The sequence below is a fragment of the Sciurus carolinensis genome, chromosome 19 (genome assembly GCF_902686445.1).
Source record: "Sciurus carolinensis chromosome 19, mSciCar1.2, whole genome shotgun sequence".
Classification (NCBI taxonomy): Eukaryota; Metazoa; Chordata; class Mammalia; order Rodentia; family Sciuridae; genus Sciurus; species Sciurus carolinensis.
The window spans coordinates 16,512,477-16,656,655 of record NC_062231.1 but is presented as its reverse complement, the minus strand read 5'-3'; the positions used below and the strand labels follow the sequence as shown (position 1 = coordinate 16,656,655).

Genomic DNA, 144,179 nt, shown 5'->3' with positions numbered 1-144,179 from the left:
GGGGTGTTCAGGAATTAACCCATTGGATATAGAGAGAAAGGTCTGTTTGTAATGGACCTGAGGAGGGACATCCTGAATCTATTAGAAGAGGAGACTGAATATCACTTATATTCATATATTTCATGCTTAGAACATATAGTGTTTCAGAGTTTGGAATTTTGGAGGGAGGGAAGATGGGAGGCATTTGTATAGGCTTTACTGGTTGAATATCCCTAATCAGAAAAACATGAAATCAGAAATATTCCAAAATCCGAAACTTTTTGAACATAATGTCAACTCAACCTGTATAATTAAAATTATGTGTGAGCATGTTTTTCTTAAGAAGTATGCCCATAACAGAGAAGATTCTGAAAAGCTTATTTGACACCTCACATTTGTGGGAAAGATATCGTGAGTATGGAAGGAGAGAAAGAGCATTGAATTCTTCTGGAAAAGACAGTAGAAGGTTCTTATTACTGTAGTAAAGGTTCCAAAAGTTCAGGCATAAATTGCAGGGCCTGAAGATATAAGTCATTTATTTTATACGTATACTTGGAACAGGACACAACTAGCAGGTATGGAAAAAAATGTAATGAATCTCAGGTGACTGGTAAAGCTGACTTTAGGAGGTATTCTATGGTCACTTGATGACAGTTGGTGGCAGCTAGCCTCCAAAAGAGCCATAAGTGATCCTTGATCAGCCAGCCTCCAAAAGAGCCACCAGTGATCCTTAATTGCTGGTTTTCACATCCTTTTGTACTCTGCTTGTGTGCTGAATCTGGAGCCATTCATGTGACAATGGCTAGAGTAGTAATGGGTAGCTGCCAAGGTTAGGTCATAAAAGACACTGCGGCCTCTACCTTGGACTCCACCTGTGATGGAATCATCATAGGGAAAGCCAGTCACCATGTCAGGAGCACCTACAAAGAGCCCCATGGAAGGAGCTACACAGAGAGAAAATGGGGTCTCCCACTAAAGCCAGCACCAACTTCTCAGTCACATGAACATGTCAAATTTGGAACTGGGTCCTCCAGCCCCCAATGTTTTGAAGACTGCAATTCTGGTTGACAAATGACAATAGTTTAACAAGATACCCTGATCTACAATGGCTCAGCCATGCAGTTCAGGAACACCTGACCCACACACATTGTAAGAGACACCAAATTATTGAGTTTATTTTTTAAGTGCTAATTTTTTTTTTATTTAGCATTTACCTACCTAATTCATAGGCCAATGTGCTCAATTGGTACTTGGTTATCAATTGCTCATATTGATATTCAACTCAAACACAAACAAAAGGTGATGTCTAATCCAGTCAAAACCAAAGGGTTTCTGCTAATGCTAGATGATAATAGTACTTCTATTTATAAAGGTACATAGCAAATCTGCTTATACCCAGGCTGATAATGATCTTTATTCCAAGGCAAACAATAGGCATCCCATAATTGTTGACTGAAAATAAAGCACTGTTCCTTTCTAGTTATTGTAGAAAACTGTACTGCTGATATTTGCTTTTAATATATTGATATCACAAAAGTACTATAAATCCCTCATATTTAAATCAACCACAATCTCCCTACAGAAAAAAAAAAAAAATAAAGATCCACATCACATGATGTTTCTTGTCATTACAATAACAAAGGGAAAGGTTTATGCTAATCCTCAGCTGGATTTAGAAACAGAAGAAACTGATGATTGGTAATATCTTCAGTGCCACAATAATGAAAATAATCAAATTGGTATTAATAGTCATGATGGAATTTGTTTAAGTAATGAATCTAAATGTATTCATGTCTCACCTTGCATAACTTGATATTCTCATCAATCAAAAATTAATAAGCATGAAAATCTACAATGTATTTATTCCTGAAAAGGATAAATACAATTTATAAGAAGAATTGAATGATCTCAATATTTTCTCCCTCAAATCTAAAACAATTAAAGATGAAGCAATCAAGAATATAAATAATTACAAAATGGAAAGGAATAAAGAGAAACTTGCAAACAAACAAACAAAAAAAAGGGATTGTATTAACTGGATCATTAAAGCTTGGCAATTTCCAAGGTCTTGCTGAGCAGACAAAATATAACAGAGGAATTACAGTCATTTATTGTAGCAAGATTTTGCTAAATCGCATACATGGTATTATTTGCTATATGTTAAAGGACAAAATATGTATTTCTAGAAGCAAAATGTACATGGGTTTTCGTAAGTCCAAGAAATAAAAGAAGGTGATCCCCAAACTAATCTTTTTAAAAGTCTAGGAGCAAAGGTGATAACATTTATAATGAGTGATAGGAAACTAAGCTAGTGTCAACAATAATATTAGTAGCAGTAACATACAGCGAGACTTATTGAATGCTTAGTGTTATAGATTGAAAAAGTGGATAAAATCATTCATAGTTCTCTCTCCGTTCATGTTCTTTGCAATGTTGACTGTAGCTCCTCCCTCAAAGAGCTAGAACTTACTTTCCTACCTCTGAGAACTAGGCTGACCTTAGGATTTCCCTTTCCATGAGTCTACATGGGAATGAGTCCAGTAGAAGACTGTGTTCCTGTTCTAAGCCTGGGCATTGAGACACCTTGAAAGCTTCCAAGTGGAGCTGGGCATGGTGATGCACACCTGAAATTCCAGCAGCATGGGAGGCTGAGGCAGAATGATCGCAGGTTCAAAGCCAGCCTCAACAACTTAGTGAGGATGTTAGCAACCTAGAGAGAAAGCCTGTCTCAAAAAATAAAAAGGGCTGGGGATATGGTTCAGTAGAAGAGCCCTTGGGTTTAATCTTTGGCACCACCAAAAAAAAAAAAAAAAAAAAAAACCAAGTGGAATTCCAACTAGTCACCATGGTGGAAAGATGTGGGATGTGGGTCAGCCTGCTGGGATGGGGTGAGACCATACGTAGACAAGATGACAAGATGAAACATCTTTGAAACAGATGGCAGATGCATTGAATGAGCAGAGCTGAGATAAGAATAACCATTCAGCAGAACCCAGTCTAAATTGTCAACCAGTGAACTATGATCTCAAGGAATGTTCAAGACACCAAATTTGGGAATAGCTTGTTATGCAACCACAGTTAAGTGGTATGCTCCAGGCACATCTTTAAGTGTTTACACACTTTATTTCCTATAGTTTTTACTACATGCTATAAAGTAGGGAGCATTACTGATTTCATTTTTAGTGAGACCTGAGGTACAGAGCAAACAATGAGAATGTGTTTCTCAGTAAAACTGGAAAATCCAAAGGGGATGACATTGTTGGATTCAGGGATGGCTGGCCTAGAACTAGAGGCAATATCACAGGGTTCTGCTTTAATTTTCCTCCATGTTTAGTTCTTTCTGCCACTCTCTGGTTTTGTTCTCAAGAGGATACATGTTGACTGTCTGCAATTCCCAGTTTGTTTTTTGTCCTTAGGGTTCATAATCCATAGAAAGATTGTTCAGATGAAAGGCTGGGGAAGTTCCATTGGGGCAGACCTGGTGCTGTGCCCCAACAGGGACCAGGTGGCAGGGGAAGGAAGACGTGTGATTGACAGTTCTTCCAGAACCACCTGGTGGGGATGCGACGAAGAAGAACGGTTCTCAGATGGAAAAATAAGTACTGGAGAAACAGTAGCACTCTGCCCTCCATGTGGCTTATGGATTCATAAAGTGGATGCTAAGACTCCTTAGGGCTGAAATGACTGGAAATCTTGGAAGAATAACATCCAGTCTCTCTAGAGGCTCCAACATGCAAAACCGAGGACTCGGGTCCTCAGGAGGACTTGGGTCCTCAGGAGGACTTCTCCTCCCACTTCTCTCCATTCCATCTTACCTCAGCTCCTGTCCCTGAATAGTCAGGACATTGGTGGGCAGATTTTAGTTTTACAGATTTATCTGATGCTTGAAAAACAGCCTTTTTCTCCCCAGCTAAACTGGAGAGTGGATTATTTGCTTTACAAAAGGATTCTTGACTTTACAAAGGATTTCCAAAAGAGGACTTTAAATAGCAACCTCCCCCTGGTGCATGGGAATTATGATTCCATTTGCAAGCTACTGCTTCTGAATAGCTCAAGTTCTGTTTCCTCTTGAGGCAGGGTTAAGCAGTTTCTAAGAGCTCTTTGAACTTAAAAGTTGCAGGAATCTCTGACCAATAGCACCTAAAGGCAGAGGCCAGGACTCTGGAACCTAGAAGCCTGCTTTTCAGCCTGGCTTTATCATGGATGTACTAGCTGCATGATGACTTTGGCTAAGTCACTGAACTACTTGGGAGTCTCAGCATCCTTGCCTGTTACCAGGGTAACAGGTTTTCCATCTTGAAGGTTTGTTCTGAGGACTGAACAAGTTAATGCATTTCTAGGTACATGTTAAGAATTTGGTCCTGTGAATTTTCTGGCAACTCTTCAATCCTTTTTGTCCCTTACAGCTAGAGGGATCTGTTCCAAACGGAACTTTGCTCTTGTCAGATTGCTCCACTTAAAATTCCAATGGTTTCTCACTGCTCTAATAAAAACCCCAATTCCTTACGTGCCATGGCCATTTCCCTTCTGTGGCCAAACCTGCTACTGCTTTCCCCAGGTGAAACAAAACAAAACAAAACAAAACAAAACAAAACAAAACAAAACTTTCTCTTGATTTCACTGCCCGCTGCCCCATGAGCTTCACTTCTCTGCTCCCCTCATCCCAGCAATAAAACCTCTTGGAAGATTTGCCCACAGTCTCTGCCTTCAATGCCTCTCCTCCCAGCTGCCTATGTGGCGTCCCCACATAAGTATATCATTGAAAGTTTACCAGAGCATCTCCAGAAATGAACCCTGATCTGACTCTTTTCCCATTTCCTCCCACTGTATATATTCTGTGATCAATTAATGGCAACTCCAACCTTCTGGTGGTTCAGACTGGAAACCTGGGGGAGGTATCCAATTGTTCTCACCTATCACCCAATGCATCAGTCAATCTCATTGCCTCACTTTCAGAATGTGGTGGAAAGATGGCCATCTGTGTTAGTTAGCTTTCCACTGTTGTGACAAAATAACTGAGATAAATAATTTACACAGAGAAAAGGTTTATTTTGGCTTACTGTTTTGGAGGTTCCAGTCCATGACTGGTTGACCCCATTGCTTTAGGTCTGTAGTTGAGGCAGTACATCATGGTGAGAGCACATGGAAGAATATGGAAGAGAAAACCCTCTTGCAACATGAACCAGGGAGGTCAGAGTCTCGTGATCTCCTTTGGGGGCATGCCCCCAATGGTATAAGAACCTCCCATGAGGCTCCACCTCTTAGAGTTCCCATGACCTCATAATAATGTCATACTAGGCACCAAGACTTTGATACATGGGTCTTTGGGAGACATTCAAGTTCCAAACTCTAGCACCATCTCACTGCTTCCACCTGGAACTAGTCATGACCATCTCATCAAAATTACTGCAAAAATCTCTTTGTGGTCTTTGCTTCCATCACTGTCCTGCTCACCTCTGTGTTTAGTAAAGTGGTGAGAGACATGTTCAAAACGGAAGCCAGATTCTGTCCTGGCTGCCCAAAACCCTCCAGGGGCTGCACCCCTTCATCACAGTAAAAGGCTCCAAGGTCCCTTCCTTCCTGAACATCACAGGCATACTGTCTGAATCCTTTTTTGCTCAGAATCTATAGAGCTTGCCCTTTTCTCTTCAGGCTCTTACTTAACTTTTACCTCTCCAATGAGGACAGCCTAGGTCACTCTTCAAAATTGCAACTCACTCCAACTCAGAAGCATTGATGATTTTTACCTCTTTCAATTTCTTCTGTCACTTGTCACCTTCTAAAGGACTATGTAACTTCCTTACTATGTTTATTTGTATTTAATCTCTCTTCCCAAAGGTTTGTCTTTGTCCTGGTCATATATCCTAATTAACCGGAAAAGTGACTATCACATAATAGATGCTCAATAAATACTTGCTAAGTGTGTGCTACTGCCAGGCCAGTCTTCTGTTCTCTTATGACTCCGGGTGGTAGTTCATACATCCCTTCCTATCTGCTTCCCCAATTGTAGATCTGCTTCCTCTCTCTTCAATAGAACTTTTGAGAGGTTCAATTTTATATTCGTTTTTGTGACTACGTGAGCTCTATCAGGGCAGGTTTAAGCTTGGAGGCTCTTGTCAGTTTTTACTTACCAGTTTGGATCTTGAGTGTGCCCCAAAAGTTCACATGCTGAAGACTTGGTCCCCAGCTGGTGGAGCTATAGGGAGGCAGTGGAAATTTTAGAAAGTGGGGCCTAGTTGGTAGAAGTAGGTCACTGGGGGTTGTCCTTGCAGACTATGTCTTGTCTCCAGCCCCTGCCTCTAACTCTGTTTCTCATCTGCCTTGAAATAAGCAGTTTTATTTCACCAGATACGCCCTACCACGAGGCTCTGCCACACCATAAGCCCAGAGTGATGGAATCAAGAAAATAGAAATGACAACCTCTAAAACCATGAGCCAAAATAAATCTTTCATGGTTTAGGATGATTTCCTCAGGTATGCTATTATAGCAATGGAAAACTAATACCTAGGAATACCTGGCACATAGTAAGTGCTCAATAATTATGGGTTCGATAAATAAATACTAGGCGGTATTCATGTTATTGTAAATAGTTAATATTCCTTGACGAATAATCCCCAAACAGATATACAATGAACATCATCAAAATCAGCCTTCTCTTTTGCTACTTGGCAAAACGGGTACTTGCCTCCCATATACCTGTTATCTGCAGGGCATTAGTATATACTCTGCTTTCTACTCTGTATGGCTGAGGGCGTATATCAAATGGGCTACCTGCCCTTTACTAGAATTTAATATCAGTGTGATTCATTTACATCTGAAGTATTCCCTTTCGTTTCTAACTGGCAGGGATGCAAAATTTTTTATTTACTTGAGTGACAAATCAAAAATGTTTAGGTTACACCCCCAAAACCAAAATCCATTCTCTAATAAAATGTTTTTGTTCCCGATCTACTTTACGAGAGATACCTTCAAGATTCACGTCAGTGTGTTGGAGAGACGAACATGGCGGGCCATAACAAAGATAGTTGTGTGTTTCCGACCATCCAGTGTAGCTGCCATCATTCCTCGCGCCTGAAGTCACAACTAGTAGAGTCAGAAATGATACCGTACATCCTAGCTCTGCTTGTCGAATCAATCATTTTTAACACAAAAAAATTATTTATTTGATACCCGGCTGACTAAATGTAAATAAGGTTTTCTTCTGGATACTCAGCAGTCATTTTGGTCTGGGCCTTCAGAAGAGTCCAGCGGAAGAGACTTGCTGAACTGCTTCCATATTCCTAGTTTTATCCTGGCAGCAGATTCTGTGTTCGCTGTTGGGATGCTTAAGATGGACTGCAGAGCATTAAATCAAGTGGGTCAGCCACAGGAATAGAGCAGGACACAGAGGTCTGCCAGAATTTCCTCTGACCAAGGGTTCCAGCCCTGCTTCCCACCCCAAGTCTGCATAGACACTATGACATGTGTGTGTACGTGCGTACATGTGTGTATGTGTGCGTGCACACGTGTGTGCACATGCATGTGTGTGCATGTATGTTCGTGCATGTGAGCTCATGCATGTGTGTGTGTGTGCGTGTGTGTGTGCATGTGTTATTGAGGTGGGAAATAAAGCAGTTGCTAGAGAGCAAGAACCAGACGTCCGATATTTGCCAGGGACTCTTGAAAGAAAAAGCAGACACTGGGACAATTTTATTACCAAAGAGTTCAAGCCTATTTTAAAAAGTATATGAAATAATAAAATGAACACCTTCTACCTGCTACCTAATAGAATCACTATTAGGCAATGTCAGAAATAAGCACAGCTTTGTTTTTAATTTAACTTTGTAAAATATTAACATCTGTCCTTAGTTCTGTAGGATCCTTTGGTCATGAGAAGAAAGGAAACCTTAGAGGGATGTGCTCGAAGCCCCCTGCCCACCCCTGCTGTCCTACCCACTCACCATCCTCCCCCTGGGGGGCCACTGACTCCTATGGGGTTTCCTTTTACATACATGCTTCTATTCTCCTGAGCCATAAGCTTCAATTTTTGTGTGCTTCAAAACTTTGTAAGAATGTTATCAGGATCTATAGCTCTTTCTGCTAGCTATGGGCACACACACACACACACACACACACACATTCGCTGGCTCACTATTCTGGTTTGGAAATGTATCTGCATTAAACACAAATATCTTTCCATTTCATTCATTTTAAATAGCTGCAGACATTATGGCATTTAATAATCCATAATCTAGTGCTTATTTTCCAGCACTGAGTCATTCTACATGGTCTCCTTTTTCCTGACAGGGCAGCGTTTGTGAAGGGGTAAGAAGGAACTGCTGTTCCTGTGTGGTGATTTAAATCTGCACCCTAGAAGACATCCCACAGGGTGAGAACAGGTCTGTGAGGGTCCAATTGAGCTGGACCATGGTCCCCTGATACATCAAAAGCTCTTCTGAATGTTTCTGTGGAGGTATAGTTTGGATGAAGTTCGCATTTGAATAAATGGACTTTGAATCAAGAAGGTGATTTTCAATTATGTGGGTGGGCCTTGCTCTATCAGTTGAAGTACAGGTTGAGCTCCCCTGAGCTGAAGACAACCTGCCAGTAGACAGCCTTTGAACCTGGACTGTAGTTCTTCCTTGGCTCTCCAGGCTACTCTATACATTTGGGACTTGCCACACTGCTACAATTGCATGAGCCAGTTCCTAAAAATAAATCTGTGTATGTGGATACATGTGTGTGTACTAAAGCAACCCGCCTATCTATCTACAATGCACACATACACACATCCTGGTTCCTCTGACTTTCAGGCTGATACAATGTCTCAATGATGACCTGCATGTTTTAATGTATGACCCTTTGTTCTTTGAAGGATAAGAAACTTAGAGAAAAATGAAAGAGTTTCAAATAGTCATGGAACAAAAATGGCAGGGATATTTTTGCACTGTGTATCGTCTTATCTTTCACCACAACTTGGGCTTCCTACCCCAAACCATGCCTTCCTTTTCTGCCTACTGTGTGATTGATTGGAGGGCATGGAATTAATGTCTGTTCCTCCAGTAACTCAACCAGCCTTTATTAATAGGTGGATAAATGAGTGGTAATTTCAGAGAGTCAAACACAGAGATGATATTAACAGAGAAATAAGCTAACAAATCTATCAGCAAAAAAAAAAAAGAGAAAAACAAATATTTATATATTTTTTATAAAAATATATATAGGATCCAAGATGGCGGCCTAGAGGGAGACTGCTCCCCCAGTCGCTCCAGAACCCAGGAGTTAAGAAGGGGAGGCATTGAGAGACTCGGACTGAAATAGAGCCACGGGTGAGTCTGCCCACTGGGTAAAGCTCGGCCCGGGTGACAGGCCCAGATAGAGGTGGCTTATCAGAGCCGGGCAGGGCAGCTAGAGTCATCCACAGGTAGCCCTGCGCACCCCGGCGGTGGGCCCCGCCCACACAGCCAGCTTCTCCAGGTTCTCAGAACCGAACTGGCCCGCTAGTGAGAGCCTTTCTGACCAGAACAAGCTCCGAGTCCCGGAGCCACTGCAGCGCAGCGTACTCCGGCACGAACCAGCAGAGAGCCTCGATCCGCAGGCAGCCTCTGGGATCAGGGCAGGGCAGCCAGAGACCGCTTCAGGCGGCTCTGCCCACTCCGGCTGCGGGCTCTCTTCACGGGGCGATCCAAGATGGCGGCCTAGAGGGAGACTGCACCCCCAGTCACTCCAGAACCCAGGAGTTAAGAAGGGGAGGCATTGAGAGACTCGGACTGAAATAGAGCCACGGGTGAGTCTGCCCACTGGGTAAAGCTCAGCCCGGGTGGCAGGCCCAGATAGAGGTGGCTTATTGGAGCCGGGCAGGGCAGCTAGAGTCTTCCCAAGGTAGCCTTCCACACTACGGCAGTGGGCTCCTCCCACACGGCCAGCTGCACGGTGCAGGCCCACAGCGAGAGCATTTCCGCACAGAGCCAGTTCCAAACCGTGGAACCAGTAGGGGGCTGGGGCAGTTTTCTTCGGATGAGCTGCTTTATCAGATTCCTCCAAGACATCAGGCTACTGAAGGCTGGGAGGTGATACACTGGAAATCTACCGGGACACTATAAGCCAATAGCGGAAAACTGCAATATCTCAGGGTCCCACTGACAACTGACCAATATGAGAAAACAAGGGAAGAAAATGTCCCAAACAAACCTAGATACTACATCAATAAAACCCAATGACAGCACAGCAGAAGAAATGTCAGAAAGGGAGTTCAGAATGTACGTAATTAAAACGATCAGAGAAGCTAATGAGGAGATGAAAGAGCAAATGCAGGCATTAAATGATCGCACCAACCAACAGTTAAAAGAGCAAATACGGGAAGCAAGAGATCATTTCAATAAAGAGTTAGAGATACTGAAAAAAAAACAAACTGAAATCCATGAAATGAAGGAAACAATAAACCAAGTTAAAAACTCCATAGAAAGCATAACCAATAGGATAGAACACCTGGAAGACAGAACCTCAGACATTAAAGACAAATTATTTAACCTTGAAAGCAAAGTTGGCCAAACAGAAAAGATGGTAAGAAATCATGAACAGAATCTACAAGAATTATGGGATATCATGAAAAGGCCAAATTTAAGAATTATTGGGATTGAGGAAGGCTTAGAGAAACAAACCAAAGGAATGAACAATCTATTCAATGAAATAATATCAGAAAATTTCCCAAATCTGAAGAATGAAATGGAAAACCAAGTACAAGAGGCTTATAGAACTCCAAACATACAAAATTACAACAGACCCACACCAAGGCACATTATTATGAAAATACCTAACATACAAAATAAAGACAGAATTTTAAAGGCCGTGAGAGAAAAGAATCAAATTACATTCAGAGGGAAACCAATAAGAATATCAGCAGATTTTTCAATCCAGACCCTAAAAGCTAGAAGGGCCTGGAACAACATATACCAAGCCCTGAAAGAAAACGGATGCCAACCAAGAATCTTATACCCAGCAAAACTTACCTTCAAATTTGATGATGAAATAAGATCCTTCCATGATAAACAAAAGCTAAAGGAATTTACAAAAAAAAAAGCCAGCATTACAGAACATTCTCAGCAAAATATTCCATGAGGAAGAGATGAAAAACAACGATGCAAATCAGCAATAGGAGGCGCTAGCCTAAAGGAATAGCCAAATAAAGGAGAAACCAAATCATGTCAAAAACAAATATGAGTCAATTGACTGAGAATACAAATCATATCACAATAATAACCCTGAATGTTAATGGCCTGAATTCATCAATCAAAAGACACAGACTGGCAGATTGGATTAAAAAGAAAAATCCAACAATATGCTGCCTGCAAGAGACTCATCTCATAGAAAGAGACACCCATAGACTAAAGATGAAAGGATGGGGAAAAACATACCATGCACACGGACACAGCAAAAAAGCTGGAGTATCCATCCTCATCTCAGATAATGTGGACTTCAAACCAAAACTAGTCAGAAGGGATAAAGAAGGACATTACATGCTGCTTAAGGGAAGCATAAATCAGCAAGACATAACAATCATAAATATCTATGCCCCGAACATTGGCTCATCCACGTACGTCAAACAAATCCTTCTCAATTCCAGAAATCAAATAGACCACAACACAATAATACTAGGCGATTTTAACACACCTCTCTCACCACTGGATAGATCGTCCAAACAAAAATTGAATAAAGAAACTATAGATCTCAACAACACAATCAGCAATTTAGACTTAACGGACATATATAGAATATACCATCCAACAAAGAACGAATACACTTTCTTCCCAGCAGCACATGGATCCTTCTCTAAAATAGACCATATTTTATGCCACAAAGCTACTGTTAGCAAATACAAGAAGATAGAGATACTACCTTGTACTCTATCAGATCATAATGGATTGAAATTAGAAATAAATGACAGAATAAAAAACAGAAACTTCTCCAATACCTGGAGACTAAATAATACACTATTATATGATGAATGGATAACAGAAGACATCAGGAGGGAAATAAAAAAATTCTTAGAAGTAAACGAGAACAAAGACACATCATATCAAAATCTCTGGGACACTATGAAAGCAGTACTTAGAGGAAGATTTATTTCATGGGGTGCATTCAAAAAAAGAAGTAGAAATCAACAAATAAACGACTTAACACTACAGCTCAAAGCACTAGAAAAAGAAGAGCAGACCAATACCGAAAGTAGTAGAAGACAGGAAATAGTTAAAATCAGAGCCGAAATCAACGAAATCGAAACAAAAGAAACAATTGGAAAAATTAACAAAATAAATAGTTGGTTCTTTGAAAAAATAAATAAAATTGATAAACCCTTAGCCACACTAACAAAGAGAAAGAGGGAGAAAACTCAAATTACTAAAATTCGGAATGAACAAGGAAACATCACAACAGACACGAGTGAAATACAAAACATAATTAGAAGCTATTTCGAAAATCTATACTCCAACAAAACAGAAAACCTCGAAGACATCAACAAATTTCTAGAGACATATGAACTACCTAAACTGAACGAGGAGGACATACACAACTTAAATAAACCAATTTCAAGCAATGAAATAGAAGAGGTCATCAAAAGCCTACCAACAAAGAAAAGTCCAGGACCAGATGGGTTCTCAGCCGAGTTCTACAAAACCTTTAAAGAAGAGCTCATTCCAATACTCCTCAAACTATTCCATGAAATAGAAGAGGAGGGAACCCTCCCAAACACATTCTATGAAGCCAATATCACCCTGATACCTAAACCAGACAGAGACACATCGAGGAAAGAAAATTTCAGACCAATATCCTTAATGAACATCGATGCAAAAATTCTCAACAAAATTTTAGCAAATCGCATACAAATATATATTAAAAAGATAGTGCACCACGATCAAGTGGGTTTTATCCCAGGGATGCAAGGTTGGTTCAACATCAGGAAATCAATAAATGTCATTCACCATATCAACAGACTTAAAGTTAAGAATCACATGATTATTTCAATAGATGCAGAAAAAGCATTTGATAAAATACAGCATCCCTTCATGCTCAAAACACTAGAAAAAATTGGGGTAGTGGGAACATTCCTAAACATTATAAAGGCAATCTACGCTAAGCCCATGGCTAATATCATTCTAAATGGTGAAAAACTGAAAGCGTTCCCCCTAAAAACTGGAACAAGGCAGGGATGCCCTCTTTCACCGCTTCTATTCAACATCGTCCTTGAGACTCTAGCCAGAGCAATCAGACAAACCAAAGAAATTAAAGGGATACGAATAGGAAAAGAAGAACTCAAACTATCCCTGTTCGCTGATGACATGATTATATATTTAGAGGAACCTGGAAATTCCACCAGAAAACTTTTAGAACTCATAAGTGAATTCAGTAAAGTAGGAGGTTACAAGATCAATGCTCATAAATCCAATGCATTTTTATACATAAGTGATGAATCTTCAGAAAGAGAAATTAGGAAAACTACCCCATTCACAATAGCATCGAAAAAAATAAAATACTTGGGAATCAATCTCACAAAAGAGGTGAAAGACCTCTACAATGAGAACTACAGAACACTAAAGAAAGAAATTCAAGAAAACCTTAGAAGATGGAAAGATCTCCCATGTTCCTGGATAGGCAGAATTAATATCATCAAAATGGCTATACTACCTAAAGTGCTATATAGATTCAATGCAATTCCAATTAAAATCCCAATGATGTACCTTGCAGAAATAGAGCAAGCAATTATGAAATTCATCTGGAAGAATAAAAAACCTAGAATAGCTAAATCAATCCTCAGTAGGAAGAGCGAAGCAGGGGGTATCACAATACCAGATCTTCAACTCTACTACAAAGCAATAGTAACAAAAACGGCATGGTATTGGTACCAAAATAGACAGGTAGATCAATGGTACAGAATAGAGGACACAGACACAAACCCAAATAAATACAATTTTCTCATACTAGACAAAGGTTCCAACAATATGCAATGGAGAAAAGATAGCCTCTTCAACAAATGGTGCTGGGAAAACTGGAAAACCATATGCAATAGAATGAAATTAAACCCCTATCTCTCACCCTACACAAAACTCAACTCAAAATGGATCAAGGACCTCGGAATCAGACCAGAGACCTTGCATCTTATAGAAGAAAAAGTAGGTCCAAATCTTCAACTTGTTGGCTTAGGATCAGACTTCCTTAACAGGACTCCCATAGCACAAGAAATAAAAGCAAGAATCAACAACTGGGATAGATTCAAACTTAAAAGCTTTCTCTCAGCAAAGGAAACTATCAGAAATGTGAAGAGAGAGCCTACAGAGTGGGAAAATATCTTTGCCAACCATACCTCAGGTAGAGCGCTAATTTCCAGAATCTATAAAGAACTCAAAAAACTCTACACAAAGAATACAAATAATCCAATCAACAAATGGGCTAAGGAAATGAACAGACACTTCACAGAAGAAGATGTACAAGTAATCAACAGATATATGGAAAAATGTTCAACATCCCTAGTAATAAGGGAAATGCAAATCAAAACTACCCTAAGATTTCATCTCACCCCAATTAGATTGGCGATTATCAAGAATACAAGCAACAATAGGTGTTGGCGAGGATGTGGTGAAAAAGGAACACTCATACATTGCTGGTGGGGTTGCAAATTAGTGCAGCCACTCTGGAAAGCAGTGTGGAGATTCCTCAGAAAGCTTGGAATGGAAACACCATTTGACCCAGCTATCCCACTCCTTGGCCTATACCCAAAGGACTTAAAATCAGCATACTACAGAGATACAGCCACATCAATGTTCATTGCTGCTCAATTCACCATAGCCAGATTGTGGAACCAACCTAGATGCCCTTCAGTTGATGAATGGATAAAGAAACTGTGGCATATTTATACAATGGAATATTACTCCGCAATGAAGAATGATAAAATTATGGCATTTGTAGACAAATGGTCGAAATTGGAGAATATCATGCTAAGTGAGATAAGCCAGTCTCAAAAAACTAAAGGACAAATGATCTCGCTGATAAGCGGATGAGGACATATAATGGGGGGCGGGAGGGGCTAGCATTAGGTTTAGGGTTAGGTTTAGAGTTAGGCTAAGGAGAGCGGTAAGAATGAAGGAAAGAAGGACTGTGTAGAGGGAAAAGAGGGGTGGGAGGGGTGGGGGGAGGGGAAAAATAAAATAAACATCATTACCCTATGTAAATGTAAAAAAAAAAAAATTAAATATATATATATATAATATTTTATATAAATATATATAAATATATAAAAATATGATATATTTTATAAATATATAAATATTTATATTTTATTAAAATATATATATTTATATATTTATTTTCTTTTTTTTTTTTTTTGGTATGATTGTGTATTCAGCACTGTGCTGAAAACTACTGGGTAAAGGGGTAATCACAGAGACTTTGAAAAATAATGTCCATGCAGACATTTACAGTCAAAACATGAAAAAGCAACCCAGAAAATGCTAGGGCAGAGGGAATAGCAAATGATGAAGGTAAATGTTGGAAAAATAACAAGACAGTAAGGATAAAAAGTAAATATGCAGAGGATGAATTTGAAAGCATGACAGAATAAAAGGAATGACAATTTTGGAAGGGAAAGTCTACCTACAAATTTTATCACTGTGCTTCCCTCTTCCATACAACCCTCCAGGAGAGATAATCAGCTCTTCTTCTTTGTTTGGTTCTTCTACAAAATGGCAGCCAACCCGTCTCAGGGTGTCCACCCTCTAGATCTGTCAACCCCCTGTCAGGATGTCCACCCTCTAGATCTGTCAACCCCGTCTCAGGGCATCCACCCTCTAGATCTGTCAACCCCGTGTCAGGGCGTCCACCCTCTAGATCTGTCAACCCCGTGTCAGGGCGTCCACCCTCTAGATCTGTCAACCCCGTGTCAGGGCGTCCACCCTCTAGATCTGTCAACCCCCTGTCAGGATGTCCACCCTCTAGATCTGTCAATCCCGTCTCAGGATGTATACCCTCTAGATCTGTCAACCCCATGTCAGGGTGTCCGCCCTCTAGATCTGTCAACCCCGTCTCAGGGTGTCCACCCTCTAGATCTGTCAACCCCCTGTCAGGATGTCCACCCTCTAGATCTGTCAACCCCGTCTCAGGATGTATACCCTCTAGATCTGTCAACCCCCTGTCAGGGTGTCCACCCTCTAGATCTGTCAACTCCATCTCAGGGTGTCCACCCTCTAGATCTGTCAACCCCGTCTCAGGGTGTCCACCCTCTAGATCTCCTGGTAAGTGGTTAGCTAGCCCCCAGCATCAGGAGCACTTACTGCTCTTCCTTCTCCTCACCCTCCCCCAGCCACCAAAGCCAGACAGCTATCCAGACATGACTGCCTTTCATACTCAAGGGTGCCTTCTTCAAAAGAAATCCTTGATCTCTGCCAGCATTCAGTGAGCAAAACAAACATTGGGTGCAGCACCCCATGACCTCCCGCACGATTTCACTTTCCACGTCCTCCTTGGGCAACTTCAAGGTCTCATGCCATGTTAAGCAAGGGGACATGGGTCAAGGAAGTGCCAGGAGGTGCTCACATCAGCACTCCCAGAACCAGATCGGCATTCGGATGAAATTATCACAAGCGCAGATGGCCTTCGACTGTGTTTATTGCAGGAGAGCATCTCCTTCCTAAGCCCTAAGCACGCTTGGGTTGCGTTCTCCCTTCCGCTGCCCCCTTTGTGGAAATGTTTTACGTTTAATCAACCTCAATTTGCCCACATGCCTGAGAAAGGCAATTCACTTTTTGTCAGGGAAAATTGGCCCCTGACTGATTTCCATTATATTTATATATTCTCGCCCTTGCTAGGCATGCATCCGCAGGGTCTCCGCAATGACAGAAGTGATAGATGGAGTTCTGTGGAATAGAGAGGAGATGCAGCCCCACAGGAGAGAGCTTTGCCTCTCCCTCTCCCTGTTCTGAAGGTACAACAACTCACAGCGGGCAGTCGCAGAAGCCAGAGACAGAGCAGAGAGTTCAGGGGAAGACACCTGGGGCTGGGGTGGGCGAAAACCCAGTGAAAGAATTCAGAAGATTCCATGAGCCTCCTGGCTCTTCCGCTAGCGAGTGACTTCGGATACATCAACTCATTGGTAAGATGGGATTCTTTCTGCCTTATCTATGTATCTATGTCAGGGCCAATTAAAAGGTGAAAACAGATAAATACTTGAAGAGACAGATATCCAGTTATATGTATACACACACACACACACACACACACACATGAATGTCCACATTCAAATCTTACCCGTGCCCTTCCTTCTCCCACACAATCACTGGGTGAGAAAATTAGCTCTCTTCCTTTGCTTGGTTTGACATAATAAATATATGTGTGTAATTTTGTTTCAATGGATTAGTTTAATAATGAATTCAATTGATTTAGGTGGAATTGATGGTAGACATACAGAATGTTTGGATAACACATGGTCGTCGACCAAACATGAAAACTCAAGTGCATCCGGGGACACCCTCATTTGGCCCCAATGGTCAAGCCTGGGGTTACACATAAGGAAGGGTATTACAGGTGACCTGAAGAGTTTAAACCCCTTCTCCGGGCCTGGCTACCTAAGAGACCTCAGGTAAGTTCTTACAACTTAGCTCTCCACCTCTTAGCTCACGACCTTATTGTCAGGCTAGTTCTGTGGATTCCAAAATGGGACACTGCCAGGTGGATCTAGTTAGGTAAGTTCTGAGGGGTGCTTCCTTGCTGGTCCTGTCTGAAGCAATGTTTTGATGCCAGTCATGGAGTGGGAACACTGGACATATCACAGAGGCCAAGTTCTTTTCTTTGCCCTGTATTAGCATTTACCTCCAAACTCTCCTTCTTCTCCCTGCCTCCTTCTTCTCCTTAGTAAACTCAAATTTTTATGGGATTATGAGGCAGCTCTTCCACCACACTGCCTAAGAGAAGAACCAACCTGAGATAAGACACCATTTTCCTGAATGTGCGTCTACGGGGCCAAGCAAAGGACATGAGAAATATGGAAGAAAATCCTGGAGAAATGGAAGCAAGAAAAGAATTTGTCTTAGAGGAATATGTTCGTGGTCACCATGACTATGTTAGAAATAACCATGACTGTGTTTTTTCCAGTGTCTATTATATGGACATTGTTCAAGATACTTGAATGCATGTAATCTCATTTGGTCCACATAAATCTCTGGAAGGATAAATATTATCATTCTGATTTTTCAGAGAAGGGAAAAGTTCCAAGTGAGCGTTCCAGGCGAGTCAGACAGAAGCCAGTTAGAGCAAGGGGAGTACTCAGGGGCAGGCTGTGGCTTTACAGTCATGTCCTGTACCCCCAGTCTTGGGTTCTTAGGAGTTCATTTGCACTGTCACATAAAATAGCTCCTCCCAAATGGCTAGGGCTGACTTCTGGACCCTGGGCTGAGGTTTTTACTGTCTCCACTGACCTGCTGGGAGCTTCAGTCCCTGTAATCTCTAAATAAGGACTAGATCTGAGAGGTCTATGGGCCTCAAGGGAGCAGAAAATAATAGGTAGAAAAAAATCTTAATTAGTCATGAAAAAATGATGGCAGAAAAGGCCACTAAACATTGAAAGTCAAAAGTTCCTGGAAGGAGGCAGGGGAAAAGTTGGGAACTGTATTTTGAACTAAGAAACACTAAAGTTTATCAAAATGTTTGTTATCTAATAAAAGTCCAGATGATAGTGCCATCATTTGCCAATCATTAAAATTAGCAAAGAATTAAGCTTTTTGGATACCCATTTCCATAAAAAAATTACATGATATCATGAAATGACACTCTTCAATGAACACCCATCAAAAGGATTATTTTTGCAAAAATTCTTGAGATTTCATCAATTTTCCCATAGGCCTCCCTGCACCCTTTGATATTCAAATCACCAAATTATTCTATTTTGAAGTCTCCCCTGTCAACATCCTTGTGGATTTTTCTCTTCAATTATTCACTGGTCTAATGCTATCAGATCCTCATTTATCAGTAACTTTGCCTGTGATGAGAGAAATTCTCCATCACCCCTTTCATCTTGGCAAAATCGTTTTCAAGATCTGCCATTTTCTTTGTGCAACCAAATTATAGTATACTTCAGCTGTGTTGTCAGATGTTTGAGAAAAACACTGCAAAGATACTGGTATGGTGCATATAGAAAAAAAAATCATACTAAGTTAAGAGGGATCTTTGAGCATGAATTTTAAGAGTGGTCCATTTATTGGTACATTCATGCACTTCTGGCCTATTACCCCGTATGTCATTTTAACTTTGGAGGCAATGATAAATAATAATTGGTAAGAGGATTCTTTATAGTAGAAAGAGTAATAACTCCTGGATACTTTTCACAGACAGCAAACTACCCTTACATTCATCTCCCATGTAACTCTGCAACCCTGTCTTAGTCAGCTTTCTGTTACTGTAACATATACCTGCAATAGTCAACTTAAAAACAAACAAGGTTTATTTTAGCTCATAGTTCTGGAGGTCTCAGTCCATCACTGGCAGGCCCTGTTGCAACTCATTACAATAAGAGGGTTTAGCGGAGCATGTTGTGTTCATGTTATATCCACTGACCTCATCATGAGCCAGGGAAGAAAAGAAAAGGGAGAGGCCAGGGTTCCATGACTCCGTTCAAGGACATGCCCCTAACAACCTGAAGACCTTCCACTCAGTCCCACCTCTTAAAGTTTCTGCCACCTTCCAATAGCACCAAAGGCCAGGGACCAAGCCCTTAGCATACAGTCCTTTAGGGAACATTCTAGATCCAAACTCTAGCAAACCCTAATAGCACCTCTTAGAGACAAGCAGACCAAGGATTTTTGTATGCATTTCACAGATGAGGAAACTGAGCCTCAGGTTGGTGGACACTTCTTAGAATCTCTTCCTAAGCTACTCTACTTTCACAGCAGTAACTTTCCTTTACTGCCCTCTTACTTGGTGTTGAGGACTGTGCTTTACATATATCACCCCATTTATTGATGATTATTGTCCTACTTGGCAATAGGCACTATTAATTTTATTTCACAAAAGGCAAAACTGAGAATAATTCAAATTTAGGAATTTGCTGTGGTGTTAGTAATTGTTAGGATAATGCTGCATAACAAATGATCCCCCACATTTCACAGATGCCCAACAGCTAACATTTATTTGTCAGAGGATCCATTGTGGGGGTTAGTTTGATTCTGATTTAGGTCTTTGGTTAGGTTCAGGTCTGTTCCATGTTACTCATTTGTGACCCAAGCTGAAAATGTAGTAGCTCCCTGGGGCAAGACCGTCTCATGCCTAAAGTCAGTTGTGCATGAGGCCAGGCTAACTCCCCAAGCTTATTTAAAGTTTGCATTCATTTTATATCCACTAAGCTATCATTGTTTAAAATGAGCTACTAGGTAAATATGGTGGGGGCTGGGGTTGTAGCTCAATGGTAGAGCGCTGGGCTACCATATGTGAGGCACTGGGTTCGATCCTCAGCACCACCTAAAAATAAAAAGAAAGGTATTGTGCTCTTCAACAACTAAAAAAATATATATGTATATATGTTTTCTATATCTATATATCTCTATCTCTATCTCTATCTATCTATCTATATATATAAAGTCAATGGGATAAAGATATAGAATCTGTTCATTCTCCTCAGAGGTACTAAAACATGCCATAATTATATGTGTGGATAAACTTATTATGGATTTTGGAGGGGTTGGGAGAAACCAGAGTTAAGAATCTGCAATACAATTTCTATTTGCATCACTGACCCAAGTTCCCCCAGCAAGTTCTGGTTCCAAATCTTAGGCTGCTAATCATACACTGTATTCCCCAGGGGACCTCCTTACCTTCAAAAGGAGTCCCCAGGCTCATGTGGATATTATGTCACCACTTCCTGTGGTCAGAGTTGTGAGTCACCTCCTGGATAAAACCTCTTAATCATCTTCTATGGTCCCTCAAAGCTCAGGGACCAACCTTCACCTCGATGTAATGCTTCCTGTAATTCAGCCCATCAATGAAGCAAAAAGGAACAGTTTCCTTCTAACCTTGCTGTGATCTTAAAAGAAACACATTTGCATAGTAATTCTCCGTTCACAAAGGATTTTCACACCTTTTATCTCCATGAAGCCTTCTCCCCATGGGGTACAAATTATTACAGCCATTATACAGATAAGTTGAGACACGCCAAGGTGAAATCAATCACTTTCCAAATATACAGCTCAAAATGTGACCTGCCACATTTTGTGTAATTTACCTTTGCTGTTAGCTGAGCACCTCCTTTGAGCCAGGAAACTGACTGAGACTGCTACAGGTATGACTCCGCTGAACTTTCACAGTATGGCAATGGTGACTTATTGTGATCCCTTGGTGTCCAAGAGAAGGGAAAAGGAACTGTCCTAGACCTTAGCTGGGAGGTGGCAGAGCCAGGAGCACAACCCAGCTGGGTCTCATTCCACCACTTGCACCCTGAACCATGCAGAGCTGCTTTGCTCTGCTCCCTTGCTGGGCCTCACTCCTCAGCCACAGGGGCCCAGAGCACACAGTCTCTGTCCCTGAGCCCCAGGATGCAGCCGAGCTCTTCCTCAGGTGCAGGCTCCATCCTCAGCTCCGCACCTGATGATCTGCTTTTGATTTGTGTTTTCAGACCCCTTTACTCCACCCTGACTCTAACGTCTATCTGGTGACAATCACTTTGTGACCCTCAGGCCCCTTGGCTAGATTTTGTGGTTTGTTACTTCTCATCCTATTACACAAAATCTGCCCCCTCCACCCCTGCTTAATGGTGCTGGCATTATAATATAATGTCTTATTCTTCAGGCTTTTAAAAATATTTTTTAGTGTAGAGGGACACAATATCTTTATTTTATTCATTTATTTTTACCTGGTGCTGAGAATTGAACCCAGTGCCTCACACATGCTAGGCAAGCGCTCTACCACTGAGCCACAACCCCAGCCCAGGTATTTTTATATGTACAACTCTTATTTCAACTTAGATTGACATTTCCTCAGACTTCTTCAGAAAAATAAATAGTGGGCTGGGGTTGTGGATTAGTGGTGGAGTGCACACCCAGTATGTGTGAGGCACTGGGTTCAATTCTCAGCACCATGTAAAAATAAATAAAATAAAGGTCCATCAACAACTAAAAAAAATATTTTAAAAACAGATATATAGGTTAGCAATATCCTTACAAGAATCAATCTGTTTTGTCCACAATATCCCCCATAGACTTTTCTTCTATTTTTTTAGCTCTAACAGTGAAACTGACCTATACTTGGGTGTACAGTTCTGAATTTTAATCCATGTACATAATTGTGCAAGTATCATTACAATCAATACACAGAACAGTTCTATCCATCCCCCCGCAAATTTTACCCTATTACCTCTAGAGAGTCCTACCCTTCCTAACTCCCAGCAATTGATAACCACAGATCTGTACCCCATCACTATAGTTTTGAGTTTTATTTATTTATTCCTATTTAATTTTTGTTTGGTACAGGAGATTGAACCCAGGGGTGCTGAAATACTGAGTCACATGTCCAACCCTTTTAATTGCTTATTTTGAGACAGGATCCTGCTAAGTTGTTTAGAACCTCGGTAAATTGCTGAGGCTGGCTTTGAACTTGCGATCCTCCTGCCTTAACCTCCCCAGCCTCTGGGATTACAGGCATGTACTACTATGCCTGGCTAGTTTGGGGTTTTCAAGAACACCATAGAGATGGAATAAGATCCCATGTATGTAATCTTTTGAAACTGGCTTCTCTTAGCGTAATGCCTTGGGAATGTATCCATTTGGAGTCAGAATTCATTTCTTCTTACTAAGTGCCCTGTATGGACGTATTACTGTTTCTTACCCATTCACCTGTTGAAGAACATCTGGGGAGTTTTCCATACATATACAGATATTCCCATATAGATTTGGACATATTGCTTTCAATCTTCTATTTAAGGATTCAGGAATGGTTTACTCAGTTTTATCGTGTCTGCTTAACTATATAAAAAAAAGTACCAAGCTATTTTCCAGAATCACAGTTAGTTAATTTTTTGTGCCTTATGTCTTTTGTTTGTCCATCCAGATTGATCCCTGGGCCTTCCCTGTGTCCTGGGGGACCGACATCCAAGGGCTGCATTGACAGGCTCCCTTGTCCTTTTGCTTCCGATTGGGTTTGGAAGAAGAGAGACACTATTCAGACAAGGTAGTGTGGGAGGAAAAGGCTGTCTGAACCTGTATTAGCCTGCTCTCTGATCCTGGGGCCACAGGTGGCTGCATCTCTCTGGCGTGTCAACCGCTTGAGCTCTCTCCCTACTGGCTCCCTTCAGGCCTGCACCTGCTCACCAAAGTTCACTTCACTAACCCAGATTTACTGACAAAGTCAGTATTTTATTTTATTTCCAGAATCACTCTGGGGCAGGAAGATACCAGAACAACCTGAAGCACAAGAACACCCTGCCCGAGGTCATGCAGCTATAAGTGGCAAAGCAAATTACGGCTAGAATTCACACCTGTCAACCCTTAAGCCTGTGCTCTTCCTAGTAAGCCCCAAATCCACCTGTTTTGTGCTTTCATTACCCATTTTCACACACAATTCACTGAACATGCTATCAATGTTAAAATAAATGAACAAAGTCTGGGATTTATCACCTTTTGAGTGTAGGGAAGTTTTAAATGTTCTCTTTTCTCTCAGAAGCTTCGGGAACTTTAATCTATGAAATAAACTGGCAATAAACAGATGAACAAGGGAAAAAAGAATACAAAGTTATGAAGGTATAGAAACATGGGAGCCATAAAGCCTGAGGTTGGTCCAAGGAGGGGCTTAAATACTATTTTGAGCTACAGAAAGAAATAGGGGCTTGAGGTAGGGGAGGTGGTGGCAGAGGTGAAGGATGGGTGGTAGGCGGAAAAGACAGCAAAGATGGTCCTTTCATGGTCATTGTTTCCTAGGACAGTCCTGAGAAGGCAGGTTATGGGTCCCCGGAGTATCAGTCAGCTTTGCCTTGGTGTGACCGAAATACCCAACAGAAACAACTCAGAGGAGCGAAAGTCTATTCCAGGTCATGGTTTCTGAGGTTAAGTTCATGGTGCGTCAGCTCCAATGGTTCTGGGCCCAAGGAGAGGCAGAACATTATGGTGGAAGGGCGTGGTAGAGGGGCACTGCTCCTTTGGTGACCAGAAAGCAGAAAGAGGGAAGGGGGACAGGGTCAGAAGGAAGATGAACCCTTCCAGGTCACACTCTAGTTTCCATCCCCTCCAGCTACACCCCACCTGCCTAGTGTTACCACCCACTCAGTCCATCCAAAACAGGATGGGCGGATTAAGTTATAGCTGTCACAATGCAGTCATTTCACCTCTGAACATTCCCACATTAATGCAGGAACTCTGGGAGACACCTCACGTCCAAGCCATAACACCAGTCTCTTCTTCCCATGGAAAGATCTTTCCTAGGCAGAGGGAAAACCTCCACCTGCATTTACAATTTACTCCACTATAGATACATGTAAATTTCTTTTTGCCAATGGACAGTTTTTCAGAGTTCTTATGTCAGCAGAGATCTGCGATTTCTCTGAATAATCAACTCAAAATAGGCCAAAGAAACATATTTCAATATGTATAATCAGAAAAATGAGAGATTACACTCTACTTATGTATGAGCTATCAAAATGTATAAATGCATTCTACTGCCATATACAACTAGTTAGAACAAATAAAATAATTTAAAATAAAAACCATAATTTAGGTGGGATATGTTATTCTCCCAAATGGGCAGTTGTATGGATTAACAAGAATCTCTTATGGTTATTTGAATTTTTCCCATTAATTTTTAATATTCATGGTGTCTTTCATATCAATTCTTAGTTTAATAAAAATAATCTTGGAATCCCTGAATAGTAATGAACACGGGAAGGCTAAATGCTTTTATTCTTAAATGAACGTGGCATAAAGCTAATGGGCTCTCCACACCCTATTTGAGTGAATTATTGATTTGATTTATTAATCATTTCTTCTAAACTATAAGTATTTAAAAATAAACTCCTACTGACATATCATTACCAATGGGGAAGCTTGAAAGTAAGAATTCTGCTTAACAAAACCACTGGTGCCCACTAGTGAACTGGATTTACCAACCACAGAGGGAAACTCAGATGTGGGTGAAATGGCCAGTTCGACACCAGAGCACATTCTCAGTTCATTCTTTTGCAAGTAATCCTTCACTCCACTTAAACCCTTACTGAAGGTCCACTGCCAGTCAACAGAGGCTCCAGTTCTCTTGCTTTTCAGATCAGGAATTTGTTCCGACATAAACTTCCATGAGTGAGCCTTTCACTGGGACCTGCAGATGACTAACCGCCTACACTTACACTTCTGAGGGTCTGTTAAGGGGGCCCTACTTTAGGGTGACACCCTCAGTTTCCCCATGACTCAGGTTTCCAGAAATGGGAGGCTTCCCCCAAATGTCACTATTGAGGGAGAAGTAAGTGATGGACATGTTCCCTAGCCTGATTTAATTTCCCCGCCTTGTATTCATACATACCAACATGCTTTGGTGTCTTCCAATAAAATTATAAATTTTCAAATTTAAAATTTTAATAAGAGAGAGAGAAGTTCAGAAATAAGGGGAAGTTGAGAAATAATTAGGAAAATGGTTTTGAGGATTTACTCAAAGGAAAAAACAAAATCTCTTGCCATAAGTCATTTTGAACCTCTTTTTGGTCTCAGTACAACTTTCTATACTTAACTATCAAAGACCCCAAAGACCATCTACTTAGGGGAGAGGGGGCATGTATGTCTTTCTTTATTTTGGATATTTATTTTTAAATAACAACTTATTACAAGTTAACATATGTAACACATTCTATGAAAACAAACAACCAAACAAAAACCCTGAAGCAGCTGCCAAGCTTAGGCTGGCAGAGGCACGTTTTCCCAAAATTCTGAAGCCATTTGTATGGATGTGCGAATGTATCTGTCAGTTGTTTCTTTTGACGTGCAGGCTCACCTCATTCATTTTGAAGAAGATGGCTGCCACGTGCCCACATCGAAATAACCATATAGACAGACAACCTTTGTCTGTCCGCCCTTCTTTTAGCTTTGTCAAGGGGAAAAAGAAAAAAGAAGTTGATTCTGCTTACAGCTTGAACAAGTGCTCACTGCTGTCTCCAGACAACCGCCATATTTAGTTGGCAATGGATATGGTTCACGTGGGTTTCTTATTTCTGCACACAGTATAATATGAAGGGGTGTGGATGGTGCACACCTGCAATCCCAGCAGCTTGGGAAGCTGAGGCAGGAGAATTGCGAGTTTATAGCCAGACTCGGTGACTTAGTGAGGCCCTAAGCAACTTGGCAAGACCCTGTCTCTAAATAAAATATAAAAAAGGGTTGAGGATAGGGCTCAGTGGTTAAGTGCCCCTGGTTTGATTCCCAATTAAAAAAAAAAAAAAAAAAAAGATGACTAATTGTACCACTTCATCAAGGACATCCCTATGTGAAACTGACATTTTTTTTCTTCTTTTAAGTGCATGGTATGAAAAACACAGTAATTTGCTAATATTTTGGTGCCACAACCTTGATCCACGCTTAAGTGCCAACATTTTGGTCCAGTTACTTTTGTTTCATTAGTGCAAATGTCAGTATAAAAAAAGCACATTTGCATCTTTTTTTTAAAAATTAAGTGTCTTTTTTTAATTGAAAAGTTATCAAACTGTCTAGTTACATTTCTCCTCCCCAAATCCACAATCTGGGTAATAATAACTGAGTCTCTAGGCAACATATTCCCAACATTGCCTTTGTGGTTTTGTCCAAGACACACTATAAGTCATGTGATCTTTACCCCCATCCTCTTCTTTTAGTTGCAGATGGACACAATACCTTCAATTAATTAATATTTACTTATTTAATTTTATGCAGTGCTGAGGATCAAACCCAGTGCCTCACATGTGCCAGGCAAGCACTCTACCACTGAGCTACAAACCCAGCCCTTATCCTCTATTCTTTATTCGAGTAAATGTCCACCCAACCACTGGGACTCAGTTCATTTTCTTTCAGTTGATGCGCTTTGGGGCTTCCCTTCCTGAGATGGAAAATAAAACTTCAGTTATGATCAGGTTGAGCCACACACAACTGATGATCTTGAATCTTATCTGATCCATCCTGAACAGAAATTTTATACCCTAGGTATGCTCGGAACATGTTGCAAGATATTTATTTTAAAAATGAGGAGAAAGAGAATAAGTATCTGAATAGCAATTAACTAATCAATGATGGTTGATTACAGTTTTAGGTAACAGATGAAGCCAAGAGTGGAAAATTAAGAACTGTGGACCACATCTGAATCCTCTAGGTTCGGTCTTTTGGAGTCTCTATTTGATTAGAAATCTTTGGCTGCAAGTGATAGACTCAACCCCGCCAGCAGGAGGGCCAGGCAGGAAACAGAATGTATCAGTAGAAAGTTAGCAAGGAACTAACTGGGGTCTGTGGGAAGAGAGTGTGTGTCATATTTATCCATGGATGTCCGTGAGTCTCTGGCTCCAAGCCTATCCCTGCTTTGTTCACACATGGAAGTGAGAAAGAAGTGAGAGAAGAAGAGTTTAAGACAGGAGTCACCAAAGGCTGATCAACAGTCTCTGAGAGGTCCCCCAAACCCTTTCAGTGATTCTGAGAGCTCAGTTCTTTCTTAATAATACTAAAATGCAAAAATGCTTTATATACTGTCGTTTGCATTCATGACACCCAAGTACATTGCACAAGAGCAGGGGGCAGAGGTGGGTCATGTTGGTACAGCACAGCCAGGACTGGGTGACAGAGTCTGTAGAACTTGGAGGTCCCAACTACAGATCCCAAAGGTCACACTGTAGTCTCCATCTTTCTGACTCCTCACTGGCGAGCTGTCCACTTGGCAAAGTGAGGGTGGTTATCTTTTGATTCTTTAAATAGTAACAATAATTTTTTTGTTTTCTTCATGAAAAAAAATACTATTATGACTGTTCACTTGGGGTGAACACTTAGGCAGGTGTCAGGAAGGTTAAAGAGGAATGTGTGATGGTGATATCTCTAATGGAGGGCAAAAACTTAATCTTGGGGCTCTATTTCTGTTCTTCCAAGAAGTCTCAGTGGATTCCTTGACTGAGTCCAGGGGATGGACTTATAGACTGAGCAAAGAAGATTATGGAATAGGAATATTCTAATCCCCCTGCTAGCTTTTAGGGGTCATGCCACCATTAGGCAGTAGCTAACCTTCCTGTGCCTCAGTTTCTTCATCTGTAAAAGGGGGATAATTATCATTCTCTCCCCATCTCATTAAGGATGAAATAATTTAATACAAGATGTGCTTCAGAAAGTGGCATGTTTAAGGGCTTAGTAAATATTATATCATCATTATGAATACATTGCTACTCTGATTAGCTGATCTTCATTGATTTTAACAGATACTTGAGTTGCCATTATACACATGACATACACCTGAGCACAGTGACAATGAAGATAAAATTCCTGCTGTTACACATCTTCCATTCTTTGATGGAAATCTCCGAAACAAATTGAAATACATTAGGTCAGGGGATATTCTTGGAGAATTCATTTCAGATTTGAATAATGGCACGTGCTGGAGGGACTCCTATAAATGCCTAGAAAACTTGGTGTCCAACAAACACTTTCAGGCAACTAAGGACAATATGTTTCTTGTCTTTAATAATTGGGTAGAATGTGGAAATGATCGCTTATATTTGCAAAGTATTTTAGCCTTCAATTTGCAATCACTCTTTCAATATTTAACATAGTATAGATAGTGGGAAAAACACAAGCCTTTTTTGGGGGGGTAGGGAATAGGAATAGAACCCAGGGGTGTTTAACCACTGAGCATTTCCCCATTTTTACTTTATATTTTATTTTATTATTTTGAGACAGGGTCTCACTAAGTCGTGTGGAGCCTTGCTAAGTTGCTGAGGCTGGCCTCAAAATTGCCATCCTCAAAATTGCCATCCTCCTGCCTCAGCCTCCTGAGTTGCTGGAATTACAGGTGTGTATCTACACTGGGTATAGACAGAATGAATTACTTTGGCCAATATTTAATCAAGCATGAGAAACATGGCAGATATGGTTCTACTCCACTGCATGAAGCCCTGTCCTCATGCAGGATATGGTCTAACAAAGAGAGTCAATGCTAAAGGAATAACATATAAATGAGATACAGTCTGATAATAGTAAGTGTTTTGGTGGGGAAATAAGGATAGTGTTGAGACAGAGAAATTCTCCTTTATGCAAGGGTCCAGGGTTGACCTCCCTTGAGAGGAGAGATGGGAGCTAAGAAGGAGCCCACTAAGAGCAGAGGCGGGGAGGAACGTTCTGGATGGAGTAAAGAATGAATAAAAATCATGAAGGCAGAATAGGTTGAGGTGTGGAGCAGAGAGGACTGGGATAAGTCAAGAGAGGGCAAGAGAGACCTGAGATAGTATCCAGGAAGTGAGTGGGGCTAAGGGCATATGGGACTTTGAAGACCAAGGAAAAGAGACTGCATTTCCTTCTTCCAGAGGAAAACTGGAAGAAATTTAAGGAGAAGGATGCATGATCAGATTACTGCTTTAAAGTGTTCATTAAATAATTGTGAAGGCAAGTGAGGACTTATTTCTGCCGGAGATGCAGACAGGGACAAGTGGGGTGGGGAGAAGATGTCACCCAGGTCTGTTTCCACCTCATTACCTTCACCATCTCCTGTCTGGAGACAAAACAGGGCGATTTGCATCCAGCTTGATCTCCACGGGTAGAGATTGTCACTTCTGTGACCTGCTTCAAAGTGTCTGGCTCTTTGTCCTCGGTACAATTAAGCCTCCCTGGGGTCTGAGATGATGATGTCAATATTTTCCCCAGCAGGAAAATAAAATCAACCTGGGAGTTTTATTGATGAGTTTCGGTGATCTGCTTCTCAGAGATAAAAAGCCTTCCACGCATTATAGGACTAGCAATTTCAATACTCTTTAATAGTCACTGTTGTCTAGTGACTGTGGACGTCGAATGGGGACATGACACAAATTCGTCTTTGCTTTTCGTCTCAATACTGCTTTGAGAACAGACTGGATGGAGCATTCCAGACATGGCAAGGGCCTTAAGGACCTGCTTCAAGGTTTTTATGGTCATGTCACTGTTTCTTGTCCTTGACTTGAGGACTGCTCTCTTCAAAAGAGTTCATTTTAGGTGGAGTTCATTTTGGGTAAAGGCCTCAATATCTACAATAGCCACCTCGATCAACTGGGTAAATCGTAAACATTGGTAGGGTGACAGATATTAAAGGAAGCCCAGTCAACCTGCTAAGGAAACCTGACTTGGGAGTTGAAGCCAATAGTGAACACAAGTTAATAAAGATGGGTTTGGCATGGTCACAAAGTCATGAGGTTATGTGTCATCAAGTATAAGACGAATAATGAACATAACCACTAGTCTTTTTTTCAATCCCAGAAGGTTCAAGATTTCAGACTCAGGATTCTGCTGGGTATCAGGGCACTTTATTTAGATCCTCCAGGCTGCCAAACACCATACAAGTGACATCACACCCTGCTTCCAATCTCCTGCCTGGTGTGACTTCATGTTCTTGACTGTGGCCATGTTCTCCTGGAAAATATCTGCTTCCAATTTCAACTGTGCAGCTTTTGGCATGGATACGCCATAGAGTCTAATGCTCTTGAGGTTAGGTACTTGTGAACATTCATTCATTCAACAAATATTAACTGAACGGCTGTCGTGTGCCAGGAGTAACGGCTGGGTCTAGGTAAACAGACAAAACCAAAACAGCCCAGGTCCTCATAGAGACAAAGACATGAGCAGAATTTAGAATTTTCCATCTCCGATCAGCAGCAACTGAAAGAGTAATTTATCTATATCATCATTATGCAGGTGAGGAAAGTGAATTCAAGGATGGAGTCTCCTAACACCTTACAGGTAGTGGACGGTATACCTGATATGTAGGTATAATTTATAATCAGTTCATACTGATGTGTACTTCTCAGTCACTTCACTGGACTTTTGTTAGTCTAAGGACCAGAGGATGCTAATGAAGATGCTGGGGATTTGGCCGAGATTTTTGAAACCCATCTCAGAAGTGAGGAATGAGCACATGGCCAACTGTCATCTAAGGAAGATGTAGGAAAAATGACAGATGATCTTAGAGACAGCCAGTTCTGAAAATGTTATTTTCCATGTGAAAAGAAGGCCAGGGAGTTCACGTGTTCAAGAAGTGCCAAGCCAGAAGCAGTAAAAAGAGGGCAGTAATGTTGCTCAAAGAAGGGATGGGAGTAGATGTCACCTCATGGACCCCTGACTTCCAGTGGCTTCAGGATAAAGAGCGTTTGTGCTCTGGGGCTGCCTTGGTGAGGAATTTTGGTGCTTCCTCAAAAGTCATCAGAATAAGTCACAAGACCAAACCAGCTTCCCCTGAGAAAGACTTGACCTGTCCCTACTATCCTGAGTCCTCGTGACCCGCTGTCTCTTTTTTGATGCAGGTCCACAATCCTCCAGGCACAATTCCAAAATCCAAACCCTCTAAAAACCAATCACTTGTAACTGACTCATGGTGACATTTGCCCTGACCTGAATACATTTGGCAGTAATACCTGACCTGAGGTAACTATTCATATTGTATAAATGTTCTTACTTGGCATGAGCAGTTATCTATTTTACTGCAAAGAAATTAAGATACTTGATTATGAGGTACTCTAGAGAGACAAGCTGAGACTTTATATAATCAAGGGAATACCTATCATTTAACTCTTCAGAAAGAAGAGGAAAAGTTCTAAATTCTGAAATGTATCACACCCCAGGAGTTTTAGTAAGGTTGGATCTACTGGGCTGGTTCATCCTGGCTGCCATTTTTGATGGATCTTCCCATTGGAGCTTGGAGGAATCTCTGCAGCCACCTTCCACGGAACACTCTTAACACAACCAGATGCTCTTGAGTTCCTAGCACTTGGAGATCTGAGGCCCCTCTCTCCCACTGAATCACATCTTGAACTGAGCAAAAAGTTCTTTCCCAATGGGTTGACAGTCAAGAGGGGGTGTTGTAATGTCCTGTCTCGACTGATAATTGTGAAATAGCACTTTAATCATTGTAAGTCTTTGGCTTCTCTCCTTAGACCACAAACAACGTGTTCTCTTTACACAGCACTCAGAACAATTAAACACGTTCCCATTTTTCTGTCCCAAGATAACTCAAAGACGCAAAATTATCAGCTCCTGGGTGCAAGACACAAAATCTACCCTCCTGAATTCAGAACAAGTTGTGTTCTATCTGCAGAGCCCTGTGGAAAGGGGGAAAAGATCAGAGCCTCTTGTTCAATATTTAAGAACATCAAGGTGGTGACAGCAGAGGAAGGATCCAAGGGTGGGTCCTACACCAGCTGGAGACCCTCAAAACCAGGACTGTTGCTCTATTTTCCACAGCACCTAACAGAGTAGGACCTGACAAAATGTTACTTTAATTGACTGCTGTCAACAGCAGTCCTCAGAAAGTAATACCAAGCAATACACGAGCCACAGAATATTATAGGATGGCTTCACAACATTCTCCCACCCCAGCACTCTTTGTTAGCTAGTCCTCTGTACTCACAAATGGCTATTTTATGGGTTGAATGTGTACTTCTGAAGCAGGCGTATTGCCAAGAGAAAACAGCCATAGGACAAGCCCGTCTCTGTGATGGCCATTTATTATTCCCAACGGCTCTCTCTGTTACTCACTTCCTCGTGGAGGAATTGCAGGTTCCTCTCCAGAAAACATTTCTCACCACCATCTCAAAACACCTTCCTCCGGTTTGGACGGCCAGCTCCTTTCTTAGGGAGAGTCTGGAGACACCTCACGGGTCAGCAGCGAATCCTGGGCTACTTCAGGTACTGCCAGCCCGTGACATGATAAGCAAGAGAACCAGCTGCGAAGGCCAGGACCCACATAATCACGCCTAACTGGTAGAAAAGGTGGGTCTCGTGAGAGCCGAGCCAGTTAGGTTCAGTCATCTGCACAAAAGAAAAGGAGCAGAAACAGGGAAAGACTGAATCAACACGCAATCCAAAGCCCCTTCCTGACTGGAGTGGGTTTTCTTTCCCCTCCCAGAACATTCTCATCAATCTGTGTATGGAGAGCTCTACATACACAAAATAAAGATGCAGGAAGATAAGCCGGAGAGTCCTCTCTAGTGTCCCCATTTTGTCACCTCATACAACACCAAGGACAAAAAGGATGGTCAAGCTTTGGGGAGACTTAAAGATAAACAGTCCCAGCTTCCTTCTGCTGGAAAAAGGAAAATCTGAAGCTCAGCGATATTTCTTCAGACAATCTCCCTCCATTTTCTAAGGAAACTCGCACAATGTTGAAGGCTTGCCTTCTACCAGGTTGGTCTAGATTCTATGCGGGAAACAGGGCTGAGTCGTTCAAAAACACTCTCAAAAGCAGATAAACTGTCAAAGCATTTTGACTCTGGAAGTGTCTGAAAAATAGATTCTGAAAGGTGATAACTCTTCATTATTATTAGCAGGGTATGGTGGGGCCTGCCTGTAATCCAAGCAACTTGGGAGGCTGAGGCGGGAGGATCACAGGTTTGAGGTTGGCCTCAGCAGTTGAGCAAGACCTTCAGTAACTTAGGGAGACCCTGTCTCAAAATAAAAAAAAAACAAATAAATAAAAAGGACTGGGGATGTAGATCAGTGGTGGAGTGCCCCTGGGTTTAAGCCTTAGTATCAAAAAAAAAAAAAAATTAATGACTTTAAGTTCCAACTATTTATTCAATCAGTCAATCGCATTTAACATTGGCTAAATACTCTGCCAGGCACTGAGGGAGTTAACAACAGCAACAAAGAATATATGGATAATACAGACATCTCCGTCATGAAAGGAGCAAACAGCCAATTTCAGAGATAAAATTGAGTTCCCGCCGGACCCTAAGCTCCTCTGGGGCATGTACTGTCTGTTTGCCTTTTATCTCTGTGTAGCCAGAGTGATCTTTCTGAAATGAAAAACCTTCCCTAGCTTCCTCACTCTTAGAATAAATGCCAAATCTTTATTGTTACTTAGGAAGCATGGCCCGGTATAGACTAGAGATCACACAACTTGTGTGTAAAGGGCTAGCTTGTAAATATTTTAAGATTTGCAGACCAAACAATCTCTGGGGCAACTACTCCATTCTGTCATAGCAACTCACAAGCAGCCAGAGAGACTTAGTAAAGGAACAGACAGGACTGTGACCCAATAACCCTGTGTACCAATACAAGATGCAGGAGGACTGGCCAGCAAACAGTTTGCTGAACCTTGCTACAGATTCTGCATCTCAAACTTTGTACCTACTAATCACCTGAGGATCTTCTTAAATACAGCTTTTAGTATAAGGGTCTGGGATGGAGTCTTGGGTTTTGCATTTTTGGTAGGCTCACAGCTCATGCTGATGCTATTGTAGAAAATAGTGTCCCTACCTTTCTGGTCATACTTTCTACTTGTCTCTCCACTTTCTGAGATGGTCCATGCTGTTCCTTTTCCCTGTCATAACTCCTTCTGCCCCAGGGCCTTTTTACATGCTGTTTTTTTTAGGCTCAATTTTCCTTCTCCTTCGAATTAGATAATCTACTCATTTAAATGTCAGCTCAGGGTTCACTCCCTTAGTAAATGTGCTCTAGACTAGATCACACATAGCCTTCATGTCCACTGTTACCCCAGATCTTTCTCCATCAAAGTGATTAATTAGATTTGTAATTTTATACTTGTACTTTTCCCCATTAATATCTACCACCTCTATTAGAATATAAGCTACCATTTTTATCTTTGTTACCAATATATCAGTTTTGTTTATCATTTTACACTATGAACCTATTGCAGTTCCGGGATTATTTCCTGTACACTAGATAAAGAATCACAAAGGCAATTAATGAATCCTCCCTGGTCTCCTTTTCCAGAGCCATAGTAGATAGGCATTTTGGAAAGTCTATTAAATAATTTTCAGGAGGTTTATGGAATTTAGATGTTCCGAGCAAACCTTAGCATTAACATAGACTGGAATGTTTGTGTCTTTCCACGATGACGGAATTTATTGAATAGCAATAAATTCACTAGCCACATCACTGTCATCCACTGTAATTCACCAAGTAATCGTGCATCACTGGGTAGCCGTGAGCCAGGCAATCACAGGTTTGTTTTCTTTTTTTCCCAAATCTTAATAATTAACATTTATAATGCTCAAGTTACAGAAAGCCTAAGAAAATGTTAACATGGCCAGAGGTTTTCCAGAGGCGGAAGTGAGAGCAAAGACAGAGAGCAGGCATGAAAGCCAAAGAATCAGGGTGGGTGGTCAGATCAGATTGAGAACCAGCAGGAAGAACTTGTTCAGGGTGTAGAGCTTATTTTAGACCCAGTTCTGGGTGGCAGACAGTTTGTAAGTGGAGATCAAGCTGAGCTGAAGCCCTGGGGAAAGAGCCAGGAGTACGTCACCTGCCGACCTAATGACATTATCACCAGCTGGTCTGCACCACTGTCCTGGTGTCTGAGATGCCTCTTCTTTTATGTATTTGGGGTAAGGGGGTGATTGATAGGCTCATGGTCTTATTTTCTCTGATATGGTTTTGATATGCCCATTCCTCTATGTGCCTCTGATTTAATTTGATTAAATTTGCAGGTGGTCATTTTTTATTAGTACCATGAATTTATTTATCAGCCTGTGCCTTGTGATTGTATTGTGCAGCTGGGGGTGATTTTTTTTTTAATTAATTCTGTTTATCTCATATCTGGTGATTATCTATTTGCCCACACCAGTTACCAAGTTATTCTGCCTTTGCACTTATGCTCAAAATGGAGTAGCTGATGACAAGCTGCCACTTAATAAAAGAGAGTAACTCAGCAGGCCACGGCCCACTTTCCACAGAAGACTTTTTAAAATTTAGGTTTTTTTTTTAATTTATTTTTATTGTAAACAAATGGTATACAAGTTGTTTCTGTTTGTACATGGAGTAACAGCATACCATTTGCATGATCATACATTTACATAGGGTAATGATGTTTGATTCATTCTATTATTTTTTCCCTTCACCCCACCCCTCCCACCCCTCTTTTCCCTCTATACAGTCCCTCCTTCCTCCATTCTTGCCCCCCTCTCACCCCCCATTATGTGTCATCATCCACTTATCAGTGAGATCATTTGTCTTTTGGATTTTTGAGATTGGCTTATCTCACTTAGCATGATATTCTCCAATTTCATTTGCCTACAAATGCCATAATTTTATTATTCTTTACAGCTGAGTAATATTCCATTGTATATATATATATATATATATATACCACAGTTTCTTTATCCATTCATCAATTGAAGGAAATCTAGGTTGGTTCCACAGTCTGGCTATTGTGAATTGAGCAGCTATGAACATTGATGTGATTGCATCTCTGTAGTATGCTGATTTTAAGTCCTTTGGGTATAGGCTGAGGAGTGGGATAGCTGGGTCAAATGGTGGTTCCATTCCAAGTTTTCTAAGGAATCTCCACACTGCTTTCCAGAGTGGCTGCACTAATTTGCAGCCTCACCAGCAATGTATGAGTGTTCCTTTTTCACCACATCCTCGCCAACACCTATTGTTGCTTGTATTCTTGATAATCGCCATTCTAATTGGGGTCAGATGGAATCTTAGAGTAGTTTTGATTTGCATTTCTCTTATTACTAAAGATGGTGAACATTTTTTCATATGTTTGTTGATTGTGTGTAGATCTTTTAGGAGGCTTTTAATGACTCTTACTTCTCCCTTTCCCCCCTATTCTCTTCTCTAGTCAACTGTCTCTAAACCGGAAAGGTCCATTATAACTTGAACTATCACTCTGTGATAATGGGAGTGTTCTGTGCTGTTCAATGTGATAGTCACATGTCTGTTGGGCTCACCAAGTATCCCAAAACCACCAGGAAACTAACTTTTTAATCACATTTAAGGTACAGTGCATACAGATCCAGGTTCCCAAGATCTTGTCAGTCCTTTTTAAAGCAGCCTACAAAAGCTACTTCCCAAGATTTCCCTTTGAAGCTTTTTGGTTAGTCTATTGTTGGCCTGAGCTCTTTTCTATTGCCTTGAGCAGCTGCAGTGTAAACCAGTTCCTTTGACTGCTTTTCACAAATGTTCATGGGGAAAGGCTATTGGCCCAGGATGAGCTCCAAGTTTAGTCCAGAAAGACAATCCTCATGGGTAGGGTCTTCCAGTGAACCCTCAGACAGGTCCAATAATGACAGTTCTCTGGCACAGGAGTTATGAATATGCTCCAACCCAGATACGTCTCTTCTAGCAGTTACCAGGATTCTGGTTTTCACCATGACACTGGGCTGTTGATTTATAAGGCCATTGGGATGCTCAGGTGATGGAGAATATTGCTGAGAATCCCAAGATCAAGGTGTCAGCACAGGTGACATCTGGTGAGGTCTCACTTTCTCATAGTTGGTGCCTTCTAACTCTGCCCTCACGTAGTGGAAGGGACAGCTCTCTGGAGCCTATTTTATAATGCCACTAATCCCATGATAAGGGCTCCACCCCAATGATCTAATCAACTCCCAAAAGGTCCCACATCTTCAGAGTTCAGAATTTCAATGTATAAATTCTGAGGGGAAAGAAACATCTATACCATAGTACAGATGTTCATCATCCTCTAAGTCAGTATCTGTCTAGGCGGATGTTGGGTGGGGGTGGGTTCCCCTCCTGGGTTCCCCTCTCAGGGGATATTTTGCACAATTTGGGACCATTTTCAATTGTCCCAACTTGGGGTGGCACATTAATGGCATCTACTGAGCATCATCTGAAGGTACAACTTGTAATGTCTAGGACAGAACCTGCCCCCCACGATAATTATCCAGTCCCAAATGACAAGAGTGTAAGGGGTAAGCAATCGCGCTCTCAATGACTGCTCAAGTAATCGCTAAAGCAAGTTGAGACAATCTCTGCTATCTTTTGAAACTAAATATTAATATTCTCTTAAAATTATAATGCCCAAGAAGGTTTACAATCGGCTCAGTTCCAGGTATTAGATAAGACAGAAAACACATCTTTCCTTTCTTCCTTCCCTCTGTCCCTCTCCACCTCTCCTCTCCCCTTTTTCTCAGAACTCTGTAAAGATGTCTGCCAGGTGCAAGCCCAGATTTGCGAAGAGGATCAAGACACCTAATTTGCATTTCAAATTCACCATGGAAATTTATGTGCCTCCAACAGGCGGGAAGCTCGGGAGGCCGATTTTCTCTGACGACACATGCACCCCACAAGGCAGAAATGGTTGTTATCAGAATAACTGAACTCAAATATCGGGATATTTGCCTAAACTCGGAGAGCTGGTCTTTTAAATTGTCACCGAGCAGGGACAATTTGCCTGTTGGAGGGGCAATTTGTCAGCCCCTTTGGCAGAACCGGCACAGCAAATAACACTAAATGGAAATGAGCTACATTCTCAGAAATGCTGTGTTGTGGGTTGCAACGGGAAGTCAGGAAGAGAGGTGAGGAAAGAATGCCCCTGGCTTCCATCCAGTAGTGTTTCTAGGGGGAGGACCAGTCATGGCCTGGGACTTTCAAAGACAGGCACACAGCGAGGAGTAACACGGCAGGGAAATGACCAAACCATACGTGGGTCTTTAAAGTCCCCCCAAAACACATGCTACTTATGCCGTCAGGGAATGAGAGAGGAAGGCTAATCCCAACGGGGTGGGGTTAGGAAGGAACTTTCTGAGAAGGTGCATTTGAGTTCAGCTTCAAAATAAGGACTTCTCCACTTGAAGTCCATGGACCTACGGGTGGAGCCTATGAACTGAGCTGGGAAACCAAATTAGATGTTTATTTATTTTTTTTACCAACATTTTCTGACATTTAACATCATCTTCAGTTACTAACGCAGACCACACAGTGCACACACAGCAGAATTAGCAGAACCTATAATTTTACTGCCAGTCGAAATCAGGTATTCTCCTGTCACGTCCCCTCCGGTGGCAGATAATCAAAATATTGCTGATGTTCACCGCTTCTCTGAAACAACGGTGATTGTTAGCTCAATTGCTGGAGCTTGTTATTTAATGCATCCATTTTTAAAAGCACATATATGTTGCCCTATCACAAATAAGTCATTTTAATTGTGTTGGGAATTTTCACATGTACTTGGCTTTCTTTTTGTAAATTTATAAATTTTATGTTATGGGGTTTTTTCATCTTATTGTGACAGGAGGTGAAGAGACTTCTCCCAATGACAAACAGAGCCATGGCACAAAACCAAAAATTCACGATAGATAGGAAATGGAGACGGGAGTGGACTCCTGGGATCACAGAGCACTAGGGACAGAAGTATAACCAGCTTGAGGACAACAAGAGTAAGATGGAACACCTTTCCAATGCTTAATCGTGGGTCGTACACTACTCCTTATTAGCCAATCTAATTCTCCCAATGACTCTATGGATAAGTATGATTATTACCCCATTTTGCAGATGAGCAGTCCAAGGCAAAGAGAGGTGAAGTGATTTGCCCAGAGTCACACAGCAGAGTGAGGTGGAGATGGTGTCCTGAATTCACAGACCCTGCTGAGAACATCCTGACACATGGTAACAGAAGCCACCGGCATAAGGGACTGCCACACAGGAAGAGTGGCATAAGCATCGGAGACTGAAATCTCACTTTACAGACATCATCTGACCTAATCCCTATGACTCTGGAAGGCAGTTATATCCATTTAATACCAAGAGAAGCACTGAGAAACGATCTGATTTGCCCAAATCTGATCCTCATGAGAAGTGAGCCAAAATCTGAATTCACAGCTATGTGACATCAAGCCTGGTCTTTCAGTATGTGTGCCGAAAACCAAGATGGTAGAGATGGCAGTCAGGAGTGTGGGTAGGCACGGCAGAGACGTGAAGCCAGAAATAGAGATGGCCTCGGACCTCATGTCGAGAAATTTGATTTTTGTCTGTGACAACAGGGAGCTACTGAGGGCTTCAGAGCAGAGAATCAATATAATGTCATCTCTGTTAGGCTGATCGCTTCTGCAAGAACATAGAGGATGAAATGGAGAAGCAGAAAGAGACAAGGGAACCAGGTAGGCAGCCATCGGAGCACCTATCCTGGATAAAGGTGTGAATAGACACAAAAAGATATTCGAGGAAAGAATGGGACCCGGTACGTGTCATATATCAGAGTATTATAGAGCTGGGGCCTTCTGAGAAACTGAGGCACCACGAAGACCCCCCTCTTCAAACCCCAATTCTTGCAATCAGGTCAGAAAGATTTCAGACATGTCAGTCAGTAACGGGCATGAGTTTACTGAAGGATAGAAAAAGGGAAAGGGGACATTCTCAAGGGAGAGATTCTCAGAGAGGAGAGGGACAGTGTGCCTCTCCTGCGCTCCAGTTTTACTGAAGATCCCAAAGAAGTTTCCAGACAGTCTCACCCAGGTCCACCTCTGCACTTTTGATTGACAGCAGGGTGACATCAGACTTTCAAGTCCCCACTGCCATGGCAACTCTAGGTCACGCTGGCCCGGGTTGACCAGTTCTAACTGGATTCTTAACCATACATTCTTGCAGATCTTGCTGTATCTTGCAGAGTTTCAGGAGCTGGTCATGAAAGTCTCCCGGGTTCCTCCCGTTGACATCGTCTGGGGCCTGCATGTCTCCTGCAGGGAACAGGTCGTTTGCTGGGGACCGTGGCATAGCCTGTCCACCAAGGCCAGGCAGGGCTGCAGGGAAACTGCTTCCTGGCAAAGAAAGCCTGTGGGGGTCGGCAGAGTGGGCCCAGCTTACACAACTATTCTCTTTACCTTGGGTTCCCACTGTCCTCATCTCTCTGTCCCCTCACAACAGGAGGTGGTACCAGGGAGGGGAGATGTCAAAGATACCACACGGGTGGCCAGAAACAGATTAGGCTGCCAGTGGAGTTACCACATGAAGCAGGAAACACAGGAGGACACACATCTTCTAGGGACAAGGAGAGAAGAAAACTAATGGGTTCTTTTTTGAACATACTGAGATGAGGTACCCATGGAATACCCTGGGTATCCCATTCAACTGACATAATAATTTTTTTTTTTCAGTGCTGGGGATGGAACCCAGGGCCTCGTGCATGCTCGGCAAGTGCTCTACCACTGAACTACAGCCCCCCACCCCAGTATATTCACTTGAAGGCTGGAAATCTGGGGAGGGTTCACCACATTGCACTGTAGTTTGGTTTTGGGGTGATGCTCCTACATCTCAGAACTGACTCAAAGACATGAAGTTGATGGAAGAGCTGAGAAATGGGTGGAGAGGTACCAGCCAGAGGACACAAGGAGAAGAAATTGCTCTTATTCATGGAGGGAAGTAGTGGAGACAACAGGAAATGAAGAGTCATAAAGCATTGAAATGGATCCCCAAGAAATATTGTGAATTTCCTTTTCTGAGGGCCCTTGGAAGCAGGTAGGAGTTGACTTCTTTGATTTATTTAAGTCTTGATTGGCATGGAGGCAGAGAAATGGATAAAAGGACATTTCTAGGTCCTGTCAAGTCCATTCACGGACTAAAAGTTCTAAATAGGTAAGGAGAGAGTTCTCTGGATTTTCAAATGCAAAATCAGAAAGGTGTGTGTGTGTGTGTGTGTGTGTGTGTGTGTGTGTATGTGCGTGTGTACGTGCGCATGCATGCACATGTGCTGTGGGTGGGAGAAGATTATTAAAGGAAAGGTCTAAAAATTAGCCTTGAATTTTTCATGCATTTATCTGCCAATACTACAACAGTGTGTGAGCCATGGAAACAACTAGCAAAGGAACTGAAGCCATAACAATTTAAAAAGAACCTGAACGTGGATATGGCCGTATCTATAAAGAGCTAGGGATCTTTCGGGGGTCGGAGGGGGGAGATATAGATTGGTAGATAATAAACTAGTCAAACAGGTGAATCATTTTAAATACCTGAGAAATCTCATTAGCCCAGGAGGGAAAGAATCCTGAGGCTAAGAGATTAAAATTTATTACAATAAAGAAGAACATTAAAGAAGATTTATAATACAGCCACAAAACCGATTATTAAATTTGGCAGAGCACCCTGGATATGGAAAGGAGAAGATAAAGAGACAATGTGGTGGAAGCTGCTGAAATGAAATTTGCCCTTTCACTCGAGGCTTGGATAAGAATTTAAGGTTGGAAATACACAAGATGCTGAATCTTAGCCATCTATAGCCACAATTTACTTTTGCCAATAATAATAATAATAATAAAATTAAACTAGAAAAAATATGTTGAGAAAAGGAATAAAGTCCAAACACTGCAATTAAATAACCAGGAGGAGAAAAAGAGATGGAAATTATCCACTGTAAAGGGATCTTGGAGTGTTAGTCCAAATCAAAAAAAGCCACACCAGATGGAATTCTCCCCATCCAAATGTGGGTCCCCATCAATGCAGAGTTCACACTAGTCCTTTTAGTGCCTGGAACAATTACAAGTCTTTGAATTTGCCAATAACAGAAAACTGAATCTGTCTTGGAAAAATCAGAAATGTCTTGATTTCTAAACCAGCAAGTTCCAAGGCTAGTACTATGTTTCAAATGAGCTTAAGACTGTAAATCAAGTGATTTCCAAAAAGTTTTATAATCTATCTCTGAGCTCAGTCTGCTTTACTCCTCTTGTGATTTATTTCTCATACAGGCTCAATCCTCCTGGTCTTGAAGGGCTGCCATTGCTCCAGACCTTACCTCCTCTGAACTTGCCAAACAGTGAGATGAAGCACCGTTCTCCCCATGATGTTCAAGGGTAAGTCCTAGGTCTGACACTCAGTGGCCAGATATGAGCCATCTGCCCACCTCAACCCATTCACTATGATCAAGGGAATGGAATATGAAGTTGGTTTAAACCAATCTGGGTCAACTCCACAGTGGATGGACTTGGTGACCATTAAGTTACATGGGGGAGAGAGGTAGTTGTCCAATGATATTCACACACAAAAGAGGAAAGAGCCACAAAAATAGTGTACATTCAAGTAACAATTTCAGTCCCAGAAGTCCTACCTTTGGTCTCACTGAAGTTTTAATCCATTTCACTTTGTTTTGATTAGAGGAAATATCACGTACGTATTCTTAGGCCAAGAAAAAATAAAACCCTTACTGTTACAATAGAGAGAAGTCTTTTGATCTTATCAGGGACCTGCCTAACTGGAGTACACCTATTGCAGATCAAGTATCCTCGTTTTCTTTCAAACAACTTAATTCAGAATATGCACTTAGGAATATGAAATGCTCTGTCCACCCAGTCACTGGGCTGTAGTGTTGTTTAGCATATAAAGAGCTACTGATGACGTTTTTGAATTTCCCTCCTCATCAATCTATGCCATCCTACTATGGGGCTCGACTCCTAACTCAGGAAGGAAGCTCTGAACATGTTCATGACAACCTACGAGACTCTGGTGCAATTAGTACTGTTGAGAGAACATCAAGACACCTGGAAAATAACAAGGACAAACCATTCCAACCATTGCAGAGGTTCTGTGAAGCACACGACTCACTCGCCAAAGTCCAAAAATGTGATTCTCATGCCGAAGAAAGCTGTCAAATGTTCCTAGATCCTTTGCTCCTCTGCTGGGGGTATCTGAGCACATTAACACATTAAAATATTTTTTTTTAATATGGGAAGAAAACTTACACTCTCTCCCTACATTCTGTTTTCCCAGCATATAATTACAAATGCCAATCCAGTTGCAGCTAAGGCTTCCTTTGAATATATTAAGGTGAAACCACTCATCTCCACGGGGGTCAGGGAAGAAAGCAAGAGAGGCAAATCTCACCAGGTCATCCAGTTGGTTGGGGCTGTTCTCTGCCTAGAGATGCAGAAGAGGGAAACGTATGCATAGGAATGGTCCCTAAGCATAAAGATAAATAACAGGGTGGCATTCGGTTCTCTCTGCTCAGCCCCCGCTTTCCCATTCCAAACTCCCCCTTCTCTGCCAAAGAAAATCTCTATACAAAATAGCAGAGAGGAATCATTAGAAAAATATGCTCTTTTATAGAAACCAAGGTCTAGTTTCTTAGAAGCTTTTTAAAAATATAATTAAAAAAAAAAACAAAACACTTTCTGGATGTCTTCACATTTTGTCATCAGACCTTGAACACACAAAATGAATTGCAATTCCTTTTGTCGCAAGGAAAAAAATCTTTCAAGAGAATGTATTTAAGGGTCTTGGCAAATCATGTAATACAGACAAGCAAGATGCTGCCCCAGAATTATACGAGCTAGTTCTCTGTCTGTTGCTATAAGCAAGACAGAGATGTTCAGGGTTATGGTTTGAATCTGGAAAATTCTCCCCCCATGTGTCAAAAAAAAATGGTCCCTAATATAGGAAGGTTAAAAGGTGGGGCTTTTAGGTAGTCTAAAGCACGTTCATTCGTTTGATTGATGCTTACTGGTCCCCAGATACTGTGCTATTTGCATCTGTATATGGTTTCCCTCAATCCTCACTTCATCCTCACTTTAATGGTAGTGAAGCCAGGGTTCAAGAACTTTAAACAACTTGTTAAAGTTCTGAAACACAGACAACGATCAAGCTCAGTTTGGTTTTTTTTTGTTTTTTGTTTTAATTTCTCTTTGCTTGCTCTGTATGCTAAGTAATCTCATGGATTTTTTAAAATTCTTTTTAGTTATTCATGACAGTAGAATGTGTTTTGACATATCATGCATACGCCGAATATAACTTCCCATTCTTGTGGTTGTACATGATGTGGAGTTACACTGGTTGTGTATTTGTATATGAACAGAGGACAGTGATGTCCAGTTCATTGTATTGCTTTCCCATTCCTATCCTCCCTCCCTTCCCACAGTTCCCCTTGTCTAATCTGATGAACCTCTAATCCTCCCCACCCCCCATCCTCACCCCTATTGTGAGTCAGCATCTGCTTATCAAAGATAACATTCAGACTTGGGTTTGGGGGGATTGACTTATTTCACTTAGCACAATAACCTCCAGTTCCATCCATTTATAGGCCAATGCCATAACTGCCTTCTTCTTTATGACTGAGTGATATTCCTTTGTGTGTATGTACCACATTTTCTTTATCCATTCATCTATTGAAGGGCACCTACGTTGGTTCCATAGCTTAGCTTTTGTGAATTGAACTTCCATGAACATTGATGTGGCCATGTCACTATAGTATGCTGATGATACATCCTTTGGGTATATGCTGAGGAGTGGGATAACTGGGTCAAATGGTAGTTCCATTCCAAGTTTTCTGAGGAATCTTCATACTGTCAAGATGAGATCTGAACTAGTGTCTGATTCCAATGTCCACATTGTTTCCAAGACACCATGTTACTTTTTATGGAAAAAAAACATACTATGCATGACCTTCCCATGTGGTACTTGATATTTATGGGGATGATACTATCTAGACCTCAGGATCCTGGAATGAAGAAGACTGAGCTGAGACCAAGGGGATGTTCCAGGGCCTCCAGATACCCTGTGCTAGCATTGTGCGCATACAGGACCATGTGAAGAAGTGAGGATCTTCCTCTAGGAAGAAATACCATGACCCAAAAAAAGGGCAGGTCTGAAGGGAGCACCGAAGCTCCCCCTGAGCTCACACTCAGGAATGTACACAGAGGGCTTGCAGTTGATGAGCATTTCACTTAAGAAAATTGTGGGTCTGCAGGATCCAAGGTGGTGGACTAGAGGGAGGCTATGTTCCTTGTTGCTCCATAACTTGGGTTTCAAGCAGAGGATATCTGTTTCTTGGTGAGGCAGTTTTTGCTGCTTATCGATCCCCTGCTGTTTACCCCACTTAACTACTGCAATCACCTGCAGTCTGCCAGCATATCAACTACTTTTTGAGACCAGATTGCAAACTGGCGCCCACCATCCGCCATTTGCCTGCCTCTTGCCTGTCCATTGTCTGCATTTCACCTACCCCTCACCCACCACCCAAGGTTCACCTGCTGATCATCCAACAGCAGCCAGCAGCCTGACCGACCAATCCCTGCGTCTGGGATCCCCAGACCAACTGACTGTGCCCTGCCTCCAGGATCTCTGCCCGACCAACTGCACCCGACTCCAGGACCACCAGTTGACCACACCCACACCCTGAGCTGCAGCTCCCCATTTGCCAACACATTTGGAAGCCAGAGCAGCCATCTTGGATAATCCTGGAAGCCGTATCTCCCGTCTTTAGGTGGGGCAAATTCCATCCTGAGACGCCTGCTGGAGACTGGAAGCTCATTGTCAAGTACCACTCACACATCAGACTACTGAAGTCTGGGAGGTTTAAATACAATATGACTGTTATAGGGTAGTTTTTTTTCCTCCTCATTGAAAAATTTTAAGTTTTTATTTCTTTACTTTTCTCACTCAATTTTCCTTTTGTTTATCTGTTCCCACAGAGTCTCTTTCTTCCTTTTCACATGAGAACAACCAACTTCTTTTGATTACACTCTCACTCTTTCTATGATCTAGAACTTCTATATACTCTTTTCTTATCCCATTAACAGCTTCACCCTACACCCTTCCCCATTCTCTTTGTCCTTCATTAGAAACAGCAGACCTTATTGCAAATCTATTTGTTATACTGTATAGAATAACTGAACTCATTCTGTTTATTATGACAATATTGGTAACGTCCTCATAGGGATATTTGGTTTAGGGTTGCATATTGTCTGTACCGGGCATTGCTAATATTTATCTCCCCCTTAAAGAAAAGGTTTTGGAAACCTATAGGGTCACTATAAGCCTATAGGGGAGAAACTGCAATACCCCAGATCTGCACTGCTAGAGGGGAAGATAAATGAACAACATGAAAAAGCAAGGGAATAAAATGATCCAAACAAACCTAGATTCTATATAAATAGAATCCAGTGACAGTATGGTAGAAGAAATGTCAGAAAGGAGTTCACGATATACATAATTAAAATGATTCGTGAAGCAAAGGATGAGATAAGAGAGCAAATGCAGACAATGAATGATCACTCCAATAAGCAGTTGAAAGAACAACTGCAGGAAGCAAAATATCAATTCAACAAAGAGAGAGCTTCTCAAAAACAAAACAAAACAAACAAACAAACAAAAAAACAGAAATCCTTGAAATGAAGGCAACAATAAACCAAATAAAAAACTAAATGGAAAGCATCACCAACAGACTAGATCACCTCAGACAATGAAGAAAAAATACTTAATCTTGAAAATAAGGTTGCCCAAATAGAGAAGATGGTAAGAAAAAATCATGAACAGAAACTCCAAGAACCATGGGACATCATGAAAAGACCAAATTTAAGACTTCTCAGGATTGAGGAAGGTACAGAGATATAAACGAAAGGAATGAACAATCTATTCAATGAAATAATATCAGGAAATTTCCCAAACCTGAAGAATGAAATGAAAAATCAAATACAAGAGGCTCACAGAACACCAAATGCACAAAATCAGAACAGATTCACACCGAGGCACATTATAATGAAAATGCCTAACATACAAAATAAAGATTGAATTTTGAAGATTGTGAGAGAAAAGCATCAGATTACATACAGGACAGGTCAAAGTCCTAGAAAAAGAGGAACAGAACAACACCAAAAGTAATAGAAGACAGGAAATAATTAAAATCAGAGCCGAAATCAATGAAATTGAAACAAAAGAAACAATTCAAAAAATTGACAAAACAAAAAGTTGGTTCTGTGAAAAAGTAAACAAAATAGACAAACTCTTAGCCATACTAACAAAGAGGAGAGAGAAAACTCAAATTACTAAAATTCGTGATGAAAAAGGAAATGTCACAACAGACACCACTGAGACACAGAACATAATGAGAAGCTACTTTGAAAATCTATATTCCAACAAAATAGAAAATACAGAAGACATTGACAAATTTCTAGAGACATATGCTCCTCCCAAACTGAACCAGGAGGACATACATAATTTAAGCAGATCAATATCAAGCAATGAAATAGAAGAAGCTATCAAAAGCCTACCATTCAACAAAAGCCCAAGACCAGACGGATTCTCAACTGAGTTCTACAAGACCTTCGAAGAAGAACTCATTCCAATACTTCTCAAAGTATTCCAGGAAATAGAAAAGGAGGGTACCCTACCAAACTCATTCTATGAAGCTAATATCACCCTCATACCCAAATCAGACAAAGACACATCAAAGAAAGAAAATTTTAGACTAATATATTTGATAAATATAGACACAAAAATCCTTAACAAAATCCTGGCAAACCGCATTCAAAAACATATACAGAAGATAGTGCACCACAATCAAGTGGGTTCATCCCAGAAATGCAAGTTTGGTTCAATATCCATAAGTCAATAAATGTAAATCCATCATATCAATAGACTTACGGATAAGAATCATATGGTTATATCAATTGATGCAGAAAAAACATTCAACAAAATATAACACCCCTTCATGCTCAAAGCACTAGAAAAAATAGGGATAGTAGGAACATACCTGAACATTGTAAAGGCTATTTATGCTAAGCCCATGGCCAACATCATTCTTAATGGAGAAAAACTGAGAGCATTCCCTTTAAAGACTGAAATAAGACAAGTGGTGCCCTCTTTCACCTCTTCTATTCAACACTGGCCTTGAAATACTAGCCAGAGCAATTAGACAGACTGAAGAAATTAAAGGGATACGAATAGAAAAAGAGGAACTCAAGCTGTCACTGGTTGCTGATGACATGATTCTCTATTTAGAGGATCCAAAAAACTCCACCAGAAAACTTCTAGACCTCATAAATGAATTCAGCAAAATAGCAGGTTATAAAATCAACACGCAAAAATCTAAAGCATTTTTATGCATAAGTGATGAAACATCTGAAAGGGAAATGAGAAAAACAACTCCATTCGCAATAGCCTCAAAAAAAAAAAAAAAAAAACTTGGGAATCAATCTAACCAAAGAGGTGAAAGATCTCTAAAATGAAAACTACAAAACATTAAAGAAAGAAATTAAAGAAGACCTTAGGAAGTTGGAAAGAGCTACCATGTTCTTGGATAGGCAGAATTAATATTATCAAAATGGCCATACTCCAAAGGTGCTATACAGATTTAATGCAATTCCAATTAAAATTCCTATGACATTTCTCATAGAAACAGAAAAAGCAATCATGAAATTCATCTAGAAGAACAAAAGACCCAGAATAGCCAAAGCAATCCTGGGCAGGAAGAGTGATGCAGGAGGTATCACAATACCAGACCTTCAACTCTACTATAGAGCAATAGTAACAAAAACCAACATGGTATTGGCACCAAAATAGACTGGTAGATCAATGGTACAGGATAGAGGACACAGAGACATACCCACATAAGTACAGTAACCTCGTACTAGACAAAGGTGCCAAAAACTTACAATGGAGAAAAGGTAGCCTGTTCAACAAATGGTGCTGGGAAAACTGGAAAACCATATGCAGTAAAATGAAATTAAACCCCTATCTCTCACCCTGTACAAAACTCAACTCAAAATGGATCAAGGATCTAGGAATTAGACCTGAGACCCTTCACCAAGTAGAAGAAAAAGTAGGCCTGAATCTCCATCACGTTGGCTTAGGATCAGACTTCCTTAACAAGCCCCCATAGCATAAGAAGTAAAAGCAATAATCAATAAATGGGATAGATTCAAACTAAAAAGTTTTTTCTCAGCACAGGAAACAATCAATAATGTGAAAAGAGAGCCTAAGGAGCGGGAGAACATCTTTTCCATACACACTTCAGACAAAGCACTCATCTCCAAAGTTTATAAAGAACTTAAAATTTTAAGTTTACACCCAAAATACAAAGAACCCAATCAATAAATGGGCTAAGGAACTGGGCAGACACTTCACAGAAGAAGATATACAGGTGACCAACAAATACATGAAAAAGGGCTCGTCATCCCAAGAAATTAGAGAAATGTAAATTAAAACCACTCTAAGATGTCATCTAACTCCAATTAGAATGGCGATTATCAAGAACACAAGCAATAATAAGTGTTGGTGTGGATGTGGGGAAAAAGGCACACTCATACATTGCCGGTGGGTTTGCAAATTGGTGCAGCCACTCTGGAGAGCAATATGGAGATTCCTCAGAAAACTTAGAATGGACCCACCATTTGGCCCAGCTATCCCACTCCTCGGTTTATGCCCAAAGGATTTAAAATCAGCATACTATAGGGATACAGCCACATCAATGTTCATAGCAGCCCAACTCACAATAGCTAGATTGTGGAACCAACCTAGAGGCCCTTCAATTGATGAATGGATAAAGAAACTGTGATATATATACACAATGGAATATTACTCAGCCATAAAGAAAAATAAAATTATGGCATTTGCTCATAAATGGATGAAGTTGGATAATATCATGTTGAGTGAAATAGGCCAAGCCCAAAAAACCAAAGACCGAATGTTTTCTCTGGTAAGTGCATGACAATATATAATGGGGGTGGGGTGGCAGGAGGAAGAGAAGAATGAAGGAACTTTGGATGGTGTAGAGGAAAATGGGGTGGAAGCGGGTGGAGGACAGAAAGATAGTAGAATGACGCAGACAGTATTACCCTATGTATATGTATGATTACACGAATGGTGTGAATCTATATTATGTACAACCATAGAAATGAAAAGTTGTACCCCATTTGTGTACAATGAATCAAAATGCAGTCTGTGAAAATAAAAAAAATTTTAATAAAAAAAATCTATTGAGGGAAAAAAGGAAAGAAAACTATGGGTCCACTGTTATAGTCTGGATATGCAGTGTCCCCCAAAAGCTCAGATGTGAGGCAATGTGAGGATCTTCAGAGGTGAAATGATGAGATTATGGGAGCCATAACCTGATGGGTGGATTAATCCACTTAAATGGATTAACTGGAAAGTAACTGTAGGGTATGACTGGAAGAAGGAGGTCTTTAGAGTTTGTATCTTGTTCCTGGCACCTTGCTTACCCACATTCATGCCCTTGTGTGCACCCTCTCTCCTTCCTGGCTGTCATGAACTGAGTAGATTTCCTCTGCTGCTCCCACCCTCCATGATGTTCTGGTTTACCTCAGGCCCAGAGCAATGGAGCCGACTGGCCATGACTGAACCTCTGAAATCTGTGAAAGATAAAGGCAAGTTTCTCCACCACTCAGTTGTTCTTGTCAGGTCTTTTGGTTACAGCAACGTAGAGCTGACAAGAACCACGACATACTTTTGTCAGTGCCTTTGAGAATTCTTGGAGCCTTATGGAATGGACTCCTGTCTTTTTAAATCTTAAGTGTGTTAAATCTGTGTTCTTCATCTCATCTCAATAATTAGAAATAAACACTCCACAGCCACGGGAGGAAGGAGGCTCAAAGACAGGTTTGTCTCAGCAATAGAGAAGGGAGGGCATTAAAAATGGTCTTCACCTCCACGGCCTGTCCAAGGGAGGGTATGGCGGCTGAAAAGTATGCCCTCCGATTGATGCTTCTCCCTTCAAGAGACGGAGCTCAATATCCCTCCTGGACTGGACTTTGGTGAGTCACCTTTAATGAACAGAATGAAGCAGAAGTCACAAAGTGTGACTTCAGAAACCAAGGCATAAAAAGGGACTGAGGCTATCATTTGGTGTGTCTGTCTGTCTGTCTGTCTGTCATTTTCTCCCTCTCTCTCTCTCCTATCATTCTGAGGGATGTCAGCTGCGATGCTGTAAAAATCCTGTGGAGAACCTCGTGTGGCAGGGAACAAAGGTCTCCTGACACTATCACATTATCAAGAGCTGGGAAATGGACCCTCCGTCCCTGGTCATATCTACCCCTTGGCTGCAGCCTCATAAGGGACCCTGAGCCAGAACCACTGTGGTCCGCCACTCCATATATTCCTGACCTCAGAGATGACATAAGCAGAGGAAAGCATGTAGTCTTAATGGGCTAGGCTTGGGGGTAATTTGTTACACAGCAATAGATAAATAATACATGCAGGAATGTTCAGAGGTGAGAAGGACAGCTTTCAAGAGTCAGAAAAATCTGGGTGACTCCTAAGGCTTTGCAAAATCCTTGACGCACTCTTCTCAGACCCATTCAGGAAGGAAAGTACTCGACCTGGGCTGAAGAGATCTCCTAAGGTTAATAGAGGGAATCTTTCTTTCTTTCTTTTCTTCCTTCCTTCTTTTTTTTTTTTTTTTTTGGTGCTTAGTTTATGTAAAGCAAACTGGATCAAAGGTCTTCCAAATGTACAAGGACCAATGATATGAAAGGTATTTAAATATGTGCAAAAGAAACACCTAAGGAAAGGACAGTGACCACATGATAAACCGTTAGAAAATAACATTAAAAATATCACAACGAGGCTTCAGAATGCACACTCGTTATATATTCTCTGGAAGATTCTCTGGAAGACACTGAGTCACTGTGGGAAGGAAGAGATGGTTCTTCCTATCAAGGAGCATGGAGTCTCCCTGGAGAACAGAGACACAAAAACTGGGCATCTCTTCAGTCAAATTCGGTAACACCAGTTAACACCTGTCAAGCTCTGCATTTGTCTCAGGATGGATGATATGAAGAAACTCAGCCCCTGCCCTCAGGATTGTTAGGTTCATGTGGATACAGACAAGACAATAAGATGCCATGACAGCCATGGGTTCTAAGGAAGGAGGACTAAAGTTTATAGAAGCACATCTGGAAAGCATGTGAGGAGACGGCTAGTGGGCACTGAATATTCCATGTTCCTTACTAAACTTTCAGTCCCCCAAAGCGGGGTCTTGGGGTGATTTGGGACTGTGGCTTAGGAGAGAAAGGGTAGAAAGTCAGAGATGATGTAGCTCCAAGATGGCGGAGCTCAGGTCAGCCTGGGCCTAGGCGTGACTGAATGAAGTAGCACCTCCCTGTCCTTTTCACCATGTGCATATTAGACACAAGCATGAGGAACCAACCTTTGTGGTAAAGCCACTCAGAACGGGTGTTGATTTTTGTCAGCTCATCCTGAGACAAAGCACACCATCAAGCCATGGAGAAGAAGAGTTTCTGTAACGTGCCCGGTGCACTAGTGCACACCCGTAATCCCAGGAGGCTGAGGCAGGAGGATTGCAAGTTCAAAGCCAGCCTCAGCAACTTAGTGGGACCCTGTCTCTATATAAAAATTTTAAAAAGGGCTGAGGATGTGGCTCAGTGGTTGAGCATCCCTGGGATCAATCCCTGTTCACAAAAAAATTTAAAAAGAAAAAGAAAAAAAATAAAAAGAGTTTCTGTAATGTAATGCCTAGTGCTGGAATTACAATAATCCATAACTTCACGCCAGGGATGTTAGGAGAAATACGTCCAATAATGTCACCATTTTGCAAACATCATAGAGTGTTGTTAGTTTGCTTTTTGTCACTGTGACCAAAACACCTGACAAGAACAACTTAGAGGAAGGGAAGTTTATTTGGGCGCAGAGTTTTGTAAATTAAGTCCATGGTTGGCTGACTCCATTGCTGTGGACCCAAGGTGAGGCAGAACATCATGATGGTAGGAAGTTGTTCCTCTCATGGCAACCAGGAAGGAGAGAGGGGGGAAGGAGCTGGGGAGAAGCCCTGGAAGATGCTCCCTTCCAGAGCACACCTCCAGTGACCAACTCCTCCAGCCAAGCCCCACCTGCCTACAGTAACCACCCAGTGAGCTTGTGCACATGATGAGCGACTGGTCATGTTACAGTTCTCATAATCCAATCACTTCACCTCTGAACATTCCTGCAGTGACTCAGGGGCTTCAGGAGGACATCTCATACCCACACCATAACAAGTGTACTTAAATGAACCTAGAGAGTGTAGATCAATCTCTTGACAAACTCTCTTGATGCTTTCAATGGATGCAGTAAACGTAGATGTATGAGACTGCTGCCAGTTTTAAAAAGCAACTGTTTTACAGTGAGCTTCTTTTTTTTTTAAGAAGTGGAAGGCGTACACTCCAAAATAATGATAAAGCTTATAATATAGCAATACATAAATCAGGAACATCATCATTTATTATCATCCTCGAGTATTACACACTATATAGAATCGCACACAGTCTACTTTTACACGACTGGCAGTAAAGTCTTGTTTGCACTGCAAACATGTGCATAATGTATCATTTTGTGACATTATCATTGCTACAGTGCTGCAAGATGATAGAAATTTGTCAGCTTCATCATAACCTTTTGGGACCACAGTTATATGTGTGGCCGGTAGTTGACCAAAATGTCATTATGAATCACATGGCGTCACCTGGACTCGGGTGTGTATTGGGAGGAAGGGATGGAGGGCACAGGGGTCCAGGGGAAAGGAAAAGAGTGCATAATGGCCGAATGGCCGAAAGGGGAGAGAAACCACCACATGTTCCAGGTACAGCCGGGCTCCTGAACAGGGAAACAGTAATGAGTGAGGCTACATCTCTGTCCTCTCTAAAAAGGAGCTTAACTCTTTCCCTGAGAGCAAGGGAACCTCTTAGGAGAAGTTTGAACAGGGTAACTTGGTCAGATGATGTGCAATAAGGAGCATGGACTCAGAAATCCAAAGAAGAGAAACTTCCCATTGGGTTGTGGTTATCCAAAAAGAAAGAAAAACTGAAGAGGAAAGAAGTTGGACAAAGAAGGACTGATGGAAAGCCAAAAAGTAAGGAAAATGGTAAACCAAACAAGCCAACACAGGGAGGGGAATACGCTAACATGTTACAGAAAAAACAAGAAACCTTCCCATAGAGGAGCATTTATGGGATGAGAAACAGCAATTAAGACCTTTTCAGTATTCGTATGCTACTGTTAAACTGATACTTTGTAACAACTCTCCAGTCCCAGGGGTTTATGACAGCAAATTCATTATTTTTTTCTTACTCGTGGGTCATGATGTAGAGCAGTGTTGTTTGCAATACGAGGTCCTCGTAGTACATCCGAGGTAATGACAGAATACTCAAGCTGCTTGTCTCAGGTACACTGCCAAGACTTTTTTCCTGCCACCTGGGCTAAAAAGATAAGAGATGCCTGCAGAGTCCTCTTCCTACAGAAGAACACAGAGGGAAAGCCAGGCAACTGAGCTTCTGTTCACATCATCCCCACTCCTCTTCTCCCGGGCAATGAAAGTCACACAATCAAGTTCAAAATCAATGGAGTGGTCAAATACACTCTGCTCACCTGGAGAGGTACTGCAGAGTTACCTGGGACAGGCTGGGATTTATAATCCTATTGTGGGAAGTGAAGAATTGGAAACGGTATGCTGACCTATCACAGTCAACCCGAGAATTTTAAAAGTAGGGTCCAGGCCACTGAAATTGATGAGCACCACAGTGACAGGCAATGGAAACATTTTAGCAGGACAGAGATTATTGGGGGAAGGATTTGGGAAGCCAGTGCAGCAGTTGAGATGCACAATAAGACAAGATTTAACTATAACATAAACGCTGAGGAGAGCAAAGAACCGGGAAGAGAGCCTGCAGGGTGAACTAAGAGGACATTAATGACTGATTGGAAATGATGTTGCCAGGCAGACGGGTGGGTCCAAGATGATTCCAATATCTCAGATCTGGATGACCAGAAGCTCTGGCGGACATTAATCATTTAAAGGACATACGTTAATTTGGATGATGAGAAGAGAACAGAGTGTTGGATATGAGGTTCTTGAAGTTCATTTGAAATAAAGATGGGATAGTCAAGCAGAAATGTCGGGCAGAGGTTAGACGGTTTGACTAAACACCTGGGGAAAGGACAGATCTGAAGATGTATAGTCGAGGGTCACCCATAAGCAGGAGAAGCCAAGATTTCCCAGGAAGTGATCATGAAAGAAAAAGACCAAATTGCCGCAACCAGCGAGACCAAACTTTCAGGTCCGGCGAGGGGTGAAGGGGGATTGAAATATAAAGATTCACAGATGCAGATCTTGAAGATTAAGCTGGATCTGGTGGAGTTCTGCTCTCTGATGGAGATGCAGGTCTAAAGAGTCACACCAGCAATCTTTATTTATATATGTCTCATTATCAGGTTAAAGACTATGTAAGCATTATTCTTTGTATTCAATAAAGTTACAGAAACTAGGACATCCCATGTAGCCTTTCTGCGGTTGCAATCCACAGTTGCAAAGTGCAATGTTAGAAGCTTTGTGTAGCTCTCAATAAAGTCCATTGTTAAGTTACTATAAGGCAGGCAGGAACCGGAGAAGCAGAGTGAGTGAAATGTTGTGGTTGTCTAGCATGAGGGTTCCTCTCTTCCCAGGAGCTGTGTGCCTGAGATCAAGGTCAGAGCTGAGAGGACTCTTGCACAGAGCCTCCTCATGCAGGGCATTGCCACAGCAGCTGAGCCTCCTGTGCCCTTGCACAGAAACATCCCTAGGTACTGGGCATGCCACAGCCAGGAGGTCATCAGAGACACCTAGTCTCAGTCACTGCTCTCCCATCCTCAATCACTGCTCTCCACACCAAATTTCAGAGAAAATGGATAACAAGGAAAGATGCACAAAGATGGAAACCAAGAACAGTGATACCACGGCATTAAGGAGAAAAACAAAACTCTGTAGACAATAAAACATCAAGAACAATCTTCTCAAAGTGATTATCTTGGATATGGCCTTATCCACATTAAAATGACTTTGGCATCTTAAGAACAGATTGTCTTTCTGTTGCTCGGTGGAAGTTATTCTGTATAACAAGAACAGGCAAAGATATGAATTTAGAGAAGTTAAAAAGCTAGAAGAGAAATGCAGCAGCTGGGATGTTAATGAAAACATAATCCGTTATATGTGCAAATAAGCAACATATATTTGCCATGATGGGGCAACTCTCCATTGCAGCACAGTGAAAAATCTGAGCAGAGAAACTTTTCCAGCCAAAAGGGAGAAACGTGATGAATTCTTTTAATTTTCCTTCCACTCAAATGTTCCCTCGCATATGCTAGTGTCACAAGAGGGAAGCAAAACTGGCTGCAGATTGGCATTGTGTGCTTTTTAAGAAACTAAATGAAGCCACTTAACACAGTAGGTAAATAATCACTTATGAATGACCAGATGAGGGGTAATGTCAGATCAGACATCTGTAGGGCAATCTTAACTGAGGCAAAGGAAAGCGTACCCCTGTGACAGCAGGCATCTGTCACACGGGGAAGGCACACCAAGGCTGACCAAGGCTTTTCTGGGTTCTCGATGGTCTTTGACCCTTACACAATCTCTGCACAACAGTCTATGGAGATGGTCTTACCCATTTGACATCTGAGAGAATAAAGTGTGAACACATTAAATGACCCTCTCAAAGCTTCCAGCTAGAAGGTCAAAGTGCCTTTTAAATCTGTGTTTGGTGTCTTTTCCATTATATCAAGATAATTAGCTATGTTTAAAAAGCCCCTCTACCTCCCTCCCCCTGTCCTAAATTGCTGGGTGCAGTGGCATATACCTGTAATCCCAGTATTCAGGAGGCTCAGAGGCAGGAGCATCTCAAGTTCAAGGCCAGCCTCTGCAATTTAGGGAGACTCAGTCTTGAAATAAAATAGAAAGGGCTGGGGATGTGGTTCAGTGGCTGAGTGGCCCCTGGATTTAATCTCTAGTACCACAGAAACGCAAACACACACACACACACACACACACACACACACACACACACACACAATCTCATACAACCTTTTCTTTTTTCTTTTTTTTAACTTATCTTAATTTATTGCCTCCTGAAACACTGGAAAAACTAATTGTCCAAATATCTGAAATTTTCTGCTACCTGAAGACTCATCAGAAGCTCATTTTATCACCAACCCACTCCCTCATTCATGAGCAGTTGGAGGAAGAATTGTACTGACATGAATGGATGGGCCAATGTGTAAGTACCTGGAGGTACCCACAATTTTTTTAAAGTCTGTATATAACTGATTATATTTCTTTTTACTAAACTATAGTCTTTTTATTCTATCTCCTGAGGAACAACAGTAACCTTGATTAGATTTTCCAAATTTCTTAGTCATTTATATACCACCTATTAGCTTATTCCCTCTGATGGATAATTCTACCCACTGTGTGTATATTTAACTAATCCAAGTCTGTGAAACTGTCTGCTTCTCATTCCGGACCTCAGGAATGATTCCGTGGGTAGTGTCAACTCAACTTAATTATGTGTATGGCTATTCAGATAATTTTATTTATCTCCCTTTGGTTTCCTCATCAGTATTACAAGGCAACTCAATAATCTCTGAGGATTATTTCCACCCAATCATCCTATGGTTATATGCATCATCTCTCCTTTGCCCTTCTTGGGTAAAAACCAACGGAATGATGGTCAGGTAAATGGGGAATATTGACTATTTGTTATTAAAAGCTGACAACTCCATATTTCTACAAAATCAAGGCAAACCCTGAAGCATCTATAACAAAAGCAATTGAATTCTTTCCACAAACATATAAAATTGCTGCCTCACCAGAAATTCAATTTAATGCAAGGTGCAATAATACCAAAGGTATATTATTAAGTATGTTCCATGTAAAGAATGCTGTTAAATCTGTTTATATCTTTTAGCATACTTTTAATTTTTGCTCTAGGAGCCACTGTTTCCTTAAGGGAACACATCTCTGAAATTAAGTCAATAGGAAAGGAAGGTTCGATTTGCAGGAATTTGATTTACAAACTGAGCTGTGCTGTGGCTTGGTAATGTGCTCTTGGGTGGCTCCTGGTGGCTGACTTGAGTCAATACAAGTCTCATGCGAGCCTTCCTCACTCCACCCTCAAGCTCCTCTGCTCTCCCCTTTGCACAAAGACTGCAGTCTTTATTAGAAATGTACTATAGTCACCTTGCATCTGAAAGCAAATCAGATAATATCTGCCTCCGCTTCCTCATTTTCAACACAGGGACAAAGATACACAGATACCAGTGCTTAGCCTAACAACCAGAGGGCCTGCAAATTCCTTATGAGCTCCCTCCCAGCTCTCAGCATACCAAGAATCCTCTGCCTCCTTGTTTTGTTCTTCTATCATGAATCTATGCAAAACAGCGAAATTGTAATTGCAAGAATTGTACACCCTCATTGAGCTCATTTGACTTAAATGCAGAGTGCTACAGTTCTTTCATTTATTATCCAGAACTAAAACTCCTTCATGTATTTTGAAAGAAGGAAATGAAAGAGCAGAACTGGAATGCAGAAGTCCATTTAATTATTGTTTACAAGTCTCAGTGAAGCAGCATGCCAAGAGTCTCCTTTATTACCCAAGCTACATTCTAGAGAGAGGCCCATAGCCTCTTCACTGCCGGAGTATTTGAATAGTCCTGCCAGGTTTTTAAGCACATGGCTCCATCAAGTTAGAACAGAGTTTGGGGCCAACACTAGATTTTATACAAATATGCAAGGAAAGTTAATGTTTGCATGACTTAAAATAATGGTCTCAATTCCCATGCTTCTCATGAGACAGGGTTTAAATCCCAGCTCTGCTTAGGTCTTCAGTTGGGATGCTATGCTCCCAGAATGATTTCTCTGACCACCAGACTGTATGGCCAAGTGATCCCTCACTGACATATAGGAACACAAATGTCACAGAATGCCACAGTGCTACCTAGAAACAGGAAAGAAGGTGCTGGCACTACCAAACCATCCTTCAAGTCTTAATCTAAATTCCCACTCTGTCCTTTTTAACCTGTGGGTTCAAAGACTAAGTTCACTTCACTTCAGACCAGAGGGTTCTATCCAGACTCCTTTTATTCCTTCCAGTGAAGAGCATAACCCCCTTGAAGGCCTCCATGAGTTTTATGGTTTTGCCAATAACAAAATTAGACAAGGATCACAGTAACAAGCAAAGGAAGATAGAGTTGCAAATGTTAATGAGATCAAAAGATCTCAAGACACTACCCGCAAAAGAAGATATACAGATACCAGCTGAACAGGTGAAAATGCCCTCAATGTCATTTGTCATCAGGCAACTGTAAATTGAATAATGACGAGACTTCATTAAGTACCTACTAGAATGACTAATTTAAAAGATTCAATACCAATTGCTGGTAAGGATGTGGAGACACAAACTTTCTTCCACTGCTCAAGAGAATACAAAATGGCACAGCCACTTTGGAAGAAAGTTTGAAGGAAACTATGGAACCAGCCTAGGTGTTCATCTGTGGATGAATAGAGAAAATGTGGTATATCCACACAATGGGGTTTTATTCAGCCATAAAGGAAAATGAATTATGGCATTTGCAGGAAAATGAATGGAACCATCATGTTAAGTAAAATAAGTCAAACTCAGAAGGTTAAGGGTTATATGTTTTCTCTCATATGAGGAAGCTAGAGAGAAAAAAGGAAAACGAAGGTCAGGGTGGATCTCCTAAAAATCAAAGGGAGGTCAGTGGAGGTAAGGGACCAAGGGGTGGCAGGCGGGGAAGGAGGGAGGAAATACTGGGGAGTGATACTGACCAAAGTGCATTGTTATATTATGTGCATGTAACTAATCTCATCACTGTGTACAACCATAATGCACCAATAAAAAAGTGTAGAAAAATATTTTTAAAAAGAAAGTTTGACTGTTTCCTACAAAGAGAAATACGGTCTTCCCAGGCAGCCTGATCATCACACTTCTAGGTATTCACCCAAATAACAACCGAGATGTTCTTCAGTAAATGTGAGATGGATTAACTGTGATATGCTCAGATAGCAAAATTATTTTTATTCTGCTATATTGAGATATGATATATGTTACTTAGATATAACAGAATACAAATATATTAGCCATCAAATCATGGGAATTCATAGATGAATCCTAAGTGCATATTGCTAAGTGAAAGAAGCCATTTGAAAAATGCAATATACATATAATTAGAATCATATAAGACTCTGAAAAAGAGTAAACTACACCAATGGTAAAAATGCCAGGGGATTGGAATGTAAAGAGAAGGACTCAAAATGTAAAACACCGGATTTTTTTAGAGCAGTGAAACTATTTTGGATGAAACTATAATGATGGACACAAGATGCTATAGATTAGTCAAACCCACAGAACTATCAGCACAAAGTGAGTCTTAGTGTATGCAAAATTTTAAATACACTTTATTGTTCATATTTGATATTTACAACACATCATGGGATACATATGGACAGTAAAAATGGTTACTCTAGTGAAGCAAATTAATATTTATCATTTCATATACTAAATTTTCTTGACAAAGGCAGCTAAAATTTACCTATAAAAAAAAGTCCTAGTCCAACATACTTTTATTAACTATAGTCCCCAGGTTGTATATTAAAAAATATTTAAGAGGTTAGAAAAATTTATTTATAGAGAGTCTAGGAAGGAATACAGATTCCAAATGTAGAATGTGACGATCTAATATACAAAACCACTTACTACTGAAAAAGTCAGAGAGAAGAGGTGATCTAAGTAACTCTGAAATAAGTGGGATCCATAAGACTAAAGGTAAAATCAATTGTCAAAAATCCTTATATTCCAGGTGATAGTTATTTCCCATTGAGTGCAATTTAACAATTCTGATATTTCTATATGCATACACTGAAACTTAACAAGTAAATGAAAGGCAGCTAATGGGGTTAGGTTTCTCATTTCTGGAATGGAAGTTTACAGATAAATAAGATGAGATGTTAGAGTGAGCCATGTGGAAATGGCTGGCATTGGAGATATCAGTATGGACTCCTATTTAGCTTGATATAAATATCGATGGTTACATACAAAAATATTTCTAGGTGTGTGCATGTACATGGGTTGGTGAGCATGACATTTCCTTGCATGTCAGCTGAGAGGGGCAGACACAACAAAAGTCAGTGGAAGGGACACACCAAGCACCCAGATCCTGATTTCCCATACCATTCTCCAAAAAAAAGGAAACACGATTTATTGGCGAAAAGGCTAACTCTAGTATAGGGACAGGAAATATAAAAGTTGAACCTTGAGCCAGAGCAACATCTTATAGTACAGAAATGAAAATGCTTAAAAAACTTGCATTGATGATTGGAACTCAGAGGGACCCAGGAACCCAAAGAAAGAGCTATTGATGCAACCACTGGAACAACAAAATCCAGGAATATTGGCTTAGAACCCAAAGTATAAAATAAATATCTACAAGTCACCACTGATATGAACAAATGGTGGAATATACAATTTCATAGTAAATGGGGAAGAACAGACAAATTTCTGTGAAGAATTCCAAAAAGTTAACGTAGATACTAAACCCTCCATGGGATGGAGCATACTCCCCAAATACTATGCTCTGTACATAGTTACTTTTTAAAAGCATACTATAGAAAGGAGAGAAAAATTAGTAATTTTGTAGCACTACAACCTGGCATATACTACCTACCTCAGCCTGAGGATCAAGGTCAGTGTCAACAGGGATAAGTCATGACCATGGTATTTATACTTAGTTAACACAATCAAAATGGCGCCTTTCCACTGTGTTCTTCCCCCAACTCCCCCAAAAAATCCATAAGCTCAGCCTAATCATGAGAAAAATCCCAGTTGGGGGGAGTTCATCTCCTCTCCAAAATTGTATCGCCAAACACAAGAAAAACCTAAGAAGCCAACACAGCAAAGAGTAGCCTCAGGAGACATGATCACTGAATGCTTAGAGGTTCTAAGGAACAGATACAAGAAAGGAGCAGATATAAGTATCCATAAAATGGGTATTTTTAGTCTTATTTTTATAAACCTATCAGAGCCATAATTCATGTGATCTAGCTCTGAGTATTAAGTTTTAAATGTTCAATTACCAAAGCATAATTCCACAATAACTTCCCTGTGTACCTTCATTTCTCAAATAACACACACACACACACACACACACACACACACACACACACTACTTTTTAGTAATGTTTTCTTCCATGACTTTCTCACATTCACCATGAGAGTTCTGTACATTTCTCTCTCAAGTACCCTGGAAAACCTTTTCTTTCAATTAGAACACATTAACATCTGCTCTTCTCTTTTCCCCTCACTTGTTCAAATGATGAAGATGTAGCCAAGTCAACATATTTTCAGGCCAAAGTGTCACCTTACTCTTACCCCCAGAGTTCAGTCTCAAAAAACTGGCAGAAGGACATTCAAATGAATTATTCATTTTCCTGCTCCAATGCGTTTTGGAACCAAAAATAATCATTAGCACAGAAGCGTCCTCAGTTCTTGTTATTGTTGTTGTTGTTACTATTATAATTATTTTGTCCATCCTCTTACCCATAAAAGGAGTACTGTGATCTGAATATTTCTATCACTCCAAAATTCACATGTTGAAATCCTAGTAATTAATAATTATGTGATGGGAGAGGAGCCCTCACAAGAGTGGAACCCTTTCATAAAGGAGGTCAGGAAGAGCCCTTCGCTGCTTCCACCACATGAAGACACAGCACACAGAGGCCACCTATGAACAGGAAGTGGGTCCTCACCAAGTACTGAGTCTCCCTGTGCCTTGATTTTGGACCTCCCATTTCCCGGAACAGTGAAAAATAAATTTTTGTTCTTTATAAACCACCTAGTTTGTGGCAGTTTGTTATAGCAGTCCAAAAAGAATAAGACAATTAGTTGGAGTTCTCCCTTGGCCTTGAATTACTTGTGTATTTGTAAAGACTATTGAGCCCGGTGACCAGACCTGAAGACCCATCCTTGAATCTGATTCACCAGGTCTTCCGACAATGTTGTAAATACTTAATTCCCTGCATTTTGCCAAATCAAGTCAAAATAATTTTTATTTCCTAAAAGTGAATCATGCTTTACTCAATCCTGATCAGAAATTTCTTCTGAACATCAACTGCTTTAATCATTAAGTCAGACAGAAAAGAACAACAAAAAGAAATTGTATGTACAGTTGTTAAAGACCCTAAGATAATGAAACTCTCATCAATGAATGGTGCTGGGAAGAGAATTTTAAGGTGCCCCTAATGTTGGCAGGTTTAATCCAATGTTGGTTACTAGAAACTTGTATATTTTAATAGATTTTTCTGTTGCCATGGACACTGAACAGGAGAGTGTAGTCTAAATTAAATGAATATTAGGTAAGTTTAAATTAATTAAATTAGTTATTTCCCTGTAAAAATGTCTTCACACCCCTCAACCCTACACACAAAAGTCATTTAAATTCAAAGCACTTAGTATCTCACTTACTGCTAATGAAGTTTATATATTTAAAAAAATTTCTTTTACTTGTATGTGGACACAATACCTTTATTTTATTTTTATGTGGTGCAAAGGATCAAATCCAGGGCCTCATGCATGCTAGGCAAGCGCTCTACCACTGAGCCACAACCCCAGGCTTATATATTCTTTTAAATCCCAATTTGTCCCATGGCCCCAGATGGGGAACACCTCTGAAAACCTTATAGTGGAGCAACAAATATTCCATTCCATATTGGAATTTTTTTAAAAAAAGGTAATAGGTGAATAATTAGAGCATTTGAAAAATATATGTATTTCCATACATACACACACACACACACACACACACACATATATATATATATATATATACTCTAGATTATGAGTTCTAACCTCTTTTAACCTGCATTTTTGTTTTGTTGAAATAGTCACAGAGTTGGTATTTCTTTCTTTCTTTTTGGTGGTACTGGGGATTGAACCCAGGGCTTTGAGCATATAAGACAGGCACTCTACTAACTGAGCTGTATACCCAGCCCAGTATTCACAGAGTTGAAAACTCAGGTCTTAATGGGTTGAGGTCTTTTAAAATCTTGTTCCACGTAGAGTTATTACATATTTAGTTACCAAAAAAAAAAAAAATTGCAATTTCAAACTTTTAGAATAAAACAAACCTAACAAAGGCCCACCAAAGAAATTACACATGAAACTAAAACAAAGAAATGGATAAACATTTGCACATAAAATATTAAATGTATTCTTTCCTACAAGTAGGAGGCTCCATTGATTTTCTTAAGTCAAAGCCATCAGGTTAATTAAAGGTTTAATGATGCAATCGAGCTCTCTTTAGATGAACTCTCTTCTTCCTTTGAGCCTTTTGTTTTTTACATTATAAATGTAAAGCCTGCTTCAGCAAGTCTGGGAACAACTTGGTTATTGATCTTCCAAAACCCATTATTGAGATTTGGCCTTTTCGCTCCGTGGTAGAATAGGTAATATCTACCCGGGTGTTGCTGAAAGCCCATCCACCATTTGAAATGAAAACCAAGGCATTCTACACATGTAAAGAAAAAGAAGGTGTTAAAAAGAAATGAGAAAAGAATAAACAGCCCTCCAAACTTTTCTCTGCACCTTGCTTGTGCAGAGTGTCATTATTCCTCATCTCTGCTCCCATTTAGGACGGGGCTCATTATTTCTTGTCTTGATGGGAAAGAGGGATAAGACTGGAACATCTGCGTCCTGTCAGAGGGCCCTGGTGTGGCGGATCACAACTTTTTTTTTTTTTTTTTGGGTGCTGGGGATCGAACCCAGGGCCTTGTGCTTATAAGGCAAGCACTCTACCGACTGAGCTATCTCCCCAGCCCCAGATCACAACTTCTTACCATCTAGTTCCATTGCTAGGTGGTGAGTGTCCCAGTCTGAGGGTCTCTCCCTAGACAATTGCTGCAGACCCTGAGATAGAGGCTGGCATTCTGGAAGAGGACAGTAAAGTGCTTTGAGAATATCACCCAAGGAAGGTAAGGGGAAGAGGCAGAACTGGGCAAAGGGAACAACACAGTCTCAAGGAAGACTCCATGGGTACCGCTGAGCTAGGATGGCTCTTCAGGCTTAGGACTTCAGATCCATCATTATACATGGGCTGCCGTAGGACAGGGGTTGTGATCTGTGGGTGAGGCAGCTCTGGCCAGATGAGTCCATTTTTTTGGATAAATTCTATTTCACCTTTTAAAACCCACATGTATGATTACACAAATGGTATGAATCTACATTGTGCACAACCAGAGAAACGAAATGATGTACCCCATTTGGGTACAATGAAACAAAATGCAGTCTGTAAAAAATTTTTTAAAAAGGATACACATTCTAAAACAACAACAAAAACAACAACAAAAACCATCTTATTAGAAATACATGAAGTGCACTTGATACAAGGAAATTAGTTTCTAGGTTCCTCCAGTGAGATGTACCTACTCTTCTCGATCCCCTCCAATGAAGGCTTTATCAAACGTCCCTCCAAACTTCTACCGAGATGATCTCAATTCAGGGAGGTCTGAGTGAACTTTTCCCAGAAATCACAGTGAAGAAACTGACTTTAACATGTGGGTCCTCCCAAGTAGTAACACATTAGAAAAAATGACATAGCCCCAAATGGACCCTGTCTTTGCTGGTTATTAGGCAACTGCAGTTACCTCTTTCATGGTGGGTGGGAAGAGGCCCACAGCAGTAGGTTACAGACCCAGAGCCACTTGCAACCTTGGCCACTGACCAGGAAAAAAACTGCCATATTCAAACTGGAGATGAGTGACATGAAAAAAACATAAGCCAAATCAATAAGCCTTTTGGTCAATCAGAGATTCTGCTCCTATACATCAGGCTGGCAGCTCTTAGCCTTATAACCGATATTCATGAGATATGTTCAACTTCAAGCTTCTTGAACTGCTACTGAACCAAGTCCCCAGTACACAGCTTTTATTAACTGCTCATCAGAGGGCGTGCCGTGCCTTGCAGACAGTATGTCTTGTCGGAAGAGACAACAGGGTGCATGCATCACAGCCTCCCTGTGAGTCCAAAGGCAGGGTTTTAAAATAGCAATTTGGATGTTCAAAGAAGTGTCATAAAGAAACCATATGTGACAGTAAAATAATGCTGTTTAATCTAAGTTACCAAGTAAAAGATAAAAGAACTAGAGGCCACCAGAGCCACCATGAGTTTTTCTCTTTTTTTATCATTTGAGGACTCCTCTTGATGCTTCAGGACAAGAATGGACATAAGCTCCCAAAGAGAAAGGTCAATGTGACCCAGTCATCTGAAAATGAGACTTGAAAATCAGAACCCAAAAGCTATGGCGCTCCCGCCTCTCTTAGCTGACCCTCTTCCCCACTCACGGAAAACTGCTGGTTAACTTTCCTAATCTAGAAACACCACCACTACAAATTCATGGTTACACCTTCTCCTAAAAAGGTAACATGCACGCCTTTAATACTGAACCAGTTAATTCTAAGGGTTCACAGGAGCATAGCAAAATATCACTAATAATACTTTCAGCATCAAATCATGCAAAACCCAGAACGTTCACCCCAAGAGGGTTCCTGAAATGTTTCCCAGGATGTAAACTGCAGCTTACAGCAGTCACTGCCCACACCCACTGACGGGCAGTTCCACCAGAGGAGTCTCAGCCCTGGTCAGCTGCACTGAGCTTGCATACCTCACCAGCAAGGAAAGGGATGCTTGTTTCATTGTGCTATTTGTGACCCGGAAGAGGTCCTGACTGGCGTGGGGGACCTGAGAGATGAATGCTAGATGGGAGGAATGAGCATGAAACAAGAACATGTGGAAGTGAAGAAGTTGGATTTTCTTCCAGAAGAGGCGGAAGAAGCTCCAGGAAGTGAGGACCGATGAGACCAGACCAGGTGACTCAGCAAGGTTAACAGTGGGGAAGACAGCTTTGGTAAGAGCCCACAGGACCTGGGGACCTGTTTCTCTCACCAGAAGTGACCCTGTCCCAGTGCCATGGCTCATTTCCAGGTCTCATTTCCAGCTAAGGTGTAGGGGTCAAAGGTTTCCCACTTCACATATCATGGAAGCTCTAGAACACGAGATAGAAAACAAGGCCTCTGCTCACTGATGGATGGTAGAGAGCTGCAACACCTGATTCATCATGTCCTCTTCATCGACATCATGACCCACAAAAGTGTCCTAGGAAAACTGGTGCCACCACTGGATGTGTTCCATGAGGTTGGCGCTGTGGTAGCTGGGGTCTCCCCACAGCACTGAGGCACACGTTGGACAAACCACAGATGCGGTATCCCTGCTGAGTTCCACAAGTCCTTCCCGATCAAAGTTCTTCTGGGGACAGTAAGGACAAGAAGAGGTACAACAATCTGGGACATTCCTTGGCTGAAGGGACACATCCTGAGTGGTGGCCTTCACACCTTCCATGATGTAGTTCTGGCATTTGGAACAGGTAGCCACGTGGGCTCAGATAGGAACAAATGCTTACGGCAGCCACAGCAGGAAGTCACCGTGCTCTCAATCTGCTCAAGTGGGCTGGGGTTATAGCTCAGTTGGTAGAGTGCTTGCCTTGCAAACTCAAGGCCCTGGGTTCAATTCCCAGCACTGCAAATAAATAAATAAATAAAAACTGCATGTTCGCAGTCTCCAATGAAAATCTGCTCAAGCTCCACAGCTTGGATTCCAGGTGCCGAAGACTGTGACAGGTTTCTTCGGCTTCAGACACTCCTGCAGGCATGTGGAGCAAAAGACAGGTCCACAGGGCACCTACGCCAGCTTCTCATACTCCTCTAGGCACATGGGACATGTGAAGCAGCCCAAGGGGTCGCCAGCTGAGTCAATTTCTGACTCATACTAATCACAACAGCTGGTTGTCAGGTCTTTCAATCTTGAAGAGGAGGGAGTCACAGAATCCACTATGTTATTTAAGGAATGTCTCTATCCCTAATTTTCTAATACTAGGCACAGGATATTGAGAGTTGAATGAATATTAAATTCAATTGAATTATTCTGTACCAAGGAGAATACAGTCAGAGACAAACCTTGGTACAACCCAGCCTTGGTTGTGAGTGATTTGGGGGTGACCATTTCAAGATTACTGAGTCAGGACAACACTCCAAGAATTTCAGTCCCCTGGAACAGAAAACAGACCCTAGGTCAAGGTCACTCCCTAGCAATTAAGCCTTTAAAGTAGAGTATTTTTTCAAGAGAGGAGACTTAGGCAATCCATAAAAACAATTTCTCCGAGGACTGAGTGTGGCCACACAGAATATGGCACTCTCTAGCCTGAGACACTATCTTGGGGGTGGTAAGAGGGCTCTTTATGCATAGGTCTTGCCTGGTTGTAAGGGTCCCACACTCATGTCCCACGTGAACCCCAGAAAGTGTTCCATTCTGAGTCAGTTACTGGGGAGGCTGTTGAGAGACCTGCCATATAATGAATCTTCTTCCAGATAAAAGAGAAGCATGGCGAGAGCTCTTGTGGTTTTTATGAGCATATTAAAATAAAAAGCCTGAAGCATCCATATGTAATAAAGCTAGTACTTGTCTACACATGTTCTGTTTGTAATAGATTCATATTCTCTCTCACTCTTTCTTAATGTGATAAAGAACAAACTGCAGCATTGTGGTGCAATGCTGGGTCATGATGTTCCTCCTGTGACCCGAACGATCCCAGAGAGTATACAGCAGAGAGCAAAGAGCACAGGGCACCCATTACTGAAGACAGCATTAAAAATGGAGAAATCAAGTTCCTGGGTACTAAGATAATTAAGCCTCCACTAGCGGCTAGTGAAAGAGCAGGTTGGATTTAACAGGTTCATTTTCTAGAGAAGATTTAGGTGCAAAAGTGATCTAGAGGCTCCTATAAAATCTTTAATAAGAAACTAAGGCTTCCACTGGGGAAAAACAGGGTGATCTGGGGAAACTGGCCTCTGTGGCACGAGGTAGAAAGATGGGACTTGAGGAGAGAGTACAGTGAGTCATGCTTTGCAGACTTGGGAACCTATGACTTGGCACCAGCCTGATTCCACCTCTGACAAAGACTTGCAAGTCACTTTCCTGGTAAAGTCCCAGGCAGGACTCCATTCCTTAGCATCCTTTGCATCTAGGAAGGACCAAAGGACTGATTTCGGGCAAATGGAACATGGTTGGAAGTGACCCATGTAGACACAAGCCTGTCCCATAGAAATCACCTACTCCATCTTCCTTCTCCTTCTCTCTTTTATTATTACAATGAATAGTGTAATAAATTTTTATTGTGTTAAACCACTGCGATTTTATTTCTTATGGCAGTTAATTGATTTTAACTGAAAGATCCTGACCAAGAGAGCCATAATTCAATGAGAAAGGACTGTTCATTGTTCAGTGCTTCTAAGGTAAAGATGTGACAATATGGAAACTATTGGTTATTTGTCAATGATCATTCGGAGGGGAGAATGGAGGGAAGAGAAATCAAATTGGAGTGGATAGTGGGAAATATCTGAGGTAAGAAATGAAAATCAACAGTTGTGGATGATTCTTTTAATAAGTTTGGCTGTGAAGGGGGAGCAGAAAACAATCTATGTGGTGTAAGCTAGGAAGAGGCATGAGGTTTAGATGGAGAGAGAGGTAGACACAGATGGAGATGACAGATGAATAAAGAGAGACGGACATGGTAGAGGTGGAGACAGAAACAGAAATGATAGAGATGGTGACAAAGATGGGAATGACAGATATGCAGCAACAGAGATAACACATACAGAGCTGGAGAGGAGAGAGATGGAGATAGATGGAGAAAGAAATAGAGATGATGAAGATGATAGAGATGGAGACAGAAATAGAGATGACAGACACAGAGATGATAAAGTTGATAAAGATGGAGATGATAGAGATAACAGACATGGAGATAACAGTGGTATAGACAAATGGAGATAAGCAACAGATATGATAATAGATGCAGAGATGGAGATGATGGAAGGTGGGAGGCTTTGAACATGCAGGTTTGCTGATGGAAATGAGCTCCCAACTCCATTCCAGCCTAGTTTAGCAACTAAGATGGTTATTTTCAAGGTTGAGAGCGCAAACCAACTCTCTTCAAAAAGGCTAATTTTTCCAAATCCACATTTCACTTACTCTCATGGACAGTATATCTGTTGCTCACCCTTCTGCTTCCCCAAATGATGAGAAAGAACAGAGCACCCTCCTTTCCACCAAGAGCATCAAGTATATGCTTAACTGTTTAAAATGACAATTTTTAGATGTTCAGACATCTAAATAAAGAAACTTGTTCAGAGAGAATGATAATCAGATTAGGAGTCAGAAAAATAGGGTTCTGTCCTAACTATGCAAGTTCAGCACACGTTATGACCTTGAATGAATCATTCAACTTGTGTTGACTTTGCATGAAGAAAAAGAGAGAAAGAGGGAGAGGGAGAAGGAGAGGGAGAGGGAGAGGGAGAGGGAGAGGGAGAGAGGGAGAGGGAGAGGGAGAGAGGGAGAGGGAGACGGAGAGGGAGAGAGGGGGAGGGGGAGAGAGAGAGAGAGAGAAATGTAAAATATTATATACCTTAATGGACTGAAAAAGTTAGATGAAACAATTAAAAACAGTTATGAGAAAAGAATTTGAAAACATTAGAATTCACTAAGATTTTATTGATCATTCTTTTAGGAAATAGCCATAATAAATTCATTGTGCTTCCAACCATGTGCTAAGAAGGAGAGTGACGGTGCTCAGAGAGACACAGGCCTCGTGAAGGTCATGGTGTCTACGGGAGATATAAATCAATACCTGCTGAGATAAAGAAGAGGCAGCTGCCTAAGATGAGGTATGCAGAAGACAAGACACCATTTAAAACTGTGAATTAAAGGTTGAGAAGGAACCATCCATGTGAAGACTGAGGGTGGGGACATGGACTCCCCAGTGGTCATCAAATACTGGCCATCTTTCAAACGGCCCTGCTTCTCTTACCATTTCCTTCTTCACAGTTCATAGGTTGGATCAGGATCCAACAGACCCAATGACTGGGATCATGTGACCCAAGCCTCATAGAAACCATACATTTCCGTCCTTGTCCTTTTCTTTCCAACAGCAATTTGTTTGTCTGCCTTAAAGAGTTTTCCACAATCTGAATCTGGCTATGTACCTCCCTGTGGCAAAGCTGTCTGATTTGTTTTGCTGTCCCCTGCATTTCCTGTAAAATGATATTCAGGTCTGCTCAACAGATTCAACATCAATATTTTGACAAGAATTCCCCATAGGTGACTTTGAGTACTCCCATCGGGGGCACCTACTGCTCAGTTACCTCTTTTCTTGTGATATTAATAGTGGCCCATAATCTCTGCCAAGATCTATTTTATCAGGTTTCTAAAACCATCATGCTACAATCCAGTAACTCTCCAAGTATGGTGATGCCCAGACTGGAAATCTCAGCAAAAACTGGGAACTTGTGAGGAAAGCCAATTCTCCTGCCCAACCCCAGACCCACTGAACCAGAATCTCCAGGCTGGGATTTTGATGCATGCCATCCTTGAAAACTATTGATCCAATTTTACCCCTTTATTTTTCCCCCACTCCTTTGCTAGATTTCTTCCATAAAGAGAAACTTCCATTCACCAGTTCTGTAGTAACTTGGACACAGTTCATACCGTAAGAGCCAATTAAATGCTTGGCTCTGTCCTTTTATTTACCACCTTTCAGAATATCGAGTTGGCTCCCAGCCAGACCATTATTTTGAGGGTACCTGAAGACAGGGGGTGTAAGAGGAGAGATACTTCGTGTGTTTTGTGTCTGTGGGGTTCTGCAGCCAGGATGATGGGGAATCATACCAGGTCCCTCCGATGGAAGCACCCAAGAATGCTAGCAGCCTGAATATCCCAGGAAATCAAGCGCTTGCCATTTCTCAGTACTTCTGATCTGTCATCCCTACAGGCAATGTGGTACACAAAACACGCCAGGCTTTATTAATCCAATTTCCCTGTCCCTATCCGAAAGAAAAGGGAGGCCTTAGTAATGATCAATACTCTTACTGTGATGATAAACAAAGACAGATGAGCCTGCAAGGCCTGGCTGGTATTTGTAATTACTGCCTCTGTAGGCCTTCAAATTAAAGCTAATGAAAGGGTGCCAGGGCCCCCCTCACTGTCAGAGGGGCCTCTGTGCAGGCTCCTTGGCATGGCACGCAGCTGACAGCAGGTCTCCCTTTTTTCCTTGCCCCAGATTTCGGCTCAACCACCAGTGCCATTTCCTGGCATAGGAAACCTCTAAATGGCGTACACCTCTCCTCATGGAATTTTGGAGCAAGAAGTCCCTTGTGCTCATCGGATTGCAATCTAATCCAGCTACCGGGGAGCTTGCGCATCGAGTGTCAGCATGATTCACTGCTGCTCTGTGACTCAGGTGGGTTATGTGAAGGCAGAGAGGTTAGCTCAGGTGAGCTTGTCGACTCTGGGCTAAAAGCTTCTACTTCTTAAGGCAGAGGCAAGAAGGTGACAGAGGCAGCTGCTTCCGCTTTTCAATATTCTAGAATTCTAGATCAGGATACATGAATGTGGTGGGGGAGGGGGAGGGGAGGGGTGGACAGGGAGGGAGAGAGAGTGATTTTATTTTCCATTAATATATATTTCATTAAGAGGGCAAGCAACTGTTTCCTTTGCTAAAGAGTAAGATTAGTGGACAACTGTTGGATGCCTGAACGGTATCCATTTCTGATTATTGCATCTTTGGGGACCAACCCTTGTAGGACCCTGGACAAACCTCTTACTGGTCTGTATGGCCATCCCTGACTTCTGTATGTCGGGGGGGCTGATGATAGTTCACAGGTGTTCTATTCTGTAAAGAAACATCCTCAGTCAAGGGGCTAGAGTTGTACCTCAGTGGTAGAGCACTTGCCTAGCATGTGTCAGGCACTGGGTTCGATTCCTCAGCACCATATAAAAATAAATAAATAAAATAATGGCACTGTAGCCATTTACAACTAAAAAAATATTTTAAAAAAGAAAGAAAGAAAGCAATGTCCTCAGTCAAATGGAGCCAACTCCCTCCATCACTGCAGGACCCCAGCCAATGACTGGCCAGCATGGGGGAACCAAAGGGGACACTCCCCTGCCTGCTTCGCTTGGATCATACTGCAGCTAGTCTTAACCTGAAGCCACATCCTTGCTGAGCATTTTTCCCACCTTCTCACCCCCTGCTGACTGCCACAACACCTCTGCCCAACCCCATCAACTGCATGAGAATCCCCATCTCTGGCTTTGCCCCAGGATTGATCCCGCCCCCATCTCCGCAGCCCAATCAAAACACTGCAGTTTTCTTCCGCATCTGTGATTGGTTCAGAGATGGGCACGGGACCACTGCCTAGCCGATCACAATCCTATCTGTAGAACTAGTGCTAAAAAAAGAACTCTCAGAATGAGTGGAAGTTGTTCTTCAGGGTTGGAACTGGGGGGTGATGGGTGAGACACTTGCTCAGGTGCATAATCTATGGGAGTTACCCCCAAAACTCCGTAATCAAATAAATGATGGTTTAACTCATTTTTTAAAATATAAAATGCCCACAAAAATCTGTGATCAACAAAACCTCAAATGTTTACATAAAGAATTAAATAAAGGTTCAGAAGTATATTGATTTCTTTTTGCCTCAGGCTGCAGTGAGCTCAGCATGACACTGCGACTCTGCCACCACTCTGTAGCAGTGGCGCAGAATCCAGCCAAGACGGAGGGAGACAGAGGCAAGAGACCTGCAGAGAATGATTTCAGTTGACACACCTGGGACAGTGGCAAGGCTTAAATAAGTTAATGCATGCCAAGCCCTTAAACACGGCACAGCTCATAGTAATCCCAGTATAAATGTTGGTTATGGGTGACACTACATCCTCTCTCCTACTGGAACCAGTTTCACCTTCTTTGAACAACTGTGACATTCTCTCTCCACCTCTCATGCCCTCGAGTTCTACTTAGTAACAAGGGAGTATTTGTGGATAGGTAGGTAAGCAGGTTGACTGTGAGGTAGAGAGATGGATTTGTAGGTAGATGACAGACAACAGAAAGATAGAGGTAGACAAGATGACAGGCACATGAATAAATAGATCCGTACCTAGACCTTGATGTTGGATATTCTTGCTTTTATTATTTTCTTATATCCTTGGTATTGAAAATCCTTTTTTTTTTCTTTTTTTGCACTCCTTTTCTAAGAACATAGGACTGAGTCCACTGCCTCAGACACTAGATACCATTTATGTTCTCAGAAAGGAGAGAGGATTAGAGTGAGAAAAGATGCTCAGAAAACATCAGTGAATGACAGGTTCTGCATCTTCTGTGGTGCCTACCTCATAGTATTACGTATTGCCACTTTTTCTCCCTGTTCATATTCCAACCTCTACCCTCAAGATCACAGAGTTTGGGTCACAGTGAACACTGGCCGCTCACTCTCATGCTGATTTGGACCTTCCCCTGAAGTCATCCCATCCATCAGCAACCTGGCCCTCCCTGCCCGTCTTCTCCTTCCCTTTCTGATGACATATGTCACTGGATCCACCAAACATTTCTCCATTTCATCAACCTTAACTTGCTGTGTGACCTTAGGCAAGACACCTGACCCAACTGATCTTGTGCATTGGGCACGTTTCCAGATAGATAGAAAGATAGATAGATGATAGACAGACAGACAATAGATAGAAAGATAGATGAACAGAGACAGACAGATAGACAGATAGATGGTTTAGCAAGGTCCTTCCTGGCTTTCTTATTCTCTTTGGCTAGTGTTCAGCATATCAGTGTCCTGGGGAGACATTTTACCTTCTCTGAACTGCTTGACCCTTGTTGATTTTTATCATAATCTGAGTGTTACTCTCCAATGAAGAGTTCTATTTAAAAACTCAGCACTGACTTAGGTAGGGGAATAATTCCTTGCACTTAAATCACCTCTCAGCTCCCCAGAGCTCAAAACACTTTGTAGGCAATTGTCTCATTAATCCTTGTGCACTTTTCAGAATGAAAAGAAAGTGTCAAGGATAAAAGCTCTCCTCCAAGATCATCTGCTAGGCAAAATGAACCCAAGAGAAGGGGCAAAACAAAAGATTTCTGATGTTGTCTGCCTCGCAGACACAAGATACTGCCAACCAGACAGATTGAGCCTTGCCCCCTGGTCAATTCATAGGATGCCAGTCTGAGAGCAACACATCAAATCATGCAAAGTGTATTTCAATTTATCTTTGAAATGCAACATGTGAAGGTGCTGTAATGGAGTAAAAATTCAATTCTCCAATCAGACTACCTAAGCTCCAAATCCTCAAATTAGCTACATGCCAGCTGTAGACCTTGGGAGTTACTTTCTCTTCGGTTCAAAAAAAATAAGAAATACTTGACTTTACTTCATTTCATTGTGAGATTTAAATGAGAAAACAGATTAAATGACTTAGCCCAGAATTTGTCAGATGGTAAGGACTAAGTTCGTGTATGCTACTTTGATTCTTAATATTATTATTATTGTTTTTCTACAGTATTATTTCCTACAAGTTTTGTAGAGGTTAACCTAAGGTTTTGTTTTATTTTTAATTTTTTTTTAGTTGTCAATGGACCTTTATTTGTAAATATGTGGTGCTGAGAATCAAACCCAGTGCGTCACATATGCTAGGTAAATGCTCTACCACTGAGCTACAACCTCAGTCCCTAATCTAAGGTCTTTATTTTTTTTAATCTTTTTAAAAATTTTTTTAAGTTGTAGGTGGACACAATAACTTTATTTTATTTTTACGTGATGCTGAGGATCAAACCCAGGGCCTCACACGTGCTAGGCAACCGCTCTACCACTGAACTACAACTCCAGCCCATAACCTAAGGTTTTGAAGAATAAAAATCAAAAGGCTGTAGGGTGAGGTTGAGAAGAGCTAGTTAGGAGTTATAAAGACCCTGTTTTAGTCAGCTTTTTCACAACTGTGACCAAAAGACCTAATGAGAACCATTAGAGGAGGAAAAGTTTATTTGGACACTCACAATTTCAGAGGTCTCAGTCCATAGACAACCAACTCCATTCCTCGGGGCTAAAATGAGACAGAACATCATGGTAGAAGAGTGTGATGGAGGGTAGCAGCTCAAGACAATACCAAGAAACAAAGAGAGAGACTCCACTTGCCAGATACAAAATATATACTCCAAAGGCACATCCCCAATGACCCACCTCCTCCAGTCACACCTTAGCTACCTTTAGTTACCACTCAGTTAACCCCTGTTAGGAGATTAAGCCACTGATTGCACTAAGGCTCTCATAACCTAATCATTTCACCTCTAAACCTTCTTGCATTGTCTCACACAGGAGATTTTGGGGGACACCTCACATCTAAACCATAACAGATATTTTTGCAGGGAACAGAGATTGAATTTGCAGCTGAAGATAACTGTTCATTCATCAAATGTTTCTTGTGCTGTACTCTGTGCTCAGTGCTGAGGATACTAAAACGAAAAGAAAGGTTTCAAGTCTTGCTGTCAAGGAACTCAATTTCTAGATAAATCTGTTCCTTACAGCCTATTTTTGATAAGCAATATGCTTGCTAAGGAGAAAACATGATGAGGTAAAGTTTAATGTTGATAATCATTGGCATTAGTCAGCTTCTGCTGAGGAACAAACATCCCACTACCTCAGTGACTTCCAACAGTCAACATTTATTTCTTATACATGTTATACAAGGACTGCAATTGGCTGTGACTCTTTCAGGCTCAACTCCAAATGTCTCCCCATACTAGATCCCAGGCTGAAGAAATGGTCTGGAACATTCTTATCTTTTGATGGACAGCCAAAACAAGAGGAGCAAAGGCAAACTACTTAAAGCTTTGTTCGTACATATTATTCTGACCAAAGAAAATCATATAGCAAGCTTGCCGCCAATTATGTAGAATATATTAAGGCTTCAAAGAAGTAAACAAAAAATTGGGCAGAGACAAACAGATGTGAATAAAACAACACACCACATCTGCAATGAGAATTGGTAGTGAGCTGGCAATATTAAGGAAGTAGAAGAAACTAAAGGCATTAATGGCACTGTTAAGTTTCTAGGGACTTTTCCTTAGAGAATCTGTGGTGTGTCACATGCAAACTATCAGGAACATCAGTTGCTTCTGGTAAAGAACTTGAGAAACAAATCAATAAAACAGGAATTTTGGAGAACTGGGCTTTTTTACCCATTTCACATTCTGGTTCCAATAGATATAGCTTTAAAATAAGTTTCTTTGTATTACTTTATTTTTGTTTGAAAGGAGAAATCAAATGTTACTCTTTGAGCACAACAGTCATACCTTTGTGCCTAACTATGAATTAAGGAAGATCATAAATTACAATTCACCATCCAAGAAATATACTTAAGCAATAATGACTTAAGTCTGATATTTATTTGTCAAATAGCAAGATCCATAAACAGGTCTAGATGTTGACTTTTTAACTCTGGGCATTGTTATATATGAAGTGAACAATGATGATAAATTAAAGGTTATATTTTCAGTTGAGATCTCTTTCAGCTCTTTGAACAAAAGAAATCAATTGATCATATTATTGGTTTGTGGAGGACAACAGTTGAGTCAGATTTTCTTGTTTCTTTGTTCTGAAGAGAAAGTGGACAGCTCTTTGCTCATTTAGAGAATTCATGCCTGGGACGACCAATTTCAGTCTACTACAGGATTCAATAATGCATCTTCTTAAAATATCATTTTTGCCTTTATAGTTAAAGCTTTACCTTATATTGTTCAATATTTTCTGTCACTGGCCAGAACATAATTTATGGCTTTTTGTCAGAAAATAAAAGAACAAAATTAGCATTTCTGCAATCTATTGAGAGGCAAGGCAAATTAAGTGTTCAGTTTCAACATAACAAATACAGATTAAACCACTTACAAAGTTTTATAACCAGAAACCTGGTAAAAATTTGTTAGTAGTTACCTGAGCAACCAAAGCACAGGGGGTTACCTAGGGATCCTTCAGGCTCAGGCTTCCTCTGTTCTTACTTTAAAGTCATACCTATCAGTCTTGGGATCCTTCTTTGGGAACTCAAGGCAAGGTCCATTACAGAGAAGATAGTCGGAGAAGGAAACACTAGTTTTAGAAAATTCAACCCTGAAAGTATACAAAGTCCAGATAGGAACATTAAAGAGACCCTCTAACATGATTTCAGCCTAATCTTTAATCCCAAGCAGCCTAAAGCAAAAGATGTTAATGCATTAAATTTACTAGAATAAAAAGATTCATCTCAAGTTCACAAATAAAGCCTACTGTTGACTGCATGAAAGCAGAGAAGCATCATTTCTGCTTTTCCCACTAGAGTTCTGCAGCATCCCGGATGACATCCCAGAATCATACTGAGACATTTAATTTCTTGTCACCTTAGCGCTCTTGATATGTGAAGGATATACATACATGTGGTCTCAAGGGAGATATATATGTATACATACATATATATTTCATATATACATATATGTATATATGTATACACAAATACACATGCGTGTATATATATATCATCTATAGAGGGATATCTATATAGACACTGTCTTTGTGTAGATAGATGGCTACAGTCTTTATTTATGTGTTTCTTTCTTTATTACATACTTTCTTGTAGAGGGTGGTGACAGAGGAGATCAGTGACTGAGATTGGGGGTCTCTAGTGACCTCATGGCTCTGGAAATGTTCCTGTGCAGGAGCACAGGAAGCTCAGCTGTGTGGCAATGCCCTGCATGAGGAGGCTCTGTGCAAGAGTCCTATCAGCTCTGACCTTGATCTCAGGCACACAGCTCCCGGGAAGGAAGGGACTCTTATGCTAGACAACCACAAGGTTTCACCAGCCTTACTTCTCCAGTTCCTACCCGCTTTACAGTAATTTTATTTATTTATTTATTTATTTATTGATTGATTGATTGATTATTTTTACAGTGCATTTTGATTCCTTGTACTCAAATGGGGTACATCATTTTGTTTCTGTGGTTGTACAAGATATAGATTCATACCATTCATGTAATCATACAAGTACGTAGGGTTATGATGTCTGTCTCATTCCACCATTTTTCATATCCCCCCATTTCCCTCTACATAATCTAAAGTTCCTCCATTCTTCTCTCACTCTCCACCCCCACCCCCATTATATATCATCATCCACTTATCAGGGAAAACATTCACCCTTTGGTTTATTGGGATGGCTTATTTCACTTAGCATGATTTTCTCCAATTCTATCCATTTATCTGCAAATGCCATAATAGTATTCTTCTTTATGACTGAATAATATTCCATTGTGTATATATAACACAGTTTCTTTATCCATCCATCTGTTGAAGGGCATCTAGGTTGGTTCCACAATCTAGCTACTGTAAATTGAGAAATTAAAGTGATACGAATAGGAAAAGAAGAACTCAAGCAACCACCATTTGCAATGACATGATTCTATATTTAGAGGATCCAAAAGACTCCACTAGAAAACTTCTAGAACTAATGAATTCAGCAAAGTAGCAGGATATAAAATAAACAGGCATAAATCTAATGCATTTCTATTCATAAGTGATGAATCCTCTGAAAGAGCAATTAGGAAAACCACTTCATTCACAATAGCCTCAAAAAAAAAATAAAATACTTGGGAATCAATCTAACAAAAGAGGTGAAAGACTTCTACAATGAAAACTAAAGAAAGAAACTGAAGAAAAGAAGATGGAAAGATCTTCCATGTTCTTGGATAGGCAGAAATTATATTGTCAAAATGGCCACCTACCAAAGATGCTGTACAGATGCAATGCAATTCCAATTAAAATCCCAATGACATTTCTTATAGAAATAGAAAAAGCAATCTTGAATTCATCTGGAAGAATAAGAGACCTCAAATAGCCAAACCAATCCTGAGCAGGAAGAGTGAAGCAGGAGGTATCACAATACCAGACCTTCAACTATACTACAGAGCAATAGTAACAAAAATGGCATGGTACTGGCACCAAAATAGACAGGCAGACCAATGGTACAGAATAGAAGACACAGAGATGAACAATGAACTTTTAACAATGGACTTTATTGAGAGCTACCAAAGTTCCTAACATTGCACTTTGCAACTGTGGATTGCAACTGCGGAAAGGCTACATGGGATGTCCTAGTTTCTGTAACTTTACTGAATACAAAGAATAATGCTTACATAGTCTTTAACCTGATAATGAGACATATATAAATAAAGACTGCGGGCATGACTCTTTAGATCTGCATCCCCAGCAGAGAACAGAGCTCCACCTGATCCCAGCTTAATCTTCAAGATCTGCATCTGTGAATCTTTATTTTCCAATCCCCCTTCGCCCCTAGCTGGACCCGAGAATTTGGTTGCACTGGTTGCAATACTTTCTGATGCTGGGGATTCAACCCAGGGCCTCCCCACCCACAGTAAACTTGTGTTCTTCCACTGAGCCCCACCTCCCACTCTATATAAACAGTCTTGAGATCTAATTTGCAGACAACCCTCTTGCTCCAGCACTACCTTTTCATTTGCTGCTAGCATACATTTGACTAAGTAATTATGAATACTTACAAAAGCTCATTTAAAATCCTATCCTGTTATTTCCAACTTTTAGTTCTCTTGGAGTCGGTTTCCATTGATGGTGTGTCCTTTTGGTCATCATCTTCTTTTTTCAATGGTGGTCCCATTCACATCATAAAATGTTTGCCATTCTAACTATTTCAGAATGTAACATGCGGTGGCATTAAGTACACTGATGATATTTGCCTTCTGTCACTGCCATTTAATTCTGGAATTTTATCACCCCAAACAGAAATTCTGTACCCATTAGGCAACCACGCCCCATGATCCTCCTGCCCCACGGTCTCTGGTAACCACTCATTTGCTCTGTGTGTCTGTGGAAATGGCCATTCCAGATACTTCACATAAATAGAATCCTACAATATGTGGCCTTTCGTCTCTGGCTTCTTTCACTTAGCAGAATGTGTTTAAGATTTAACCATGTGTCAGTACTTTTTATTCTCTCTTATGAATAATCTTCCATTGTAAGGGCCATTTACACAGAATATATTTACATAGAATATATTATAGAATATATTTGTCCATACCATTAATATAAACTTTTTTTTTCTTCTTTGTCTTGGATCTAAAGTGATTCTCTTTTAGATGGCAGAGATGAATCATTGTTTCAAATCTAATTCTGTCCATCCTTGCCTCTTACTTGGAGAAGTTAATTAATTTACATTCAATACAGCTTTCGCTTTGGAAGGTCTCCTGTCATTTCACTGTTTGTTTGCTTTGTGTCGTGTATTTTTTTGTCCCTCAATTACTCCATTACTGTCTTTGTTCAATTTAATTGATTTTTGTTGAGTACCACTTTGATTCCCTCTTCATTTCCTTTTCTGTGTTTTCAAAGTTATTTTCCTCTAAGGGTACTTTCAAGGTTGTAATTAACACCTTAAAATTAAACAACTTTTTTTGCATTAATGCTGACTTGTTCAATAGCATATGAAATCTTTACTCCTATACATCTCTGTCCCTTTCTCCTTAATACCATTATCATCACAGATTAAATATTTATATATTGCAAACACATTAACATAGACTTATAATTACTATTTTATGCATTCTCTCTTAAATAATATAGAGGGAAAAAGAAGTCTTGCAAACCAAAAAAAAATGATTACTGGATTTTATATTTAGCTATCTGACTCAGATTGTCTATCTGCTAAGTAGTCTCTTACCCCTAGGGGAAGAGGTATTCAGGAAAAAAAAAAAAAAAAAAAAAACTCAGCAAAGCCATGAACTTGACCTAAGGGATCTTTGCCACAAAGACACTCTTGTGTGAATCTGTGCTTTGCAATCAAACTCATCCTGAAGTTCTGAGGTCACCCAAATATAAAAATTTGCCAAAACCAGGTAGAGAGTCCACAAAGCAGACCACCTTAACCTCTAAGGGCATCCCTGTTACAAGTGCAATTTTCTTTTTTTTTTCAGACTGTTGAGGACCCATTTGAAGTCCATTCATGACCAGATGGAACCTGCTATAATATACTTTTGGCTTTCTTGGCTATAATGGTGGAGCAAAGCAGACTGATATATCTCTAGCGACTACCTTGCCAGTACCAGTTTGACATTTAGTTCTTTGCCTGTGGGATATTTTTTCGAAAGATCATTCCTGTATGTAACATTTTATAATAGTACACCATGGATCTGTATGTCCCTGAGCCTCTGAACACAGCTCTCTACACATATTTCTAGCCGATGAGAAGCTACTGTGCCAGACTTTTCTTATGAACTCTTGGCCAATGAGCACTGGGCATGCTATCTTGAGATAAGCAGACTGACAATGCTGCTGCATCCTCTGCTGTGGCCTCACTTATCTAACAAAAGTGTCTGGTGAACAGTTTGGATCCATAATGGCTGGCAAAAGGTAGGTAGTCATAGCACCATACTTACTAGTATCAAATATTTATCACATTGTATAGGAAAAGGTAGGGCAGCTCAAAGGACTTTTGAGAAAATGGTTGAGAAACAAAGCTAAAGATCTGTTAGGGAAGAGTGGAAGCCTTTGGATGGCACGAAGGATAATTTGAACCTCACTCCAACCTACAGAATGGATCAACCTACAGCAGGTGGATGCACCTAGCGCCCAAGGCACATCAGAACCTGAGGAGATGGAAGGAAAGAAATGGAAGTTATTGCAAAGATAAAGAGTGTTCCGAAGCATCTCCACAGAACTCTGCTACCATCTGTTAAACACAATGCTAAGGGTTACATCTCATACTGATATTCTCACTAAACAGCATAATCTTGTTGCCAAGTGTCATATAAGAATTGTACTTTGAAGCCTGTATTATAATCATGCTACCTACTGTAACAAACATCTCCATGGCCTTAGTGGATGAATGGAATAAGAGCATATAACTTAATTTTGCAAAGTTTAATGTGGATGCTCCTGGACAAGAGACTCCCTGGCATGGCTGGCTTCCAAGCCAGCACTATGAAGGGATCCAGTTCTCTGAATTTCTATGCGGTTCTTTTCCAATGGTGAGGTCCTTATGTCCTGCCAAGCAGATGGGGAAAGCAAGAGAATGTGTGCAAGGTTGCATGAGATGCCTGGAAGCATGGCAAGGCCTGAAAGCGAACAAGGAACATCACACTGCCCACAACCTACCATCAAGAAACAGCAGTATGAATCCATTTAGCCCCAGAGAAACACCACTTTCCTGTCCCTGCACTAGGAAAGTGAAGTCATGTGGTAAATTCACTGTGTTCTCTCTACCACAAGAGTACAATTAATCCTTCCTTCCTGCTGACTTGCAAGCATTTACTAAGTGTCCCTTCAGGTGGTAGACACAGTGCCCAGGGCACTGGCCATAAGATCGGGTGGGGCATATTTTCATAACAGGTGACTTGCAGCTCTCAATCTTGATTTTTAAATGGAATTGCCCTTGTTCCAGGAAAATCACACACATACACACATACACACACACACACACACACACACGAAAGCCCAGTTTAAGAGTAAGATTGAAAATTCAGTTTTAGACATGCTCGATTTGACATCCCACAGGGATGGCTATATGGAATCTAAAATGAGTCAGAAAGGTAGAAATGGAGATTAAAAATTAGGAAATGTAAAAAATAGGATAGTGAAATAGGAGGGTGGATGAGGTCACCCTGGGATAATGTATGGAGGGAGAGATTATGCCAGGACACAGCTCAGAGAAAGGAAGGGCATCCCAGGGGACTTGAAGAGTGACACCCAGAGATGAGATGGTGTGTCCTTGCAATTTACTGATGAAATGAGAGAGAAATTGCAGGAACGTGGAGGTCTAAAGGTAGGTGAGGCTGTGAATGGTGGGGCACACCTGTAATCCTAATAACTTGGGAGGCTGAGGCTGGAGGATGGCAAGTTCGAGGCCAGCCTCTGCAACTTAGCATGGCTCTGAGCAACTTACAAGACCCTGTCTCAGAATAAAAAATAAAAAGGGCTGGGGATGTAGCTTCATGGTAGAGAACCCCTGGGTTCAATTCCCAGTATCAAACAAGGAAGGTAAACGTAGGTGGAAGAGTGAATGGGAGGTGAGAAACCCAGAGACTGAATATCCAGGAGTCTCTTAAGGACTTTGGTTCGAAAAGGAAGGAACAGGATTGACTTGGAGAGGGAATCTAAGGATACCAGAGATTCTGCTTTGGCTTTGCTTTAAATTGGAAGAAAAACTCCTGTTTGTAAACAGATCAGAAAGATCTAATTGAATGAGAGAAGTTGAAGATACAGAGGAGACTGGAGAAACCCTTTTAAGTCCCTTTAAAAAGTAATGAAAATAATAGATACCCATCTGAGCAATAAAGTATGATGACAAAAAATGAAGCCCTTGTCCCTTCCTCCAGGACATTTAGTCCCCAAAGTAATCATGGTCCACTCTAGTATTTGTCCTTAATGTTTATTATCTTTTATAGCATTTGGTAGCTCTCCTATTTACCAGGTTTATTGTCCATTATCCTACATGAAAATTTAAGCTTTACAAAGGCAGAAATTATTTCTGTTCACTGCCTGGCACATAGCTCATGCTTGATAAGTATTTGGTGAATAAATAAATGTTGTATATCTTTCTGGGGTACTGTACATAAAGACAGGGTCTTATAACCTATGTTGTTCTACAACTTTTGCTTTTAACCAAACACAGCTAAACCACTGCATGCATGCAGACCTACCTTATTTATTTTAACAGTTATATAACATGACTATGCCAAGATTGCCTTAAATGACCTTTTATTGATGAGCCCTGCAGGCTTTTCTAATTCTAATTGTTACACACAAGTCAATATGTAGGTTATATTTTTAAACTTTCTCATGGGAGAGTTTCTAATGGACAGACTCCTAAAGGTGGAATTATTGAGACCCAAACGAGGGGTATGAAAATGTTAATAGTGCATCTGAAAATTGACTTTGAAATTGTTAGGGGGCAGAGGCCTGCCACAAAACTGAGGTGGCGTGGAGAACCGCCTCTTCAAAACCCAGTTCTTTTTTTTTTTTTTTTTTTAATATTTTTTAATTGTTGATGGAACTTTATTTTATTCATTTATTTTTATGTGGTGCTGAGAATTGAACCCAGTGCCTCACACATGCTAGGCAAGTACTCTACCACTGAGCCACAACCTCAGCCCTAAATCCCAGTTCTTGCAATCATAACAGAAATCATAACAGAAAAATTTCAGACACAGTGCTCAGAGTAACAGGCATGAGTTCACTGGAAGGTATAGGAACAGGAGAAAGGGGACACTCTCAGGGGAGAGTGGTTCCTCTCAGAGAGAGGAGGACAGTGTGCCTCTCTTGCCCTCCAGTTTTATTGGGGGAACCAGAGAAGTTTCCAGAGAGTCCTGCCCATGTCTAAGTTCTGATTTTTGATTGACAGCATAGAAACCGTAGGGATTACATCCAAGAAAGGATAATGGGGTGCTCATACTGGAGGAGTTTTTAAAGAAATTGAGTCCTCCTGTTTTTCCTCAATTTCCTGCCACCTTAATCAGTTCATTACCCTTTGAATAGCCCTTGGCAAGCTTTCTCTGTGGGGGTCCTAATATCCTGGTTGCCAGGGTGACTGGGGGTTGTGACAATTTCAGTAATAAGGAGGGTCCAGGCCACCTGGTATGTATAACATCATCTTGAAAAAACAGTTTTTCTTCAGGGGATATAACAATGGCTGGGGAAAGCTGTGTTGTCCCAGGCCCTGTCTCCTCAGATGAGGAGCCCTGAGGTTTTCAGGTGCCCTTCCCTGTCCTTCCCTGCCCACCCACTCCTGGCTGACTAGTTACCTAACAAAATGACACTGGATTCATTTGCATTTCCTACACTGAGTACATGAGAGGAGAGAGAGATCATGGACAGAACAAAGTTCACAGGAAAGGGAGGACTTTGGACCCAGAGCATTTAAGCCAGAATTGAGGACAGGTGGTCAGTGTAGACTAGGGAATCTGTCAAATCGAGGAATGGAGTCCATCAGAGTCTGGGAAGTTGGAGACCGCCCTTGGGAGATTGGAATGGAATGTCAGAGTCTCCAGAACCCTTCTGGTCACCAAGGTTACCCACCTAACTTCCCCTCCCAAAAAGCTGCCTGCCGGGAGCTGCTAATTAATGTTCCCTGGGCCCCTACCTGCCTGAATCCTCCCTGTGGCCCTTCCCCCTGCCACCTACTTCCCACCTTCTTTGCTATGTCACAGGCATTTCCTGGGCTTAGTCATGTAAGCAGGAAGGAGAGAGCTAAGGTGGGGAGAGAGCAGAAGAACAAAAGAGACCCTAACCTATAAAAGGCGTAGGGTATGCTCACTTCTAGGGGGACTCTAGAACATTAGCCATGGTCTCCTTCCTCGTCCCGGGAGAAGTCTGTATTATTACCTCTAAATAAAAATTGCTTGATATGCTTGCCTTGGTGTGCTTCTCTGATGTTCAAGCATCAACATTTGAGGAAGCGGAACTCGTCACTCGGTATCATTTGAACAAGGACAGAGGTGAGGGAAAATCCTCAGACAAGGAGGGTGTCTGCAGCAGCAGCATCACAACAGGATGAACTGTCCCTCCCAGACACCAGAGCTGCCTTCTAGAAATGCGCTCCCTCCCCAGAGCTGCAAAAGAGAGCTGGCAACATAGACTAGAGAAACTATTTAGCATTCCTTCCCCGGGTCACCCCATTCTCCTCTGCTTTGCCAAAAGCCACCCGTCTCCCAGTCTCCCTTTAAAAACATAATTAACATTCTCAGTGGGGTGAGTCCTTCACAGGGCTTGCAGATGGATGCTTCCTGCCTTGTTAGCTCCCATGCTGGCTCTAGAATAATATGCCAGACAATGCTCTGAGTTCCCTTTTTCTTTAATTAAAGACAACTTTCAACTGGACTGTATTCTGACCCTGACTTCAACAGTTCAGCAAACTTGTCCTGAGTGCCTACTATGTACCAGACACCATGCAAATCAAGATAAGTTTGACAGAGTCCTGGAAATTAAACCTCCGTGCAACTAGAAAGTAAGGTTGAGCATCAGAAACACGGCATACGTAGACCACTTTTAAGGAGCTTTAGAAACAGAAGAGGGGAAAGAAGGAATTGATTGGGCACAAGGTGGAGAAATGTGATCTTTTTGCAAAGGTCTGACAGTCTGAAGTAGAATGGGCAAACAATCTGTCAAAAGAAATCCAGTTCCAACCCCTCACCTACAAGCCAGGGGCCTCTGATTTCGGCTTCCTTATTTGCAAAATGGAGATTCCAGTCATCCCTAACCCCTAGAGTAGTTGCAAGAATCAACTGGAAAAATCTCTTAGAAACAGGAGAATCCCTTAGAAAGCATAAGGGTGCTTAGGAATTTGAAAGACCATGAGCACATTGGTCATTGAGCAAGCATCTACTCAGTATTGGCCACTATTTCAGGTCCCTGATACAAGTAACCAATTTCAAACCTCTCAAAAACCTAGCAAGATGATTATTATTAGCCTCATTTTACAACTGAGATAAAATTGTGAAATAGAGTCTAAGTGTCAGGGTCGGAATAGAACACACAACTTTCCTTCCTGACACCACAATTGCCTTAGTCTAATTTGACAATTAGACACTGCAGTGGCCAAAAAGCATTCTGACCAGGACAGACTTGCTACGTGCCTCCTGACAAATCCAAGACTCTGACGGGTCTCCTCTGTGCTCCTTTCCCTGCCTCTCAATCACTTGCCGTTCCTGCCACTGTTTAGAAATCAACATGAATTTGATGAGGATTGTGCTATGCAGAAAGTCTTGCAAGAGAATAATCATTTAGGTATGTTTCTGTCCTCAGGAAACATTTAGTACAGCTAGGAAGGTAAGAGGCCCTGTACTGTACTGTACTGTAGAGGGTGGTCCACACCTGAGATTTCCAGATGGAGATGTCCAGCAGGCAGAGAGAAATCTGCATCTGGAGTCTGGGGAATTTGGAGCTGTGGGCATGCAAGCAATATCTGCAATATTTGAAATCAGTTATGCAAGCAGTGATCCACTTAGCAATCTTACTCTGACTTCCCAAGTTCGCAATGGCCTGGGGAGTGGAAATGATAAAATAACTGTTTATTTTCAGTTACCAGGTTAAAAAAAAAAAAAAATCCTATGGTTTATCTTTTTTTCCACATTTGTTTTTAAGAGAAACAAATATCTTACCATCATTTTTGAAGAAAAGGCCTACCCTGAGGTTGTGAATGAAAGCAAACAGGTCTTCCCTCTGACTTTAAAATTAAAAATAAATAAATAGGAGCATAGCGGAGCTCAAAGATAGTGCACGGAAGTTACAAAGCCAGGAAAGCTGCATTATTAAGAACCATGTGGCACATATTTAGCACGACACAGCCAGTAGTAGCATACAAATCAACCCTCAAAGCCTCCATTCGCCATCCAAATGCAGTTGGTCAAATCCCGAAAGGCATTTCCATAATAACGGTTTTCTATATGCCTGCTCTCTACCAGAAATTATGGGTTCCATAAAAAGTAATAGCAGTATGATTTTAGTTAAAACCCAATTTACATTCTGCATTTCTGTTCAATAGTCTAGTTGATTGAGGCCCACCGGGAACAACTCTCATCCTGTGGTACAGAAACTCATTAAATAAAACTATGAATTGTGCAAAATGGTTACACACTTGGTTTACAAGTCCCTTAAATATTATTTACCTTTCTCTTTGGCTTAAAAAGCAGAAAAATCACTGCCATATTGTAACTGAATTTTATACATACGAAGAAGGAACCACCTTGGTTCACTGTCTTGAGCAACTCAGCTAGCCTCTGGGAATAGAAAAGGATAGAACGGCTTTAGAAACCGGAAATAGCACATTCCCAAGAGTGGCCACTATGTCTATTAAATGTGAGTCCAGGAACATTTAGATAAATGCCAATGAAGGGCTGCTTAACTAGACAACAAGCAGAAGCAAATGATTACCTGGTTTGAGAGTTGGAAGCAGCTGCAAAACTCCCTATCGTTCTTTACAAACATCCACTGCTCAAAATCCCTGTCAACTCCTTCCTTTTCTCAAATTATACCAGTTTGATCATTATTAATTTACCATTACTTCCACCCTCTTCGAGCTTCCTGAATTTCAAAAGGGGACTAGAATCTTCTTTCCCATAAACCCCTTCTCCATCCGTGAATATAATATAAAGCTGCTCTCCTGCCCTTTCTGCTGCAGTCATTTCCCTGCCTCCCAAATTCTTGTCAGTCTGTGAACATCCTAGCTAGCTATTGGTTCATCAGTCAGCTTGCAAGTATCCTTCTCCATTATTGGTCCTATTAACCCGTGGAATTTGACTGCTTAAGGATAGGTGGCGGCCATTTTCTCTTCTTCTCCTCACATTCATGCTTTCTCTCTCTCTCTCTCTTCTCACTTTTCATGCTGTCTCCTCCATTTCACTCTCCTGCACCCGCAACCTTTCTCTTTTCCTCTCATTTTCTCTCTTACCCTGCAGGGAGACACTCTGTGTGCTTAATAAATTCCCTTATGTGAATTCCTGTGTCCGGAGTGGTTTCTGGGTTCTTACAGTGAGCTTCCTGATTAGACTTGTCCATGAAGGCACTTGTGTGGGATTTGGAAGGCAGATGTGCAGGTAAATGTGAGGGTTGAAGTAGGTCTTGGGTGAGCTTCCTAGGGACCCCTGTACTTGGGCTATAGACCTGTGCATCAGAATACCCCAGAAAACGTGTTAAAATACAGACTGCAGGGTTCCACGTGAGGTTTGACTGAGGAGGATTGGACATTTCTACCATTTTCCCAGGTGACTCTAGTGCTGCAGATTACCAGGGCATTTGCTGAGAATCACTTCTGTAGACAGACTTGGAACAGGCTTCTAGAGATTCCAGAAACTCATAGCAGAACCCAGATCAGCACTTGAGAGTCATATGGAGCAGAGCCATGAGCTCAGATGATCAATGGGTTCTACAGCTTGATTTCTGGGACACACTCCCCACTTCGAGGGGCTATGTACATAAGCCTTGAATTCCCTATATGTAGAAATTTCCATATGCCTAAGAGAGAGATGGCTTCCGTTTTCCTAACTGACACACATCTCCTTAATCCACAGCCACCAACCTAGTTTATTGTCCCTTTTCTAAGCTGGTCCTCCAAAGGCAGAAAAAAAGGAAAAAAAAAGGATATTTCAGTTCCCTTCTGGAATGCTCTTGATGCCCTCAAAGTGGAAACAGTTCTAATATCTACCACCGGTAAACGGATAAAGAAATGTGGTGCCACGGAGTTCTATGCAATAACAACAAAACGGGTGCATACCACCCGTTTAAGACGAATCTTAAGGACAATAATCAAGTGCAAACAGTCAGACTCAAAAGCCTACATTACACAACATTCTGGAAAATGCAAAAATATAAGATTGGAAATGAGATCAGTTTAGAAATGAGGGTGGAAAGAGATTGACTGCAGTGGGACTTTGGGGAAACTTCTTCATCTCAATTGTGCTGTTTATGTATATTTGTCAACATGTAGAGATCCGTGCATCTCAAAAGGACAAATTTCATTGCAGGTCAATTGTGCCTCAATAGACCTGATTTAATACGTGGATAATTCACGATTGCCAAGAACATTAAAGCCTAATGTTACACATCTGGGATCTTTCCAGAAACGGAGGCAGTGGTGAAGACACCCCCTTCAAACTCTGATTCTTGTGATCAAGTCAGAAAAATTTCAGCCACGTCACTCAGAGGAACAGGAATAAGTATATTGAAGGGACAGGAAAAGGGAATTGGGACACTCAAGGGAGAGAGTGGGTCCATTCAGAGAGGAGAGGGACGGCATGCCTCTCCTGTGCTTCAGTTTTATTGGGGATCCCAGGGAAGATTCCAGAGAGTCCCACCCAGCTCCACCTCCTAACTGATAGCAGAATGACATCAGACTTTATATTTGGTTAAAAAATGCAGTTGTTGCACTCTGACAGAGACATCTAATGTTCAATTATATCCAGTTATTCTCTTACTCTAGGTTCAGAGAAGAATAGCACTCCCTCGTTTCCATCCCTCATGTGGGAAGGACCATGTGCCGAAGGCCACCCAATAGTTTATAAGAAGTGCCATGTGTCACATTTATGCAAGGGCACTAATTTGATAGAGTGGTAAATTCTAGAACTCTTCTTACTGCAGTGATTAGAGAAGAAATTTTGCACTGAAATGGAAAGTAGTCTGGATTATGGAAAAAGGAGACAATACTCTAGATTGTCACTGGAACCTCTGGATGACTTGCATGAATGAGAAATAAGTTTCATGTCGATCTACTCTGGGCCCTTGAAGTTGTGTGTTATTGTAGCATTGCTTAGGATATCTGGATTAATAAACACGTATCTACCCCCAAATTCCTTGTTAATGAAGAGAAGTTATTATCCTGGTTGGTTTGTATGGGGAAAAGACTTTTCAATCCACAGATCTTATAAAATTTGGTATAAAAAGAGAACAACATTTGCCCAATAGGAAAAGCCATTTGTCTACATAATGCTCATCTAAACTCACTCTTCTGTAACTGCAATTCAAATGCTCTCTTTGGTTACATGGGGTACTGCTGCTTTGTAAAGAGACAAGGTCAATTTCCTGACCTCAAACATCATTGGTAATACTCATAGTTGTACTAGTGCTTACAGTCCTGGATGTCCAGGAAAACCTATGGCAATCTTCTCATTGCATTTTAAGGATGTTCGACTAAAAGATAAGATGCAATGGTCAAGCAATCTCTATGTAGAAGATGTTTTGGGACACCAGTCTCTTTCTAAGGGATGCTTCAGGTTGTTGAGAACTTTACAAGTGATTGAGAGAGTTTCTATTATCTGTTGTCAGGAATGTTTGATAGAATGTTTCCATATTTGTGCTAGCCACATAATGCTAAGGAACACCTGAAATGGGGATAGTTTGACTAAGGAATTGAGACAAGTAGCTACCATATTGGCAAACTGTAGATCTGTAGCAATGAATGGAGCTGATGGAGGGGCTGAATCTTACCAATATTCTAGGCTTGACAATCACTGGTGAGATAGGTATTCCAAAACAGTTGTGGTCTTCAAATAAGCCATAGCAAAAATATAACAGTTCCCAAAATTTTCTGAATGATTAAAATGGTAGAATTTAACATAATGACTTTTCTAAATTTTTTATAAGGTTCTTATAACTGGGAGGCCAAGATCAAGTCAATGAATCTGACCAAATTTTTCACAGGCATATCAGTCAGGATAGGATAGGATGTGTTGCAATAACAAATAACTCCTAAATCTCAGGGTCTCTCTCCCAGAAGTGTCTACCTCACTCGTGATATATGTCCACTGTGGATCATCAGGTAGGCTCAGCTCATTGTCGTTACTTTAGATATATAATGCCACCATCAATGACACAAAAGAAAGAGAAGGTGACAAATTACACCTTGGTTCTTCAACCTTCCCTCATATGACTTGTAACACTTCATTGGCCAAATTAAGTCACATGGCCATAGCTAACTTAAAATGATATAGAAAAGTGTCCCGGCCCACAGGACATCAACATGAGACGGCGAACCTAAGAGAGAAGGAATGAAGGAAGAGACACAGGGAGTGCTAGCAAAACAGGAATTCTGATCAAGGTGCAAATTTTTATTGTTCTCACGGGTATTTATGCTGAGGGAATGAGGGGTATGACGAGGTTGGCTGTGTTCTTCTATTGGACTCCTGATAGGCTGCAAGTTCATGCCGGCGGGAAGGTGAAGTTCGCACCGGCGGGAAAATGAGGTTCGCGCCGGCGGGAAGGTGAAGTCCCGGAAGAGAAGCCGTGGGCACCATAGGCGCCATACTGTCAGAATTATCAGCCAGGAGTGGGGGAGGGGCGCTGCTGCTTATTGTAAAGGTCAGAATGTTCTCAGAATGAGAACTTCTTCTTGGTCCCTGACAGAAAAGTAGACAATTCTTTTCTGTGCTTGCAAAGAAAAGAAACAAAAGCATTTGACGAACAGTCAAAACTGATTATCACAGTTGGTTTTACCCAGTTTTTGGCTATTTCCACCTTACAATATCTTAAGTAGTAAGAGTCACCTACCTTAATGTTTACTAATGTATAGTAGTTTATTCTTTGAAAATAGCAAGGAATTAAAGATGGGACTAGAACTCATTGAGCAATTATTATATTCTAGTTACCGTGATAGGTTTATTCATACATGTTATCTCGAATTCTCTTCTCTATAAAACACTTTTATCCCTGTATTACAAAAGATAAAACCAAGACTAAAATCTTCCTTTTCCTAAGGTTGTCCCTAAGATTCATAATTAGTTAAGAGGCAGAAAAACAGATGGATTTGAAGCCAAAGATCCAAAGTCTAGTCTCTTTCTACTAAGCCACAGTATGTACCAACAGAACAATGAAGAATTAGCATTGCATGGAACATTTATTACAGGAAAAGTATTTGTTATGTGTTATTGGCAGGCAGACTCAATTCATCAATTTAATAGATTCATGTATTGAGTGACTTTTATATGCCCCAAATTTGAGCTGTCATAGAGTACCACACACAACAAATGAAATTGTCATCTTTAAAAAGCTTAAAACACTCTTGAGGATACTGAATAATAAATGGCGGTCCATAGTCCCAGTAGATGGGATGCTGTACTAGAATGAAGGTGACTTACACGGAGGAACTTGGAACCAGAGCATCATTTTGTAGCAGATGGTACAAGAGCCAGTGAGGAAAATTCAACACTGTCAAACACAAATCTTGACTCTTATGCCTGGAAAAGTATCTCTACCTTCCCCCTCAGTCTTCGTCAACTTGCTCATTCAAGTCACCAGCATATCTCTAAGCCAGACAACAGACAACCAATGATTCAACAGCCACAAGCCTCCCATTCTCTGGTATAAAATTTTAGTTCGAGAGTGACATGCATTTTGACATTTGAGTTTTTTTTTTTTTTTTTTAACTGAGATTTGAAACACAAAGGCAGAGAATTGCCACTAGCTACTGAAATACAAGCCTTTACCTCGGGTTCAATAATAAGATCTCCTTAAGAAATGGGACAGCTAGTGTCCTAACAGAAACCACTGCCTGCATTTTTAATATTTCTGCCAAAAATCTTGATGGTTGAAGTGGATGGATTTTCCAAAAATGATTTTTTTTTTTCAACAAAAGCTCTGCAATGCTGGGTAATTGGGGAATGATTTCTTGAACACAGACTCCTGATTCATATAAGTCAGGTTCTCCACAGGGGGATATGCGGGTTGCGCCCTGCTCATGATGGTCCCACAGAGGAGTCAGTGGGGCAATGTTGGGTCAGGCACTGGGATGCTGGCCTTGCCCCTTCACTCAGGTAGGGGTGCAGGGCTACAGGAGAAGAGGGCTACATCTTCTAACATATAAATCTGGCAGAGTCCTGATAGAAGCCCTTTCAGGAAATAATCTGGAAATTTCTCTTTGCTCTCCAGTTCAGCAGCTCTGAACTGCTCTCCAGTTCAGTCATTGAGTATTCTTCTCCTATTTCCTCACTCCTTTTAGTCTCGTTATCCTCTACTCCAAAGCAATCTTAGCTTCTCAGCTCATTCCATTGCTGTCTGGAAGTCTGGAGATATTGTGTGTGTGTGTGTGTGTGTGTGTGTGTGTGTGTGTGAGAGAGAGAGAGAGAGAGAGAGAGAGAGAGAGAGAGAGAGAGAGAGAGGGGTTTGGGTGTGATAATAATGCAGGGGAAGGAAAATTCTCAGAGTGTTTCTTTAGTACCAATGTCACCCTCAATAAGCCCCAGTGGGCCCCTTGATCCACCTAACCACCATGTTCTAGGGAGCCACTGCCTTGGAGTCTCCTGCCCTGCTCTGGTTCCCATGAGAGTTTCTAGAAGAATCTAGAATGCCATGATCTTATCCATTACAGCCTCCAGGTGTACATCAATATACTCTAGCGTCTGTCTTTCTCCAAAGAATCTCTGTGATAAATGAGTAAGAGGCAAGGCAAGTACTTAACTTCTGCCTCGCTTTTTTCTTTTTTTTTTTTTCAAGACTATAAAATACCACAAGGCTTATGAAAGGGTAGCATGGGGAATCTTTGGAGAGCAATGTTCTGCGTCTTGATTTTGGTGATTACACAAGTCTATGCATTTGTTAAAACTCATAAATTCATTTGCTGAAACTCACAAAACTGTGCCTGGGAAAAGTGGATTTTGCCATATGTAAATTTTAAAATAGAAAAATTTAAATGTAATATGATGTGAAATTATATAAGGAAAACTTGAGCGACTCTAGTGCTTGCAGAAGGAGCAGGACAGTATGAGGACATTCTGAGGTTAACTGTTCCTATGGCTCCAGTGAAAAAGAATCACTCCCCCCAACAAAAACTTGGGTCCCCTCGGACATCTCGCCATGATAGTAGAAGTCACCATCAGAGACCAAAACTTGGGGAAATACTAGTCCTAGAGTGACAATAATGCAGGAAGGTGGCTCCTAGAATCTAAAGTCAAGTTTAATACATTTTCCACAAAAATGATAAATTAGGTTAAAACAAGAATAATAATGAGAGAGGAGGAGAAAACTGTGGTTAATGGAGAAGTTACTGTGGGCCAGTTGTCACTTGATCTCCACAATGACCCCATGAGGAAGGCATTTTCATTTTGATTTTTAGTTGGGCAAATTGAGGCTTAAAGAAGCTAAGATCTCAAAGCCAGTACTGACCAAGATAGAATTAAACTCAAGTGCCCTGAAATTTATAAAAACCCAGTGTCGTCAACTCTGTATGCCAAGAGGATCGTGGGCTGAATCTGTGAGCTATTGGGAGATGCAAACCCAGGTCTAACTGTGCTTGTGTGGGGAAAGGTATCCTGTTATCCAGCAATCAATTCTTGTGCAGGCAACAGAAACCTGTCCCCGACTGAGAATGCTCCTGTAGTCTGAACAAAATCATCATACAGGAGGAAAACAAGCTTTCCAGTACTAACTTCTTCAAGTACAATTCCTTATATATGGTTTCCAAAAAAGTTCATGTATTTCTATGGTGCCAGAATTCAAACCCATTTCCATCTGACACCAAAAACTTTACTTTTCCCACAATCCCATGCTGCTTTGCTAAGGCAAGGTTACACTGACTGGAACCCTATATTTAAAAACAGGAACACCACATGGACTAAATAAATCAACTTTCCTTCCTTCCTTCCCTCCCTTCCTCCCTCCCTCTCTCCCCTTCCTCCTCCCTTCACTTCCTTCCCTTCCCTTCCTCTCTCCTCCCCTCCCCTCCCCTCCCCTCCCTTCCCCTCCCCTCCCCTTCCTTCCTTCCTTCCTTCCTTCCTTCCTTCCTTCCTTCCTTCCTTCCTTCCTTCCTTTCCTTCCTCCTTCCCTCCCTCCCTCTCTCTTGAAAATCCAGACATGCTTAACCACTAAGCCACATCCCCAGTCCTTCTTATTTGATCTTTTGTTATTTTGAGACAGGGTCTCACTAAGTTGCTTAGGATCTCAAAAAGTTGCTGTGGATGGCCTTGAACTTGCAATCCTCCTGTCTCCATCTCCCCAGTTGCTGGGATTACAGTGTGTGCCATCATGCCATGCCCAGCTAAATTTTTAAAAATAACTATTTTTTAATAGCCACATTCCATCAACATGATGGTAAAGAGAGAAAAAGTTTAAGCTAATGTCATCTTCCAGGTTGTACGCTAAAACATTCTGCTGTCTGAGTGTGTCCTTTTGCTTGATCTCATTGATATCAAAGAGGCCTTGGGGTTGTCACAACCTGGAAACTTCAGCAGAAAATCAGCAGTGCTTATATGAAAATTTAAAATATTTTAATGGAAAAGGGAGATACATGGACAACCTTAGAGAGCAAAGAACAGCCTCTACAGAACATGTGCTGATGGCAAAGAGTGGGTGCTTCATAAACAAATAGGTTTGTAACATTATAATTAAATTTTATGATGCATCTAAATATTATCATGCAGTTAATGAATCTCCCTCTAGCTCTGGACCAAGCTCTGCTCGGAGCACTGTACATTCCTAACTCACTAGTCCTCATAGCAGCTCTGTGAGGTAAGTCTTTTCATTACTTCCCCTTGATGGATGAGGAAACTGAACCACAGACAAATTGACAGATTTCTCAAAGGTAAAATGAAAGGTAATAAAGGTATTTTGGGCAGATAATTGGATTAGTCTTGAGAATGGGCACAGGGCAAGAAGGTTAAAGGAGATACAGATGAATGATAATGCTCAGGTTCCTCCCCTTTTTGAATTTCAAGATCCAAATACAGATGGTTGTTGACTGAGGATGGTTCGACTTATGATTTTTAAACTTTATGATGGTGTGAAAGCAATCCATAATCAGGAGAAAACCGACTTCAAATTTTGATATCTGATCTTTTCCCAGGGTATGGATAGAGAATAGAATCCTCTCTCAGGATGCTGGGCAGGGGCAACAAGTCCCTGACCCTCTCACCCACCCCCCAAAATAAAGTCCCAGCTGTCAGTCAGCCACACAATCATGAGGGGAAATAATTGACACTCTACCATAAACTGTTGCCGGTGACTTGGGAGGATACAGGTGTTTGCTAAATTACATGGAATATTTAATACTGTATTATAAAATATGCCTGATGTAAGATGATTTCACCCCCACTATTGGCATATGTTTCTAGCACATTTAAAGTAGGCTATGTTATAATGCTAGGTAGATTAGAGGCATTCATTGCACTTGTGACTTAGAATATTTTCCATTATGATGGGTTTACTGGGATATAACCCTATCATAAATCAAGAAGTACCTTATATAATTTTCTATATATATATTAATATATCCAAAATTATACATAGATTTTAAAAACCAAACATACAATATATGTAAGTGCATATATATGAAATTATATCATATATACATATACATATATTCACACAGACATACGAACACACACATATATATAATCTGATACCTGATATTTAATTTACTAATACACAAAAGTAGTAGGGTAGTTTTAACCATGGGAAACCTAAAGTCTTTGCAGAATCTCTTGCAGAAAATGGAACTATCGGCCAGGTTGGCAAACACACACCCTAATCTCCTCACTAAGATCCATGCGGCCAGTGCTAACCATTTCTGCCAACTTTCTCACTAAGGCCCAAAAGAAACTCACAATCTTCTTTAAAGCAATTTTTTTCACCAAACAGAGCTACCTTGGCAAGTTCAAGTCTCTGTGCCAGGCTCGCTGTAGGATGCTGAGTCTGAGGACTGTAGCCAAGGGGTTCCAGGGATCATGGGAATAGGCTCCACCAATAGTGAGGGGAACAAAGTGGGCAGGAGGGCTAGGTCAAAAGGGTAAGAAGGTGACCCCAGAGATGAGGGGCCCTTTTGTTTTTCTCAGCAAACAAAACCCCTCCCACCATGATTTCCCAGTGAAAAATAGCTAACACATTTAGTAAAACTTATGCTCTTAAATACCAGGCACTTCCACTTGAGTGGCATGTGAAAATGAGCCCGAGTTTCATCTCGAGTTAATTTCATTAGTTCGAGAGATGCCTTCTAAGGAGAAGCTAATCAGGACACTCAATATACAGAAACTCCAAAGAACACTCACTTATCTTTCCTTTAGGGATTTCCTGCTTTGACGCTTAAAAAATAAATAAGTGCAGGCAGGGCTGTAAAGCCCTTTACTGAAACTTACTCGTGGTCCCTGCTCAGGAGGGAAGCTGAAATGTCGGGTGTAGAGTTTCACATCCACTGGCAGGGGGTGCAGAGCTGTCCTGCTTAGGCCATCTGGAGGGCTTCCTTCCTCTCACACCACCAACGGTTGCTTTTTTTGGATACAGGGTGAAAGTACCCAGAAACCACTCCAGGCACAGGAACTCACGCAAGAGATTTTATTAAAAGGACAGGGAGAATGTCTGCCCACAGGGTGAGAAAGAGAGAGAGAGAGAGAGAGAGAGAGAGAGGAGGAGAGAGAGAGAAAATGGCGGGGGAGCTGTTCTTAAGTAGTGGAATTTCTCGGGCCAATAACAATGGACCAATGACTGACTAGGAAGTTCAGGGGCTAACAATCTGGACCAATGGCTGGCGAGGAGGCTCACGGGTTAACAATATGGACCAATGGCTGGTGAGGAGGTTCTCGGGCTAACAATCTGGGTTGTAAAGTGGTGTGGGGGAGGGAGAATAATGGCGGCAGCAAAATGGCAGATCTGATGCCAATATTCCTCCCTTTTTGTTTTTACGGATACCCAGGGTGGGACTATGGTCTTTCTTCTGTAGCTTCTTCCTGCTAATTAAGGTGAAGAGTCTCATTCCTGTTTAAAAAGAGGCTTAGGGAGGGCTTTAGGTGGGAGCAGAGTTTTTGGAGCAGAGGGGTCAAGAGTGAATCACAGGTCTCCGCTTTTGGTGTGAGGGGCTGGTAGTCTTGAAGGTGAAGCGGTTGACTGGCCAACTGGTTGGTGAACTTGTGTATCTGATCTTGTAGGAACTTCTGTAGGCAATTTAGCAGGCATGATCCTGTTTAGGAAGATCTGTAGACCTTAAAATGACCCAAAATTTCAGACTCCTGAAGTTTCTCTTGATGGTTATCGGCACTCCTGCCTAAGAATCTCTTTAGTAGCCTCCAGTCTTACTTATTCTTGGGGCTAAAATAAGTGTACATCTTAAGTTATGGTTAACTATTGTTTCTTCTTTTAAATGCCCGGGAATGGCTATGTTTTGGTTTTAACTGTTTTGCTAGGTGTTCAAGATCAAGCTGGTCAAACTGACCTTGTTCTTATCTGTTGTTAAGGGTCAGCTGAGTTCCTACAGGGGTCTCTCATGGAGAACTTGAGAGCAGCTTCTTAGTTCCTCTAGTGCCATCCGCTAGGAAGGGTCTCCTTGATGAGGTGGCTTCCTTTGGAAGCGTCAGGGATGTCTCCCTTTTTCAATGACCCTCCTCTTTGCAGCAGGTGCACTGATTGACTTTTCATCCTCTCGTGGTCTCATTAATCTCCCTGATCTGGATGTCATGTGACCCAGAGTTGCAAAGCTCCTTAGAAAACTTCTCTCATTCCCTGGGTTCTGGCTGACTTACAGGGCAAGAGCCAAATAATGGTTTTCTTGGCCCCTGTATTTTAATCTTGATCTCTAAGTTTGATCTTAAACATCCAGCAAGCCAGTCTCACCAGTCATAAAGTAAGAGTACTAGGCTTTAACTTTAATGTTTATGACTTTACAGTTATTTACCCCCTTTTATGTAATTGGAGTCTATATCATCTTATCTGTCCTAGAGGTGATGGCTTATTATCTCAATTTAATTTAGGTAGTTTGTTCTTGAAGCAGTACTTCTGTAAAACATTAATCAGGCAACAGTTATAGAGTTTAAAAAAATGTGTGTGTGTGAGACAGAGGGCAAAAGAGAGAGAGAGAGAAAGAGAGAATGAGTGAGAGAGGGAGAGAGAGTGAGTGAGAGAGGGAAAATAGCGGGGGAGCTATTCTTAAATAGTGGAATTTCACCGGCTAATAACAATTGGACCAGTGCCTTGACTAGGAAGTTCATAGCTAGCAGTCTAGGTTGTAAAATGGTGTCGGGAGAGGGAGAATAATGGTGGCAGCAAAATAGCAGATCTGAAGCCAAAACTGGGGATGGAACCCAGGGAAGCTTAACCACTGAGCCACATCCCCAGCCCTTTTTAAATGTTTATATTTTTTATTTTTTTATTTAGAGACAGGGTCTTGCTAAGTTTCTTAGAACATTGCTTAGTTGCTGAGACAGGCTTTGAACTTGTGATCCTCCTCCCTCAGCCTCCCGAGCTGTTAGGATTATAGGCATGTACCCCGGTGCCAGGCTAAGAATAGCTTTCTTTTTTCAATAATATCATCTCTCAGGATCTATGGGGTTTTGGACCCCCCGCAGATATGCAAGCCCTTGGATGCTCAAGCTCTTTATTTAAAATGGTATTATATTTGCATGTAACCTATGCAAATATGTACTTTAAATCACTTTGTGATTACTTATAATCTTTAACACAGCAAGTGCTATGTAAATAGTTGCTATACTGTATTAGGAAATAATGAAAAGTCTGTACATGTTTTGTACAGATGTCATTTTTCCCCTTAGTTTTTTTGACCCACAGTTAGTTAAATGCACAGACGCAGAATCCACAGTTACCTGGACTGACTGTCACTAACTTTGAGTTAGGTACTTTCTCACGGTTGCCACAGAAACTCTACAAAGTAATTGCTATTATTATGCTCACTTTGCAGATAAGCTGAGGCTTAAAGAAGTTAAATAATCTACCCAAGGGACACAAAGTTCTTTTGTCTTGGTTTCTCCAGGAGACAACACAAAGTTGAGAACTAAGGCGTCAGTGATTTATTAGGAAGCATTACTAAGGAAAACCAGTAGACTTGGGGTGGGGAAGTAGGACCCAGAAGGTATTCAGTCAAGTAAAAGTGGCGTGTCAGGCAAATATTCTGTCCACTGAGGGAAATGGACTCAGTTCCACGGGGAACTCTGAACCGTGTGTCACATCTCAGAATCGATCCTGTGGTGATAAAGGAAGGTTTATGACAGGCGTTGGTTAAGGGTTATGCCTGGGGGATATAAATTCAGAGACATTTCTAGACTTTCTGAGAGAATTGACAAAGGGGGTTGTTGTGGTTTGAGTCTGGAATGTTCCCCAAAAGATCACATTAGGCAATGTCGCACCGTCCAGAGGGGGTACTTTTGGGAAATGCTTGGATTGTGAGAGATTTAACCTTGTCAGTAGATGAATCTGTTTGATGGATTAATAATGTGAATGAACTATCAGGTGGTAAATGTAGGTAGGTGGGGTATGGTAGGAGGAAGTGGGTGCCCTGGGGACTGTATCTTGCCTCCGTTCCCTCCTTTCCCAACCCCTGCTTTCTGGCTGCCAGGAGCAGCATTCCTCTGCCATGATGCTCTGCTTCACCACAAGCCCCCAAAAAACAGGCCCAAAGCCAACCATGGACCGAAACCTCTGAAAACATGTGCTAAAATAAACCTTTGCTCCTTTAGGTTATTTGTGTCAGATGTTTTGGTCACGGTCATGTAAAGCTAACTAAACATGAGGGTCCAACAGCTGCTGGTCTCTGTGTCATTCGCAGCGATGTCTGCCAGGAGCTATCTTGGACGCCGTTCTACCCAGACCTTGTTTCGGATCCAAAGTTCTACCCAGGATTTGCCCTCACCAGGAAGGCAGCTTCAACCAAGTTGACTGCCCCTCCTAGAGACAGCTTTATCTCATGCTGGTCAGCGTGGGAGACATTAACTGGCCCCCTGGCTTCCTGTGGACAGTCCTGAAAGGCTACTCTGCCCCAGAACTCTCTGCATCTACATTATGGGTCAGTCCTTCCTCTGGCCTGTCCCACTTCTCTCACGCTCTTATATGTGGGGGGTCCCAACAGCACTTCCCTGTGAATTCCTGCCTTGTAGTCTATCTTCTGGGTCAGGAGGAAAAGCACACTGGACACCAGTGGGTCAAAGCTAGCAAAGGGCACTGAAGGATCTCACAGGGGACATCAGCGTCAGCCCTGGTACGTGGTAGTCACAGCGTGCATTACCATAAGCTGCTGAAAGGCCAGACACGGCATATTTCACGATTTTGTTGAATCAAATTTAACTAGGTTTTGCATTTGCCCCACTAACTGGACATATGTTTGAACTTAAGTCGCTTTTGGAGACTCTGTTCCTTGGGATTGCACCCCATGTGTAACTGCCCTGAGGCCTGAGCACTGGAGGAAGGCCTTATTTGCAGGGGTGGTGGCAAAGAGGTAAGGAAGGATAAGGTTAGGGGTGCATACTATGAAGAAATCTTCTTAAATTCTGGCCCTTCGAGCCCACCAAAGTCTAAACGAGCTCAAGTTTTCTAATGGAACCCTAGATCCTCACCTCCAACTGAAGCCAGAATTGGGCCCAGGCAGTTAATGTAGAAATAGGGGATCGGGTCAAATCGAGGAAATGGGGGCCATGAAAGCCATCTATCTGGAAGTTGGAGACTGCCCCTGGGAGAATGGAATGTCAAGGATCTCCGGAGCCCATTGATTACCAAATTTACCCGCCTTTATCAAGGAGCTGCTAATTAATGCCCCCTGGGCCCTTGCCTGGCTGAATCACTTTGGCCCTCACCCTGCCCATTTGCTTCTCACTTTATGCATCTCCCCTGAAAAAAAACGAGGCCTAGTCACATAGGCAGGAAGGAGCGATAAGGGGGTAGAGAACTGGAGAACAAGAGAGACCTTAACCTATAAAAGATGTAGGGTGCCCTCACTTCTGGGGACTTTAGAACATCAGCCATGGCCCCCTTCTTCCTGCCAGAAGAAGTCTGTATTATTGCCTTTAAATAAAACCTGCTTCATATGCTTGCCTTGGCTGCTTCTCTAGTGCTCAAACAACAACATTAGAGGGTGCAGAACTCACTGGTAAACGGCAGTATCACAACTTCTCCTGGAAAAGAAGTCCTCACTGGTGAGCACTGAAACCCTCTGCTCTGTGGCTGAAAAGTTTTCCTTTGCTTTCCCAAAGACCGCATCCTCTGACTCCTTCCGGCTGGGCTCTTTCCTCCAACTGCAGCCAAGGCTATAACCAGGCAGTTCTCAGCTCCAGCCTGGCTGCACTCTGTTCATACCCAGTGAGCATGCAGACCATCCTCGGGTTCAGAAATGCTCTGCCCTTCTTTCTCCACTTATTTAAATTGCATCCCTCTCTCCAGCTTCAAAGCGAGCTCCTCTAGGAAGCTGTGGCTGGCTGCTTCAAATCACATGTACCCTCCCTTGTCCCATCCACAGCTGTACCCACAGCAGTAGCATGTGTGACCTGTAAGCCATCTTTTATAGGATGCTTTACCTCCCCAAATGGACTGTTGACCGAGACCTTAACTAATAAAGCCCTTCTGATTCTTCTATGGTACAGAACATGAGGTCACTGTTCTCAAAAACATCAGATCCACTGCTGGTTTATTACAAGAAAAGTTAAAGAGACAAGAATGATTCCTAGTTATAGCTCGCCTTAGAAATGCGATTACAAGCTATGTGCTGAACGGTGTTCATTTTTTTCTCCTTATTTACCCAATATTGGTTGAAATATATTTCATGGCAGGGAAGAAATATGGACTCCTTTTCTATTTTCTGCCTCTACCTTCACACCCCATCCTTTTCTAAGGTAAGACACTAATTTGCATCAAATGCCCCCCTCTGCACTTTACTCTGAAAACCTGCCCCCGAACTGGGACATCGTGGTCCTCACAAGAGCACGGAGCAGGCTCCGGATCCTCCACGCACCAAGGCCCAGAGAAACTGAGGAGAAGGGGCGTGGGTCTGCCCACAGGTGAGACAGTGAGTTCTCTCAAGCTCAGAGAAAACAGAGATGCCTGGGAAGACTGGCCCTTCTGGAGAAAGGCCCCGGTGGATTAATGAGCTCGTTCACTAGTGCGAGACTGACACCAGAACCATTTCTGGCAATCTAGGGAAACAAGAGAATGAGGTTCAAATCCTGGTTCTGCCCTTTCTAGGGAGCACCTAGAGTAAATCACGACAGCTCTCCCAGTTTCCTGTTGCTATTTCACAGGGTCCTTATAACTGCAGCAACAAAGATGCCTACCTTTCCACTAAGTATTATATGCCTCATCTGTAGTATCAAGCTGTGCTGGGGAGCACTGATCAGACAGGGACCATGTTTCCCAGCCTGTGTGTGTGTGTAGGTGGGATCACGTGATTGAGTTCTAACCAACAGACTAGGAGTGGAAGTGCTATCCAGCACTGCCTGTCCTGGACCACACTGACTCACATAAAAAGTCTGATATAAAAGATCCACCAAATGACTTTAAGCTCTAGGGGCTGGTGGATTTGAAAATAGAAGACAAGCTGTTCTTGCAGTCATTGTTAGGAGGGGAACGCATTGTCAATTTTCCATACCAGACTCATGAATATGCAAGAAATAAATTATGATATCAAACCACTGAGACATCAAGGTCTTATCTGTTTGAGAAGCTAACCTTGCCCCAGCCCAAACAAGGATCACAAGTTCTATCTTAAAGCATTGAGCATCGTGTGTTTTCACTCACTTTCTGTCGCTATAATGAAAGACCTGAGATAATCAATTTTTGAAGAGAAAAAACTTACTTTGTTTGGCAGTTTTGAAGGTTCTGGTACATGATTGATTGACCCCATTGCTCTGGGCCCGGGGAGAAGCAGCAGCACATGACAGTGGGAGTGTATGGCAGAAGGACATTCTCACCTCAAGGTCAAGAAGCAAAAAAAAAAAAAAGAAGAAGAAAAGAAAGAGGAAGTAGCCAGGGTACCACAGTACCCTCCAAGCGCATACCTCCAATGACCTAAAGGTCTCCTGCAGGGTCGCACTTTTAAAAGGTTCCACCACTTTCCTATACATATGGGCACCGGGGGACATTCAACACCGAAACTATAGTACCATGCCTGAAGACAAGAAAGCATCCTATATGTGATGTTATTACTTTTATAATCCCTAATTCTATATGATACTTCATAACTTCTTGGGCATTTCTATATCAGAGAGATTAATTTGAGTTGCCAAGCACTGAGGAGGATTCAAAAGTGTTTTCAAAAGACAGAGACTCCATTCTTCAGGGACTCTATTCTAGTGATGATACGAGACCCACCCTATGAGCAATTATATTGCCAGGCAAATTATAGTAAATGCTTTGACAGAGACACCGTGTGCCATGAATCTGAAATGTTCTTGGAGGAGGGAAGCTGTGAAGGAGACTTCGAGAAACAATTTCTACTTAGACAGGTGAACATTTATCAAGAGGACTGGGACAAGGGGAATTCTAGACACTGGGCAGGTCCCCGAAGACCCTCGGTAGACGTTTCCAACTGCTGCTTCTGCTCTCCTGTATAGGCAGGCAGGGGAGAGGAGACTCGCTGCGTCAGTCTGAGGTGCAGCAGGGTGGGAGGCAGCTTGTTTGTGCAGAAGGAATGAGAGGTGTGAGGGTCAAGGAGACTAGGATGGAATCGACAGAAGCCCAACCGACACCATTTTAAGAAACAAGGGCATTCACAGGCCCTTTACGTGAACTATGAGTGGAGTCAGAGCTGGTCCTCAGGGACAAAGGCAGCTAGGGACATGATCACCATTAAGGATCACAGTAGCCTGCCCCCAAGAGTGCTCTCTGAGCAATCTCGGCTGACTCCTAAAAGTAGATAGGAACAAGGACAATTCTGACCAACTTGATCCTAAACACCAGGCAGGAGAGTATAGCCTAAGCACAGTCCTACTTGGATATTTAAAAGAAAAAACAATGTTGTTGTTGTTGTTGTTGTTGTTGTTTGTGGGGCAGTACCACAGATTGAATTCAGGGGCATTCAACCGCTAAGCCCCACTCCCAACCCTATTTTTGTATTTTTTTTAGAGACAGGGTCTCACTGAGTTGCTTAGTGCCTTACTTTTGCTGAGGCTGCTTCAAACTTGAGATCCTCCTGCCTCAGCCTCCCCAGCCACTGGGATTACGGGCGTGGACCACCACGCCCAGCAACAATGGTTTTTTAAAATGGAACTTAAGATGTACACTTGTGTCAGCCATATAAAAAGTAAAGCTGGGGCTATAGAGGGATAGGGCTCTTGTGAGGGAGTGCCTAATAGTAATGATCATAAAGAACTCCAGAGTCTCGAGTAATGATCGTAAAGGACTCTAGAGTTGCAAATTTGTCCTGAGTTAATTTGAGCCCGACCTCATAGACCTACAAATCTTCCTAACCGCCTACAATGATAAACTTAATCTGTTTTCTACTGATATAATTATGAGTTATTGTCTTCCTGGTTTTCAGAGACTGGCTGAAATACTAATTGTTTTTGTGCTAAGTGTTTACAAAAACGTGACACCGTGCCGTCTTGTGTATGAGATCCTAGCAGGATCCCTGCCCTATGTGTGCCTCATCCAGTCACCTGCCATCTGCCATCTGCCACTGTGGACCTCTGAATTGCTCTGGTGCTGAATACCCTTAACGATCCACTCCCCAGCTGATAAAAGAATAAGGACTTTGGGCTTCTTTCCCCATCTTTGCCCAGCCTGGAGAGGTCATTGCCCATTTTTCTGTAGAAATGGACACTAGAAATTGACAGTGGGGAAATGTAACGGGGGTCCACTGTATGCTTTGACTATAGCCCTGGCTGCTCTGCCTCTGCAACTCTTCCTCTCTCTCTGCTCCTCCCTAATCTCTGTCCCTCTCTAAACTCAGGGGAAACAGGGTCACCTTTCTTCCCCATCCTAGGCAGAGTTATCTGTCCATGAGCACTCACCTGCCATAGGAAGAAAGTCACCCAGACTTTGGGGATTGCACCAGAAGATCTCAGAAATGACTGTCTCCCAAATTAACAAGGGAATTACAACTTCAGAGAGAGACCGTGTGGAATGCAGCCTTTGAGTCACCTCTTTAAAAAAAAAATCCTCTTCCCACCCTTACCCTTGTTCCTGCTGATGGACAGAATCACAGCCTCTGGGACAGGAGTCCCCTGTGTTTCTCCTTTGCTAGCAAAGCAATAAACCTTCTTTCTCCTTTTACTCCAAAAAAAATCACAGAATCACAGGCAACAATCCCCACCTTCCACCACCTTCCGTAAACCCATCTTAAATTACTTGTATTGCTTTTCACTATCTAAAACTATTGATTTGTTGACAGGTTCAATTCCCTATGATTTAAGTTTCCCAAAGACACAAATCAGTTTTTTTTTTTTTTCTTTTTAAACCGTGACATCCTGGCTTCTAGTATGACCTCCTGCATGCCTGGCAGATAACAGACACTTAATGAATGTTTGTTTTAACAGTGATCTGCATCTATCAGACATGTTTAAACGTGCTAGTTATTCTAGTTCCAGAAGACTGAAGTTAAGAAGCCGGAATCCAGTGGGGTCATGGAGACCAATCACCCTGTCACGACACCAGGAGGAAGATGGGCCCTCCTGTGCCAAGGTGCCTGACAACTGGGGGAACTTTCTTTGAAATGTCAACAATTTCTCCCTCAGAAACTTAATCATATGCCTGGAACCAAACTGTACCCTTGAAGGCTCTGAGTGTGGGGAGCGCAGGGGCTTTCTGGCACATACGCAGTGACCGTGGCGTTACCCCTGCCTTGTTCTCCTGCCAGGGGAAGTCACCTGTGGAACTTTTCTGAGGAGTCTTCACCTGAGCAGAACCAAGACACTTTTAATCTCCTTTCAATTTTTTTTTTTTTTTTTTGCAGTGCTGGGGATTGAACCCAGGCCAAGCACTTTACCAACTGAGCCACATCCCCAGCCCCTTCTTTTCATTAAAAAAAATATATATTTTTGGTTGTAGACGAACACAATACCTTTATTTTACTCATTTATAAGTGGTACTAAGGATCGAACCCAGTGCCTCACACGTGCTAGGCAAGCAGCTCTAACACTGAGCCACAACCCCAGCCCACATAATCTCCTTTCAGATCTTGGTCAGATGCTAACACTATCTCATCCTCTCTTTTCTGAGGTCAAAGATGATCATGGCCTTCTTTGAGCCTTTTTATCTGAAGTAGCCTTCCCTCCTTTTTTTTTTTTTTTTTTTTAACTGACATTTGACTAAAAACACCCCAAATTATTTCAGACCAAAGACAAAGAATCATCGCACAAAGTTCTGGGTGGGTTCACTTTTTTTAGTCACGCCACATCTGCCTATCTTTGACTCATGATATTTTCACCTTGATCTACTATATATTTTATTTTTATGTTGTTCCAAGGTTAAGGGAGGTATCACGATGTTCTGTTTTGTTTGTTTGTTTTTTGTTAATGTTTTTAGTTGTAGATGGACACCAGGTCTTTGTTTTATTCATTCATTTTTATGTGGTGCTAAGGATTGAACCCAGTGCATCACCTATGGTAGGCAAGTGAGTCATAACCCCAGCCCACCATAGTGTTCTCTCATGAGTTTGTTTCCATTTTCATATTTTCTTGGACATTTTGTCTTTGAACAGATAAATACCATGCAGATGAGTAGCACACAGAGCAACGTGCTTTTTGGCCATTTTAAGGAAGCCTGTTCGACTGAAACCACGAAATGAAGAAGAATTAAGTAACAGAGGCAAGAGCACTCTCCAGACAGAACAGATTTTTCTTGGGAAGGCAGACAGTATTATCTGTAAACTATACTCATTTTAATACAGTCACTTACTCTAATCACAAAGCCTTTCAGATGAATAAAAAAAAAAAAAAAATCTCCCACCATACACTAGGGCAAAACAAAGCCATTAGTGGTACATAGTAAATTACTGTGGTTCACCTAATTTCTTCTGTTGCAGGTCTAAAGTCTGTCATTTTTAGGGAGATGAGTTTGTGCCAATCCACTCCTAAATTTCACCTGTTCCCACCTGGGACCAATTATATTTATTTTCCAGTAGGTAATCAACATATAATTTCCATCCATCACTGTGTTAGTCAGTTTCTGTCACTATAACAAAATACCTAAGAAAGCCTACTTATAAAGAGAAAAGGGTTGTTTTGGCTCATGCTTCAGAAATTCCAGTCCACTATCAGTTCAATTTCTCTGGGTCTATGGCGAGGCAGTGAATCATGTCAGAGGAGTCTGTGGTGGAGCAAAAATGCTCACTTAGTTGGCTAGGTAGCAAAGAAGACAAAGAGGAAGAAAGTAGGGTTCCTATCTCATTCAAGAGAGCATCCCCAATAACCTAAAGACCTCCCTCTAGTCTCACCAGGTCTAAATAGCACCAACCTAGGGACTAAGCCTAAAACACATGGGCCTTTGAGGGCCATTCAAGATCCACTATATCAGTATCTATCACTAATAGGAGGCTTAAATTTACCATTCATTCAAAATCTTTATTGAACAGCAACAAGATACAAAGATTCATGCCTATGACAGGACATGAGAGAGATGAATTTTATGTCCTTTGAACTGTTAGTTTCATGAGTGGAAGAAGAGGGCACAAATGTGTAAGGCAAGAATAAGTGTCCTTAGAGGTAAGAAGAAAGCAATGTTGTAAAGATAAAGATTGGTGGACATTGACTTGATTTGGCTCTCAACTCAAAGACATCAATCAGCTATTACTGCAATATTACTATGTAACAAGCAACCTTAAGGGTGTCAAGAATTCACAACAAGCATGTGTATCTCCTTCCATAGGACAGCTGGTTTTAGTTGATCTCAGCTGTTCTCTTCCTGGACTTGGATCTGGATTGGGGATTAGATTCAGGACTTCTCTACATTTCTCACATTTTTGAGTCAGTGTCCGCATGAAATATGTTCTCCTCATTGCAGAGAGAGGCACATGAACCCTGAATTTGTTCTCAAAAGTCTTATACACTTTACAGATGATGGAAGAAAGGTTTCTTTAAAGGAAAGCCCATTTATAAAGGCTGTGATTTCCAAATATAAAGAAAAACAAGCATGTGAAAGCAAGTAAAATCCTCCCTCCCCAGTCCTTTCCTTACTTCCTTTCTCCCTGAGAGTTTGTTCTCTAGGTAGAATCTGTCAGAACCACTATGACAACAAACAGCACAATACTTTCAAAACTTTTGCTACTGTTACAGTATGCACTTGGCTTCATGAAGTTGCTTAGAAAGTTTTGGGGGTACAAATTACTCTAGAACCTAATTTGAAGAAGGACAGAGAAACTAAAAATATTCTAAGAAAAAATAAATATACTTCAGGATGTTGGAGTCTGGAGTCTACTGAGAAGAAAAGTCTCAAGGTGAAGAATTGACCAAGAATATCTCTCCCCTCACTCCCCTCTGCACAATCCAAAGTCCCTTCATTCTCCCCTCTACCATTATGGATCAGCATCCCCTTATCAGGGAAAACATTTGACCTTTGGTTTTATGGGTTTGACTTATTTTACTTAGCATTATATTCTCCAGTTCCATCCCTTTACCTGCAAATGCCATAATTTTATTCTTCTTTAAAGCTGAGTAATATTCCATTGTGTATATGTACCACATTTTATCTATTCATCTGTCGAAGGGCATCTAGGTTGGTTCCATATTTTCCCTGTTATGAATTGAGCTGATATAAACATTCATGTGGCTGTGTCACTGTAGTATGCTGAGTTTAAGTCATTTGGGCATAAATAGGAGGGGGATAACTGGGTCAAAAGGTGGTTCTATTCCAAGTTTTCTGAGGAATCTCCACACTGCTTTCCATAGTGGTTACACTAATGTGCAGTCTCACCAGCAATGTATGAGGGTAACTTTTTCCCCCACATCCTTGCCAATACTTATTGTTGCTTGCGTTCTTGGAAATTGCCATTCTGACTGGAGTGAGAAGAAATCTTAGAGTAATTTTGATTTGCACTTCTCTAATCACTGGATACAATGAACATTTTTTCATGTTTGTCTATCAATTGTATTTCTTCTTCTGTGAAGTGTATGTTCAGTTCCTTAGCCCACTCTTAACAAGGGCCTGAGTGGGACAAAGGGCTGTAAAAACATTCTTCATGGTGAGGAATAGTTGGTAACTCTCTTTGGAGAGGAAAGACTAGTGCTAAATTTTGAGTTGTCTCTACTGTACTGGGATGAGTAATTTTTGCCCTTAAATACAGCATGTCTGCATTAAGATCTTGACCACACAACAGCCTTCTATAGTGAACTTGGAGGGAATGGAAAAACAGGTCCTGAGCAGTGTGAAGCAAAAGAGTCACAAAGGACAGGAGTTTCAGGATCCAAGATAAAGAAAAGATGGATAATGAAGTAGTTGGAAGCAAACACAGTGAGAGGCCAAAGAGAAACACAAGATACCTGAAGAATTTCAGGACACTGACTTTCATACTAACTTTGCAACCCTCCTTAAAGAGTTTGCTTCCAGTTGCGAATTCCTCTTCCCCTACCTTTGGGGTTCTCAAAAACAGGGTCCTTCTCTCCTCCTCTCATGAGTGGGGGAAGGACCTATAACAAAATGCACAGTCTAGAGCTTTCTACACTCCTGTGCAGAGCAGCAGAACCAGGGTTGAGCACCCATCTCAATCTGAGGCCCATGGAGTCAGGGAAGGAATTCTAACTGATGGTGGGAGAAAGAGGATCAGTTTTGTTCTGCAGTTAGAAAAGCTAAGGACTTTATATAAGACATCCTGGTATCTTTTCTACCCCGTGGAAAAGCCTGCTTGAGAATGAATCCAATATAGCAGGAAACAGAAGCAAGAGGAGCAAGAGAGCCCTAGGGATATCTTTGAACTCCCAGATTCATCTGCACCTGGGATTTTTCAGACTCAGACTCCAGAAAGAATCCTGTCACTTATAAGCAAAAGAGTTTCTATCCAGACACTCAGGTTCTGTGCCTGATGACTTATCCAGTCTACTTCCTACAGCAAGATCAGCAAACTTTTTCTGAAGGGAGAGAGTAAATATTTGAGGCTTTTCAGACCATAAAGCCCCTCACTGCTACTTAGTCCTGTAGAAATAATCATGGGCAGTATCTAAATGAATGAGTAGGGTTGTGTTCCTGCAAAATTTTATTTACAAAACCAGGTTGAATGGATTTTTCTCTCATGCTGTGTTTTTTCTCAATAGGTGATTGGGATGGTTAGATTCTGGAAATGACCACTGAATGTGTGTTTCAGAAAATTCCAAAGGGAGAAAAACTTATACTGATATAGGGACAGTGCTTAAAGTCACTGTCATAGCATAACAGATTATGCAAATGTTCTTCCTGCCTGCTCTATCTGTGGGGTCAGACATGAAACAGTGAGGGCTCGTAATATTTTGATGATCACGTTGGATTTTCTAAGCCTGAGTCTGGTGAAAGTTTGAAAATTAGAGTTGACCATCTACTCAGTCCTGATCGAGTCAGTAAAAAATAATGCTGGTCTAGTCACATTTGTGGATTATATTTTTGATGGTTGCCATCCTGGGATACTTACCAAGCTTTACTTATTTCTCTGCTAAGGAGGTTTAATGAAAACTTCCTTACCAGCTCATTCATGATTTCACTTTCCAATATCTTGATGGTCTCAAAGAACTCCTTGAAAGAGGTCTTAGTGATTTGTGCCCCACTGTTCTAAGTGGATGGAACATTTGCCTCTATAGCTTTATTCCTTTCTTATGAAATGCAATCCTCAGTCACCTGGAACATGTATATGAATCTTTTCAAAGATACCTTTTTTAAAATATTTTTTTTAGTTGTTGAGGGACCTTTATTTTATGCATTTATTAATATGTGGTGCTGAGAATCGAACCCAGTGCCTCATACATGCTAGGCAAGTGCTCTACCACTGAGCTACAACCCCAGCCCCTTGAAGATACCTTTGAGTATCAGTATGACCAGACAATTATCAGGGCTGTATAGATCTATCAATCACAACTGCAGAAAATTGAGATACAAAGATTTGGTTCTTCCACCATCTAGCTGCCTTGTCTATTACTACCATGATTCTGGAAACTTCTGACAGAGTGGCTTATCCCATTGGTTTGAATCTGCCGAGTCCAGGAATTCTCTAGGATGGTAGCCATCTCTCTGGGAGTCTCAGAATCCTGACAGTTGAGGCCTGGTTCTAACAGGGTCCTGGTTCCTGTCTTCATTTGGTATAGTCCATCTCCAAGACATGCTATGTCAAGTTTTTTCTCAATTCAAGACCCCAGATACCCATACTCCCTCTAGACCATTAAAATCTTGTGTGGTGCCTCTCAGAAGGCCAGAGGCTAGTAGAAAGAACCTAGTATCTGGAATATGGGAAATGTCAATTACGTTCATTGCCCGCAGGGTATAAGACCTCCCAAACCTTAAACCTATTCCTTTCTAGAGTCCAAGATCCCATCTGCCTCCTCCTATCCCACAAAATTACGCCTCAACTGGGTCTCCCAGCAACATCCCAGGATGCGTCTCCTAAACTCCTCTGGGTCTTCATTATTATAATCTCAGTGTTCATCACAGTACCTGTTACATAGCTGGAGCTCAATCAGTTTTAGCTGAATGCACAGACAAGTGAATTGGAAGTTTGCATATGTCCTTCCAAAGGCACATGGCCACAGAATAAAATACTATTTGACAAGAATCCATGCTCTGCTCCTTCCCACATGATAAATATACTTCGAAAAACATTATTTGTATTTTTTTTATGGCTAGCTCATCATTGCATACATTTGTGGTGTACAGTGCAATGGTACGATTAACGTTGCATAATTAAATCAAGCTAATTAACGTACTCACCTCATTTACTTATCACTTTTTATGGTGAGCATTTGAAATTTACTCTCTTAGAAATTTAATTATCTGATGGGATGTTCGTCTTGGCCATCTCACTTTCTTTGTTCCCTAATGGGCAGATTGTGCTTCTTGAGTTTGGGCTTGGCCCGGTCATTGGCTTCTTCTAATGGAATTAGACAGACTTGATGCCACAGAGATGTATGTGATGGTAAATTTGGGGTGTCAACTTGACTGGATTGAGGTGCCTAGAGAACGGGCAGGGCAAACTTCTGACTGTCTCTCTGAGAGTGTTTCCAGGGAAGATTGGCAGGTGGGTCAATGAACTGAGTGGGAAAGAAATGACCTGAATGTGGACCTATTTGGCCTTTGGTCTCTGAGACGTGCCCAGCAGCCCTGGGGTGAAAGGGTGCAGGTCTCTGGGCCGTTAACCTTGGACTGCATCATTAATCTCTTATTCTAAGACTTTCAGCTTCTGGGACTGAGCTGCTCCTAGCTTCCCTGCCTCTCTATTTTGCAAATGATCATTGTGAAGCTTTTCAGTCTCTGTAATCAGGTGAACCAATCTAATAAATCCCCTCTTATAAAAATACATATTCTGTTGGTTCTATTCTAAAATATGAATTGTATAGTTTCTTTGGAGAACCCTGACTAATATACCATTTTATGCTTCTGGAATCACTATGAGAATAACTCTCACTCTCCGATAGGGAGCTGATGCTCCTGTAATCTGAGCTCTGGAATAACACACACTGAGCAACCCTGAGTCTGATCTACAACAGAGCCAAGCCCAGTTGCATCTGCACGTGAAGCACAGCCACCCAACCCAGGCCAGCCTGTAACAACCAACCATCAGGAAACTCATTGAAATGGTTAATTTGAATTGTCAACATGTTTGGATTAAGAGATGCCAATGACTAAGAGGCTTCTGAGTTTGTCGATGAGGGTGTGTCTAGGAATGATTGGCATGTGGGATAGCCAGCTGGAGTGAAGCCCCTCCCTAAGTGTGGGCAGCACCGCCCGATAAGATGGAATAAAAGCTGGAAGAACAAGGAAGCAGATGCAGATGCAGCTCGGCTCTTCTTGAACCAGTTCTTGATCGCTGCTTCCTTCCATCTCCTGAGGATACCGGACTCTCGCTTCTTCACTCTTCCAAAGCAGACTCTGCCAGTGATTCTCCCCCTAGATTTCCAGAAGCCTTGGTCTCAGACTAGGGTAGCACTGTTGACCCTTCTTGTTCTGGGGCTTCTGCGTCTTGGACTGCGCAGCTACTGGTTCTTCCAGTTCTCTAGCTGCAGACGGCCATTGTGGACTATCTAGTTTCTGTTCATAGAAGTCAATCTAATAAATCCCCTTTTTATAATCATACTTCCCGTGGATTCTGTTCCTCTAGAGAACCCTGACTAATACACCCATCAACAGGTAAGGAAGAACCAAGGGCTGTTATTTTAACCCTCTGGGTCTGGAGTGCTTTGTTATGCAGCATCACTGCAGCACTAACAGATACATCCCCCTCCCACCAGCAACAATGACAGCACTTGTTGAGGGCCGTCTTGGACAAGATGGTGCCTGGCAGTGAACCAAAGGGCACTGGATACCAAAATAAGGAAGTACCCAAAAAGGTTGCTTGCCTACTAGTTCCTTGGAGACTTATGACGTGTTGACGCCAGGCTCTAGGATTGGCTATCTAATATCATGCCGCGCGTGGACAGCTCGTGATTCATATAGTGCTATGCTGACATTCCTCTGCATGCTCTCCTGTGTGAGAGAAAGCTTTGCTATAATTGGCTGATAAGCTAGGAGCCTGGGGGGAGGAGAGAGGGAGAGGGAATAAGAAGGGAGATAGTGGCAGAACAAAGGAGGCAGAAAAACAGGGAGGACGCAATAAATCTGGTCAACTAAAGATTGGTGGTGTCTCCTTTCTCTGCGCCGGTTCCGCTGGACGGAACAAGCACTCTCACTTTTGGTATCACTGCTGTTACTGTGAGACAGACGTCTGGCACTACTGTACATTAGCTATAGCTATGCTCCTGCTGCAAAGACAGAGGGACAGCAAACCATCCCTAATGACTTGGTTGCTGCTACCTAAAGAAGAAAGGAAGATGCTGGAAGAGACCCCAAGGCAATACTTTTTCAGCCCACAACAGTGCTGAAGACCTGCCTTAAAGGGAAAAGCCATAATTATATCAAGAAAACCCTCTCTACTAGGTAAGAACACACACACACACACACACACACACACACACACACACATCACGCTTGCACATGGAGTGAAGAAATCAATTCAGTTCCATTTTTAAAATTTCTTTAAAGTCCTCACAGATGTGAGTGGATACAACCAGCTTAACAGTAGCTTTCAACAGATTACAAACAGGGGACAGAGCTTACTAAGGTCTTCAGATCCCAGAAGGGAAGACTACTACATTCAAGCCCAAACAGGTCCTTCTAATCAGCACCAGTTTCTGAAACTCATAAAGACACTTGCATATTTTTTTTGCTGATTTTTCCCTGAGAATCTTCTTCTAAAAAACCATAATAATGACAAAGGAGAGGCAAGGAAAAGAAAATATTTTTTTATTGGAATTTCCTTAGAGTCTTTTGCTGGAATAAGTATCATCGGCTCATGTAAACATGCACAATTCATTGAACTGATCTCTGACTATTTGGAGAAACTGGAAACTGAAGCCTTACAGCAAAGTGTCTCAAAGGGACCATAGGACATGAAATGCAAATGCTACAGGCAGGACAGTCTTTACAACCAATCCATGAAGAAAACAACAGCTGGCATTTTTAATGCTCTGGACTGGGGCTCTGATGACTGCCATCTTGGTCTCTCTTACTGTTTCTTTTTGGGGGTGCTGGTGATTGATCCCAGGGCATCGTGCATGCTAGGCAAGAGCCCTACCACAGAGCTACATCCCCAGCTTGACCTCTGTCACCTTGAGTGGGAACTGTCCAAAAGCCTATGCTTCATTTCTATTCTGCATGTAGAAATGAAGAAGTTAGAGATAAGGGCAGTTAGAGGACACTAGGGCCTGGGAGGAAACCCAAACATTCTACGGACTTACCCAAGACATTGGGACAAATGTTATTAAAATCATCTCAGTCTTTGCCTCTTTACACAACTGCCTTTTTATCTAGCTTCCAAGAAATGTGTCCAAGTATTCAAAGAGGAACACACTGTGTGCATCGAGGATACTGACTGGCACATGCTGTCCGCCCCTAATGTCCCATAAATGAAGTTGAACATCTCTGACTGTCTTTCTACTTCCTTCTCCTATTTTGTCCCTTGCTGGGGGTGATCTCATCCACCCCACAGCTGGTAAATATCAGATTTCTTTTCTTTTTGTACCAGGGATTGTATCCAGGGTCAGTTAACCACATCCCCAGCCCTTTGTATATTTTTATTTAAGATAGGGTCTCACTGAGTTGCTTAGGGTCTCACTAAGTTGCTGAGGCTGGCATTGAACTTGTGATCCTCCTGCCTCAGCCTCCCGAGTCACTGGGATTATAGGTTATGCATCATTGTGCCCAGCAAATATCAGAATTTTAATTCCAGTCTGACTTATCCATTAAGGAAAGTCCACAGGCCAAGTAATTGAACTTGGCTGCTACACAAGCATCCTGACTCCACATGATCCGAGTAGAATTCACCAATTTCCTTCAGTTATATTTCTTCTCCTGCCTTTCCTATATCAGATAAAGGCATTATCCCAATCTAAAGATTCCAGAATCATTCTTGACTTTTTTCTTTCTCCATCTTGAAAGCCAATAGAATGCCAAGGGGTACAATTTCCACTCTGCTAACCTACATCTGCCATTCTTTCCAGAAAAATGCCCATTCATTCTTTCTTTCTTTTTTTTCCGGTGCCAGGTACTGTTCTCGGTGATTTCAGATACAGTAGTGAGTAAAAAATAGAAGAACCCTCTCCTTGCAGAGCTATATTTGAGTATGAGAAAACAGGCAATAAAAACATACATAAAGCAGGGCTGGGGTTGTGGCTCAGTGGCAGAGTGTTTGCCTAGCATGGGAGAGGCACTGGGTTCGAGTCTCAGCACTGCATATAAAATAAAAATGAAGGTCCACTGACAACTCAAAAATATTTTTAAAAATATACATAAAGGAAATATGAAAATTATATAGCATGCTAGGAGGTGGTTAATGTTATAAAAAATAAAAATTGGGTAAGTGAAGGAGCTGTGCATGGGGGAGGTAGGTTGTAGCATTAGACACTTAAGCACAGTGGGCAGAGGGTGAGGCTGGAGCAAGAATGTGAGGAATTGAGGATGTTATGGGGGGAGGGCAGTTATGGGGGAAGCTAGAGCAGAAGGCAGAAGGGTAGGGCAGCAGGAGGGCTGGAGTGAGCCTGGGTGTCTACAGGATAGTACAGAGACCAGCAGGGGAGGAGAGCAGCGGATGAGGGCCAGGAAGGCAGTGGATTAGATGACTGGTTACAGCGGGACCCGAGGGTTAGGGTGGAGCAGGTAGAAGCAGGAGTTCTGTGAGGTCCTGCTGAGCTGGAGGGGACACTTGAACAGACACTGGAGTTCAAGAGAGAGCGTCAGGTCAAGTGGTGACCCCAGCCAGGGTCAACATCATCACTGCCCACACCACTTACCAATGGGTTCCCTGCCCCTGACCTTCTGTTGCCACAACTGCTCTCCTCATTTCTTCCACAGAGGTAGTCCTAAAAACCAGAATCAATTCCATTTCCTAACTGCTTAAAAACCTCTGATTTCCCTTTAAACACAAAATCCAATCCAGCTGCCCAGCCTGGCACTCAAGTCTGAAGCCCTTTGTCATTAGTGACAACTATTATACACGGGTTCCTGGACTAATCGATAGTCCTGCCTGACACCTGGGGTTTCATACCTCTGAGCACCTGATCATATCCTCCTGACTTGCAATACCACTCCTTCCTGGCATATCCACTCATCCTTAAAGTCCTAATTCACACGTCACCTCTGCGCCTGACCTTGCTTCACACCTCACAGCAGAATTAATTGCTCTTCCTTCTGTCTTGCTGTTACACGTGACACATTCCTCGGGTGGCGTTACAGCTTTCTATCCTTGGTTAACCCACTGCTAGGCGCCAATTTCATCACTTCTCCAAGGCGGTGACTATCACAGCGTGGAGCGGAAGAACATCAGATGGCAGTGGGCCAAGATAAATCCACCTGCCTCAGGAGCAGACACATCACAAGGGCACAAACTGGGAGCTTGGGGGTCACAGGAGAGGGGGTGAAGAACAACAGTCCCCACCATGTGGGCAAACCAGAGTCTCTTGTTCAGCGTAGGGGTCCCTACAAGTGACTGACAGTCTCTGGAGCCCACAGCAGGCAGGGGCTCCTTCTGCTGAAATCCTAGCAAAGAAGAGCAGTGTTAGAACAGGCTTGAGTTCAAACAGTAGAGGTTTTGTTTAAGCGAAAGAATATTTTCAGCAAAGCAAGAAATGAGATGGAACTTGCCAGAAAAATATTCAGAGAAATAGAAAAATGCTCTCTAAACTCATCAGGCTCTGGGGACATCAGCAGGCTCCTGAGTTCACTGCACTGTTTCCCTCATACATTTGCAAAACATTCTTGCAGTCTGGTGCTGCCTGTTGATTAAGAAATGCATATCACACCCCTGGATCCCCAACACTCTGCCAATTTCAGGGATCCTCCAACACTCAGGGTAACCAGTCCCAGGCCAGCCTCATCTTCACAGATCTTTTGAAAACTTAATCCTTTTCAAAATATGCAAAACAAAACTCCATTTGAGTGAAAGAAGAAATGAAAGAAAACATTCACTGCTCACTGCAGAAGAATTGCCACCTCCTAGGAAAATGACCAGTTGGAAAATAAACTCTGTGCTCTTCTTGGGGAATTTGGGCCAATTCCTGATTTTTATGAACATCTAAGGCTTCAGGAGAGGCTCTGAATCTTGACTATCCTGATTGAGGTTCTTTGCCAGGAAAACAAAACAAGAATGACTTAGGGTTGAGGTATCTTCTTCAGCAGGTCTTAGGACTTCATTGCTCCTAAGGAAAACAGAGTGATGGTTGAGAATGCACCAGACTGATAACACTTGAGACTCAAACAGGGCAAAAGAGAATTCTTTTTGTTCTGTTCATTCTTATATCTCCAGCCTTCAGAATAATAACTGGCACAGACTCAGGTTTCTGTAACCTTTGTTTAAGAAACAATGAATTGGGAGACTTAAACATTAGAAGCAAATGGAAGGATAAAAAGCCAACGACCAGATGTCAAGGTAAAAGTAAAAAAGCCAAGAAGGCGTTAGATCTTTTAATCTGATTATAGAAACTGTCTTTTAAAAAATATGAGTGAGAACTGGGCATGGTGGCACACACCTGTAATCCCAGTGGTTCAGGAGGCTGAGGCATGAGGATCTCAAATTAAGGCCAGCCTCAGCAACTTAGCGAGGCCCTAAGCAACTTAGTCAGCTCTTGTCTGTATATAAAAAAATAGAAAGGGCTGGTGATGTGGCTCAGTGGTTAAGCACCCCTGAGCTAAATCTCAGATATTAAAACAAAAAAAAATTGTAAGTGAGCAAAAGGGATAACTCCTCCTGTTATCCTGCAGTTTTATGTCTAATGCGTATGCACAGAGAGGAGCGAGGTTAATGAAATAATTCAGCTAGATATTACCAAAGAGTGGAATCTTGGAAATCTGTCTTCTCCTTTTCTTCTCTGCTCCTGCCCATTCCCTTTATCTCTCCCCTCCTTCCTTTCCCTCTGACTCCCTCCTCTGTTTCTCTTTGTCTGTATCTCTCCTACACACACACACACACACACACTCACTTACTGCCCAAGGGTAACCGGTCACTAGATCTTGTGCTTCCAACCCCTGCTGAGCCCTCCTGGACACGCTCTCTTGTGCAGGAGTCTGCCACCATTCTCCTGACTCTGGTTTCTAGCAGCCTCATCTTTTCTCCACGCTGCTTCCCGGTGGCCCTTCTGAATCATCTATCCAACCAAACTCGTCTCCTTACCGACCACGACAGCTCCCCGCTGCCGACTGCCCAAGGTACCAGGGTGTCAGTTCACCCCAGACCCATCATCCTCAACTCCTGCTAACACTGAGCTCACAGGTGCTGTGAGTGAACTCTCACTCCCCTGTGTCCGGCTTTCCACTTGGCAGACCCCTATCCATTCCTTGGGACCCAAATGTCTTTAGAATTTAGTGGCAAGTGAAAAGATTCAAAAAAAATCTCTGGACCCTTATAAGATCTACTAGGCCTTGGGTCTGAAAATCATTATATGCACTCTTCCAAAACCCTGAAAGAATTCCTGCTTTTAAAATGTATATTTGCTCATCAGCACATCATACATTCCAAAAAAAAAAATAATGTATAAAAGCATGTATGCATGTGTGTCCGTATTTATGTATTTATATTTTTTTCTGGTCCCTGCCGGGGATTAGTCCTACGTATCTACCTATCATGAATGTGGCCATAGTGACTTAGTTAAAAGGAACCTAAGCGGAGGCACTCTGGATGTCATTGCTACCCAATCTATTTAGACTTCTTATTTGACTCTGATTTTGTGACTTCTTAATTGTTTCATTTCCTGCAAGGATTAAGCCTTCCAGTTATTGCCACCTTAATGAATTAGAATAATATATTCTCTCTCCAGCAGTGGGGATTAGAATAATTTAGGATCACATAATATTATGAGCAGTTTAGAAATCATTTCACTCCATTTGTTTATTCCTGCAGAATTAAAGACAGGCACTTTTGGAAGATAATAAACTAAATATTTAGCAGTATGTCTCTCTCTGTCTCAGAAGCCCCACACCAGGGATGATGGACAGACTTGGAGAGAGTCTATGTATTAAACTGCTTTGCAATGCTATTTAAAAAAAAAACTGAGATACATAATGTATAAAGAGAAATATTTGGGTTCATGGTTTTGGACTTCACGATGCAAGATCAGGTAGCCACTTTGCTTTAGGCCACCTTTGGGTGGGAGTGTCAGAGGCGACAGCAGCCAGCAAGTAAAGTCAACTACAGATGCAAAAGAAGAACAGGAAGAGGTTAGGGTCTCACAATCCCCTTCAAGGGCCTGACTCTCGATGACCAAAGACCTCCCACTAGGTCCCACTTCCTAAAGGTTCCATCGCCTCCCAATCACACCACCCTGGGGACCAGGGGAACACTGATCTAGACCATAAAGGTCCACTTATAAGTTCTTTCCCCATGACTTGGGGTGATCTCTCTCAGTCATATCAACCATGGACCATATGAAAAGACAGTAAAAGGAACGTCCAAAGAATATGAGAAAGTCACTGTAAGGAGGTAAAAATAAGTTAAGAAATCAAATTTGTGAAAAAGTTTTCTGTTTCAATATAGTCAAAACAATATAATTTCAGTAGAGAAAAAAAAAATCATACCCCTTTTTAATCTGAATTTCAAGCCCTCTAAGGTAGTCTACTGGTAAAATTAATATAAGAGAAAAATCTCTTTTTAATTGCTTTCAAGTTTCAAAGAATTTGAAATCGGTTGGAAGAGATATTAAGTGAAGAGAGAAATATTGGAGAAATGAAGAAAATAGAAAAAAAGTTGTCATAGGGAAAGACAAGTAACTTTTCCTTAATATGTTCTGCTTAGGGAAGGGGACAATGCAGAGAATAATTCTCTGTCATATGAAGTTTGATTGGGAATCTGAATTCTTTCCAAAAATGAGCAAATGGAAACCCCAGACAAGGTTCTGACCCCAAATCAATTTATCGGAGGGCACATCCGACCCTGTTGCCAGTCCCAGGGAAAGTCAGAGACCTTCTTATCCTAAATTCAAGTCAAGTACCTGGGCGGACCTACTCCTGGGCAAATCCAAACCTTGGTAGATAGAAACCATCTGAACCACAGAAAGAACAGTTGATGTTTATACCCAGTCTTGTCTTCCCTTGAGATTAGGATCAAAATGCAGATATACCACGTCATATTTTTCAGCCATGAAGATTAAGACACAGAAAGGAACAGGGACACAGATTGGACCAACAGTGGCTTCCTCAAAAATTACATATGTGAGATTTCAGGAGCATATGTATCACAGGGGAGATGGCACTGAGCCTCAAAGAGGTGGAATCGAGACTGCTTTCACATTATCCATGAGGTTTCTCGCAGCGTGATTATCCCTGAAAGAAACCTGAACTAGGAACCAGAGATATAAAAACAAGAAAGACCTAGTCACCCTCTTCCCTGACCTAAAGCTCTCGCTAGCTTGATAATGACTATAGAGGGCAGCAAATGTGAAAATCTCAGATGGCGAAGAAACGTGATAGTTGGAAAGGCTACGTTCCAATACTATCAAACAATTTTTCAATTAAAAAAATTTTTTTAAAAATTTTTATGCATTTGAGTTATACCTCCCAGTGGGGTTCATTTTGAAATATTCATAAATACATGTAATTTATTTTTCTCCATTTCAATCCTTAGTACTCCTTTCACAGTCCTTCTCCCTCCCCCAATCTCCTTCCTTTACTCTATTGGTCTTAATTTTATTAATTCTTTTTTTAATTGATGAATGATACTGCTAAATAAGATTGGATTGCATTGTACTGTCTTCATACATGTACAAAGAAAAATTTGGTTGACTTTATTCCTGGAGCCTCCCCTTTTGCTTGCCTCCTCTCTGCAACTCCCCCAGCTTGGTCCTCTCCTTCTACTCTACTCTCCTTCTTTTTATTTCTGTGAGACCCCCCATTTTTTTTTAATATATATATATTTTTAGTTGTGGATGAACCTTTATTTTATGTATTTATTTTTATGTGGTGCTGAGGATCGAACCCAGTGCCTCACACATGCCAAGCAAGTGCTCTACCACTGAGCCACAAACCCAGCTCCAAAAACCTGCTTTTTAATTCCTTTTTTCTCTCTAGCTTCTGTATAGGAAAGAAAACATTCAACCTTCAGGTTTGTGAATTTAGCTTATTTCACTTAGCATGATGTTTTCAACTTCCATCCACTTATTAGCAAATGCCATACTTTTATTCTTCTTTATAGATTAGTAGAATCCCATTGGGTATATACATTTTCTTTTTCCATTGACTTGTTGATGGGCACCTGGGTTGGTCTCTTAACTTGACTTTTGTGATTTGTGCTGCTATAAACATTGAAGTGCTGGTCTCAACATAATATGCTGATTTTAGTTCTCTTGGATAAATACCAAGGAATGGAATAGCTGGATCATATGGTGGTTACGTTTCTAGTTTTTCGAAGAATCTCCATACTGCTTTTCAAAGTGGTTGTACTAATTTGCAATCCCACCAAAAATATGAGTGTGCCTTTTTCCCTGCCTCCTCTCCAGAAATTGAGATTATGCCAATCTGAGTCGGGTAAGATGAAATCTCAGTGTAGTTTTAATTTGCATCTCCCTGCTTGCTAATAATGTTGAACACTTTTAAAATATATTTGTTGGCCATTTGTATTTCTTCTTTTGAGAAATGTCTCTTTGCATCTTTCATCCATTTCTGGAATGGGCTATCCATTTTTGGGGTGTGAAGTTTTTTGAGTTCTTCAAATATAAAATGTTTTGACATCTGTAACATGCAAAAGTTTGTTAAGTTTCTATAACAAACTGAGGGGAATTCTTCTTGAGGCTGTATGGAAAGTCATGATAATCCCCTGGTTGGGGCTTTGGAGAAGCTATTTTAGAAAAAGCAGTCAAAGAAGCCAGATGCAGTGGCAGCACACACCTGTAACCCCAGTAACTTGGGAGGCTGAGGCAGAAGGATCTCAAGTTCAAAGCCAGCCTCAACAACTTTGGGAGGCCCTAAGCAACTCAGTGAGAACTTGTTTTAAAATAAAAAATAAAATAAAAGGGCTGGAAATGTGGTTCAGTGGTAAAGAACCTCAGGGTTTCATCCCTGTACAAAAAAGAAAAAGAGAAAGGAAGGAAGGAAGGAAGAAAGGGAGGGAGGAAGGGAGGAGAAGGGAAGGATGGAAAGAAGGGAGGAAGGAAGAGTGAGCAGTCAGAGAAGGCTTTCCTGAGGAGATGACATGAAGATGAGAAAGGATGGTCATGTGATCGTGACTGCGATGACGTCATAAGGAACTTCTGCAGTCTCTAGTTCACATTGAACACTCTCAGACAGACTGAATTTTGCATGTGACATCCGTCACCTTCACTTTCAGTTTCCCTTTAGCCCCTTGTACCTCCTTAGGTTGAGATCTTCCTCACAGTTCCTGTCCTGATAAATTTTGGACACTTGATGAATTAATTTATTAGGAATTTCTTTATTTCTTAACAGTATCAGCAAGAAAGGGAAAGATGATTATGGGAGGCATATCTCTGTGTGAAAAAAAAAAAAAAAGAACTGGCATACATCTGTGTCCGTCAGCTTTCTGTGACTATTATTTTTTGCAGGGGAGGTACTGAGGATTAAATCCAGGAGCACTCCACCATGAAGCCACATTCCCAGCCCTTTTTTTTAATTTTTTATTTATTTATTTTTATTTTGAGACAGGGTCTCACTAACTTACTTAGGGCCTTGCTAATTTGCTGAGGTTAGCCTCAAACTTGTGATCCTCTTGTCTTGGATTACAGGGGTGTGCAATGTGCCTAAACAACAGCTTTCCTATAACAAAATACCTGAGATAATCTACCTATAAAGAGAAAAGGTTTGCTTTGGCTCACAGTTTTAGAGGCTCCAGCCCATGACTGGTTGGCCCTGTTTCTTGGACCTGTGGTGAGGCAGCATATTATGGCAGGAGTGTACAGTAAAGGAAAACTACTTATGTCATAAACCAAGCAGGGCGGAGGGCCTGGGCTCTGCTATCCTGTTCAAGGATCCCACCCCCAATAACTTAAATCCCTTGAATAGGCCCCCCAACTCTAAGGCTCTCTGATTTTACTCTGCAAAGTACTTACTTCAATTTGTGGCTTGAGAGAGGGATGGAGGGCTCTTGGGTGTCTCCTCTTATAGGAACATTAATTTCATTACCATCACTCCACCCTCTTCACCCATTTAAACTTAATTCTCTCCTCACAAAACCCCATCCCCAAACACCAACCCACTGGGGGTTAGGGATTCAGTATGTGAATCTGAGATGCACACACTTCAGTCCATAGTAGATGTATATGTTTAGATGGATATTGTGGAATTGCAATGCATAATTGATCACAAGAAGGGTATTTACCTTGTAGATGTGGGTCTAGCATAGAGGGTTGGCTCTTTGAAAACAATTCATATGCCAGGTGCTATGGTGCATGCCTGTAATCTCAGCAGCTTGAGAGGCTGAGATAGGACGATCGTAAGTTCAAAGCCAGCCTCAGCAACTTAGGGAGGCCCTAAGCAACTCATTGAGAACCTGTCTCTAAATAAAATATAAAAAAGGGCTGGGGATGTCGCTCAGTGGCTAAGCACCCCTGGTTCAATCCCTAGGACCAAAAAGAAAAAAAAGAACAAAAGAAGGAAAAAAATTAATATGATTCCTGGCTGAATTTTTAAATCAAAAGCAGGTATAGACAGAGGGTTGTATGTAGAACCTGGCAGGGGAAAGTTTCCCTTTTCCCCAAACCCAGGAAAACACAGTGGAAGCAAAGTAGGCTCATTAAGAAAGTATAAAAGGGGTAATAAGAAAAACCTCACTGCCTCCTGCTTCATCTCCTCTTATGACAAAGGGTAGAAAACTACCCTATAAAATGAAGTAAATTGCCATATGTGCTGCTGTTTCTGAAACTGCTTAATTGATAGTACACCAGGAAACAAAGTAGAGTGTGTTTCAACTTGCTCAGCTCAGCGCCACCTCGGGGGTTTCAAAGACCCAGGGAGCGTGTATCGCACCTCATTTGGAAGTTTAGATTCTTCTTCCTGCCTTGAATTTGATTACCTAACATCTGAATATCTCACTGCGATTATGAGCCAATCCATGGAACACACAGCCTCGGTTATAGAGGGGCCCACATCTTTCCGTTCCTGGCTGTGCTCAGACAGGACACTGAGGTCACAAATGGGCCTCCTTTACTGTTCTTCACTGTACACATTTCTCCTTAGCTCCATCAAGGTCCATTTTATAAGAAAGGCAAACATGTGTTTTCTGAGGACAGGAGGTCAAGTGACATGCAAAGATAAATTAACAGGGTGGCAACTATCTAGAAGACTAAATACAAGCTTGTTTTATTGCAACCCAGTCCTGAATTCCATTGACACCAACAGGCCAGAAATCAATATTCCATCAGCCAAAGCCATCGCAACACCTTAACAATCACCTGGCCATGTGCCAGACTCCCGGACAACACGCAGCTATTGACCAGGAAGCAACGCTGTTGGGAGCCTGGCCGTGTTTCTTGCTCGTAGCCTGGGCCTGCCTGATAATCCATGAGTGTGGTGGCCAGAAGAGATCTCTTATCAGCTCATTACCTGCCAGGAAGAGAATTCTCTAAGAGCACAATTGGTGTTTCAAAGTAGGTACGAAGCCATTCAAACCGAGCTTCGAGATCTTTACAATTCCAAGGCTCTCAGATTGATTTTAGCCTGCAAAGTGCATTACTTCAGTTTGTGGCTTTGCTACCAAGAAACTGAATATTTTGATTTTTGATTTGGAAGATTCGTCTCAAGGGTTTTGGAACCTTCGGCTTCAGGATAGGGTGAGATCTTTTTTGCCTGTTTGTTTCTATGTGCTTATTTCTATTGGTGGGATATCATGAACTCTCTGTGGAGCATGACATAGTATAAATTATTCAAAAAATATGAAATACGAAGGTAAAAAAATCAATTTTAGGTATGGTAACTCAAGCTTGCAGAGCAAAAATAGCTAATGCATATACCAAGACAATACATGTTAAGAGTTCTTACCATGAAAAATGTTAAGTGGGTGAGCAAATGCATATGTTAAGTAGTTTGATTTAGTCATTGCATAATGCATACTGTTTTGGTTAGGTATGAGGTGTTCGCCAGAAGCTCACGTGAGACATGGTGAGAAGCTTTAGATGTGAAATGACTGGATTATAAGAGGCTTAACCCAATCAGTGTGTTAACCCCTGAAAAGGATTAACTGAGTGGTGACTGTAGGCAGGTAGGGTGCGGCTGGAGGAGGTGAGTCATGGGTGTACCCTCGGCGTATATATTTGGTGAGCTGAGCTTAGTCTCTCTCTCTGCTTCCTGATGTGATTGCCGAGAGACTTTCCTCCACCACGCTCTTCCACCATGATGTTCTGCTTCACCACGAGTCCTGAGGAATGGAGCCGGCTGTCTACAGACTGAGCCCTCTGAAACTATGAGCCCCCAAATAAACTTGTCCTCTGCTTGGAATTGTTCTTGTCAGGCCTTTTAATCACAGGAGTGAAAAGCTGACTAAAACATACATATGTACTAAATATCATGTTGTATACCCTAAATAAATACAATTTTTATTTGTCAGCTAAAACACAGCTAAAGCTTACATTCCACATCCTAGGTACCAGCCACTGATGTATCTGTTTTACATAAGTTCACTTTGTTTTATCCTTGCAACAACCTTGGAGTTTGGATGCCATTTTTACAGATGGGGAAACTGAGGCACAATTAGGTAACTGGTCCAAAGGAAAAAGAACTAAGGCATAGATGCCAAGTGTTATGGTTTACACATGAGGTGTCACCCAAAAGCTCACATGTGAGACACTGCAAGAATGTTCAGAGGTGAAATGCTTAGATTATGAGCGCCTTAACCTCATCAGTGGGTTAATCCACTGATATGGATTAACTGGGTGGTAACTCTAGGCAGGTAGGGTGTGGTTAGAGGAAGTAGGTCACTGGAAGTGTGCCTTAGGGGTTTATAATTTGTATCTGGAGTTGTACAGGGGTTTTACATTTGTATCTGGTGAACAGAGCTCTCTCTTCCTGATGGCCACGTCCTGAGCTGCTTTTCTCCACCTTGCCCTTCCACCATAATGCTCTGCCTCAACTTGGGCACCAGAGCAATGGAGTCAACTGTCTATGGCCTGAGACTTCTGAACCTGTGAGCACCAAATATACTTCTCTTCTAAGTGGTTCTGGTCAGGTTTTTGGCTACAGCAATTAAAAGCTGTAAAACACCAAGAAAGTGTTAAGTAGTTTGATTTAATTTTAACCCAGACACCATTCCCCATCGAATTTCTTAAAGAAGAATATTTTGGGGACAACCAACCCAACTTCAATAAACAAACAATAATAATTTAAAAAAATCGACCACACATGGTATCACTAAAATTCTCAGCATCCTTATGAAGATATAGTAGGGATTTATTAGAAATATTATCCCCCAATTCTGTATCAGTGAACCCAGTAATGGGGCCGGTGCTAAATGCTGGTGGGAGGGAGGAAGGAGAAGGAAGGAAGCAAAGAAGGAAGGAAGGAAGGAAGGAAGGAAGGAAGGAAGGAAGGAAGGAGGGAGGGAAGGAAGGAAGGAAGGAGGGAAGGAAGGAAGGAAGGAGGGAAGGAAGGAAGGAAGGAGGGAAGGAAGGAAGGAAGGAGAGAGGGAGGGAGGGAGGGGAGATGGCCAATATTGTTCCTATACTCCTGTAGTTTCTAGAAAGTTCTTCCCACAAGTTTCTCATGAGAAACAAACAAAAAGGGAGTCATCTCACTCGTTTGAAGACTGTCCCCATACTCCCTTCCTCTTCCTGTCCTCAACAAATTAGTGCCTGGATGGCTGACTCACTTCATTCGCCATCTGATCTTCTCATCCAGTGTCAACGTGTTCATCTGCTTGCCTCTGCATAGCTGGCACCTGCTCCCGATTCTGTCTGGCACCCCTGCCACCACCAGGATCCAGGCAGCCATGGCATGGCAGGTGGGGTGGATCCCCAGGCCCCTCAAGTGGGCCAAGATGACTGAACACAGTCACCATGTCAGTGACTATGTCATTGCCACCTCTTCTTAGAAGAAATTCTCTTCTCGATGCTTCTGCATCCCCCAGCAAGAGGAATCTTAATCTAGAATATGCTCCCACATTAAGTATAGGAAGTGAATGGAACTAGTCCTTGAATTAAGATGCTTGGGTATATCAGGCTGCTCCTTGTCACTAACATGCTGTCCCACTTTAAGCCAGTCTCTTCCCTCCCATGGGAAGAAAATCTATTGGACTATTCGGAAATGACAATCTCTGACATGTGTGGTTCCCAAGGTCCAGTCCCAGACCCAGCTCAGGCATTACTAATCAATCACTTTCAACTGAGCCAATACCAACTGTCACAATTCCCAACAGACAAACATTAAAAATAGATAAGAATGGCACCCTAATGTTAGCCTCTTTTTTGAGGGGGATACTGGGGATTGAACTCAGGAACACTCAACCACTGAGCTACATCCCCAGCTCTAATTCATATTTCATTTAGAGACAGGGTCTCACTGAGTTGCTTAGTGCCTTGCTTTTGCTGAGGCTGGCTTTGAACTCGTGATCCTCCTGCCTCAGCCTCCCGAGCCACTGGGATTACAGGTGTGCGCCACCATGCCTGACGTGTTAGCCTCGTTAACACTCTAAATTTGATCATCCCCAAAATCTTTCCCATTAATGAATTTGTGCCAAAAACTTACTTTTCATCTCATCATCTAGCCCTGTTTTCTACATGTTCTCTGAGGCTATCAAATGAATTTGTCTACACATAATGGCAGAACCTAGAAATATAGTTTGTCAGGATCCAGAAATTTGGAATATGTTAAGCAATTATTTCAATCATTTGAACACAACAGGGTTTTTGTTTGTTTGTTTGTTTGTTTGTTTTAAAAAAAGGAAGAGCAGACCATGCCAGGCAGACCCCGCCAGGTACTTTCTAATTGATTATTTATTTATCTGTGTCATTTCCTTATCCCTTTGGTTCTATTTCATGCATCGAGAGGCCTCATGAGTGACTGACCTCTGCTAACTGGGTTTCCACAATGACAACACTGCCTAGCATATTTCGCATGTTTTGTACCAGTGCTGGTATAAACAAACAAACAACGAAATTCCTTGCATAAGACACTACACTGCCTGGGCACAGCTTCTTATCCCTTATGTTTTCTTTTAATAAAAGGTAAAAGGTTTACAGAACCTGAAGAGAAACTAGAGAACATTATGTTTTCCTTTTAAATTGATCATCATCTCCCAGGGAAATATTTTCTGTTTCGTCCTCAATACCTCCCAGTACACAGAAACGAGGTTTAGATGCTGTTTGGGTGCAACTAACCCCAACACAGTGAGTCAACAACTCTGAGGTGGTAAAGGTGGGGTTAATGAAGAGGCAAGAGGACTCAGAAGCGTTACAGGTGGAGCTAAGTCCAATTTTGCTGCCTATAAACTCTGCCTGTGTTGGGCACATTAACTGCCTTTCCATCCCTGCCTCACTCCCCAAAAGTAGAGTTCATTACCCAAAGTCAGAATCAAAGAATGATGAAAATTAAATGACTCAATGGGGTTTTCAAGCAATTTTTTCAAATATCTACGGGAACCTAGGAGGCAGAATACCCAAATCATTCCAAGTTGGTTATACGTCAGTCCCGATACCAAAGCAGAAACTGGATTCCCAGGATGGATGGCACCAGGAAATAGATTCTGGCTCAATGCAAAGAATATTTGAGCACTTGGAGCAGCTCCTACAAGGGGAAGATCTCAGGAGCAACAAGGTAATCAAGCGGGACTCCAAGGAGGAAAAGGTGAGGGTGTGTGCTTGTCTTGTTCATCTCTATAATGCCAGAGCCAGGCACATAGTAGGTTCTCAATAAACACAGTCACATACTGCATACTAATGCTTCAGTCCACAACAAACATGTACGAGAGTAGTCCCATGAGGATGTAATGGGGTGAAGGTTTCCTATCGCCTCTGACATCACAGCTGTGGTAACACTATAGTGCCACTCATGAGTCTTATGATTGTGGCCGTACTGTGCAGCCGCAGCCCGCCACATGAAAGCATAGTTGAGACAACTACATATAGTCCATTGTACTTGATCGTGGTAATACATGCTATTGATTCATGCATTTACTATAATAAACCCTTTTATTTTACTTTTAGTTGTAGACGAACACAATACCCTTATTTTACTTATTTATTTTTATGTGGTGCTGGGGTTCAAACCCAGTGCCTCACGTGTGCTAGGCAAGCACTCTCCTACTGAGCTATGACTCCGGCCCTTTAATAAACCTTTTAGAGATTACTTTTTAGTAGACCTTTTTTATTTACCAAAAATAAAAATTGACTACAAGTCTGCCCTGTGTCCCCTGGCAGCAGAATCGCACACCTTGTGTTTACCATGTCCCTTGCTTCCATCGAGACACTACACTGAGTGACTGACTTGAACCATCTCAGTGGGCCAGAATGCACCCTACTCTGTTTGCAGAGTGACAGAGTTGACCCATGAGCTCCTTCTCAGAGTGCATCGCTTTCATTAAGCCAAGCACGACTGTGCTTCTCCAAGAGGGAAGGTGGGAACTTGGTAAGGAGAGAAGGGAGTAGGAAAGAGAGAAACCACCCATCTCAGTTCTCCACAGAATTCTAGCTCTGAGAGGGTGGCGGGACTAGATGATTTCTAGTTCATCCTATTTCTGAGACTGCGACTCTAAGAAGACAAAGAGAATTTTGCAAGAACCTCATTCATGGTGTTGCCTGACTTTTGAGTGACAGAGCTCCTCCTACTGGGCATAAAACTTTTCTTGAACTGCATTTTGCCATTTTCATCATCTCTTGGAACTGCGAAACAGCAGGATGCCTTCTTGGACTAACTCTCTAAATTCCAAAGAAACAACTGTGGGAAAGTGATTTTTTCATAAGCAGTGATTGGCAACAATGAAAGCTCTTTGGACCAATTCCCTTTCTACGTGGAATCCATGCTATACTGTGTGATAAGGCATATCCTACTCTACTGCAGGCAGCCTGTCAATTACCAGTGTGTACTGAACACCTACGATGGGCCAGGCTGCTTGGCACTGAGCATACAATGCTCAGCAAGTGAACACAGATCGATGCTAAGAAGCAGAAGTTCAGAAAGTTGTGAGTGTGTATAGCAGGGTCTTGTACCACGCATGGTGTGGAAGCAGGTTCGGAGGAGGTGTCCCAGGAAAGCTCCTGAGAAGAACTGATTTTTGCGTTGATTTCAGGGTAGGACTGAAGCAGAGTTTGCCAAGTACAGAGTAGGTGCTCACTATTCTAAAAATTAACTAACCAAGTCATATGTTCCATCATTCCTATCTCAGTTTAGTTAGTCATTTCTTTTCATTTCTTCTTATTTTTTAAATTATTGCCTGCTCCAGAATAGACTGTGGATGCTTTAAAGACAGATGCCACAGTTCATACACTGGGGAGGCAATAAACTGAATTATTTAGACAGAACCCAGAGTTTTTCAGGTCATGACACTGAATTAAGGAATTATACTAGAAAACTGTGTTGGCCATAATTTCAGCATTTGACTTGGAAGTAACGGAAATGTTAATAACATTTAAAATGTAATCTCCAAGTATGACTCACGGGTATGAGATTCATATAAGCATTGTTAGTATGGGCTTCTCCATACATTGGAAGAGATAAATAGACTTGGATAGTTGGAATAGAAGGGAATCCAGTATAATAGCTGTTAATCCATGCATCAAAGATATAGACAATAGTGGCTTTCCATAAGGAGAAATGGAAAATAAACATTTATTGAGTGTCTACTAAAACTCAGACATAGGTTTGTGCTATTTTATACTGCCTTTGTAAAAACCATGTGAAATGGACATTATGAACTTCAGCTGACTGGTAAACTGATATATTTTTGACTCTAGGTTGCAATGGTTACATAATAGTAATAATTACACTTTGGCCAGTCTTCTACAAATTATAAAACAACCTAAACAGATTTTGAACTGTTACCAAGTACCAAGCTGTATGTCCAGCACTTCATTTACGTGCGCCATTTTGCTTAATCCTCAGGACTATGGTCCTCTCTTCTAGCTGGGTTACTGGGACAGGGAGATTCTGTGACTTGCCAGAGCCACATAGCTGCTGAGGTAAGATCACAGGATTTTTCATCCCAGCCTACACAACTCCAAAGCCCAGGCTTCTGGCTATGTGCCACACAACATCCCGATCTACCACAGAGAGGGATCTGAAGGATTTGAGAAGCTTGTATCATACAGGAAGAGATTTTCAGGGAAAACCTTATTTTAAGCTATCACAAACTCTATCCAGTGACCCACGAAGAAATGGAACAGTCATCAGAAAAGAGAACAGTAACACTTTTCCTCAGGTGACAAAAGTGAGTTCTATTTTCCCAGATGATGCATACTTTAGGCTGAGAAAAACCCAATGAAAGAATTCAAATAATAAGATCATGTCTGTGTGAAGTGGATGTTCTAAATGACTGTGACTGAATGTTCAGACTCATTGCTAAACTCATATGCTAAAGCAGGGCTGGGTGAGGAAGAACTCAACCTGGAGGGAGGTTTCAAATGCAAGTCCAACCAGAGAAGACCAAGAATGGGCTGTGAACTAGGAAGCTCTTTCCCCTCTTCCCTCCAGTCCAACACAGATGGAAGGAGGACATCCATGTGAATTCCACTCAAGTCTTCTCTCCACCTAGCTGCCTTTGTCCCATGCTCTTGGAATTGAACATGTGTGCTCATAACTGATGTATTTATCAGGGACAGGGAACAAGATAGCTTATGTGTTTCTATCATCTGCAGTGCCCAGCTTTGTCTCACCCCAAGTGTTATGATTTGGATATAAGGGGTCCCCCAAGAGCTCACGAGTGAGACAACGCAAGAAGGTTCAGAGAAGAAATGAGTGTGTTAACCACCTGATGGGATTAATAGAGGGGTAACTGAAGGCAGGTGCAGTGTGGTTGGAGGAGGTGGGACATTGGGCGCCTGGCTTTGGGGTATATATTTGTACCTGGCGAGTGGAGTTGCTCTGCTTCCTGATCATCAGGTGAGCTGCTTCCCTCTGCCACACTCTTCTGCCATGATGTTCTGCCTTATCTCAAGCTCCAAGGAATGAAGCCAGCCTTCTATGGACTGAGACCTCTGAAACTGTGAGCCCTCAAATAAACTTTTCCTCCTCTACAATTGCTCTGGTGTGTCTTTTAGGCACAGAGGTAAAAAAACTGACTAAAACACTAAGCTTTCTCTCAAAATAAATTAACTTCTATGGCTGCAGTATTATGGCTGCCAGAGCACAATACCATCATCCTATAAAGGACATCAGTTTTACCAGGGCAGGGCCCCACCTTGTTGGTGTATGATTTCCCTAAGCAGTATGAAATGTCCTTCTTTATACCTTCTGACTAACTTTGGTTTGGAGTCCACTTTGTCTGAGTATGGAAACCCCTGCTAGTTTATACAGTCCATGTCAGTGATGTTTTTTCTCAACCTTTTACCTTCAGTCTGTGGGTGTCTTTTCCCAGGAGGTGAGTCTCTTAAAGATAGCATATTGTTGGGTCTTTTTGTTTAAATCCAAGCTTCCAGTCCATGTCTTTTGATTGATGAGTTTAGGCCGTTAACATTCAGGGTTATTACTGAGATATGATTTGTATTCCCATTCATTTTGGTTTATTTTTGGTTTTTAACTCAGTGTCTCCTTTGATTGACCTTTTCTTTAGTATAGTTCCTCCCTTTGCTGGTTTTCCTTATTTTTTAAAATTTCCTCCTTATGGAATATTTTGCTGAGAATGTTCTGTAGTGCAGGCTTTCTAGTTGTGAATTCTTTTAACTTTTGTTTATCATGGAAGGTTTTTATTTCATCTTCAAATCTGAAGCTTAATTTTGCTGCATATAAAATTCTCAGTTAGCATCCATTTTCTTTCAGAGCTTGATATATGGTATTCCAGGACTTCCTGGATTTGAGAGTCTGGTTGAGAAATCAGCTGAGATTCAAATTGGTTTCCCACTATATGTAATTTGATTTTTTTTTCTCTTGCAGCATTTAAAATTCTATCCTTATTCTGTATGTTAGTTGTTCTCATTATAATGTGACTTTGTGTGGATCTGTTGGGGTCCTGTAAGTCTTTTGTACTTGATTTTCCACTGCATTCTTTAGGTTTGGGAAGTATTCTGATATTATGTCATTGACAAGATTGTACATTCCTTTGGTTTGTATCTCTGTGCCTTCGTCTATTCTGATAAATCTTAAATTTGGTCTTTTCATGTTATCCCATATTTCTTGGAAGTTCTGTTCATAGTTTTTACCATTTTCTCTGTGTGGTCAACTTTATTTTCAAGAGTATATATTTTGTCTTCATTGTCTGAGGTTCCGTCTTCCAAGCGGTCGAGTCTGTTGGTGATATTTTCCATTGAATTTTTAATTTGGTTATTGTTTCCTTCATTTTGAGGATTTCTGCTTGATCCCTTTCTACATTCTCCCTTTGTTGAGTGATTTTTACTTCCTGTATTTTCTCTCCCATACCATCCTTTATTTTGAAGATCAATCTAACTATGTATTTTCTAATCTCCTTCTCTGACATTTCTTCTACTGTGTTGTCTATGGATTCTATTGTTGGAACATCTTGGTTTGTTTGAGGCACTTTGTTCCCTTGTTTTTTCATTTTGTTCGTGTGTCTTTTCAATTAGCTGAGCAGAGCTGAGGTAATACAGATTCTACCCCGTAGCCTTTTAGTGTCCCTAAAGGCTTCCAGTATCTCACCTGTGGGTACTGTGACAATGGACTTCAAGAAAACAGCAGGCAGCAGGCGATCTGGAGGCTAATGGTGGACGATCAGCAAGTGGGTGATGGGTAGGTGAAAGGCGGATGATGGGCAGGCAAGAGGCAGGCAAACGGGCAAATGGTGGATGATAGGTGGCAGTCAGTGAGCGATCTGCACTCAAAAAGCAGACAATATCAGGGCCCCGCCATTATGACCTCATTTAACCTTAATGACCTTCTGCCCTGGGAGAGTGTGTCCCCCACAGTTCCCGTGTGGAAACCTAATTCTTCCATGAGGCAATGCTGGGAAGTAGTCTGGTAGGCACCCTCTTCAAACAAAGAAAAGAGGAGGCAGATGACCAGACTTTGTGTGTGGATATGCGCAACTCTGTCAGGTCACCTGGATGGTCAATGTGCGCACGTGCGCCTCTTCAGTAACCTCATTCCAGTTCTCTAGACAAAAACAAGCAGCGTGGTGTCCTCTGGGCACATGCGCAACCCAGCAGATGCCCGGGGTGCATGCACTACCCAGCAGATACCCAGGGTGCATGTGCAACCCAGCAGATACCAGGGTGCATGCGCAACCCAGCAGATACCCAGGGTGCATGCGCAACCCAGCAGATACCAGGGTGCATGCGTAACCCAGCAGATACCTGGGGTGCATGCGCAACCCAGCAGATACCAGGGTGCATGCGCAACCCAGCAGATACCCGGGGTGCATGCGCAACCCAGCAGATACCCGGGGTGCATGCGCAACCCAGCAGATACCCGGGGTGCATGCGTAACCCAGCAGATACCCGGGGTGCATGCGCAACCTAGCAGATACCAGGGTGCATGCGTAACCCAGCAGATACCTGGGGTGCATGCGCAACCCAGCAGATACCAGGGTGCATGCGTAACCCAGCAGATACCCGGGGTGCATGCACTACCCAGCAGATACCCGGGGTGCATGCGCAACCCAGCAGATACCAGGGTGCATGCACTACCCAGCAGATACCCAGGGTGCATGCGCAACCCAGCAGATGCCCAGGGTGCATGCACTACCCAGCAGATACCAGGGTGCATGCGCAACCCAGCAGATGCCCAGGGTGCATGCGCAACCCAGCAGATACCCGGGGTGCATGCGCAACCCAGCAGATGCCCAGGGTGCATGCGCAACCCAGCAGATACCCGGGGTGCATGCACAACCCAGCAGATACCCGGGGTGCATGCGCAACCCAGCAGATACCCGGGGTGCATGCGCAACCCAGCAGATACCAGGGTGTATGCACTACCCAGTAGATGCCCAGGGTGCATGCACTACCCAGCAGATACCCAGGGTGCATGCACTACCCAGTAGATGCCCAGGGTGCATGCACAACCCAGCAGATACCCAGGGTGCATGCGCAACCCAGCAGATACCCAGGGTGCATGCACTACCCAGTAGCTGCCCAGGGTGCATGCACTACCCAGCAGATACCCAGGGTGCATGCACAACCCAGTAGATACCCAGGGTGCATGCGCAACCCAGCAGATGCCCAGGGTGCTTGCACAACCCAGCAGATACCCAGGGTGCATGCACTACCCAGCAGATGCCCGGGGTGCATGCACTACCCAGTAGATGCCCAGGGTGCATGCACTACCCAGTAGATGCCCAGGGTGCATGCACAACCCAGCAGATACCCAGGGTGCATGCGCAACCCAGCAGATGCCCAGGGTGCATGCACTACCCAGTAGCTGCCCAGGGTGCATGCACAACCCAGCAGATACCCAGGGTGCATGCGCAACCCAGCAGATGCCCAGGGTGCATGCACTACCCAGCAGATACCCAGGGTGCATGCACTACCCAGTAGATGCCCAGGGTGCATGCGCAACCCTGCCACAACTTCCTTATGAATGTATGGTATAGAAAACCTGTGTGAAATCTACTTTTCCATATAAGGGAGACAAAGGGGCTAGTATTTAGCAGGGAGGTGGAGAAGGGGTCCAGCGGGGTCTATATAAGGCAGCCCTGATGGTGTGTCTGGGACTCAGCCTTCTGGATGTAATTCCCCGAGTCTGTGCAGCACAAGATAAACACTGCTTCCTGTTGAATGCCCTCTCTGGTGCCCTCTCTGTACGCAAATCCCACAACAGTAGAGCCTAGTAGGAGATGTTTGGGTCATGGCGGGGAAACCTCATGAACAGATTAATGACCTTCTCAAGAGCAGAGGTTACCTATGGGGACACACTGCCCCCTTTTCTCTTGTGCATATGCCCTCTCTCCCTTATTGAAGTAGGAAAGAAGAGGTTGGGCACCTGAGGAATTTTCAAGAAGCAGATTTTTTGACTGTAGCCAGTCCAGAGTGTGGCCTGTGCCTGAAATTTCCTCCTCTGGACCAGGATTTTGGAAATTCTTGGAGCTTTATACCCAGTAGGAGGAAAGGCTTGGAGGTTTTACATAAAAATCTTTATTTTTTTCTTGAGTGCTAAGAAAGTGCTTTTTAGGCCAGATGCAAGTCTTAGAAGTCTTTACCAAGGCAAGAGAGATTCTATCTTTTTGCACAAGCTTGACTGTAGATTCTAACTCTGTCATACCTTTTGTGTGCAAGGGGGAAGCTTCAAACCACAATTCTCTCTGCAGACCTGCTGATACTCTCTGTAAAAACCTTTCTGAAGAGAGGAGAAACTTAATTATGGCAAGGGTCTTCTGGGTGGGACTCTCTGGCCTGCTTCATTATGACTGCTGCCATGTTATAAAGCAGCATGAGGCCCTTACAGCATTTAGCACCTAATCTTAGACGTCCCAGTCTCCAGAACTGTGAACTCTTTTCTTTATAAAGTACCCATCTAAGGTATTATTCTATAGCAACAGAAAATGGACTAAGAACCAGGAGCGGAGGCACAGGCCTGTAATCCCACTGGCTTGGGAGGCTGAGGCAGGAGGATGGCAAGTTCAAATCCAGCCTCAGCTACTTTGTGAGACCCTCAGCAACTTAACGAGACCCTGTCTCTAAATAAAAAATAAATAAAAAGGGCTAGGAATGTGGCTCAGAGGTTAAGTGCCACTGGGTTCAATTCCTGGTCTGAAAAGAAAAAGAAAATGGATTCAGATGTCTTTTAAAGGCTTATCACTTATAGGGATGAGGGGATTACAATTCAATCTATAAGTGTTACGATCCTTATTTCATTTTTCTTTTCCTTTTTTTTCATTGCAGAGTCTCACGCATGCTCAGCACATGTCCTACCACTGAGTTATGCCTCCAGTCCCTGTCCTTCTTTTCAGATGCTTACATTTCCCTGCCAGCAAAGGAGAAGCTCCAGTGAGTATTTACTAAACTGAATCCTGAACTAGCCAGCAGTCAGTGGCAACTGCTGTGTGCCATACAGGAGCAGAAAAACCACCACGTTTCCTGACTCTGGAAGGAGGTAATCATCCATTCCTTCAAGCCAAAGATAATTATGGACAATGCAGAAAGAAAAAAAAAAAGAGAGAGAGAGAGATCTGCCCAAAGACGTTGGAAGCATCAATGTGAAAGAACGACTAACGGATCCATCACTGGGTTGCTCTTCAAGACTCACACGGGGAAGCTGCAGACGTTTCTGCTGCTCTGGACCACGCAAGCTGAAACAGTGTGTAGTTTCGCTCTCTGACCCAATTGCCCCACATACCATTTGGGGATTAGAAATTATAAATCATGAAAACTGCATCTTGCTTTTAGAATCGCAAAGGCTTCCCAGGTCGACTGAGGGTGTTGGCAAAATAACCAGGAAAATGAACATTAATTGTAATTAGACATTGATTGTCACGCCATTATCACATAAATACCACCTTTTGCGTACTTCTAATTCATTCCATTACTGTAGGCAGAAAGATGTATTTTAGCTTTTGGAATTAACTGTCTCCGTTGATTTCTCTCTTCCGTTAGTTTGAAAAAATTACTGTCTTGAGAGAAGACGTTGTGTTTCTGGGAAAAGGTCATTTTGAGGTGGATTCCTTAGGATTCGATTACATAGATGCAGGATCAGCAGTCCTGTTCATGACCTGGCTATCCTTGGGAAGGATGCTTATCATGTTGGTGCTTTAGTTTCTCATCTAAAAAAATAGGGGGGAAATCAGGCCACTGAGTAGATGTAATAACATGCATGAAAAGATAGTGTTTTATTTTTGCTTTTGGGGTTTTGGGTTTGTGTTGTTTTGTGTCGTTTGCATTTTGCATTTGAGAGCTACAGTGTCCTATGTCATCTACAAAGCTCTTTCTTCCCAAAGAGCTGCCATATAGGGCTGAAGAGTCTCATAGATAATAGTTAAAAAAATAAAAATAAAAAGTACCAGAAGTTTTTCTTTTTTAATTTATTTGGTACTGATAGATGGACAGCATGCCTTTATTGTATTTGTCTATTTTTATGTGGTGCCAGGATCTAACCCAGTGCCTTGCACATGCTAGGCAAGTGCTCTGCCACTGAGCTACAGCCCCAGCCCCAAGTTCTTTTCACTCAAACAAAACACCAGCCGTCTATACTGAAAATTCAGTTTCAAATGTGAACCTATATTGTGAGGCCGAACATGTACCAATGACCTGGAGTAAAGGCTCAGTCCATCACAAGTCACCATGGAGATGAGCCCGTGGCTCCAGGCTCACCTCAAACAGAGCACATGATGTTAAACTCGCTGACAGCTGGCAAGGGACACTCCCCTCCTAGAGCCATAAGGAAACTGTAACTCAGGTTAGCAAGTGATAAGGTCACGCGTGTATTTAGTGAGAGAGTCAGGATTTTAACCTAGGCCTCCAGGTAATAACAATCATCTACAAACATTACACTGACCTCAGGGCCTTTGCTTTTTCTGAGGTAACCCTTAATAATGATCTGAACAGACTTGGACAGAACAGCAAAATGGGCTGCCACATTACTAGATTCCTTTGGATGGTATATATCAAGTAGCTGAAACCCAAGCCATTCCACTAATCCATAAACTACTGTTTCCTACCATGTCAAACATTGTTGTGGCCTTTCAATATTGAAATGCATCAACTCGGTTTTGGGTGCAACATGTTTTTGTGTACATAATGGCCAACATCTGGAGCCAGAGAAAATAAATTATTTCCTCATCCAGATGTCTTGATGTTTGTTAATGTAACAATATCTTATTGAGGCTACATTAGGCTCCTGCACTTCAGAGACTGGGTATCTAGTAGGGAATTAAATATATATATTTTTAAACCTTCCAGATGTTTACAATAAAATGGAAACATTGTCTCAATTCTCAAAGAAAGAAAATGAGCGGGAGGGGGGGAATGACAGGGATTATAAAACAAATGTCTGTGACTAACTCGCATTGAATTATCAGGATTTATTGTTAATAGTATAATGGGAGCTTACATTTATGGAGGTCTACGTGGCACGTCAAGTGATATGCTGAATGCTCTAAGTATATCGTTGTCACATTTGATTTCTGCATCACTTCCTCCTTGGGACACAAGTAGTTGGGGACTGGGAAAAGCTGGTCACCCAGTGAGGAGACAGGTTGGATTCAAAACCTTGACTCTATGACTCCAGAGCCCTCACTCGGAGTGTGAGGCTCAGATCAGCAACGTCTGCCTTTTGACAGTGTGTTCACAATGTCCCTTCTCTGCCTCCTTCCTCAGGCACTGAAGGCGAGTCTGTACTTTAACAGTTTATTAGTAGTCAGCTTTACGTCACTTTAACGAAATACCTGAGACAGGCTACTTGCAAAGTAAAGGGAGGATTATCTGGGTTTACGGTGCTGGAGGGTCAAAGACATTGCATCTCCCTCTGCTCAGTTCTGATGGGGGTGGTGTAAGGCAATGGTCAGAGCCCAGGTCACAGCCAGTGGTCACATCTCTGACCAAGAAACAGAGAGAAAGGATGTGACCAGGGCCCCAAACTGCCCTTTAAGCACACATTCCCAACGACCTAAGACTCTCCCACTGGGCCCCAAAGATTCCACCACCTCCCAATAACACTGCCCTGGAGACACTGCCATTAACATGTGCATCTTTGGGGGAAACGCATCCAAACCACAGCACCAGCGGACTTGAGGGCTGACTGCTCTCAGTGTGGTTCATGGTAGCACCTCATCTCGTCTGGGCGCTAGGAGGAAGGCAGTTTCCTGGACTCTGGTAGAAGCAGGCTGTGTAAGCATCCCTGGGGGTAGGACTGAGGAATCTGCATTTTAATCCATCCTCAGACTTGACTGATAGCACTCTGATGTCTGAAAAGCAATGCTACATTGTATTTCTTTCTTCTTTAAGGAGTCCAAGTGGGATTCTGTGCTTTCTTTCAACAGTAGAAAGTGTATCCAAAAATGGGAGACATGAACAAAGAGGACACAGGTTCACTCAAGTGATCTTAGAAAGACATTAATCAGGTGGTTGTTGATTTTGGAGTCCTAAGAAAGCTCTTATGCTTCCTTTCAAAGCCAGTTCATCAATTCCATCCAAGTTGGCTGACAATGGCTGAGACTCTCAACTCAGCATTAGCAGCAGGTTTAGGGTAAGAATCAGCAGGTTGGGTGAGGGAAAGACACAAGTAAGCACAATCCAAGGTACAGAATCTTGGTGGTACAACAGAAAGGTACGGCATCCACGTCAGCTTTCCTGAGCTGGAAAACCAAGCACTGGATCTACCTGGCTCCACAGCCACGGCCCTGACCAGTGCAATAGCTTACCACTGCCTGGACTTGAACTCAGGGTCCTGCCCACAGTTAGACTGGAAAACAAAAGTCTCCATGCCTTGATGAGCCCCCAGCAAGCCTAGGCACACCCACCATGATGGCCTAATGAACTGGATTTTGGCTATGATTTCCCCACTTAACTGTCAAAGAAATGCTGAGATGAACACCTCCCTCTCATTCATGGTATAAACTCCTTACTGATATTTAACAACATCCCTGTCAATTCCCTGAAATAAGGTGGTCCTGATTTTGGACATTCAGTCATTTCACAAACATGCGCTCAGGATGCAGACACCATGGAGACGTGAGACTGATCCTGCATTCTGCACTGGTACATCTTACTTCGAGTCTAGCGATGATAGAAGTTAACCCTTAATTAATGACAGAGATCAATGTGATAAGGTGAGGTTCCATGCCCTGTGAAAGGGAGTAATAGGGGAGATGAATTCAATCCAGGAGCATGGTTGGCTTTCTGAGCAAACCTGGGATCTACTGAGAAGGGACTGATCATCTGGGCCCATGACACACCTGTTGCAGGTCAGAAGAGCTTCACTTGAC

The 144,179-nt window shown here is 41.9% G+C and overlaps 1 non-coding gene and 1 pseudogene across 1 annotated transcript; both read right to left on the bottom strand.

Annotated features, from left to right (window-relative positions):
• Positions 1 to 65,175: 65,175 nt before the first annotated feature.
• Trnai-uau (transfer RNA isoleucine (anticodon UAU)) lies at positions 65,176 to 65,258 on the bottom strand. The gene has a single exon. It is a non-coding gene; the product is annotated as a tRNA-Ile (tRNA).
• A 2,250-nt stretch (positions 65,259 to 67,508) lies between these two features.
• LOC124971222 (E3 ubiquitin-protein ligase RNF114-like) lies at positions 67,509 to 121,310 on the bottom strand (annotated as a pseudogene).
• Between the last annotated feature and the right edge of the window lie 22,869 nt (positions 121,311 to 144,179).